This window comes from Ptychodera flava, chromosome 9, assembly GCF_041260155.1.
Source record: "Ptychodera flava strain L36383 chromosome 9, AS_Pfla_20210202, whole genome shotgun sequence".
Lineage (NCBI taxonomy): Eukaryota > Metazoa > Hemichordata > Enteropneusta > Ptychoderidae > Ptychodera > Ptychodera flava.
In genome coordinates, this window is record NC_091936.1 from 21,133,331 (window position 1) to 21,255,226 (window position 121,896).

Below are 121,896 nucleotides of genomic sequence, written 5' to 3' on the forward strand. Positions count from 1 at the left end.
CTCCTAGAAGCGCAATAATTTCAGGGTGGCCAACAGCTCAACGTAGTAACTCGGGACACGTATTTAATGGAGATACTTCGATACTTTTGAGTGCATCGTCCCGAAGATAAGAGTGTTTATCGTGAGCTCCGCGTCCAAGTTCTCAGTGCGATCATATGGACCGACTCTTGACAGGAGATTGACACCTGTTCGGTGAAGGAAAACACTCCAGACAAACCGTGTTACCGGGATACCTACGACGAGCAAAGCGCTGGAGTGCTGTAGCGCGTCTCTATGCACAAACGTGTCACAGCACGGCCGTGTGCGTCGACCCACTTCTCGGTACTTGACATATAAAGAAAAGGACACTCGGCGTACGTTGACATGGTGTTTTCTGATAACTTGTACTTACAATATTTTAAAGAATAATGAACAACATTCCTCCATACATTATGGTGTCTTACATGTTTCAGAATCTCAGTTAATTTCTCAAAGGCCAGAGCGAGCTGTCTATCTGGTGCTTGCAAACTTTTAAGTGTGAGAAAATGTTAAGTTCCTGTGAACACAAACGTGTTCTCTGTACTGTCAGCTGCGCAGATTACAACCAATCATACTTTCTGTTCTGAGCAATGCAAATCTGACAGTGTTGCAAGATCAATTATTTGCTGTGCGTTATTAGGTAAAAATGGCGGATACAACTTCATGTTGCTGAACTTAGGGAGCGTTCGTTTACTTTGGCCAGTTATTACTTGCATATTGATTCTTCCGTCAAAATTGGTGAACCTCCTATCAAACAATTATGACAATAACATCAGAAGAAAAGAGTGTTAATATCTTGTATCTATGCGGTGAACTTTGTATCTGAAGGTTAAAGAAGTTCTTTAATACTTTTTCGTTGATCACGGATCGTCGTCATTTTCATCCGAGTGTATCTCTGGCTCAAATTTGTCACTGTCATTTTTTCCATAGTTTCAAACGATTTACAATCGTTCTCTCATTTCTCTACCTGTTTGCTTTTTTCCTGAGTACGTCACATATAATTGCTTTAATTTTTTCTCCATGTTCCCGTTTGATGGCACATTCAAAACCATGTTCACTGAATTCAGTGCTGAATTGCCACGGGGTCTCACTTGCAAGTAATGCTTCGCGTAGGATCATTTTACCAAAGAAACACGAGAACTTGAATGACGTCACACCACGAAAGAAATGCCGGAGACTACGGCCATGTATGGGGTCGTGAAAACGGACGATTGCAAAGGTCTAGGCATCCACTGCCAATTATTTTGTGAGGGGGTGCAAAGAGAATCACTGTGCCTTGCCGAATAACTAAGTATTGGATACAAGTTCAAGAATCAGCAACATCACCGTGTTTTCACCTGAAAATGCATTTTACAATACGTTTGTGTGGACAATACGTTTTACAAAACGTTTGTGTATATATTTATTATAAGGGAGGTACAATACAAAAACATATAGTTAAATCATTTCTTGTCTATTGTATTTCAATATCAATCCTGATTGATAATACAATGCAGAGTAAAGATACTTCTCATTTACATTCTACCGACTAAGTTTCACGAGATAGGTCTTTTCGTCTTTTCGCTAATAACAGTTAGACATCAATAGTACAGCTATACGACAGAACAAGTCATTTTCTGAACAAATGCCAAGTCTTTGTTTAACATTAGCTTTCACCCTTTTTTTGCTTTACCTCAGCCAATTCCTTCCACGAACCAATCATTTCCACTCTGGGTATCTGGGCAAGACAAGCCTTTATAGATTCACCATGGCAAGACGTCAATAACACTTATAATACTTCATTAAGGCCATGGTGACATGGCTTCGGAGAATGAAAACATTGCGGAGAATTACTTCTATTTTCGGAGTAGATTTGTACTCTGAAACACGGCTTATTTACATTTTGAAAATCGAGAAACCTCCTCTCCATCTTGTGTTAAAAATGACGCCCCTCCTATCTTGCAGCTTTCCGATTTTATATGACCCCTAGGTTTAGTTAGCCAACCCCTATAGTTTTATAGATCCTATAGTTTTTGAATGCACTTCGGCATGGTCCCTCTAACTTTCCCTCACAAAGTTCCAACGCCGGACGTTCTTGTATGCGTACACCAGTGTGTGCAGTATGTCGGGGATAAAAGACAGACAGCGCAGCTTACAAGTGCAGTGACAGAGAAACGGTTCCCTAACAAATAAAAAACGCGCGAATTGGTTGTCTGTCTTGTGTCATAACGGCGTGATTTCACGAACAACTAGTGATGAAACGAAAACAAATCTCCATTTTCATTAGTACCCGCTCGATGACCACTCTGTCAGGGTTACTCTCGCAGCTGTCAGACCAAATGACAGAACAAAACTAAACCATATACCACTCTTAGCAACAAACATGTCCGACTTACCGATCGTGCCAACAAAAATCACTAATCATGCTGAACCCTTAGAACAGATAGAGCCGTCAGTCTGCGGTGATCTTACAGTACCGCAATGTCGGCGGCAAACTGTTTCTGCGGCTTGGTTAACCGTGAACAAGAGAGCTTTAACGGTCTGTTGTTGTAACTGGCAAACGCTACTCCCGACGACTGGCAGATGACCCATTCAGGGTTGCCCGGAGCTGAAGAGCGTCGCCGAAGTATGCCGGGTCAGGTGAGCGAAGAATGCCCTTTAAAACCTAATGCCCGTGTAAAATGTGACGATGCCGTTATGTGATTTCTTTCTCTGTGACAAAAAATCTGGCAAGTCTGTCGTAAATGCTCAGAAAACGTGCGAATCGTTACTTCACATATTTGCCGAAATGACCGCTGGTACAATAGTTCTGAGGAGCAGTGTTTGCATGTAAGCCATTTACCGATAATATCTGGTGTTATTGGTTTATTTTGACATGCGACTGGAACCTCGGTGCCTAGCGCTGCACTGTTGATTTAATATAGGTTTTATTTCCGAAACACTGCTTCAAAATGTTACATATTTGCTCCCTACGCATGCGCGTAGGCGACTAGAATGTTTGTTTCGTCGTCTGCCGGCCGGGCGGCTGAGTGATATTACTGAGAAAAAATTCTGACTGGACTGTTGATTAGGTGTGTTGCAAAGGACACATCAAGTGCCTAAGTGCAGTGACTAGTATGGGTCTTTGTTCTCGAGGCACGTTTCTCTTTCTTTGAAATTGTGGTTGTTTTTTTCTTGAGCTGCGACCAAAAAGTTGTTGCCTAGGTGATTTGTATTCACCGACGCAAATTTGAATACTGATGTTTTCTCAGTCGGTTAATGTGTCTAAACTGTCATGAAAACAAAAAGTGTGTGCCACTCAACAGACTTTAGAATCGTGACCTTCACATTAGCACGGCAAATGAAGCGAAAGGCGTTAGTTAAGTCGACGAGAAACGGTTGGGTGTCGCGGTCTCTGGTCAGTGAGATATTCAGAAAGCTCGTAGGCGGAGGTGGAGACGACAAGCTTGATATGAAGGAGGTGAGACAGTAACTAGACTGGTCTGTGATATCGAAGATTAAAGTTGAGATAAACTGACTGCAGACGCACTTCAGCGTGAAACTAGAAAAAGTAGGAAAAGTTTGGCTGGCAGGTTTGCCAATGGCGGATGGTTATCGAGTAGAGACAATCGAATAAGTCAGTCTTGAGAAGGTTGTATTTCTTGGAAGACCGTGTGACTTATTCTGAATATGACAACGCAATATACCCTAAATATTTTACCATGTTTAAAAGAAATTTGGCATTGGAAATTTGTCAAATATTCAGATTTTCCTTTATGAGTTCGAAACCGCTGTAAACTGAAAAAGGTCCGGACCCAACATCTCCATACCAAGATGGTGTATTATAGCAGGCACAGTTTTTGTTCATGTTATAAAGGAAGAACTAAGGCTGACAGAAACGTTGAGAGAGGCACGCAGTTGATTGGCTCCCCATCACTCTATGTATTCTTTATTTGAATGAACTCCATCATATCAAGACATAGGCGTTTGCGAACCTGGATGTCAATGTGTTAGTGTGTAAACTGTCCGTCTCTGTCGTGGCTATTTTCACAGATTGCGTTCACCACTACCCCTCCAGTCACGACGGATATACCGTATGTAATACCGTCCAATGGCTGTATAGTAACAAACCAAGTCACGCTCGCTCGTTTTCTTCCCTGGTTCATTTATGCCAGGGAGTAAGTTCTAAGTCTTGACTCAGTAATGTGTATGTGAAAGCACTCTTTCTTTAATGTAAGAGTAAACACATACAGCCATCTCTCCACTTCACAACCTGTACGTACACAAGCTCAGAAATTTCCTCAACCACCTGTTGAGTGTTCTGTTTTGATCATGCGGATGTTGATCGTGAAAATCATAGCTTTGAGCTCTCATATTTCACGGCAACACTCCAAGGCCAGTATCTCAAGCTTTAACTCGGCTATGAATCTAAACGGGAACCAAGCAACTGTACAACTATATGGCTATTTATTTTAGTGTGTCCCGGTACCGCTGTCGTGTAGAGTGACATAATGCTTGATGGTTTAGGCAACGCTGGCAGCCATGACTCCGCCTGTGAACGATGATCGCACGTAACGTACACATGTAACCTGGAGGTGGTCGCGTTCCGGACTACCTCCTTGCATGTGACAATATTGAGCGTTTGAACAATAAAATTAAATATGATATCACTGCTTTATTATGGAAAGATCATTCTTTTGAACGACGTCTTCGGAATAGCAAACAAATATTAATTTTGTCAATACGAAGAATGATCATGAAAGGCGCCAAAAGGTGATAAAATTTGATACCATCACCAAGCTACAATCGTGTAGGAAGTATACTTTCTTGCACACCAGGAAATAATGTTCACAGTACGGCTTGCAGTGAAAATACATTGTACTTGTGTTTGTAAACGCAAATTTCCTCGTCACATATGAATCTGCAGTTAGTTTTCCTGGTAGTTTCAGGAGCCCGAGGGAACGCCTGGCTAGGCGTTGATGTGATCAATGAGCTTTGAAACATTGCTAGATTTACATCGTAAGGACAACGCTGAGCTGCCTACTAATCACTCGTCGCTGCACGGTACGTCGGGAGGGACCGTGGTCGCTGTTATGTCTGTCCTGGTTGTTTCGCGATGTCCTATCTGTGAGTAGAAATGTCAGCAATATCCTCGGACTCACGAAAACAAATGCATCGGCAACGTTAATCGAACTGAGAACAGTCATGTTACAAAACAATGAACGGGTACCATGAGCCAGCATTCAAACGAAGTTTGTAACGAGTTTTATCTTTTTTTCCCATTTACGCCTGAGTTCGTTTTTAATTAGTTGTAAAGTGGGAGTTTGATGCGAAAAAACACATCATAAAAGTTGATTGTTCAAACACCGCTTATCTTATCGCGATATTGCAAGGGAGAATAAACACTTTCATTTTAATTACGCCGCTGTATGACGTCATCTATGAACTTTGCCCCACAATGTTACCTATCGCGAGGCACAATTTGCCGTTGCTCCGGGGTACTGACCCCAGGTTTTTACGGTTGACCCACTCGAATGCCTTGGGTTAGTTCGCACTGCCCCTCACTCTTGACAGAACCTAAATCATGGATCCGGGATATCAGCTAACAGCTGAAATACCGTAAGGTCAAGTTGATTGACCTTCGAGTCACTGATCAGCTACGGGCGATCCGATAATGGTTAGATACATAGCTATGAAATCAATCGTTGCTATGGGGCAAGTCTAACGGCTGTCACCGAGTCAGGAGTTAATTCGTCCATTATGCAAATACCCGTATGCATAGCCGTAGTCACAAGACAACGCTCGCGTGACTGCAGCAGTATCATGTAAACGCAAACAGGGCAGGTATATCTGAATATTTGTCCATCATGACCGCTACAAGCATTGTGTATCGCATTGATACCGTAGACTGAAATAATTTATAAAGGGGTGTAGGATAAAACCGGGACAGACAAGACTGCATGAAATTGTAATTAAGGCAGAATTTGCTTTGGAGACAGATATCCGGACTCACAATTTTTTACAATACTTCTCTGATCTACCTCTAGTATGGGTTCATTTTGAAGCTGTTGGAGTAAACAAACTTTTCGCCGTCTTATTTTTTAAAAAAAATTTTAAGTTCAAATTTTCCCATAGAGTGAACATGAGGATGGCAGCCATTTTGAATTTCAGATATCGATAAATTGAGGATAATTTATTTCTCTGGTGCAAAAAATTGCACGGTGGTCCCTTATTTTTATTCTTGAGCTTAATAAAAGAGAATGTTTATAATTTCCTTGGGGAAAGTTTGAGCAAAAGTTTGTCTTTCACTTTCGAGGCGCATACTGCTTTACGGATCAGATGGATGTGTCGAAGCTGAGGTGCATTTAACCCCTGCAGAATAATAACGGCAGCGCCATCGTATTCCCAGTTCCGACAATCCCTGACGCGTGCTCTAATTGACGTTGTGACTGGGGGATGTGTTGACATCCGTCGCCCTGACAACGGGAGGCGTTTAATTAAGATATCTGTGTATTGAGGTCAGCGAGTTCAAGAAGAAGAGACAATGTGCAGCGCTCATTTATCAACACTATTTGTACTCATTCAAGCGAAGACGGCTGACAAAAGACACCACTGTTCTTTGACGGCGCATGTTCTGCTCAAAAGTATACAAGGTCCTTCATACGACAACAATGAAGTAAGGACCACACTGAACAATGGCGTGGTATTGAACACTCTCCTTCATATATGACATTAGGCGACAGGAGTCCAAATCGTACCTGAGGTACTTCAAGTTGAAAACAAACCAGAAGTCAAAGGCAGTCTTGTTAGGGGATCATTGTAACTGATTCTGTAAATTTCGATGATGCTCATGTTAACTACATGCCGACGTAATAGATCGAAATGATTTGAGATAGATAGATAGATAGACAGACAGACAGACATAGATTGACTCATATCCTTACATACACATATACATATGTTTGTACGTATTACTTATATACAGATACATATGCTTATCATACGTAATATTTTGTATGTAATGTTTTAAGCTAGAACATCTGTAAGCGTGCATACATGAACGCCTAAATGTACGTATAGGAAGAATGCGTGTTACTGTTGAGTTTGACAGGTGTTGGTAAAACTTAGCTTGGATTGCCGTAAAGGTCCTGCTTTTTGTTGAAATTGAGCCGAAAGTTTCCCGCCCGTTTCAATGATTTTATCGAGGACAGTGTGAACTAAAGGGAGTCTATAAACTCAAGAGAGTCTTACAGCCATTGTCGTTCATCAAAGTGTAGCGAAAATATTTCTAAGCACTTTCAAATTTTCACAAGGGGCAAATCCTTTTTGAAAATCCTTTTAACGTATTTTTCAACAACCCTTTTATTTTTATGTACATAGTCGCTGCACGTTCAGCATACCAGTTGTCACTGTTAATTCGATTTTCCAGAGCAACGAAATGCATATATTCAGTCTACAGACATCTCGTATTTTTCACAGAATTTTATTGTTTACATCGTTTGGGGTTTTTTTTCATCAATGGTGTGTTTGCATTTTTGACTTGCAACTGAAGAATGCATGATCAACGACTTCAAAAGTGACTTTGATTAACGATTTGATATATACTACATATGCCATTGGAATAGCCTGTTTATCTATTTTTCAACCGCAGCATAGCAACAATAAACCCATGCAATGTGTATAGACAAGCATTATGCTCAAAACAACCTCTTGTGAAAAAAAATTCCTCCGAGCTTGGATCATGTCCATCTTATGTAGTTTCATCCGATGCATCTCGTTCTCCGTTTTTGTGATTTTTTTTTCAAATATGCACTAAAAGCATCAAAAGAAAGCACTTTAAAACATTTGAAGATCAAGTTGAAGATCAAGTTGAATATCTAAGGCTTCATGATCGAAGACCTAAAAATGTATGAGCGTTTTTTTGTGCCTAAAGTCGAAACTGCTAGAGCGAACACCCTTATCCATAGTGTAAGTTCAGTTATGACAAAATCAATGCCGGATGAAAACCCTTCTCTGGGTCAGGTGCGTTTGACAAAGAAAGCTTTCTCTTGAAAAAAAAAAATTATGTACGCTTATTTATCAGCACCGTGAACATTCTCGTGGCCTGAAATTTGCACAGATCTGTGAAGGCAAAACTTGGGGACTATAAGAGTGTTTTACTATCCTTTATCGAACTTCGGGCGAAGGAAATAAAGATTTGAGATTTTACACTCGGCACGGTCCCTTGCAAACTGACAAGCAAAACAGGGAAACTCTCCGTACTCGTGCAAAGTTCGATGATCGTGTTCAAAGCTTTAAATGTTTTGTGCATACATCGAGTCAAGTTTGCTGTCTCTTATAAGCAATTTAAATTCAATTGTTTCCAAGGAGTATGTATTTCCTTGTAGCATATCCATGTCATGACGAATGCATTTTTCCTTGTCATCAAGTCTTGTGTTTCGTTGATACTATTTTATCAACGATTCTTCGAAAGTCCTAAGTAGTATATTTGCGTTCTTTTGACCGGTATGTTATTTCACTTGAAGGTCAAAGTTACGAAACCTTCAAGGTCACGGAACTCTATGTTCTACGTCACCAAGTTCTCGATTGCTTTCTCACACACGTCGAGGCCGTTAGGGAAATTTGTCGGAAGTCGAATTTCTGTGATTGGAGGAGAACTGAATATGTTATGTCATGTATGATGAATTGTGTTTTTGTAATTGCACCGCAAGTTTTGTTCAAGCACATCAGAAGCAGCCATTCGTCAGTAAGACCTGGTTCAATAATATTTTCGCACGTATACACATAGAGTATGACGACAGAATTCCAATTGACACAGCGCCTGGTCGGAGCTGGTAGCGCCGTCTGAATATAAGCTTATCAAACCAAACGCCATATAAACGCACTGCCGGGGGTATACTCCCATAGAAAAAATCCCTAAACATTGGTCGATTTTTCATCGGGAAAATAACCTAAACTGGTCGATAACAAAGCAGATGTCCCGTGCTTTAGGAAAACCTTCACATATAACAGGATAAAGGTGAAAATTCCCAACATTTGTCAAAGAAATCCCTAACAATGGGTCATATCTTTGGAATATACATAGTAGATGTTTTCAACTCGGGAAGAACACATCCCATATGAAAATATCTAGAGTGCCCCCCCCCCCGGTACGCACTACATTACCTGTTATATGCTGCAACTGCCCGCACACGCGTTACTGTGAGCTGTAGGCCTAGTGTACCGGACAAGGCAGTGTAAAGAACGCACACAGCCCCTGTTAGAGTTAGCGATGTGCTCTCGCTTCTATTACTTCACATATCCGCATTTTCAGTTTGACGAAAGTAGCTCTCATTATTTCAGCTTCTCACTGTCAACATACTTTTGAAACCAAGGTCAGCGGAAAAATTATATACACCCTGTATATGCTACCGATATAGACCTTCAGAGCCAAGATACTGTGGTGTTTTCTTGGACCATGTGTATTGATATAAGAAAATATTAATCTTAGAGCTCATTGAAACATTAACAAAACATACAATAGGCGATTTATTAATTTTACAAACCGAATCGCCGCTAAGCGGTAAACTCGACATATGGAAGCAATAAATAGCTATATGTCGCCATGGATACATTGATCGGTGCGTATTATTCATATTATCCTCTATGCAGGTTTATATAGCGTTCCCTATGGCCAAGCCGGAATTAGGAAATCCCGGTTGCTCAAAAGTTTTGTTTGTAAACCTGCTTGGCGAATGTTTCGCAGTTGGTCGGAAAGGTACGAAGGTGGCATCTAAATTTCAACATGGAATCGTTCGTGGCTTCGTCGTTTGTTTATTGTTTGCTTGCTGTTTGCTCTGCAACCCTGTCAGTTCAGCTTGGCAGTCGCATCCCCCTCTGTCACCCGATATACGGTGGGCGCCCCTTAACTTTAAGAGCGGATAATTGACGGATTACTAAGAAATTAAATGATGAAAAACAATCGAGAATTCATGATTTCTAATTGGGTCACCTACGGTACACTTGAAACAAACTTCTTTCGATATCGTATATATGAATTAAACCATGTTTAAACCATGATAAAAATTTTAATTGAAATATTTATTCTCTCTCTCTCTCTCTCTCTCTCTCTCTCTCTCTCTCTCTCTCTCTCTCTCTCTCTCTCTCTCTCTCTCTCTCTCTCTCTCTCTCTCGTCAGTAACTGATAAGGCAAAAATATTGTGATGTTCCGATAGGACATAGTTGTCAAACAGAGGGTATGTAGGTCGGCAGGGATTTCTTTCCAAAATATTTTTTTAAATGCTTTTTTTCAGGGGTTCAGGGCGATCAAATCCTGGTTCCAGAAAAATGTATCATACATATAAAAAGAATAAAAACACAAAAGACGTACTCGTTCAAGCAAAAATCAAATGCCAGGAAACGAACACGTGATTTTACGCGGTTTTTTCTTTCACTTCCGTGTTTAAGTAGCTCTGAAAAGTTTAGGGTCGGCATGCAAAAAATAGGGTAGGTCGCGTTATCGGAACAGCACAATTCTTTTTCCTTGGCCTAAGTACAATACCATGTTATCTCCGATTTGTACGTTCTGCATCCAGGGCCGGAAAAACTACAGTCGAGTAGTGTCTACACGATTTGATATACTAATGGCCCACCATAGCTTGCATGACGTTTACAAAATGGCTATTCGCAAGGACGTGATGAAAACCGCGTAAGTACACATGGGCGCCGCGAGTAGCGCCCTATCCCAGAGAGATGTGACTGGGAGGTACGCGATTGTGGCGGAGTACTCGAGACTCCTGAAGCAGGTCAGTCAGAATGGGCAGAGCGTTTCCAAAAGCGTGTTCGCTCGTCTTGTAACAACCACACGTACAAAGGTCCGGCTCCGCGACAACGGCGCTTGTATTTTGGATTCTGTGCACCTAGTGACACATAGCGGTGGTCGTTTTCTAAAGAAGCACAATGGCCGGTTCAACAGTGGGGCAGAGGTGTGGTAACCAACATTGATTATGTTTAATAAGACATAAAACTTTTTGAAAGCCTCTAGACGGCTTCGTACGTTTCATAATTAAGTCTTACAGAGTGTCGGAGCACAACAACTGCCGAACAATAACGAAGGATCTAGCCGAACAAGACTACGTTGTAATCCTGCCGTCTGTAGAGAATTATATCCACCAAAGATTATTGTATTCGAGATTTAATCGCATTACTGACTGGAAAGCTTCGAACTTGCTGTCCAATAAACTCAGCTTCTGTTAAGTCAACTCCGAAAGAGTTTACAAGCATCCATACTCCCCACCGCTACCTCGTTCACTTTTGACGTAGGGCGAGTGGTTCATTCCTATGATTTTACGACAATAAAAAATGTACAGTCCAAGTAGACTTTGGCAAGTTTTGGCATGTTTGCTAAATATAGTAATGAATGACTAAAACTTACCTTGAAATCATTGGATTCGATTCATTCTCGGCAAGGACGGTTTTGGCAGAAAACATACGAGCTGGCCAGGTATCAGTTCATCTCGTATACTGAGACGTCCTGTGTTGACCGGAGTCTGAATGTGCCCTTCACGGTGATTTCCTCTGGAGATGTGGTAACTACAACATGTGAACGACGTCGGATGGTTTTGAATGATGAAACTTGCGCCTCTGCAATTAAAACTACTAAACCTTGTACGCGTACGTCTGCTGACCGTCGCGTCGGCCAGAGTAGCGTAACAACCCTGTTCTCTCGACCCCAACGTCTGTGCGCGCGTACTTCTTTTGATTGTTATGCAAACGACCTAATTGTTGTTGTCATATATTTTATGCCCTCCAGGATTCAATAGCGAGAGCAATGCTGGAGTGAACAATAACAGTAGAAGTTTTTGTTGGCGCGAATAAAGTTTGAACAGTAATAGATTGAAAAGAAGTTGGAAGGCGCGTCTAAACTCTAAGAATCGATCGATATGAACCGGTTTTCGCTTTTGAGATTGGCTGCTGTTTTCTTAATTGCCCGCGGACAAAACGTTGTCTTGCTACATTATGTCAGCCATTCTACAAACAAGGTTTTTCTGGTTTGTCGTCTGATTTACATTCGATATTTGAAAACACGTCTGAACTTAATGTAACACGAAGAAAAAGAGAAATAAAGGCACGCAAAGCAAATAATGTATACTTTCTTGGTCTTGTAATTTTGCAACAGGTGGTTTCGTTACAAACAAACCCCTCTCGGCGTCAAATATCGTCCGATCAAAACGATTGGGTCGTCGTCGTAGGTCGTCATAGTATAGTCTCCCTGTTGTTTTTAGGGAATTACTGCCCGAATAAACACTCTTTGCTAGCAACTTGAAATGCAGGCGTCGAAAGGCTAGCTCTGAAAACCAACCATGCATTGTATCTTTGGATTGGGGCACTCATCTATATGGGTACCCCGGACTGTAGAACTATGAAGCACAAATTCTTAAAGTTTTCGTTAAGGTAGTATGCGCCTCGAAAGTGACAGAGTAATTTTTTGCTCAAATTTTGTTTAAAGAATCTTTCAACCATACTGTTTCAAACTCAAGAATAAAAATCGGCCCGGGGGTCATCGTGCAATTTTTGTACCAGAGAAACCAATTACCCAAGATTTACCAATATTTGAAATTCAAAATGGCCGCCATCCCTGTCTAAACTCTATGGAGAAAAATAAAATTTTCGATTTACGAAAAACTAAGACAGTGAAAAAATGTTCTTTCTCCAAGAGCTATAAAATGATCCCCACAAGTGATAGATCAGAAAAGAATTGTAAAAGTTTGAAAGTCCGAATATTTTTCTTCAGGCGCAATCTATACCGTAACCAGGGTTCAAAAGTCTACATTTCGGCGCAAATACAGGCTACAAAATATACATGTCCTACAAAATGATAGGGTCTAAACCGTGGTACATACTTACACTGTTTTTGTGATATACCAGTTATTCTGCATAGTACAGTGGGCGCGCTTCATGAATTCAGGAATCTTTGGATGTACAGAAATGCACACCGAAGTTGAATTAAGTTTCAGAACGTATATTTAGAAGGCTGTTGTTTAATCTTATCACACAATCTGAATGAATTTGAAAATGGTGAGTATTTGTAAAAGTCGTGAGAATTGCGTGAAAGTTTCATAAATTTTTGTAGACACTATCAGCCAGAAAGGTTAATTTGTACATTAATAGGAAATACACTCCACCTGTTTTGCCCAAAATATTGCGTTTTTAAATAGATGGTCGAAAATTAGAGAAATTTACATACCAGCTCCACACTGATATAAGGAATCGGCCACCACCGACGATGACCAGTTTGTAAGGATTGTCAGACTTATACTACATATAAACCCTAATTATCAATGAGTTTCATTCATGAGCTTTCTTTATCATTTTACCACGAATGTACGTTAATAATAATGCCAGGTTTCTCAAAAGTTGACCAGTGACATCTGTTGGCACACTTCAAGCGTTGGTGGCGCTCAATGCAAGAGTAGCTACAGGCCTAACGTACTCCAACAGTTTTACATTGCATTACAAGGGCGGCTGAATATTGCCGCACAAGACCAGTAAGTCATTTCATGAAGACAATTGATGTGAAAAATAGTGCAGAGCCATGGGTTTTAATAACTGTATTTGGTGCATTTTTGGTTTGACCGTTGATGTGAAATATTTTTGCAAAGGTCTTTGTCGGCTTCAATCACAATGCAGACTGTTGTGAAACATGACTGTAGCATTCTGTGGCAATATAGGGAGTTATAAGGCCCACGGCCATGAGAATCGTAGCTTAGCTGCAATGTTTGAATTTCTGCTAAAATACCACTGGGGAGCAATTTTACCACTGACTCAACATTTCAATGGACTTGCTCACACAAAAGTAATCCGTACTCAAACTGACATTAATCTAGCACCTGACAAGAGGAGTTGTTCCACTGTATGTTCTAAAATCGGAAACTTTAGCTCAATGCTACTGTGGTGTGGAGTGGAGTACTGTGGAAACATTAATCACAGGCCTTGTGCCATTTAACGTTGAGATTTTGTAAGAAAAGTTTTTCTTTGGCAAATCATAATATTAGAGACAACAAACACGTGTCTTTACGTTATTTTGGATACAAACACAGTTTTCTTTCAGTACCAATTCAGTGTTCTTTGTTTTACGTACTGTAGTAAGTTACACCGTCCGGTTGTCGCAGTTACTTAGATGTAGAGCGCCACCAGTGTTCCGGCAGTACAAATCGACGAGCTTATCCAAAAGAAAGCGCGCATGATTCCGCTGAGGATCGAACTCAGGACCTTCTGCGTGTAAAGCAGACGTGATAACCGCTACACCACGAAACCCGTGCTCAATTGTAAGACCAAAATTAAGATTTAGTCACTTTCTGCACAGTTAATATCTTTTTTTCATACAAGGATGTGTGGTTGTTCAAATTGTTTATACCACGTTGCGATGTAAATAAGGCAACAAACACTTCAGAGTAGATCCTCCATGTTAGATTCATTTCAATATACTTTAAATACTACACAGGTATTTCATTAGACTTGGTTCAAGTCGGTGAATTTAAAAAAAATTAAACGATTTATAATAGTTTCTCTTGTGTCTCTCCTATTTCATACAAACCTATCCGGAATTTGGCAGCTCACGCCAGTTTTTCCCAGCGATTGAATGCGTCACGTTTGAGTCTGCGCAGTAGTGAGTTACTCCGCTGTATAGCGTTCACCCTACTCATTGCGTCCACTCACGCGCGCGTTTCACATGAAAGCAGAATACAAATCATTGTGTTCACTCCACTCAAACATTAACAAATCACAGACTTGAACCAAGTCTAGTATTTCATGACTAAACTGCAAAAACATCAATACGCTGTGTAGCTCGCGACTCGTCATAAAACAATCGTTGAAAAAGTCTCAGGTATTGAGGTCCTTATCGTTGAGAAAAAATTGCTTTCACTAAGTATGCTTCAACAATAAGCGAACAGTATAATTTTGTGGTGCAAGTGAAAAGCATGGGAGTGTTCCTTGGGATCTGAAGACTGAGGTTACAAATTTGATCCTTTCCGAGAACTTCGTTATCCTCACGAATCGAAACTACAAATGAGAAGTGTCTTCAGTGTTCCCGGATACAATACATTAATTCTTGTCAGTCTTTTTCCGCCGATGTTTTGTTTTTCATTAATTTATTAACAACAAAATGTAATTAAAGTAGTATGCGTCTCGAAAGTTAAACATCTAAACTTTTTGCTCAAACTTTCCTAAATTAAACTTTGAAACTTTCGATCATTCTCTTATCAAATCAACAATTAAAATCAGGGGTACGGTCACAGTGCAAATAAAGTTTGGAACAAGCAAAACGAATTACTCAACATTTTGCGATATTTGAAATATAAAATGGCCGCCATCCTGTGTTAACTCTATGGGGTAAAATTAAAATTTGAATTTTCGAAAAAGTAAGACAGTGGAAGTTTTTCTTTCTTCAAGAGCTTTAAAATGAGCTCAAGAAATGGTAGATCAGAAAAGAATTGTAGAAATTTGAGAGTCCGAATATCTGTCCCCGAGGCGCGTTCTACCTTAAACTGCCTCTAACAGATCGTTTTTTTCCACGTGAGACCTCCCTTTAAATCACCAAAACTGTGCAGGTTTGTGGACGAAGCTCTGGTTTCAAAACTTTCATAAAACTCTTTACTTACCAACAATGTTTGCTTTAAAGCCCCGTAAGCCGTAATTCTGTTCCATCTGCGACATACAGTATTTTTGTGTCGAAATACTCGGTGTTTAGTGTGTTTATTCAGCCTGTTTTCATGTAATATCCCATGTTTTATTGTTGATATTTATTTCAGTCCGGACAAGAATTAATTTGTCAACAATAACATTGCATTTTGTACAAAATCCATGGTACGAAACTTGCATCGACGGTGTTGGAAAAGTTAGTCACGTCCGTCCATTTAAATTCATTTTAGGGAGACGATCTTTTTGCAGACAGGTTAAATTGATTAGCATAAACGTTAAAATTCTAATTCTCATACTTAGCAGTCGTGATGTTTAACGAAATCCTTCCGCCATAATAAAATACGCGAGCAAAATGATTAGAAATTGTCCAAACTCTAAAAATTCTTATAATGTACTATTTCGAATGTGTTTGGAGAATTTAAACATAAACAACGAAGTATGCAAAGAAAAATTTACATTTCCAATCAAACAAATGGACTATACGCTGCGCCAAACTCCAATATGTGGCGTCGAGAAGGCAATGAAGGAAGACAGTGATCACAAGTATCTATCGTGTTATGTGTTGCTGATCATGCATTTCGGCCACGAAATGCCGCCAAAAAGGTACTGCGTGGTTCCGCTGAGGCTCGAACTCAGGACCTTCTGCGTGTAAAGCAGACGTGATAACCGCTACACCACGAAACCCCTCTGACAAATCAAGTGACAAATATTAAACTTTTTTAAACGATCAAAATTATACCACTTTCTAAGATCGATTTGATTCAACGAGTGATTATGACAAATAGAAAAGTTTCGGAAATAAAATAATCCTTAAAGGTGTAGCCATGTTTTTTTGATACGTATTCGGAGAACTATTGCAATGAAAAGTAGGAAGGAGATAAAATTCAAGAGTTGGTGAAGACATGACGACAGTAGTATCGATCCCAAGTTTCAAGTTCTCTGCCATTAATCTGTTGTCAATATTATAATTGTCCACACAATTCGCATCGAATTCTTACCACAAATAGGTGAATATTTGTCTGTTGTTCAGCATTTATGTCCTGTAAATGGCCCGAAGTACTTTTCACTGAACCCGTCGTCGAAGATATCATCACAGCGCCATCATGTCCCAAAGGCGCCATCAGATTACTTTGTCGTATTCTTTCTTGTTTTATTATGGTCATATCTGATGTGCCTATGGAATACCATGCAATAATTCGATACACTGTGGTTTCCCACAACACGGCATCACTTCAATCCCTGCTGTTTTGTTTGTCCCAGAGGGGAAATGCCATCGGGAGGTAATACACATGAACTGTTGTTTTGGCCTCCCTTTGTCGCCTCAGGGATAGATTTTGACAAGGAAAATGTTGACAGAATGTAAACTTTTGACCTCTCTTACATTTTTACTCTGGTTCGCCCGTTGACTCAAAATAAGTTTTTTTTCATCCATTATTGTACAGATAATGTTGAGTTTTGACATAATTATATTTGGCCAAAACTTTGTTTTTAATTTTATCAAAATCGGAAATTAAATTTCCCCATATAGTTTACGGAGGGATGGCGACTGGGTTTGGAATTTAATGTCGGTAAATGTTGGGTAATTTTCTTTTATAGTACCAAAATTGGAAAATTTCCACCGTCACCCCCGATTTTTCGATAGTTTCCTTCGGGAAATTTGAGCAAAAGTTTCAGCCTTTCAGTTTAGAGGCGCGTCCGACCTTAATAGAAAAACCTATAATATACGATCGAGCTCATCTTTGTACGTCTGTCTGATTTTCCATCTGAGTGCTAGTACTTTTGCTTTTGTTCTACCGCGGTGGAGCGGTGGCCTTGCAGCGATGCCCACTCTCGATCTTAAAGTCTAGATGAAAGGTTTCTGCCACCAAAAGAGCTCTCGACGGAAGGTAATCTGACGCTTGTTCACACAGTAGGAGGCTCGTGAGTGTTTCACACGGACAAATACTCATTAAACCCTATTTTCAGTCTCTGGTGACCCCCAATCATTAAGCCAATCCATCGGGTGTGTGAGTATACTTAGAAAGGGGGACCGGGTTGCATAAGTTGCGAATGTGATGTTGATTTAATTCTTTGAGAGAACCTTGTGTTTGATTTCTGTATTCAGACCAAAACATGTCGTATATTCAACTGGAGCATAATCGTACTTGTCTATGCAACGTTTGGCAACCCTTCAGCGCACTCATCTCCAAGAGTTCGCAAGAGGAAAACCTCAAACAGCTCTTACACATAATAAAACATAAAGTTTCCTTGGAAATGCCCTTGGGAATAGGGTGGATCGTTTCGGGAACTTTTTAAATTTATTTAGATGTGACTAATCCAAAAACCAACAAAAATTGGCAAACCATGCATGATTTTTGAAAATGTGGAAACATAATATCGATGGGTTTTTAGTATGGTTGAGCGTGTTACCGGGAACTCACATATTCTTATTTGGCCTGATTCATCCGTAAGGCTGAGTGGTTCAGCTCACTTTTCTAAGCAGTAGGTATCATAAAATTTGCTAAACGCTTTTGAAACACATGTGATAGATAGAAAAAATAATTAAAATTTGATTCACAAACATTTATAAGGGTAGGTCACAGGTTTAAGGTTGTATGCGCTTCGGAAGTGAAAGACTTAAACATTTGCTCAAACTTTCCTCAAGGAATCTTTCACCATTCTCTTTCAAAATCAAGAATAAAAATCGGGGGTCATCGTGCAAATTTTGGTACTTGAAAAACAAATAACCCAAGATTTACCGATATTTAAAATTCAAAATGGCCGCCATCCCTGTGTTAAGCCTATGGAGAAAAATGAAATTTCGAATTTAGAAAAAACTAAGCCGGTAAAAAAGTTTTCTTACACCAAGAGCTTTAAAATGAACCCCCACAAGTGGTGTATTAGAAGAAAATTGGAAAAGTTAGAGAGCCCGAATATCTGTCCCCGAGGCGCGATCTACTTTAAAACTTTCTACATTGGCTTATAGAGTTTGATTTAGTCATTCTAGGTTTTAGAACCTATTAGCACTGAGAAATTCCTTGGATATGCAAATAAGGCATCAATGAAATGATTGCACGCCTAAATTCTTTCAGGGTTATATGCACATCTTTACATGACCCGTATCTTTAGGAAAATTTGTCGCATTCGATTGCAGCACCTATATATTATCAGGTTTTTTCATCGTTTTCTTGTATGTTGCAACACTACTCACTTGTGGTGCATGATCTAATTGGCGAATTTACGTTTGTTTCAGCTATACATGCATCATTTTACACACAAGCCATAAGTTTTGTATTGTGAATATTTCTGCCAAGTTGGGTAAATTTAGAGTAACAACGTTTGGCAAACACATCCCTTAAATAATACTTTTGCAAATTACATTACTTACGTAAATTACTTCAAGCGATCGCAGACGAATGAGAACTAGATAATTTGATAATTTGACTAGCAAATGTGAGAGATACTGTGAATCATCGTTTGAAACGACATACAAGCACATGCACGAAAGTTAGAAATATTCATAACACAGGCCCAATGCGTTGGAATAGCTTTCAGTCAAAGCTCCAACGAAGCTCCAACATGACAGGTTCTACCTCTAGGCTATCAGTCGGTACAGTCCGTACAGTTATACGTTATCGTTAGAAATTTTTCCTGACCTAAAATTATTTGTCAACGATAACGACGCGCCTCACCAATATAATGGTTACACTCGCCAAGCCGAATACTGGGTATTTCAGCATACCTTAGAGAATTGACGGATAAATCTGACCTTTTAGATTCAGAAAATGTATAGATTCCAGAAAGTGTATGGTTGCTTGGGCGTTATGAAGATCTTTTTATAGTTTATTTATTGTCTATGGTAATATGACTGAAAAGTGAACACTTCATTGCCCGAGTCTTTATTGTCGTTCTTGGCAGACTTTTGTCACCTGTCCATCTCTTCACGTCATAACAAAAATCTACGAGACTACAAGAAACCAAGTACATCGAAAGAAGTGAGATTGAAGAACAAACATTCATATGAAAAGCGCAGTGTAGTCGAACACGGTAAAAGCAAACAACAATACCTGTATATCTCGAAAATTTTGCAACCTTACAGCAACCGATCACTTAGCTATTTATGGAAGAGGAAACGCTATACAAGGTTGATTTATGCTATAGTTTGGTTACGGTAGAACGTTTCGCTCTTCGATTATCCGATTATACGAGATTGTTTCATTTTCCCGTCATGATTAGAATACTTGTTTTCTACTTTGTGAATTTCACAACTGATAACAATAGAGAAATAATTATCAAAGCTGTTTCCTCTGGGCTTTCATTAGAAAACTCAACGGGAAACCTCAGTATAGTAACGATGACAGGGGAACGCCTCCAACTAGGCAACACATTGTTGTTTGTTGTCAGCTAAATCCCCATTGAGTGATGACTTGCGATTCAACTGAAACAAAGGGAGCGGAAAGGGATAAATTCATCACGAGGGTCGGAATTTTTTTAATGACTTTCCCGCGATGTATGTATGTACGTACGTATGTATGTATGTATGTATGTATGTATGTATGTATGTATGTATGTATGTATGTATGTATGTATGTGTGTGTGTGTGTGTGTGTGTGTGTGTGTGTGTCTGTTTGTCTGTGTCTGTGTGTCTTGCGCCCGCGCGCCCAGGCACGATTAATTCATACTCCAGGAAAACCCCTTTCATTGTCGAGCATTTCTGCATCTAAAGTGTGATAATTGCCAAATATTAATGAAGTAGAGTTGATTATAATATTTGGATTAAGTAATATAGATTATGTCAATAATTCTGGGGTGACACCTTGGAAACTAGTTTAAATGTTTAAACTGCATTTAAAGAGCTACTCAGCAAATGAACCAGCTGCCCCAAGCTGCAAAATTACAGATTTCAAAAAAAGACGTTTCAGAATTCTTTAGATGATCCTTACCAACAAATGATTTTACTTGACGGGTAGTCAAATTTTTACAATTATTTTCTGGTCTATCAAGTGTTACACCAAAAAATAATTGTAAAAAATTGAGAGGCCGAGGTTCTGTCCCAGAGGTGCATTCTACCTTAACACATTAAGCTGATTTTTTTCACCTCTAAAACAGTAGCATCATTGAAACATTCTGAACTACAACGCTATACAAGGACAAAACTCATGTGTTTTGCCTCATCGTAAGAAAAAAGCTGCAAAGTAGGCCATGGCTACCCCCTCTCGACTTCCTGTTATTTTTAACACCTACAGTCATGTAGTTGGATCAGAATTTTGCTTTGCTGTGGATCATACACGTTGCTAAATCATAATCGTGGTGCAGCTGCCTTGGAAAATGCGATGTCTACCTCCGAACCGCTAGTTCCTAGTTCAAACATACATTGCAATATATACAACAACAAATATGTGTGTCAATAATATCGTGCAACGTGATGCGGAAGCGTATTCGTGCCACATTTGTAAAGAAAAAAACGATTAAAAAATTCTCGTAATTACGAGTTTTGAATTCTCGTAATTACGAGTTTTTGATTCTTGTAATTACGAATTTTAATTTTCGTAATTACGAGAATCAAAATCTCGTAATTACGAAAATCATACTCTCGTAATAACGAGATTTTTTTCTTGCAAAATTACGAATACCCTTCCGTAGCAACGTTGTTTGTACACCATGGATATATCTGTATCCAGAACCACCGGGAATACGGTAAAGCTTCAGTGGCGTTAAATCTTGATGAATTGTCCAGGGTGGTTCCTGTTTCTACTCCCTAATCATGTCAAAATGTCTATTATACAGTTGAGCTTGTCAACCGATCGTGTATTTGTGTAATGTCAGAAGTTACCACAGGGTACAGCAGGCACTGTTCGTCCAGGAGTCATGATCAATAAATGTCGTGTGTATTACTCGTTTTTTTTCATTATACAAACCTTACCAATGTCGTGTGTGTGCCTATTACTTTACCCTAGCTATCTCTGTAAAGTAGATCAAAGAAAGCAGTCCATACTTCTTAATTACCCTCCCTAATCGCCTTCATTACATCATGGAGATAGAGAGCCTCCATGATTACATGTAATTTGTTCTCCCGATCACCAACGTGGGGGAATTATCTCCCTGACCAAATAACTGGTTAGCAGCTCATAAGGTAATATGAGCTGCTAACGAGTTATTTGGTCAACTCTGCTTGTACAGAAGGCATTGCTTTGTTGACAAGTGAATCCTGGTCCAGGTAGAATTAAAATTGAGGTTGTAACAGTGTATTGTACACGTACAGAAGCGATGTTGACAAGCTAAATACTTGTGCTTTTTTTCAACATGCTTTGAGGAGGAGGGCAGGAACCTACGATTGGTATACTAACCAAAATAAGGAAAAATCATCATGATTTAAAGCTTCTGAAAGATTTTAACATCACTTAGAAGAAGCTGTGATAACGAAGAGAAAACAGACAAAACCACAAATGATTGGAGTCTTGTTCGAGGACAATCATCAATGTAGAATGTGTGTTCCTTTTCTCAGAAAAAATTGAGTATATCGCTCTGAAAAATTATTGTCAGTTCCGCAATGCGTCTCTCGTGTTTCTATTTGTAAAAGACAGTGTCTCCATAGAGAACGAGAGTGTTCAACATCGTGGTGCTCAAATTGTCTCTTTTGTATCGAGAAATTTTTTTACGGGAAAAAGACACCTGAGGCTGATGGAGTTATGTCCATATTACACGTTTGACGCATCAGTATGAACAAAAACTCGCCAAGATTTTATTTCGTTATAATAGAAATACGTCGACTTCAAATTCGGAGGACTCTGTTATAGTATTCATCCCCGCTAATGTGTACATATTTCACTGAGAGATAACATTGTGGCTTTAATTTCGACCAACTTAAACAGATATCGTGTACGAATGTGTGTGTGTGTCTGTGTGTCTGTGTGTGTGTCTGTGTGTATATATACATACATACATACATACATACATACATACATATATATGTGTATATAAATATATATACATATATACATATGTATATATGTATATACATATATATTGGCTGTTATAGTATATATATATATATATATATATATATATATATATATATATATATATATATATATATATATATATATATATATATATATATATATATATATATATATATATATATATGGCTGTTGGAGTAACGCACACCTGCGATCAAAGAGCATATATTGACAGTTATAACATAAGACTGCATGATTTAACTTTACATATGTCTCGGCGCAGTTATTTGAGCCGACACTTTTTTCGTGAATACACAATCATTCATTAGTAATTAGCTCGCTCAGTTCTGATGTAGCACTCCCAACGGATTCATATAGAATTGTTAATGTAAATTGTTACTATTTTGTTCGGGAAAGGGATATGAATTAATTATCTTCACTTTCTTATTTGAATGAGTGCGTCATGGAAAACTATACCAGGATCTCGCCCTCCTTCGAATCAAGGCTCCTCTTTTCAAAACTTTGCGCATATATATATATATATATATATATATATATATATATATATATATATATATATATATATATATATATATATATATATATATATATATATATATATATATATATATATATATATATATATATATATATTGTGTATGTGATATTATCTTTATGTTTTATTGACCTTTGCTGATGCCGAATGTCATGAAAACGCTCATCGGGCGATCTCTGTAGGTCAGCTGTACATTAGAAGCATAAACTTTCACTTGAAACGAATGAATACAACTAAATAACATTTCTTGCAAAAATAAATCGATGAGAAATTTGTTCTCTTGTACTCTGATGTAAGACAACGCTACAAGCAGAGTGTCAGGGACGTTGTTCTTAGGAGTAGACCTATCGAATCTTTGGAGTGGGTGGGCAAGGATGGCTAGATGGGAAATTTTGAAAAACTACATTGATGATTTCTAAAAACATGACACGAATAGAAAAATAACAAACGGTAAATGATGTATTGAAAACCGTGAATCCTAGACCAACTCAAATTTGTAGAGATTTCTAACAACGCCTTCCAAATATGAAATAACCTCTTCTCCCCCTCAACTCATCATTTTCCACCAACATTTAGAAGAAAGCAAAAGACCATGACTATAGTGATGTGCAATCTTTATTCAAATGCTTTGGCCTCAACCCATCACAAACAAGTAACGTACATGAAACAGAGATATGAAGCAAAGAAAGAAAACCGAATATACAATACTATTTTAACTATTTAACTGCGAAAGAAACTCATCACGAGGTTTGAATGCTTTCTGTACAAAAATAGACAGCTAATATAGAGTACTCTGGTTTTTAGATGCCAAAAGAGCGATAAACTTATCATGTGTGGGATAAAGTCGAAATCTTTCCGAAATTTAATTCATTCTACAGTGCTCATATAAAGGACAGAACAGTGCAAAGTGACATTCGTCTTCTACAACTGACACATTTTTATTTAAACAAAAGCAACATACTCTTTGTTCGACTGGAAAAATGGGTTTTGAATGCTCAATAGCCAATGTATAACTTGATGAGCGGAGTTTAGCCAGGTCAAATTTTAATTTCGTAATTCTGATGGAAGATAAATATAACTCTGGTTCCAATAAAGACATGTACGAAGTCTCTGCGGCTCTTGTAAATTGTCCGACCATTCTCACCTGTAACAGTCTTGTATTCTTATTCGAAATACACTTAAAAGAGCCTTTCTATTCCCCACCTGCTCTTCAAACCAAATCCGTATTTAAATAATAAATCTTTTACCTTTGTTACACAGGGTAATCCTCCCAACAGAATCTAATCTTTTTATAACATATACTAACAAGCTCTCGGATAACGAGTGGTGTTCATTTCTATAAGTTTTAACCAATAGGAAATGCAACGCTTCATATACTTACATGAAAAAGGAAATCTCCCACATTCATCTAATAGGACTCCTGAGTTTACACTTGAATTTGCACCTAATAGAAAACGACACCAACTAAACTAAACTCTCTCTGTGTCGAAACAATAATCAAATCCCCACATTTCAGCACCGTAATAGATCACAGACACAACTGACGTGTCAAAAAGCGTAAACGCTGCTTTTAAAGGTAAACCTCCTAACTTCTTGATAACTATTTCAATCTGATGCAGCGCCTTTTCCCCCTTAGTTGTAATTTATGTTTTGCAGGTGTCCGGGATAGCTGGATGAAACTGATATTCCAAGACCAAAACTATGAACTGTGTTAAGAAATTGTGACATACATAGTTGATTTAACAATGGAAAATACGAACAATAAAATTTAAAAAAAACCTGAATTTTAAACTTCTTATTTATGGATGATATTGAACTATCGCGCTCATTTATTTATGGTTGTCATTTTTACGATGAATACAAAAAGGAAATGGCTTAAACATTTCTCGTCAGAAGAGTCACTATTCAAACTGTACAACTGTAGTGCCAGCTTCTTGTGGAATCGTTACCACAATATCATATTTAATGACCTTATGGTAGAACATATCTATATCTCTACAGAGAAATTTTAAACGTTTGCTCTTACATGTATTTGGCTCAAGGAAAGTTTATAAAGTCTTCTCTTTCGTGGTCAAATATAAACCCCACAGGGACCAAAATGCAAAGATTATCATTAGAAAAATAAATTACCCAAAGTTTACCAACTAACTACAAGTTTACTACTGCGTCCAGTATGTTAATACCTTCATGTAATAAATAAATTAGACTTTTAATCGAAGCAAGACAGTGTAAAACTTACTCGCCAGGTTCCAAAATGAGTATAACCCTGTTGAGTTGAAAACCAGCAGAGTACTGTAAACATTTAGGCGTCCTAAAAACCGTCCCCGGGGCACATTCTGCTTTAAATCAGTCTCACTAATGCAACAGCTTTGAGAACAGATCACTGTCAATATATAATAAATATGAAAGTGTTTGAGGGCAATCGTGACTTTCACCGACATCCAGAGAATAGCGGAAGTCGTGATGTGGTTTATGTAATTTGTTCCGCAGCGTAAGACTTTGAAAGCTTGAGCACAGCGTCTTCCTAGTGACGAGGAATTTAGAAACAAATACGTTGAAGTACTTACGTGGGAGCTCTGTTAACTTCAACGTCTTGATTTTATTGTAAATGCGCCTCGCAGACATGTTTATGTAGATCCATTGTTAACCCTTTGAGTGCCGTATTTTTTTCCACCAAAATTTCAGTGCAACATTTTACCAATTTTTATGAACTTTTCTTTAATTTTTCTCATGATTTTTGACCAAACTTACACAACATTTCATTGGCCACATTTTTTCATCAAAACTTTGGCAAAAATCTGACAAGATTGACTTAGGTATATTTTATAAGGCTTACAAAAATTGATTTTGGCGTTCAAAGGGTTAAGCCTGTATAGCTAATACGGCTTTCACAGTTTTGTTTTTACGAAGATCAAAAATTTAGTTTTTCGCATAAAAACTAGTTCAGTTGTTCCACATTTCTTGTGAAGATGTCAGTTGCCATGGAAACGTCTCATGATGACTTGTCCATTACCTTTTGTCTAATTTCTGATGATTGGAAGTATTAATTCCTAATGGAAATACACATTTTCTGGGTATCCTTGACTACAGGATACTTTATAATCTTTGAAGGCCAACCTGTAAGCTACTCTGAAACCAATGCCATAAACAAGCCGTCTTGTTTCGGCCGCTCCTCTAGTTCAATATCATCGATCATTTCAATGCAGATTGCCTGATAGAGCCGTAAAAAGAACAGTGTTATAATTGATATTGGCTGGATGATTTTCTAAATTACTCTTTAATATTAAACTCTGCATGTGGTAACACTTTCAATAATCTTCGGGGCAGGTGAAAGATTACATGCACACAATGTATGACATTCATACCTGGCGTGTCTTTTGGATGAAATTAACAATCAAGATGCAAACAAAGCAAACAGCAAATAGGTCCGTCCCGGAGGTGGGATATACTAGCATCAGAACGAGTTTCTTGTTGCCTGTTTATTTCATTTGAATAATTTTAACTTTGACATTCCTATGTAAAGATTTATGCTACCAAACTTTGGTTTCTTGGTCCAAGCACTGGTTTTGTAAAGAGTTCTAATACATTATGTTATGTTATTTGTCATGTGATGACTGTAAGCTAAGCGCTATCACTACACACTATCTGATGCGTTTGATTGCCTAGTGTGTCAGCAAGTAAGGGTAAGTTACTAATCTGTGGACGCTATCTTGGAGGAAAATGCATCTATCAGACACATAGACCTGGAAGAACTGTTTTCTACTTTGGACAGTCTGTGCTTGACTCAACATAGTTGGTAGTCCTTGTGCAAATTAACATCTGCTCTCAGGGTATGGCTACAGACAGCACTGTCGCACACATAGGGAAATGCATGCACGTTGCTGTTAACGGCCAAGATACAGTCAGAGTTTAGCCTGAGTACTACAATTACATGCAAATCACTCGCTGACACGTCATGACCTAATGGAACACATAGCATATTTAAATAATAAGCTGGTACCAAATTTTATTGAAATCGGTCGAAAATGTTTTAGAGAGGATTCCTAACGACAAAACATTGTACCAAAATGGTCACTTCCTGGTCATATTGAAAAGTATTGTAACACATCCTAATATGCATTTGACGTTTGTGATAATTCACCTTTCCGGTACCATGTCTGAAAAGAATGCGATAAGGCGGGACTTAGTAATGAGTTCAAATATGAACATCGGACTAAAGTGGCCACCTTTGAGGCATATTTTGAACGCCTTCTCCAGCAATTAACATGCTTAAATGTCTCATACTATATTGTCGCTTTTCAGACTTTAGGGCAACTCCGAGAAATGACTTCGGACATTAATCATTTCCACCGGATTCAAACATGAAACCTTTGGCATCTACTCGCAGAAATGAAAATCCTACAGCCATATTGGATTGTGCCATGAAGACACCCAAAACAGAAATGCAATGCAGATTGTCCACGTTCAAAATGGAAATGGTCTCTCTTAGTTATTCCCACGCGCAGTATTTCAATCTCGATAAGTTCATAATAATGATATCCACAAACACCAAAATGTGAATAATTTCACTTAGTATTTTCAAATTTCATCAGGGTGTAGGTTTATCACAATCGAATTTGCCATTCTTATGAAATATCGAACTACACAAACTCATACGGCCATGACTGTCATGTACGAACACTGGAACTCAACCAAAATTAGAGATGTGACGGCTGGCGAAGTTATTCCTGTAAAAATCTACCAGCCAAGACCAGAATTTCATGCTATTTATTGCTTCAAATTCTATTTCACTTCGATTCACAGGGCAAGAGAGCAGGGATTTAACATTTTAGCATGCGTGGTTTAGGGAGTCGATTAACATACAAAATCTAACGTTTTTTAAACAACAATAAAATGCCTTGCATATGGACTCTAATCAAGGCAAGATAAATGTACTCAGAATGTCAGAATGTTGACGCAGTTTTCGCCTTACGGCGAAAACTTCTTGCGTAAACTTCAGTAAAAGAGAAATTTTCAATCCACAAAATTTAACTTTTTACGTATTTGAATTACCCAATGACTCAATACCAGCCTTTCTTGTTAGATAACAGCGGCAAATGAAACAAATGTCATTTCAGAAAAATCAGATAAAAGGTTCTTTTAAACTAACGGGAGACATTAAATCCCTCCTTAGAATTGCAGTCTCAATACTTGTTTCACTTTGTCTTCCTTGTGCGTGTGATTTCCTGATGACGTAGCAGCCGTATTGTATTAGACAAATTTTCCGTCTTCGCTCCCGAGAATTTTCGAACGAAAAAAAAGATGTTTGCGACTCACTGAACGAAATACAAAGGCAAGGAGGAAATGCAAACAATATAGTAGAGTCGTACAAATATGCCGGAGGAACGATAAAGAGAGTTGACAGAAGGAGAGTGAGGAATATTATAGACCATCGTATAACATTAAATAAGTGTGTTTCCTGATCAGGATATTTTTCTTTACAGGCCTAAGGGCTTTAGATACAAGCTGTGTCAACCACGTAAAGTCACTGAACAGAAAGGGAGAGATCACAGTTGGAGCACTGGACAAATTTAATACTTGTCAGGTAAAAAACTAAGAGGATTGGTTTTTGGTAGCAACGGTGCTGCTGCTGCGGATGAGGAGAAAGCATAGTAAAACAGTGACGACTGTGATGGGTGATGACACGGGCGCTGTCTTGAGGTAGCGATGCCTGTGGTGATGTGGTGGTGGTGGTTGTGATGTTTGTGGTACGATGCTAGTCGTGTCGTGAAAATCATCTTTTTGAGTCATATTGCGGCATATGAAGATTGAGGCATCTCAAAAATCAGGGAACGAAAGTTGACGGACGAGCTTTAAATGGCGTCTCTTTCTGTAGTGACACGGCTTTGCCGAGTTGTTGATCGCGCTGTGGGGGATGGCACATCCAACGGAACGACCGTGCTCGAAGGTTCATTGTACAGAGCGTGTCTCAGAGCTTGTCTCATGACTTTTGATCTAAGGGAATACACTATCGGGTTGACCGCACTTCCAAAAAGACCGACGGAGTGCCAAAAGTGTACTTGAAATGGATTCCTGCCATTAAACCTGTTATTCGTGAATATGTTCAGAATGAAAGCAATGGGAAACGGCATGTACAATACGAAAAACAATACTACAATCGTTACACAGATACGTGTGGTGGCAATGTTCTTCTTCAGGCCGTTGTCAGTGCTGCCTCCGTTGACTTGGCCGGAATGTGCATGTACAGCAGCCGTTGTTCGTTTAGTCACCAAGTAGATTCTGAAGTATGATATAGCAATGATCACAAATCCAACCAATATTAAGACCGGCAGAAACGCCTCCAAGTTTTCATCGGTGGCTCCTTCCCGTGCAAAAAACGATAAACAGTTTCTCGATACACCTCTGCTGGCGATGTAGGTGCCAAAACCCACGCCTGAGACAGAGCTTACTACAATGCAAGCTGTCACAAGGCGCCACTGAAGTTGTTTCGTTGACTGCCCACTACCGATGACTACGGCGCGGGTGAAGCTAATTGTTATCAGACTGACAAGAGATGCAGCGATGGATCCGTTTACCAAGAAGAGCTGAGTGTAACACAAGGCACGGGTCAGTGATGAACAAATGTCGTAAGACCCCGTCAACGCTTTCAGGGTGGTGTGGACGCGTACCGGGGCCGCGATGATGCAGACCAGGAGATCCACCGTTGCGAGGCAGACGAGTTGTATGTTAGGAGGGATGCGTAACTTCTTGGTAGCACACACCAGTGCAATCACGGTAGCGTTGCCCAAACCGCCGATAAGTGTGGTCATCAGCAGGACGGCAACGCTGGATGACAATGTGATCCTGCTCACCGAGGTGCCTGCGTAGAACATAGGTGTGTCGCCGACAACGACGACGAAGGATGCATTCAAGAGTGGTTCAAAATCCTCGCAGTCGCCAGACAGAGTCAGGTTGGCGTCCATCACGACAGTATCTCAGATAAAGATGCTACGTGTTTGTCGAGGAAGGGTTTCGGCGTGAAGAACGCTCCGATGTTGAATGTGGCTATATTCACATTTCTCACGTGACTGCTATTACAAATAATAGCCGGTCGGTCAGAGGAAATTTATGAAACACGTCATAAGACGAACAGCCAATATTTTTGCCGAAGAAACATCACCACCAACCATCACCGTCTGTACCAGGTAAATGACACTGTATATTTTTTTGTATATTATGGAGTATAATTAGGAAAGTCCGTATTCATGTTTTTTCCCCTCTTTGCTCTATAGCAATTAAAGAAACATGAATCCTCGGTTTCTAAGAGGTGCAAAAATTGTGATAAAATAATGAAATGACAATTTTAGAGGCATTACACCAAGACTTATTCTTCGTGGTCATTTACAATAATTAGCTACTACCTTGTCGCCAAATGCCAATAACAACAGTCCGATTTTCTATTTCTTACACTACATGAAAGTTATTATCACCAGTAAAATATCGATATTCTCACATCATAAACAATTTTTCGAGACCGATTTACAAAAAAAGCCCACTGGGTTTGTAATTTTTATATTATGTTCACAAGTTTTACACAATATTTTGTAAAATATATTACCATGCCCATACTATAACTGGCTGCTATCGTGTCATTATTTATGGAATTGGGTATTGAAGGATACTGAAAGTTTTTTAGTCCAGATAAAATATTTACTATCATTGTCTTATTTAATTTCATTTGGAAAAATTAAAATTATGCAAGGTTGTTTTAGAATTAATGTTTCCGTATTGTGTACAGTCACCCCTCAACACCTCCATCGGAAATGGAATGGCCCTACTTGCCCTGGCATCACGAACGTGCCAGCAGAACGTAAAACGAGCCGAACGTCCTAGAATCTGGAATCGCTACTGAACTCTATTGTCTAACGCATTGTGATGTAAGGTGTGCACGAAATTATGATGAAGTTTGCACGTAGATGGTGATGCCAGGCATCACCCTTGCTAAGGGAGTCGTCATTATTTAAAGCCTGGGGATCGGAGGAATATGAGGGGGGTCACTCAAAAAATTGAAAGCTAGAAGGGGGTTGCTCAAAGTGGGAAGAGAAAGAATGGGGGTTACTCAATTTTTGGTGCAAGATGCATTCAAACGCCTCTCAGATTGCACCATTTCACACACCAATTTCTCAAAATTTTCGATGCGAGGGGGACATCCCCTCTCGCGCTCTACCCTTTGGGATGTTGTAACAGCTTTACTCAGTAAAAATACAAATTGAAAACACCTCTCATATTTGCACCAACCTGCACCATCGCAAACATCATTTTCTAAAAAATTTTCATGCAACAGAGGGTACAACCTGCTCTGACACTTCCCTCTCGGTCTCCAGCGTGTTCGCCATCTGTGCTTTCAAATCCTGCCCTGTCAGATATCTTAAAGGGCCATTATTTGTAACTTTTGACCGTTTTTTACCTCGTAAAATTCCATGTTGGAGGCTCATATTTGTTGCAAAATGTTGTTTTACGAAGAAACAAACATGATTAGTGATGTTATAGCCACATAAAACTGCTAATTTTTGTTCAAACGTGTTGCCCTTCCGAGCTCGTTTGTTGACGTCTGGCATATTCAGCGTGCTGGAGAGAACCCAGATATGGTGACGCCGCGATCACGCCAGATGTACAAGTTCACGTTTATTGCGGGATCAAAACAACATTGCGTCGTGGATTGCCAGACATCTGGCTACGCAACCTACTCGTCGGACAATGGACTACGACGTAAGTACCGGGCATAAGTAATGAATATTTATTTTGAAATTGCTGTAAATGGCTCGCGCAGGTGCAGAAAAATGCCTACGTTGCAATCCGCGTGTCAACAGAGTTTGTATTTCTGTCCGGACAAAAATTGAAATTTTCGTTGTAAAATCACATGTTATTTAGTTGTAGGGCACGTAATGTTTCCGAATAACATGCGATTCGCTGTTATTTGACAGGTTATTCAACATGAGCCAGCGATCATTTCAATCAAAACTAACGGAAAAATTGCTGGAAGATACAGCTAATGGAACTTTAATGAAAACCCTGTCATGATACACATCCCAATTAAACAATACCACATGGTTGGATACTGGTTATAGCATGAGCTTTTAAATCTACATTTTGTTGTGACTTTGAATTTCATTTTGTTGGCTTCACCTTTTTCAACCGTTATGAGATAACCGATGATAATGTAGCAGGGTACCAGGATATGAAAGGTCTTTACCGTTGCAGTATTAGTCTAAATTTTCCAAATACATGTCTTGATATTTAACTTTCCTAAGTGGGAGGGGGGAGGTTTCAGTCAAAATTTCTGTGTTAGAGAGGGGGTTACTCAAATTCATCAGGGTTGGCAAGGAGTAACTCGAAATTTCAGAGTTTCCTATGAAATTCCTCCAATCCCCAGGCCGTAAATAATGACGGCTCCCTAAATTTTGAGCAGGACACTGCGCTCAGTTCATGTATACTTCACCTTTGACATTTTTGTGAAAAACTCATTGAATTGCTTCAAAGTGTAATATCTATGTAACTGCAATTTGTAATACACTGTACTTGCTGTGTTTATATCCTGTGTAAGATATTCTTCATTTATGACATGCCGTCTTCGGATACGTCTCACGAAGCGCTTTAAGGACTCGTTTCTTATTAGTATTGCAAGGTATACGCCCTGCGTCATCAAGACTGTTTGACCTTCTGATCAACAAACCATGGCGGGCAAAGCAGTGTAATTGTTGTATTGTTTTCGTTAAGAGACTGGTCAGTTTTTTCAGCATAGAGAGTGGGTCCATTGGGGTCATCCTATTTTCTACTTTGGTAATTGGGAGGGCGATACCATGTATTTGAAATGCTCAATTGAGGGGTGTCAGTATGTTTTTGCACTAAGACACGGGCTCACAATTGCATAAAATGTGTCACACCGGCCACGAACTGTACTATGATCATTCAGTCACAGTTTTCGGATTAGCACGCACATACACACACCCACCCACACACACCCACACACACATACATACATACATACATACATACATACATACATACATACATACATACATACATACATACATACATACATACATACATACATACATATATATATATATATATATATATATATATATATATATATATATATATATATATATATGAGAACTAGCATGCACTAATTATTTCATTATACATTGAATCGATGCAGTGACATATTTTACAAAGGGAAGATATTTTTCGTTATCATTTGACGCAACTATTTTTTGCATTATTTGAACTAATCTGGGAGAATAGGATATTGTAGTAATGTTGGTTTTATCAGCAAATTTAAACTCATCTTCTTTAAATTTCTTATTTCACAGAGCTACCACACATGTAAAAATCATCCTTGGTGAACTTCCCCTTTAACTACCACTGATACCTTGAAGGGGACATGATATTCCTAGTGTCAGCAGAGAATACTTTAATAACAATATGCACAAAAAGAAATATTGTCCTCGGGCCTAAGGGACTGGTGTTATAGGACGAAGAGGGAGGGCTTTAAGTACAATCGGTACTACATGAGCTCTAGTAGCATACCGAAAGCGGGGCCTATAACTTTAAATTATGCCACGAAGTTGGACATGATATTCACAGTGTCAGTAGCGAACAGTTTGATAGAAACATGCAAAGTTAAATTATTGTCCTCAGGCATAAGGGACTTATGTTATTGGACGAAGGGGGAGGGAATAGTGTATAACGTTTAATATGAAGGGATTAGCGCCATACTGAAGACGGGGCCAATAACTTTAAATTTTGCCGCGAAGGGAGACATGATATTGTCAGTGTCAGTAGAGTACACATTTATAACAATATACAAAAATGAAAAAGTGTCCTCAGGCATAAGGGACTTATGTTATTAGACAGGTGGGTGGATACATGGATGTAGTCCAGACAAGGTCTCCTCGAACTGCAATATCAAACCATCTCGATACAACAAGTGCGTGGTCCAGCAGTGAAGAGTTTTGTCTTGATCAATTAACACTGGAGAATGCCTACTAGTCTAGTTAAGGATTGTATTGAGTCTTTAGCGCCATTGTTGGCGACGATTGTTAATGAGTCATTCGCGAGGGGTACCTTTCCACAAGACTGTAAATCGGCCATAGTCAGACCTCTTAATAAGAAATCCGGTCTTGACCGAAACGAACTGAAAAACTACCGACCAGTATCTAACTGTCTGTTTCTGGATAAATTTATTGAGAAATGTGCGCATATACAGTTCACAAAATATCTTGGTGAGAACTCCTTGTTTGGCAGATTTCAGTCCGCCTATCGTGAGGGCCATAGTACTGAGACGGCACTCCTCCGAGTGCATAACGATATTATGCTCTCTCTCTCAATAGGCGGGTTGATGTTGTTTGATTTTACTTGATCTGTCAGCTACGTTTGACACCATCGACCATGATATCCTGACCGAAAGACTGCGCCATAAGTCTGGTTTTGAGGGGCCAGTACTAACTGGGTCAGGTCGTTCATGGATGGGAGGACGCAGCATGCAGATCTCGATTGGTGGCTCGATGGTGTCAAACGCGCAAGTGCTCAAGTTCGATGTCCCAAAGGGGGCGGTACTGGGGCCCTCTTTGTTAACCTTGTACGTGTCTCCACTTAAAGACATTATTGTCCGGCATGGACTTCAGACAGTAATTTTTGCTGATGACACGCAACTGTATATCATGTGTGAGTCCCCCTCAAGCTCTGTCACCGCTTCTATTGAGGCGTGTGTGGACGAGATCCGTCATTGGACGAGAGCAAATTTGCTCGCATCCAATGACTCGAAGACCGAAATAATCTGGTTCTCGTCCAAGAACAGGGAAAGCGAAGTGCGGGGGCTGGCACCCGATATGCGGATTGGTGAAAGTTTTGTGAGACCATCTGATAAAGTCCGTGACCTTGGTGTCATTCTAGATTCTGGTGCTACATTATCACCACAAGTGGCTAGTGTGTGTAGTGCTGATTCACACGCCCTATGGAGAATAGGAAAAATTCGTAAATTTTTGGATCAGCATTCTGCAGAAAAATTGGTTCACGCTTTCGTGACGTCTCGAATTGATTACTGTAATAGCTTACTTACTTTCTGCTGCTCGGCTGGTAGCCAGGATTAGGGTGAGGGATAGGTGTCACATGACTACTGTCCTGCAGGCTCTTCACTGGCTGCCAGTGAGAGCAGCGAATTCAATTCAAAATTCTTTGTCTCACATTTAAAATCATCCGTTGTAACACGGCGCCGCGCTACCTCACTGAACTGATAACTGTCAGGATGCCGTTAAGAGAAAACATGAGGAGTAATTCCAGTGTATCACTAGTTCAGCCAAAAATTAGGACTAATTAGAGTTATGGAGACAGAGCTTTCTCAGTGTGTGCTCCCACAGACAAACATAGCCCGACTCGCAACGGGTATTGTCTAGGGCGTGAGGCGGTTACGTAACCCATCCGTGTTCGCCTCGCCTCAGGTTGCTCTCGCCTCTCTTTTCCGAAGAGTGCCGACCATGCATCCTTTAGTAATTTTCGATTTTCGCCAATTGTTAAGCGAAAGTATGTTCGACAAAGTTTGTGTTGCTGTTGTGCTGAGCGGAATTGACGTGCTGGCGAAAACGGGAGTGTTTTGAGCTTCAGGAAAGTGAGTTTACCGTTTTAAAAATTCCTCTCATATTTTTATGAATATATAATGAGTGTGTTTAAACCAAATTTGAAAGTCTTTTATCGATACTGTCTGGTTTTACTCAATGGTTTACGGCAAGTCATACCGTCCTTTACACATGCGTCAAGGAAGGACATGTTTATGAAACTGCTGGCGTGTTATGTTTCGATTGGCGTGAAGCAGTGTTTCTGTCCTGAGAGCTCACAAAGTAACTATGGTTGCTATGCGACTGGCAGTACGATGCCATCTCGTAGTATTTTTCGCATAATCTCGTGCAATTATCAACCACAAACAAAGCCTCCAAAAAGTTTAACACCTTTGAAGCTCATTTTAATATGAAAAGGCAATAGTCTGCCGAGACGACCATGGAACAAAAGGCATGCCGCGTTTCCAGTCTGTCCATATTTGTCTGTGGTGCTCCTAAGCTGTGGAATAAACTACCAGAGGCCATTAGATCAACCAACATTTTTAACAATTTTTAAATCGCAGGTCAAAACGTACGCTTTTAAAACAGCTTTTTTTACTTATTTATTGACGAAGTGTATTTTAAATTTTGAATTTTTTACCTTTGTGTATTTTTTTAAATTCTAGTGAACCAAAGTATTGTATGTATTGTATAGTGTTTTATTGTATTGTGAAAGTATTTATTCAGATTTTAACTGTACAGCGTAAGAGATGGTGTATTTCTATGTTGTACGCTTTAGAAGAATAAACTATTATTATTATTATTATTTGAATGAAAAATCTTCCTCGGGTAATTTAGGTTACTATGAGCCAATTGACAGACAGGTGGATACAATCCAGACAAGGCCCACTTACTTCAGCGTGCACAATTAAACCGTCTTGACATTACATAGGAGAATACTTTGTCTACAGGCGACATTGGAAATTGAAAGATGCTTCTCAGTTAATAGCATCTCGGCTAACAAGGTCTTGAACTGCACGACACATATGTTTAGGGATAGTCATTAGACTTTCGGGGATCTTCTTCTTCCGAACCTAGCTACCTTCATCAAACTGAAGATGTTGCATGTCGTGCACAACCGAAGAGGCGTGGAGTGCCTGGTGAACATGTTTAGAGATTTCAGAAATCTGTATGTATCAAAGCTATTAATCCTGCACTCATTTTTGAAAAGTATTGCAAGTCCCGACTCTTTTTGCAGTTGTTCTAAAGAATTCCATTGTAATTTCTGTAACATGTCATTGACACTAGATTGGATACCATTACAGTACCTATTGAATGAAGCACCATGTCTATGTGCTTTTTCAACATGAACGATATCAATTTGTGTATATGGATCCAAAACAGAAAAAACACACAGAGTTTTGTTAGCTTGGTTGCAAATGGAATTATATGTTCATGCCAACCAAAATCAGATGTCAAAATACAATCTACATGTTTTTCCTATCATTTTATGTTTAAGTATTTTTCCATCAATAGTTGTAGTCCGAAATCAGTTTGCGAGTTTTCTAGTAATCGCAATTATAATCTGGAGGATTTTAGTGAGAAATAAGATTCCGAGCGTACGTCAGTAGAAAATAAATACGACCTCAGGTTGTTTTACCATAAACTCTAAAAGAGGCGATTTTGCTGAAAAAGACGGTGGCAAGCTGGCACTAAAGAAAACAAGTCATCGTTGATGACACAGTCCCCACTGTTAATGGGTGCTTTGATTACAGGTCCTCAGAGAGGATAGAGTCCTCTTCATTAGGTCTGTGATAAAAATACTTTTGAATAAATTCGCTTGATACATGTCTGAGTTGTAGTTCAGGACATGAAAATATCGTAATAAAATGGTCACATGGTGGCCATATTGGATCGAATCACAAAACAAATCAATGTGCATATGTATGACATAGGTCAATGTCCTTGTACCAATTTGATTAAAATCGGTTGAAATATGCCTGAGTTATGGCTTTGTACATGAAAAAATCATAACAAAATGGCCGCACAGCAGCCATCTTGGATCGTATCACAAAACAATTTACATGCATATGTATGACATTGGTCAATCTCCTTGTACCAACTTTGAATAAATTTGCTTGATACATGTCTGAGTTATGGTTCTGGACATGAAAAAAACGTAATAAAATGGCCACACGGCGGCCATATTGGATTGTATCACAAAACAAGTCAATGTGCATGTGTATGACATAGGTCAATGTCCTTGTACCAAGTTTGAATAAAATTGGTTGAGATATGCCTGTGTATGGCTCTGTACATGAAAAAATCGTAACAAAATGGCCGCAAGGCGGCCATATTGGATCGTATCACAAAAAGAATTGACGTGCATATCTATGACATTGGTCAATGTCCTTGTACCAACTTTGAATAAAATCAGTTGAAACATGCCTGAATTATGGCTCTGTACATGAAAAAATCGTAATAAAATGGCCGCCTGGCAGCCATATTGGATCGTATCACAAAACAAATCGACGTGCATCTGTATGACATATGAAGTAATCCTTGTACCAAGTTTGAATGAAATCGCTTCAGGCATCTCTGAGATATCTGCGTGAACGGACGGACGGACGCACGCACGGACGGACGCACGCACGCACGGACGCACGCACGGACATGACCAAACCTATAAGTCCCCCCGGACGGTGTCCGTGGGGACTAAAAAGACACCTATCAGAAGATACATATTTGCACCTAACTTTTCCATTTTATTTGGGCACATTTTTAGGCAATGTAACATTTTCAGCGCTCCCAAGGCAACGTTGTGGGTGAAAATTATGGATGTCATGTTCTTGCTTTTGCATAAACACAACATAATGCAGGACATACTTTGATGGTATAAATGATCTTTTAAAGTTTCTTTTCTTAAGCTTATTCACCCAATAGAAACCTGTAAAAATGCCAAATTAATTTATACTTTATTACAAGATGGCGACCGTCAAAGTTAAATACATCTCAAGACTTACATAATTAAAAAAGTTATCACGTGGTAATTTTCCCGCCAGTCTTTGATTGTTTCTTAAGATTAAATAAAATCACACCATGGAATATCCCGTTCTCGATTGTTCTCATTGAAATCTAAACCAATAAATAATTGAAGCTATCACACTATCTCTGATCTGCTTTTCGTACGATCTGAGGATCTGAGTCAAGGACCTTCACACGCCTTGGCCACGTTGGGAACGCTTCGAGATAAAATCTGTACAGGGAAGGGCGTTACAGCTGCTCTTCATTCTAGAGGTTCACAAATGTTATCAGGTCACCTAAAAATAAGGTCTCCTGAATCAACAGAATGTTGCTCGGAGACGGTCGATAATAATAATAAGAACAAGAACAAGAAGAAGAAGAAGAAAAACTCATTGCACTGCTATTGCACTATTTTGCACTGTTCTGCAATTTGGGGCTACCGTTTCTTTCAAAATGTGAGTCAATTCAAACAGAGCGATTAGATATTTCTTGGCGTCCACAAATTTGCCCCTATACTTGCTATAAATGGAGATATGGGTTGGGACCCTTGTCTATTGAGGAATAAATTGAACATGGTAAGACTCTGGAATAGATTAGTAGTTATGCCTGATGATAGAATGATTAAGCAAGTTTTTACTTGGATATCAGTTTAAAATATAAAAACTGGGCTAAAGATATGTTTGATTTATTTTCAGAAATTGGTTTGCAGGAAAAATTTGGCAATTTAGAGGCTTGTAGTATTCCTGTCATTAAAGATGCATTAAAAACGTTGTATATTAGTAACTGGACATCCCAACTGAGTGAAAAGCCCAAATTGCGTACATATTTGATGTTTAAGACGGAATATGGAATGGAGAAATATTTACAATTTCCCATTTCTAGATCAAAAAGATCACTTTTAGCACAATTGAGAGTTGGTATCTTACCTCTGAAAATTGAAACTGGGCGTTACACGAATGTGCCTAAAGAGGAAAGACTATGTGATTTTGTCCAAATGTAGTAGAAGATGAGCTCCATTTTATTTTTGACTGTACACTTTACAATGTTATTAGGAATCAATTGTTCTGTAAAGCCAGAAACTTGTGCTCTGTATTTGATAGATGTACAACAGAAACTCAAATTTCTAATGAACGACATCCACCCCAATTGGCATTCTATGTCTATCATGCAGTTTCAATGAGAAGAGAAGCTTCTTATACTTAAATTACATTTCGAGCTATTCATATCTATGTACTTATTTACTGTTTTAGTGTCTTGTAAGCCCTTGGGGCTGGGTGTGGCAACCAAGCTGTTTAAGACCACACATGACACTTTAATAAATAAATATAACATAACATAACATAACATGACTATATTGTCGGTGGATGCAGTTTGGTAATACAAACACTGGGAATCTAATAAATATAAAAAGGTAAAATATATGAGAGAAAGAAGAAAGAGAAAACAATGTAGCTCAAGTATCCATTCAAACCGAACATGCTTGAATTTTCATAACTCTACAAGTGACTCTTATCAGGAGAACGTCCGACAATATTTGAATTGTCATAAAACTACAAGTGGTTTATACGAGAGGAAGCAAATGAAGCTGTTCGTGGGAAAATGTGTTTTCAAGTAGTTCGGTTGCGGGGGCAAATATTTCATTGTGTTAGTGGGCTGGAAGAGGGCGTCTGTTTTATGTCAGTATCTTAGGTTCTAAGCTGATAAATTATATTTTCAGAAAGATCCGTAAACCACATTCGATGACTTCGATCATAAATAAATTTTGCAAATTTGTATCTTTACATTGAAATAATGTAAATAATTTTTCCTCTCAATAATACAACTTAAAGACAAATATCAAATCAATGTCATATTCAACAAAATTGATTTGTTGTACCGTATACCGTTAGCTTGGATTTTTTTCTCCTAATTCGACAGCAGTTTGCTTTGTGATCCATAGCAATATTTAATTAAAGGGACAAAGTCGCCCATTTTTGCATGAATTTTGTTTGATACGAGATATAATATCTATATATTACTTATATTGTTTGCCATGTTGAAATATACAAAATGAATGGGTGACCACGTGTGTATTCGACCCCGGTTTTAGACACGATACATGAAACCATGGCGAAAATGAATTAATGGTCATGACCATTAATTCATTTTTGCGATTGTTCCACTTAATTTGTGTAAAACCGGGGTCGAATATATGCATGGTCACCCATTTATTCAGTATTTTTCAACATATCAACCAATATAAATAATATCTCGTATCAAACAAAATTCATGCAAAAATGGGCGACTTTGTCCCTTTAATTCCAGTGTTACTCTATTATTAATATTAATATAATCCCAAACCCCAGTGGACTGAGATAGAATGTCTTGCGCGAGTTGTATGTCTTGCATGACTTTGGAATTCCTGTCTCACAGTCGCCTCCGGCTCGTCCCAAGCGAATTGGTCAGGGGTTATTTTTCCATGTCTCTTCAATACCTTAGAAAATCGCAGTTATCGTATGTTTTGTAGAAAAAAGCGTTGTAATCAAAGACATTTTTATTTATATTATTCCTTCCAAAAATAAAGTCCCAACAGTCACTCACAGTACTCTTATGCACACAAAACACGTTTATGCAGATGTAAGTTTTCTTCTTTCTCTAACAGCGCTAGTACAGATTATTTGGCTTTATCATGACCACACGCCATCTTGATCATCGTACAGGCTTGGAACAAAAATATCAGCCCATACTTATTGTCTCATTTGCATCTCGTTTACCCAATTTTGTGTCCGGTACAATACTGAGGTTTGAGGAATTTATGACCAAAAACTGATCAATTTGTTATTGTGAATAGTAGTGGAACATAGAATTACATTGTAATGCTTTTAAAAATGCCATTTGAAGTATGACATTTCCCCTTTAGGATAAAATTGTTCTTCTTTAGATAAGGCACAAGCAAAATGATGACTATCGCAAATTTAAGGATACTTATGAACATTACATCTTTGCAGGAAGGGTTCTTTTATGTCGGACATTACATGATATCGGACTTCAAATAGCATAATAATAAACTTGTGATATCAAATCTTACCATGTTACATTGAATAACTAATCTCATGAAAGACGCGGTAGCCTCGCCTGCAATTGCAATCAGCACAGAAACGATTAGTTCAAAGTGAGAATAAACACGAAGGTCATTGGCTAATAAAATCCTCCAAGGTCCTGCATTGAAACAAATCCTGTTTCAATCATGTTTGCATAGTGATGTCAAACGACTTTAGGACCATACTTAAACATCAAGCTCTAGCATGCAAAGAATAAGGCAAATGAACAAATTTTACAAACAACAACGATTAATGTTTTCTCAGTCTTTTACAACAATTTTAAAGAGGCACTCCCCCTTGGTAACATTTTTAAAACACATCTTTTTAATGCGAACGGTCGATGTTTGACGTGGCGACTGCACGCGGATCGCGAGATATCAAAAACATGTCTTCAAAAAAGTAAAATTTTGAATTCCGGTGGCCCACCTAAATTCAGCTTCCGAAAATCCGAACGTTCGGTACTCGGGCCATTGTCAACTAAGCTGTGGGAGTGCCTCTGTAATATCTACCTGGTGTGCCTTCATAAATGCATTTTAGGATTGAAGGTGCAATTGTGGGTTAATACAAATTTGATTACAGCAAGTTATGGATCGACAGCTGGTAATTTTTGTTCAATTTATATATGGTATGTCTTTCCACTTCTACTGTCCTCTAAGGGAAACAACAGCAATAAAACTGCTACCTGCAGTGGAAGACTAGTGATCTACAAGACTTGGTGCACCTGCAAGTTTTAATTTCCATGAGTTCTTAGGGATCACCTTCAATAGACTGCATTGGTGCTACTATATATTTGACAACAAAAGGCGGGGCAAAATGTCCTCTGTACAACAGGGGTGATACGTGGGTTTTGATCCATGCTGTTCTCAGAATCATAGGATCTCAACAATCATAAATAACCTTGTGCACATTGATTGGCTCGTATTAGTATTTTTAACTTTCTGAAGCTTGGCATGAATGCAAAAAGATCAACAGAATAACTTTTTTGACATGCATTAACCCTTTGAGTGCCAAAGTCAATTTTTGTCGTCTTTATAAATAATATAACCCAGAAAATTTTTTTCAGGTCCGAACATTTTTTTCAGATTTTTCCCAAAATGTTGACCAAAAACTAGGGGTCTATGAAAAGTACTATTTGGTCCAAAATTTTCAAAAGAATTGCAGAAAAATTCGTAAAATCCCGTAAAGCGTGGCACCGAAATTTTGGCGGTAAAAATTACAGCAGTTGAAGGGTTAAAATAGTGAAAAGCTTGTGCAAAACCTATTCTTGGGGGATTTTTGCTTCAATATGCACACCTGGCTTTTGGATGGAGAACAAAACCACTTTTATTTCCCTGATAAATACAGAGTGATAACACGCAAAAACAAATGTACAAAAAAAACACTAAATATTTTTCAAAATCTCTGTTTACATATATACAAAGAAAACATGTAATCCTAGGTTTGGACAGTTTGTTGTCGTACACTTTAGCAAAAAGAGCCCTACTATTGGATGGAACCACAGTGTATAGCTGTAGAACAAAGTGAAGGTCGTACATTATGGCAGAATCAGTTTTTTCTTTCTCAATAAAATACATTTACAGAGGTATGCTGTTACTCCTATATAAAATACGACAGCTTCTCCACATTGCAATATAATAATTTACACAAATAGTGATTCTACTTATTTCTGTCTCCAAAGGATAAATTCAAAACATTATGCTCCAAACGCTGATGTTTGGCTATTTAGAATGTAGAGTAATTTGAATGCCAATTGGATTTTAAAATCAAGCATGGTTATAAATTTCTCTTGAAATTAATTCTATGAATGTAAGTACAGGGATAGAAGGCTTCATACCATGTAGTCTTGAATTTATAAAAATACTCTATCCATTCTCAGAGTGTTCTCCTTATCATTAACTCTGCTCTCTTCTGTCATTTGAGGGTCTTCCATTACGATAGTATACATCTCGAAATTAACTTTTGCTTGAACTTTCCTCAAGAACTTTCAACCATTCTCTAAACAAAGCATGCATCACAAAAGTCTGGGGCCACCATGTAAATTTTGGTACTAGATACACAAAATATCTTAAATTTACCAATATTTGAAATTGAAAATTGCCATCATTCCTGTTATAACTCTATGGGGAATAGTAAAATTTTCAATTTTCACAAAAGTTACAAATTTAATTCACTCCAAGAGCCTAAAAATGAGCCCACACACTTGATAGATCAGAAAAGCGTTGTAAAACTTTGTGAGTCTGAATATCTGTACCTGAGGTGCATTCTACCTGACAGGAATTTGTTCGCTTTTACTTGCTGAAGGAAATCACCGATTTCACATCTAGAGAGGAAGCAAAAAGACTGCCAAGACTGTGTAATGCCACTGATATTTGATAGTTAGACATGGCTGGCACATCTCATCATTCACAAACACAGTATATGCACATATGCAAATTTGCAGTTGCAAAGTAATTGACAGTATTGCTTTTTGACAGGGTTGACTACAGCAGTGCAGTACTCCTGTCAAAACAAAATTACTTTGTGGCAAGCGGACAAAATAAAGCTCCAAAGCTATTAAATTGATCTCTGAACATCCTGAAAAGTGAGGAAATAATTTAAACCCTCTGCATTCACACCCTTTCAAGATCAACCCTGCATGAATTACGGTAGTCTGGCTCCCAAACCTTTCACTACATAAGTCGGAATGTTTAAAGCGGTGTTAAACCAAATTGAGTACATTACATACTTGGGTTCTTCATCTCTGTTGCGTTCTTGCTTTTGAGTGAAAAACAGTTAACATGCTGTTAATGTAGATTCATTTAGAAGCAAGGTTGTTTTTGTGAAAATTGAAAATCCAGTTTTCTCCATAGAGTTAACATAGTGAGAGTGGCCATTTTGAATTACAAATATCAGTAAACAGTAAATAATCAGTATCTTTACCATTAAAGTTTCCCTAGTCACGCCCCTAAATTTTACTTGAGATTATGGAAAAGAAGGGTCTAATATTCCCTTGAGGTGTAAGTTTCAGCAAAAGTTCAAAACTTTCAGTTTTTAGGTGTGTGCTACCTTATGAGCAATTTTACCCTTGTACACAAGATAAAAAGTGGTGAGGTTAATGTATGTAAGGTAAGTAATATGATCTATTATGGGCAGGCTAAATCAAAATATTGGAATGAAAGTGACCATCTAATTTGTAGCGATATTTTTAGGATGTTCAACAATGGTCAGATGGTAACAGTTCTTATGACCAATCAATTGCTCAGTCTACATAAAACCAGTGAGTACAGAGATGGGGAAATCGGTTCATACATGTGCCATCTACGATGAACCGGCCTTAATAATCTTGAATAATGCCTGGATGTTGTTGTTTTTGATGGCGGCTCTACATGATGTGATGACTTGTGTCTTGTATTTACCAACTGTGTAAAGAGAAAACCATAACAGAAAGCAAAAAGTTGAAAACACATCAATGACTACTTATCAAATACACAGCCAATATTGTAGGAATTTAAACTTTCCACAATCATCACCCTTCTGGGCAGGAGTCCCAACTTTGTTTACAGGAGGGTGTGTCATTTGGACAAGTGATCTGAGACGAGGTGAATGACATTTGTTTTAGGTCTTTGTCTTCTTCTTGTAATGATGCACAGATTATAATACAACAAATGATGTAAGTCTTAGAAAGAAATGCCTCCCCTGTTTTGAAAACACCAACATCATTGTCATGTGGAGGTTCACATCATCCTTTCATAGATTTTACAGTTGCACAGTACATTTTCATTCTTGATGGGTCTAAATGCCGTCTTTATTTTATTGACAATACTAACAACTCCACTTAATGTTTTTATTAAGAGACTTGACCAATGCAGCAGCTAGGGAGGTGAGATCAGGGTGTCTGACAGCAGTAATCAACATCAAAAACTCACCCCGAAGTCTTCCAGCCTTCTGTATTGTCTGATTGACAAGTTTGAGACAGTTCAACAACTCATTGTGATTACTGCATCTGATCTTGTATCCATTGATCAAATCTCGGTTCAAGTCATAAAGCTCCATGTAACCTTTCCTCATATTCTTCCTGCAGTGGGAATACAAAACATGCACAGTGGGAATAAAAAACATGTTACCTATTATGTTACTACCATATCATTTTTGAGAGCCAAATTTTTTAGTTTTCTAGTCCATCTAAAAGGTTATATATCCTTCAGCTGTTGAATGACATGCTAAAATCAAATTATAAGGAAATCACGAAAGATAAAGTTGTCACCAGTACTCAGCGGAAAGGGGACCAGTTAAGTTGACAACTTTGTTCATTCTGTTAACACTTTAGCAATGTTCCTATTGAATTCAAATTTGCTACCATCTTAAATTTGCAAGCAAGATTTACATATCCAAAAGACAATAATTTCTACACCTAGCCTGGTTGTAATATTTGCAAGGTACATATTGTGCTACCAACAAGGTAGACTCGATCGATTCTCAAATTTTTTGCATCTGTAGTGTCATTGTCTGTACAGAACTGACTGACATGACGCTTTGTGATGATGATATACAATGTTTCATAAAGAGTTGGGGTCCGCTAACGTCTAAAATGTTGCATTATCATGATAAATGTCACTTGCTAGCAGGTGCGTATGTTCTATTTTTGTCCTGCATTGAACCACGTTCAGGCAATGTAGTGCGGGCCAAGTACATACATGTCACGGGACGGCATTTCTCAATGTGTACTAGTCTACGCAGTCATGATCTTCTTTGCGTATTTCAGAACAATTTTGCATAAAATAGGCAGGATTTTGCATTAATGGAAACACTGATACTTACACGGACTCCACCAACTGACCAAATAAGCTCTCTTAGGTATACATACATACGGAATTGAGCCAAAAATTTTGAAAGAAGGTACATTAATTTTTTGTGGGGCTCAGGCAGCTACTGCTTTACATACATGTCTCCCATGAGTCTGGCATCCTCTGCTCTGACAACCAAGCTTCGTATTAGATTGGAATGATCGGCCATCTCTGCAGTCAGTTTCTGACGTACTGCATGGAACTCATCAACCTGAGCGGAGATCGAAAAAATTTAAGAAACGTTGGACACTCAGTCTTCATCAGCTGAAGTTTCACTTGATTTTAAGAAACTGCAATAAGTGTTGCAGCCACAACTTCTAAACAGGGGACGCTGTGCCCCACCACCGTTATTCTGGGGGACATTTTGCACATTTTGGAGACAACATGCATTAGTTGTCAATCAAAATTTTGTATTATTTTGTAACAAATTAGTTTCACAAAACAAAATTCAAGCTATCAAAACCACATCGCTATGCATGAATTTCAGGCAATTGTAGCAGTACACCGTATCTGCTGCCAATCAAAGCTCAGTCCGAGTACAAGCAAGCTATGATATATAAAGTTCAGCATTTTAATTACTTCTAATCATAGCTCCGAAAGTATGTAAATATAAGCCTAAAAAACGAAAACAAAACAAAATGAAACGAAAAAACGAAGGCCACTATCAGTATCAGCTATTACTTGTAGACCAAATCAGAAACAGTTGTAAGTATGCCCAAGGTGACCCGGAATACGCGAGCATGTGGGACAAAGAGTTGCATTTCGGGGACATTGTTACAAGGGCGCGTCCTGGCTGCTACACTGCTGGACATTATTTTCTGAAGAGTTGTGCCATCAAGAGCGTGATCTATACAGTCCTCTTCCTTCACACATGAAATGCACATGCTCTGCGATAATACAGACCAATATATTCCTCAAAGGCATTTAAATGTTTAATGTGAAAGCCTAATTTCAATGAAAACACACGCACCACTGGAAGGACAAAAAAGCGTACGTGTGCTTTGCTGTGATTTAATCAACAAAAGGAAGGAACATGATAAAATTGTGATGTGGGCTGAACAAGTTTGCTTTGAATTTGACATGTTCAGCACACAGGACTGTGAACATTAGGTGATTCAAACCTTGAGGAGAACATTTTTCAGTTCTTCCATGTGCATTGGGAAGTCAGCCATGACTTGGAGATCTTCGATGGCCAGAAAACTTGCCAAGGCCTGAATGATGTCACCAGCTAGATCCATGTCATCAGTTTTAAGCGTGACCTACCATGAAGACAGAGAATTCATATGATTATAATATTTTCATGGTTGTTGTGTGATTGTACCATATGACTGTACTTGGCCATGAGTGTTTTGCTTTGTCCACAATGTGAGTTGGCTGTTTTGGTTTGCGAAGTTTCCATATACATTTGTGTGTGACGCTGTATCTGTGTATGCGTGTGTGTGTGTGTGTGTGTGTGTGTGTGTGTGTGTGTATGGGTGTATTGGTGTGCCACGGCCACTGTCTTTGAGAGTTTGTATAAGTACATTTGTCTATGTTACCTAATCAACTTTTCACTACAATTGAGGACACAGATTTCAAATTTCGCAATTTGCAGAAAAACAGATGATAGCAATTCTTGATGAGGATCAAGTTAAACAGAAACAGTAGGGCAAGAGTAGCAAAAAAGGCAATGCCTTTAAATTCTTTTACTTTGTTCCAAACATTTTTGCATCTAAATATGTTAAATCTAATATTTTTTGTCTTCTAAAATACTGGTAACATTCAATTTATTTGCCATTGTGCCCTTAATTTTCATTTTCCTTTCATCCATAAATTTCAAAGTGAATACGGTAATTGCACTGCTAAGACAATTTTAACCTAATATGCTAGAAAACTACTATTTCAACAGACCTGTCCATTTTGTTCCATCTTCATAAACAAGGGTCCTGATCCCCTCAGAGACATAAATCCTGCATTGAGCGCGCCTTCAACAACAAGATCTTCAGGCAAAAGAAAGTTCTGATTTATCCACATCACCACCTATGGAGACATGGGTATGAACACAACATGAAGCAAGGTGATATTGCACTGAATGTTGACCTCTAAGACAGCTTTGCTCACGTAGCTGTGGTGTATATGTTGAGTGTCATTCACTCCTGAACAAACTCCTTTTTAAATCACTGCTGTATGACTTTTGTAAATTTACACAGCAAAGACGCATTGAATACCAAGGTTTTTTCATCACTAGACGACTTATTTTGCTTTCTGTTTGGTATATATGATGATGTTCACATGTCTTTTCTGAGCAAAAAGGCTTACTAATAAAAAAATACATATCATGAGGAATACACTAGTCTTCTTTGATGCTCGTGACAACCAGTGTTGAGTTAAGTATATGCTCAAAGCCAATATGACATGTTGCCATTGGCATTCACTGTGCCTAAAGAAATTCTACATGCGGTACCTGTATGTCTTTTCTTTTTACCCTGAAGAGGTGCATAGAATCTTCAGGTTTTATTCTTTTGCTAGAGGGGAAATGTGATCAAGTACAAAACCGTTCGGCAACACGGGTTATTGATGATGCGCTCATGCCAGAAGGCATATTCTTCTTTGAAATGTACCATTGAGAATCACAACACGATGCCACGCTGACCCGCAAGCATTCTCTTTGACTGAGAATTCTACACACTGCAGTGGTATCTCGTGTATTGACAAAAAAGACTGACTCATGACAAATTTCAAGATGGAATCAAAGAGGAACCTTGTTTGTTGGAGGGCAAACTGACAGAGTTGAAAACACACTGTCAGAAAGTTGAACTTCCAAGGATGGTGCTAGCAAAAGCTTCAAAAGCTGAGTTCCTTTGACGGACAACCACAGCAAGCAAAAATGTACTGAATACAGATACTGAAGGTTAATGCACTTTAACTGTAAACACACAGGCAAGTAATGGAGTAGAACTCTTCAAATTTTTTTCATGAGTTTTATACACAACTTACCCTCTGGACTCTCTCATTGATTGTGAACACCACTGAGCTTTTGGGTTCTGGTACTTGGTCTGAACACGGGATGTACATCGAGAACCTAGGCAGCTGCCTCGTCAGTTCAAAGACATGGAACTGCATGCTGTTAGGATCGGAAATTAAATAATGTGGTGTCAAGCCCTCAGGCCCATGAAATCTATGATGGAAAGAGTGTCACTTTGAACCAAATCATTTGTACAGGGAAACTAGGATTGATATATACAAATGTGAATGTCACAACAGTGTAAGTACAGGACAAATTTTAATGATATCTTTGATAATTACTGATGCTGTTGTGTGCTTAAAGTTTTCACCCCAGTTCCCTGTAAACAGGTCCAAGATGACCATTGATAACAATGGGTTTGGGTGGAACCATGGTGTTGTGTGCTTAAAGTTTTCTTCCGGATACAGAAGTCGTTTTTTTCTAAGGGGTGAGTGTGGACCTTTTAGTCGGAAAAACAAAGGTAAACAGCTTAAAATTGAACATAATACTGATTATACAATTTTATTTTCTTGAAGTATTTCATTTCATTGTACACCTACATCTGTAAGCTATGGAATTTCATCGTACAGTAAGCTTCAGTATAGAGAGAGTAAAGCTAAGAAAAATAAAAAGTTTGTTGCTCATCCTAGACATATTGCAAAAATGATGCGGTGACGAGGGTTTTTTTCATTTTTTTTTATTCTTCAACCAACAAGAACGTGCAAAAAACATAAAAACAACATGGGAATGCACGCAGAGATAAATAGCAGTGTTACTTTAGTATTTTTGTATACACTGTTAGCAACGTATCTGTGGTTTGACTTTTAGTGCAGAGTTGACATATGTGTACAGTTCTAAATGGAATGTTAGTGTCAGTTATTTTGTTTACAGTTCTGTTTTATACAGCACTGTGCCATGCATAATCATCATGTATTTTTCATTTTCCTAATGAGCAGAAAAACAAAAGGTTGACGCAGCGGGTCAGAATTGACGTGCGTGAGGATGAGAAACAAACTTTTTATTTTTCTTGACCTAAAATAACTCAGGGTATATTTGTATGCTATTTGACCTTGATACAGTTTTATGTAAACTCTGGGAAAACAACATAATGTTTCACCATATTTTTACAAAAAAATACAAATCTAAAGATCATTAAGTCCAGAAGAGAATGATGATCAGTTCAAAATCTGTTACATTGCATAAAATTATGCAGCTGAACTAAAATTTCTGACTCATGCACTGCAATGGTTGAATTTTCGTTCTGTACCCAAAGCAGACACTATGAACACTGTCCCTGCCTGCTCACAATCATGCCACGCAGTGTACAACAGGGCCTTAAATATAAAATACTATGGTTTAAGTGTATAATAATAAGGTTATTCACAAAATATCAGGATTCACATTTGATAGAAATATCATAAATATATATATTGGTATTTCCTCCAAAATTAAACATACATGTAGCATAATAAGGTTATTCAGAAAATACCGAGATTTATATCAACCTAATTTTGGAGGAAATGCCTAGAAACTGTAAATCATTTTGAATTAGCTGCATGTGTTTTAGAGTTTTTGGATTTTCTTTGCTATCAGCAGGTTTTTAGTTTAGCTACAACGACATCCTAATCATACTAAATATAGGGAGAAGTTAAACATTAGTAGCATCTTGAATTAGCAAATTCACAGACTTAGCTAAATTCACAACTAACTAAAAAGATGTGTTTTACAATATATATATATATCATAGATATAAATATATATATATATATATATATATATATATATATATATACAGTGTTTTCTCTGCATGTTCTTTAAAGGGGCATTTTGTGCCCCACCTATCAAAATTAGGGGGCAGTTTTGAGATTTAAGGGGGCAGTTATAATTTTAATCAATGACATACAAAAAAATCTTTAACTCGGTATTTTTTATTTCTTTCCAACAGGGTTAAGTGGTTGTAGTGATAGAATGTGGTACTAGTCTATGTCTGTTTGGCTGTCTGCATGAAAGTCTTTGTTCTTTTTTATGAGAAAGGGACTCATGCAGACAGTCATATATAAATAGACACTAGCATAAGACCCTGTTCAGAACTGATATCACATTGAGAAAGGTGAAAGTTGGGAAAACTCCCCTACGTCTGTATCATCAGCGTCGAGGTCATGACCGCAGCCATGCGTTACCGCATGCAGCACCATCATCACCACGGCGTGTTTTGGCTTGCGGTGTACTTGGCTGGTCTTTGTTGTCCAATTTGTCGCTTATTTCAGTGCCCTCGGCCGGAGTCTGATCCGACTTTGGGGGTTTGGAGGATCCATGAAAGAACGAAGTGATCAAACGATTGCGTTTCATCGCTATCGAGAAAGCTAGTCGCTTCAATAAACCAAAACGTGGCAGACGCTGGAATTTTCCAGAACTCCATTTTCGATACAATGTTTCCAGTTTTGCTTTAGAAACTTTTATACAAAGAAAAATATGAACCAACAACGTTTAATTACACTAGTCTCCATGGGTACCTAACTGCAAGTCGCTAGTCGGACCGTACCGCAAGTGGGCTATTGGCTGTTATCGAGTTAGCGTACAACCCACGTTACGTACGCCATACAGCAGATATTTACCGTGGCGATACTGCGTTTAGACCGAGGTAGTAATACCCCTATTCAGAACAGCCAAACCAAAGGGCGCCTCCTCAGGTCGCTATTTACACACGCAGACGCCGATGTCTCTGCCTGCATTTGCAATGTACTTCCTTGCTCAGTGCGCACTTTCTGCGCCATGGGTAAATTTTTAGGGGCACATAACGGCTAAAAATGCGCAATTTGCGCAATCGTGCAGTCGAGAGAAAAAACTGAACCTTATATATATATATATATATATATAATATATATATATATATATATATATATATATATATATATATACATATATATATATATATATATATATATATATGTATATATATATATATATATATATATATATATATATATAATCTTGAGGGCTTACCTTGATTTATAACCCACAAAAGCCTTGATATGTAAATCAACTTGTACATCTTTTGGTGGAACAATCGGAACTTTCAATGTGTTTGTTAAGTTGCTGTTGTTGGGATGCCTGAAAATATCGATATTGAAATTTTTAGAAGTCACTAGCCTCTGCCGCTTTGAGTAATAAATTTGAGTGTGAAATATAACATACTAAACTTTCCGAATGCTTAAAGACACACTTTGAGCCTGGGATGCGATAGGATTGTGAGCAAATGATTTGATACAAATATCAAGGAAATTAATTTTTGGTGCATGCACTGTTTACGATTTGTCCTCCCATGGTGTAAAAATACTATTGCACAACTTATTATGAGTACCATGTGTCTAAAATGAAAACTTGGCAAAAGAGGACAACAACAGCCTGTGGATGGACAAAGGAACCTCTCACCACCATAGTTTGGCCCAAGACCCTATTTACAATGGTGAGTGTGGCCCTGTTTACAGGAAATATGGATGGACAGGTTAACACTGAGTTGGTACAGAGACATCTACCCTACCATCAGCAGGCAACTTCTCTCTAAACGCCACGCTGGTCTACAAAACTGAAGTTAACATAATTCTACGAGTGATCAAGTCATTTATAAATAGACGAATAAAAGCTTAATACTTACACGACATGGCTTTCTCCATCAAAGATTCCTTCAGCAAATATAAGAACAGCCCGTAAGACAGTGTCATTGGTTGTAGAGACACACAACTCCACATGTGGCTGAAAAAGCAACGTCAAGAGAAATGCAATAAAACATTGTTTAACATCATATATTTCACTCCTAAGTTTCTCTTTCCATGTCAAATGCTTTGGGGTCAGAATCACTAAAAGCTTCTATGCATATTGAGATAGAGGTTGATTTTTTTTTCATTTATAGTCAACACGAACTGTATCAACCCTTTCACCAACATGGTTTGGCCCAAACCCATTGTTATCAATGGTAATTCAGGGCCTATTTACAGGGACTTGGGGGTGAATACGTTAAATTGGTGATACAACAGTCAATTGACAAGCCATGATTCTTCTGGTCTTCTCCCAGCCTTAAATCAGAAATGTACGGTGACACAAACAAGAAATTTTGCTGTTTGGCTGGCTGACCACTGCTATCTTGGTGATCTTTATACTGGACTATGAGTGGTGTTCATCTCTGATTAAAATTGGTGAAAATCGTGTCTCTAGTAATGACAGCACAAACTGTGACTCCAGAATAACTCACTGATTTGCCATCATTGCCAGGGTTGACCATGAGTGAGGTCTGTAGCTGTGTGTTAGCAGGAATGATACCCATCTGCTGTGAGTCAAAATCTTTTGGCCGGTTACCCATCTGACCTGCCTGTGGGTAAAAACAAAAGATATCTTTTCTGAACAAGGCATCTTTAAGAATATACACAGTACATATCAAATCACTTATCCCAGTTTTCAATTTTAGGCCATTTTCACATTTTATTAGCTCATATGCCAATTTTTGCGTTGATTACATCATTTTGACAAAAGCATATCAGCAATCACTGCTGTAGCTTAAGACTGAATATTGAGTTAATATATACAGCAGTTCTCAAGCTCTTTGCACTGAATAGACATACCTACAGAGCCCACTGACCTGAAGAGTTCCTCTTGCTATAGAAAGACATATGTGCATGTATATATACATGTATGTATAGCACATTGAAGCTAAGCATACGGCCCAGCAGTTTTCTCTGTGGAGTCTGGGAAAATTTTGGCACCTGAGAGAACAACACTTGGATCACATATTATCACTTTCAAACATTCCAGCTATAGCTTTGTAAATCAACTTTTTCAGAGTTTTCTTTTATTTGTTTTGGAAAAGGGTTACTGTTAACAAGCCTGCCATAAAGACCCCCACCGATGAAAAGCAAAAACTAAGTAAATTCTGGTAGAAATAGAGAATGTGCAAAGGTGATGCACATTGGCTTCTGTAGGGCTTTGCGGATGTACCATAAAAAAGAAATCACATTATGGTAGCTAGGAAAATATGTGCACTTGTAAATACGACTACAAATGAACATATTTCTGTGCTAATTTGAATGTATTGACTTTTAATCAGATCCGGTGTACAGCAGAATCCAAAATTTCTTTCACAGGACTCGATCTTTCTTCTAAGAAATAATACACACCCTGGCATTTTCTTCATAATTCTTCAATTCTAACAGCAGGTTTTGTTTTCGCTGGCTGAGATCCCTGATCGTGTCTTGTTCTACATTGGTGTTCATCAAGTTACCCTTCATGTCCTTGGTAGCTGGCTGGTATCCACGGACTGACATGGGGGGGAAAAACATTTACAAAGCTTGTCAGAGCTAAGAGCTGCATAAACTATTGATACAGTTTATGTTTGAACATCTTCATATTTGCACTGTCCATTCTCATATTGCAGCAAAGGATTCATATAAAGGGTCAATATCTGCAACATTTGATTTTTTTTTTCCACTGTTTTTTGCTTTGAGTGTCAATCACATTAACTTGTTCTATTCCCCAAAGCATGTTGAAACACCCACTATTTAGGCAACACCTATACATGTACCCTGCACTATTGTTGTTTACATTTGAATTCTAGTCCAGACCAGAATTCACTTGTCAACAGTAACAATGTGGTCTACAAATGTACAGGCTGAGTTGACAAGCTGCACACTGTGTATCTCATCTCAACATGCTTTGGGGAAAAAAGTGTACTTGACATTGAAAATGAAAATAGTGAAAATATCATCAAAGTTAACAGCTATTGGCCCTTCAAGTGAGAGTTACATTGACTGAACCTCCATCATCAAATCATTATTTTTATTTCTCTTTATTTCTATATTTCTGTATATCAAAGAAATATTAAATTTATTCACTTTTAGCAAGACAATAGGAAATTAGGTTATAAACTGATTTCTGCCAACTATTTGTCTGTCAATTTGTTTCATCCATGGAAGGGGACAAATCTTTCTGAATTCCTCCCCATCACAGACTTTTTATCAATTATGGTTTGCCACCTACATGTATATGAGGAAATTCTGAACACCTTGATCTTAAAACTCATTAAATTTTGATATGGTCTTATTTCATTTAATTTTTTATGCACACTTCCCTTATTGGCACCACTGTTTTTTGATGATGGCTGGATAAAACTTTGCTCCATTATTATTATTAAAAATAGAATGCACCCTGGGGACATATTCTAACACTCAAACTTTTACAATTATTTTGTGATCTACCACAGTCCACTTGTGGGACTAACTCTTAAAGCTCTTTGAGTAAAAAAGCTTTTCAATGTCTTATTTTTCGAAACTCAAAAATTGTATTTTTCCCCATAGAGTTAACACAGGGATGGCGGCCATTTTGAATTTCAAATACCTATAAATGCCAGGTAATTTTTTTTCTGTAGTATCAAACTTTGCACGCTGACCTGATTTTTATTCTTGATTTGCTAAGAGTATGGGTGAAAAATTCATTGAAGAAAGTTTTAGCACTTTCACTTTCGAGGCACATACTACCTTAAAATGGAAGGATGGGGCAGGATGGGTTTAGAACTGACTCTTGTACAGTGATTCTCCCTTACTTTGATGACTTTTGATACAATCATTCGGTTCGGAGTTCTCCCTGAACTGTAAAACTCTTAACTGTTTCCTAAAAACTTACTCTCCCCATCGATAGAACAGCAAATCAGAGATTCTTTCCCATCCATTCTGTAATCGCCCTCAACTATACCAGCTACAGATGTTGAAAAGTTGTCTTTGAAGACAACTTCTCCAGTTCTATCACTCCTGGCATCAATCTGAGAGGGGGGAAAAAAAGACAAAATAGATGTGCTTTCAAAATTTGCACCCACTCTTCCACAAGAAATGTTTGTATCCAACAAAGAAGGGTGAACGTACTCAAGTGTGTTTTTCAATGGTGTTACAAAACAACTGTTCTCCTTCTCAGCATGACCTTAGCTATAGATGACGTCAACGTATAACTCCAATGACACGGTATCACTTTCCATTGAAGAAAAGATGTGTGTTGGGCTAAAAGTAGCATATAACAGCTTGCCACATTAGAGCAAATAGCTGCATGATACCTTTTGGCCATGGAAATACGACCCCTCTGGGGTATCTAATTCCAGAGCTATGGGGCAAGAGAAATCATACAATGCTTATGTACAGTCCCTGGAGGTGAAGCATGCACTGCTCTCAGCTCCCCGCCATGGACAGTCATATAGACATACCACTGTGCATATGCTTGTCACTGCATATTCTAAAATGAAGAGACAGAGAAAACAATTCTGTTTTGCAAAGTCTGAGTATTGCATTTCTGTAAATACCTTGCCATTGCTCCAGCCGGTGATCAATTCTGGCACTCCGTCTCCGTCAAGGTCAAAGCTCCGGATTGTTATTGCATGATTCTTGGACTGAAAAAATAACAAGGCCAAAAAATAAGATAAGTACAGCGACTGACGCAAATAAGACTGTGGGTATGGATAAAGTTACATCTTCAATGATAACATATTTGATTTTTGAGGCAAAAGTTGCTCAATGATATCAAAAGGGAGATAACAGGTGAGCTTTTCAGAGTCTAAGGAATCAAAAATATAGATATTTCTACCTTGCTAATGACCATTCATGATGTACCCAGCTCCCAAATGCTCCATACATTTCAGGATGTGTTTTCACACCAATACATTAATCCACGATGGGACGCAGTGTACAAAGTGATTTCAATATCCCCACAATTAAACTAGAAGCCTGGTGAATTCTGTATCAAGTGCACAGGCGCAAAGAGCTGGAATGGTATTCCAATTTGTATGAGAGATATTGAGAGTAGAAATTGCTTCAAACCACAGTACAAACAACACCTTCTAATGCTTCAAAATGGAATATGAGTTATATTTTTCTGTTTCTGTTTTCTTCCCTGTACTTATCATTCAATTTCAGTAGAACATAACTTTGGCTTGTCGTGATGACCTTCATCCCATTAAGCAGTATGTTTAAAATTAACCTCCTACAGTATATGTATTCATATTTTCATACTTTATTGAATAATGATTTTAAGTGGATATCTTTTTCTCATCTCCTAACGGTATTTCATTTATTATATTTACTCTGTAGGTCTGCCAAGTTTCTCAGTCAAATTTAACAGTGTAAACAGGAGACAGACTAAACTAGTCACTTCATGACTAGCATATACCTATGGGGTTTTTTGTGTCTTTTGTAAAAAATTCTGTACACAAGGAAAAATGTACTGATCATGATATTTGGGAAATGAAACATTATTATTAACCCTTTGAGTGCTGTAATTTTCCCCACCAAAATTTTAGCGCAACATTTTACCACTTTTAATGAATTTTTACGTAATTTTTTGATAATTTTGGACCAAATGGAAATCACATTTCGTCGGCTGCAGGTTTTTATGGAAATTTTGGCAAAATTCTGGAAAAACACTGACTGGGGTATATTTATAAATTGGACAAAAACTGACTGGCGCTCAAAGGGTTAACTGAAATGAAAGCAGCACTATCAAATATCATATGTGCTTTTGCCGAAGTAATAACTCCCATCTTTCAGAACAAATACACCTTTGAAGGACAGCACTTCAAGGCAATTGTGAAGATTTCAATTCTCAGAAAAACAGAATAAAGTCACTAATTGGATACACAGAACTGCAAATGTCAAAAGTTTTGATGGTAATGCAAAAGTCATTGATGTGCCACTCACCTTTATTCTCCAGAATCGTGACGTTCTATCATAGACGCCCACGGTACCGTTGGCCAGAGAGTAACCAAACCTGCCATTGTTCATTGCACATAGGGATGATATGGCCTGGAATAACGACGTACCGAAATTTCAAAATGCTGAATTCATTTTACATCAATAAATGGGTTTTAGTAGATTTTTTTCTACATGGGGGCTACAGTTCACACTTATCAGTCTGAATTCAGTAGAAAGTATAATGTTCATGAATTTGTAAATTGAATAGTATATTTAACAAGTTTCATATGACTTCATACATTATCTGTTCAACACCCATCAACAGTCTGTACATGGTCATTTGTTCTCAAAGCGTCAAAATCACACACGCTATTGGAAGCTATCTTGACTTTGAACTTCTTGCATCTTCAGCGATGTTATTAGCACAATAGACCTACAAATTTTAGCTTGGTTATAAAAGGATTCACATTTACAACCACAGGAAAAACAGCTTGAGACTTGGTGTTACCAAGGTAAGAAATAGTGACGCTAACACAAACAGCTTCAAAGAGTGTTTTATCCAGATTCAAGACGTCTGATAAGACATCACATTGACCTCTCCTCCATCTGACTTTCAACCTGTGATATAACACTATCCATCCATGCAAAGTAAACTGAAGTAGACAGCACATTAGGTGACAATTTGTTAGACACTCAAATTTTACAACACTTTTCTCGTCTATTGTTTTTGTGTGGACACACTTTGAAGCCTGTGGAATATGTAAATCTCCCACTGTCTTGTTTTGTGAAAATTGAAAATTGAATTTCCCCCATAGAGTTAACACAGGCACAGCAGCCATGTTAAAATCTAAATATCGGTAAAGCTTACCTTATTTGTTTGTTTTTATCCAAAATTTTGGATGTTGACCACTGGTTTTTATTCTTGATTATGGAAGAGAATAGTTTAATGCTTCTTTTAGGGAAGTTTGATGAAGACATAATTTTTTGCTCAAACTTTCTTCATAGCAACTTTCAGCTATTCTCTTTCAAAATCATAAATGAAAATCAGGAGTCACTGGGCAAATTTTGGTACCAGACTTAAATTTTCAAATATTTGAAAGTCAAGATGGCTGTCATCCTTGTGTGGATGGGGAAAAATTAAATTTAAGTTTTTAACAAAACAAGACGGCGAAAAATTCTATCACTCCAAGAGCTTCAAAACGAGCCCACACAAGTGGTAGATCCGAAGGGTATTGTAACAATTTTAGAGTTCAAATCTATATCCCTGAGAGTGGCATTGTGCCTAAAAGAGTACTGTATCATGATGCAAATTACAAAGACAAGTAAGAATATTCATAGATTGCAGATCATATACTCAGTACACAGTATCTTGGCTGAGCAATTTAATTGCATGGTTGCACCTATGCTCGACACCTAAAAATTTGTTCTCTATTTTTCACAATCACTGTTACGGTGTAGAACAGTACCTCTGTTTCTGTCATTTCAGCAATGATTTCATCCTCATGAAAGACTCTGATATCGTAATCTTCAGACCCAACCAAGAGTTCTTTTTTGCCGTCCCCAGTAAAATCACACAGTGCCAATGAACATACATTATCACCAGTCACCTGAAAACAAAATCGACAGATGTAGTTCAGCACGGGTAAGGCTTCATTGACACTGATGGACAACTTTTTTCTTGGATGTGCACACTTTTCATGAACAGAATTACTTACAGGGTAACATAATCTATAGTTACAGTTGCATTAACATATAGAGGGTGGTGATACGGGGGTATAGGAGGGAACGCGAACTTTTAGGGGGTGGTAGAGGGGAATCTCACTGGGGAAAATGATGTTTTTCGCAAGGCATTAAAGTGGCATATTAATTTTACCATTTCAATCTCAATACCGTAATCTAACAATTTATGAATTCAGTTCAATAAATAAAGCAAGAAAGATAGCCACAGCTAGAACTACACTAAATAAACTACACTCTTGACCACTGAGGGCGTTATTCTGACAACATCCAGTCAACCACAATGTATGATAAATGAAACGTATCAATTAAATATAATGATACTTTGTAGAGAATATCAGACATTGACAGTTGTGTCCTTGCATACAAATGTTGGTAAGTAATCAAGTAAATCTAAAATACCAGTCTTCTAGGGCCAATTATTGGTATTTTTACAATAATCAACCACTTTTCCTTCAAATTTTTGAGTTGGAAAGGAAATCCATTAGGAACATCGTTCCTGTAATTTGGGTTAATTTGATATGTTAAGTACCATCAAGGTTAATTTGACTTCCAGCATGCAGAACTTCCTTGGGGTCTATTTTTTTCCAAAATCAGAGGAAATAACAAAATTACCACATCCTTGGATGCTATTCCTAATACTGGATTTTCAATTGCAGGGCTCTGATGGTCCATTTGTGTATCACATTTCAAGTAAACACTTCTTAAACTTACAAAACAGGTCAGCATTATTCTGTTAGGTCAATGCTGGGTCACACATAACCACAATGCACTCTGAGTCAATATGGCGCTCAATTAATGCCCAAGTCTGTAAAAAGCTGTATATGGTTAAACAAAAAGTTGATGATTCAAACATGAAATTCAGACCCTGTCACACACTTATGTTGATGGCACTGTATATGACAATGTCTTCACAGCACTATATGCAGACCTACATGACAGCATTGTCACAGCCCTGCGTTGTTTTTAGTGTCGCAGATCTACATCATGGCTCTCTGTCATGGTCTGTACAAGGTCTGTTTGGTGGATTTTTACCTGCAGTGTACACTACATTACCTGGTAGACACTTTAATCAACAGCAAATGTGATTTACGGTGTAGCAACTTTCCTTTTTGAACAACTCACTTATTTAAACCAACTGTTCATCATCTCTTCCTATGATTACTGTTTAACAATCATCAAATCAGAAAACTCCTGATGCGACTATTAATCAGTTACTCACTGTCCAAAACAAATCGTTGCCTTCTATGTCAAAACCCTGTAAAGCACAATTGCCACCAATAATTGCAAGAGGTGCCTCGATGGTGCCAAGCTGACCCATTACAATGGAGTTCACACCGTCAGGTATCTGGAAAAGACCAAAGCATGTGGTTGGTTAATTATTCGTGTACAGAAAAAAGTATGCTTTTCTTTAAAATTTTCCCTTTGGGGCTAGCAGAAGAGATGTCCTCACCACTGTAACAGGACTACTACTCTGTGTGTTTTTAATACTGACAGAGGCTAGGAACATTATCATTAGTGTTTTTGCTTTCATTTTGATCAAAATACATGTATAGTGTTATGTTACTGATTTTGTAATTACTGAAACATTTCAACGGACCTTAATGTGTTAGCTTTGATATATAAAGGGAATCTGTGTAAAAATTCTGAAAGATGGCAGGAACATTATCATCATGTTTTTGCTTTAACTTTGAGCAACAAGTCATCGTTGATGACACAGTCCCCACTTGTTAATGGGTACTTTGTTTATAGGTCCTCAGAGAGGATAGAGTCCTCTTCATTAGGTCTGTAATAAAAATACTGTGATAAAAATACTTTTGAATAAATTCGCTTGATACATGTCTGAGTTCAGGACATGAAAAAATCATAACAAAATGGCCGCACAGCAGCTATATTGAATCGTATCACAAAACAAATTAACGTGCATATGTATGACCAATCGTATTACAAAACAAATTTACGTGCATATGTACGACATTGGTCAATCTCCTTTTACCAACTTTGAATAAAATCGCATGATACATGTCTGAGTTATGGTTCTGGACATGAAAAAACGCAATAAAATGGCCACACGGCGGCCATATTGGATCGTATTACAAAACAAATCAATGTGCATGTGTATGACATAGGTCAATGTCCTTGTACTAAGTTTGAATAAAATCGGTTGAGATATGCCTGAGTTATGCTCTGTACATGAAAAATCGTAACAAAATGGCCGCACAGTGGCCATATTGGATCGTATCACAAAACAAATTGATGTGCATAGCTATGAGTGCCATTGGTCAATGTCCTTGTACCAACTTTGAATAAAATCTGTTGAAACATACCTGAGTAATGGCTCTGTATATGAAAAAATCATAATAAAATGGCCGCCTGGCGGCCATATTGGATTGTATCGCAAAACAAATTGACGTGCATATGTATGACATAGGTCAATGTCCTTGTACCAACTTTGAATAAAATCGATTGAGATACGCCTGAGTTATGGCTCTGTACATGAAAAAATCGTAACAAAATGGCCGCACGGCAGCCATATTGGATCGTATCACCAAAAAAATTGAAGTGCATATCTATGACATTGGTCAATGTCCTTGTACCAACTTTGAATAAAATCAGTTGAAACATGCCTGAGTTATTGCTCTGTACATGAAAAAATCGTAATAAAATGGCCGCCTGGCAGCCATATTGGATCGTATCACGAAACAAATCGACGTGCATCTGTATGACATATGAAGTAATCCTTGTACCAAGTTTGAATGAAATCGCTCCAGGCATCTCTGAGATATCTGCGTGAACGGACGGACGCACGGACGCACGCACGCACGCACGGACATGACCAAACCTATAAGTCCCCCCGGACGGTGTCCGTGGGGACTAACACATACTGGCAACTACATGTACAGTAACATTTCCACTAACCCTAACATTTCTATATACCAAGGGAACCTAAGCAAAAAGACAGAGGAACTCCCAAAATGTTATCTCCTACAGGTTCAAACCAAACCAAATGAAAATATTATACTGATTGAAAACACAAGGCTTTATTCTGGGCCTAGAAAACAATTAATTAATGTTGAAAATTATATTCAATTGCTATTCTATGAAAAGCACCTCTTCAACCCAAACACATGAGAGAGGTGCTAAATCTACACCTTGGGGACACATACATTTTCAGAATAAGAAACATTAACTTCAATCTTAAAGGGAAACCTAAGTCCAGCGACTTTGACCGTTTATCCCTTCCAAAATCACCCTTGAGTAAAATGCAGCTCAAATTTGCAACATAATTGCACGCGCTGACGACTACGGCGCGACGAAAAGAGACATTGAAGTAGACGACATTTATGGAAATGAGCCCGGAATACCATGGGCGCGAAAGGGCTCATGGGAGAAGCGTGCGTGACGTCATCGGCGATACAGACGATTGTAGCTTGCAGCTGGAGGAGTACTGTGTACAGTTCAGCGTGTTCGTAAGACGACTATGGAGAGTTCGGACAGCGATATTTCTGACATCGAGTATTACTTTCCCTGACTGAAATCAAACCATACTAAACCATACTAATTTGAACCTGTCCAAGATATGTAATAATTAGAAAGCATCTCAAAACATCGTTCATATCTTGGTTGCTTGCGTTTTGTGTATGATTCAGCGGAGGGAGTCACTGTGCTTGTAAACTGAGACCCCGAACTGGATTGGAGAGACTGAGTGACCCTGCGATCCTTCAACGCTACGTTTCTAAAACAGAGTTTTCTGTATCAGTCGCTTAAAATTAATCTTTGGTTCGTGAATGATACGGAATGATTGACTGATTGTATGTGTTACCGTGTAAGTCGAGCTTGGCTAGATCTTTAAGGTTGCGAAATCTCCGATACTATGTATCAGAAAATATTTATTCGCGATTTGACAAATCTATTATAGTGTCGTCTGTTTTTCGAAGCTGGTGTCGAACTTAGGAAGTCGGACTTACTCAGATCTACAAAGTGATGAAATCGCCGATATAATGAATATTTGCCCGCTATTTAAAAAAATAGTATCGTCTTAAAGCTTGTTGTAAGGAATGTGTTTCATACAAGACCAGCCCAAACTCCCGATGATTTCCGATATGTCCTCTGTTCAAGTCCCGATCGCCAAGTAAAAATGTTTACATGTAAAGAATGTAATTTGTGCAAGGGCCTCCCGAGTCCCGATGATATCCGATCGGCCCTCTCGACGAAGTCCCGAGGGACATTTAATGAAAAAAATGCTTTACATGTAAAAAATGTATTTCGTGCATTAATAAATCTAATAATGTAAAACATACAGTATTCTTGACTTCCGGCCATGGATGCTATTTTTGAACTAAGAGTCGGACAGAGGTATTCGGGTGGTCAGATCTGTTAGGTGGTGAAATCTCTGATATACATCGGATATTTACCCACGATTTGACAACGTATCGTCTAGTATCAGAGTTAAAGTCCTAAGTCGCCGATATTTATCGGATAAATATCCGTGATTTCGTAGACCCGGCATGCCAACACCATAAAGTGCAAGTAAATCTAAGATCGTCTGGTATCGATATTAGCCTAGGAGTTCCGGCGCAATTGATATTTATCGGGTAAATATAATATCGGCGGTTTCTCACACCCGGCATGCCGATACACAGTAGGCAAAAAGTCATTCCAATATCTTGTAATATCAATATTACAAGGTATAGTCCCGAAATTGCCTATATTTATTGGTTATATATCGGAGATTTGGCAGACCCGGGATGTCAAGATAAGAGACGCTTTGTGTAGTTTCGTCTTTGGATTTAGAGTCCCAAATCGCCAATATTAATATTTATCTGGTTAAAACCGCGGTAGTAGGCTGACTCAGCATGTCAAGATACGAACCGCATTGTGTAGTATCGTCTTGTTTCGGTATCAGAATCCCGAAATCCCTTATAAAACAATCATCCTGAAAGAATTAGAACATAACGTTGTATCTTTTACAGATTTTTAAACTCGCCCAACTTTCTTTAGCCACTGTCTTCGAAAAAGCTGTTCTGTGGGAAGACGGTAAAAGCTGACTCCGTTTGTTCTTCCCTGGGTGATTTTTGCACTCAATTGAACAACAGTTAACTATTTTTTATGCTATTGAGCATTAAAGAGTCGTAACGTGCAGAACTGCACTCCTGCAGTCATAGACTCCAATGCTTTGGTAGGCTGTCACACACGTTCGTGTATCGCCGATGACGTCACGCACGCTCCTCCCATGAGCCCTTTCGCGCCCATGGGATTCCGAGCTCATTTCCATAAATGTCGTCTACTTCAATGTCTCTTTTCGTCGCTCCGTAGTCGTCGGCGCGTGCTATTATGTTGCAAATTTGAGCTGCATTTTACTAAAGGGTGATTTTGGAAGGGATAAACGGTCAATGTCGCTGGACTTAGGTTTCCCTTTAATACATAGAAGTCCAATAATTTTTGAAATTCATTTTTTACCCTCGGCAAAAAATGATAACAAACTGTGTGACAAGTGAAGGCAGTACATATTCATATACTTCAGTTTGTTGTCACCCCACCTACCTCTTTATAGAAGAGATCTGTATTATTCTGTACATCATATGCTAGCAGATTGGTCTGTGTTCCTACAACTAACGTGTCGATAGATGTGTTGTGTTTGAGTGGTCCTGCAGCAATGGCGCTAACTGCCTGGTTGATGTTCAGTAAACTGATGTCTGCATCCACACTGGCTGACTCTATGGCCCTGCCACCTTGAGATCCACGGCTGTGCGGATTGTGCACAAACACCTGATAGTATATGGAAAAACACAAACAGTACATGTGACAGTGATGTGAATTAAATCAATGAAATGTAACTTGGAAAAATTAAATATTTATCTCAAGTAATGACCACTTAGAAATAAAAATATGGTTATGGCCACCAAATTGTGGACATTATCAAGCCACGTGTCTGAATTGAGCATGGTCCAGTAAATTTTCCATTATGTCCTTTATGTATATGTAAATGTTTGGTTAAACCACAAAGAAAATTGTATGTTTTTTTGCCAAGGAATGTATTACTTGTTCTGTAGTGCTCTACTTTTCACTAATGTTTTTGTCAGTAGCTGTGTGTTTCACCAATAAAGTTCCATTTTCATGATTCAAACCCTGCTATACATGTATCTATGGTGTTGTGTCCCTTATCAGTTTTCTTTCCTTGTTTCTTTCCACCAGTTGTCAATGTTATTCTCTCTAAGGGGAAAAAACGGCATTTCAAGTAAAGTCAACCAAAACCTGTGAGTTTGGGCTTGCCCTATTGCTCTTTGATGGAGTAAGCAGGATTCCAGTCATAATGGCAAGTATGGACTCTAGTCTAAGACACCATTGAGAGACAAAACAATAAGAGCATCTCAATATCACGTGACAGTGCCTTCCTGGTAGGTTAAAATACAAAAGGATGGTGCCCTCTAAAGATCCTGTTCAATACAGCATCACTTTTTACATACCTTCCCAGCAGTTGTGGCACATGTTAAACACGGGTGCTGTCCATCATATTTACCAAGACAGACCATGCGTGGGTTAATCTTGTGATTTAGCTTGAGTGTGAAGATTGGAACCAACATGATGACTATCACTGGAAAAAAAGAAGTCAAGAGCCTTAATCAGGTTTTTTATCAGCTTTATCTCTGAGCAAATTGACTAACTGTGCACAACTTTCAAGGAGAACAAAGGACTTAAATCACATAAACAATGAATGTCAACAACCACTAATGAGAGAAAAACTACCCCTTTTATATGATTGCCAAGTGTGTTACGAATGTGAACTTTATTAGGCACCAATACATCTGTTATAAATCCATCTGTCAATGTGCAATGGTACCTGTATTCTCCCCTCATTTAACCATGAAGTATCTCAAAATGAAACAGGGAAGGATAACATGAGCTTCCGGTTCCGGTTCCGAAGGGAGCACGTGAACTTTGGTGCGATTTGAATGTAGTTTTTTGGACGTTATTTTGTGTATTTCTTCGTCCAAAAATTGGCTCATCAAGTAATTTTGGTGCAGTGAAGTGATTCATGTTCGTTTTTGGAGTTTTTGCATTGCTGTGACTGAACATTGCGAACTTAGAAAATCGGAGAGGTGCGGAGGCATACTGACGTGACAGCCATATTGGATTTTTGCATAATCATGCCAAGAAGCAGTAGTCACGCCACCGAATCGAAAGTGAGATCCAACTCCACAACTGACCCGAAAACAAGACTTGGCTCTACATCTAGGTCAAAGAGACTAGAGTCTAACAAAGCTGAAGATTCATGGACATGCGAAGTTTGCAAAGAAAATTTTATGAATGATGACGACGAAATTGTCCAGTGTGAGTACTGCTCGAAGTTTTACTGCCGCTCATGTTTGAATATATCATCAGAAGAATATGAAAACTTTAAAAACCCAGCTCTACACTGGTTTTGTAATCGCTGTGAGAAAAAGTAATGAAAATATTAGACTGGATAGTGAAATTGAAGCCAGATGTTCGGCGTTTTTGAAGTCGATGGAGGACAGAATCCGAAATTTAGAAGTACGTGTAGAGACAAAAGTTGATGAAGACGGAGTAAGAAGGGTAGTGGAAGAATATATAGAGAAACAGGGAAGCCTAAAGATAGACAATTTAGAGGAGTCAGTACACAAGAAAGTCAAGGAGATACGTGAAAGCTCAGATAGAGAGAAGAACATGATCATTTACGGTGTAACTGAGCAAACCAATCCAGCTCCACTAGCAAGAAAACAAGCCGATACTGCTATTGTGAACGACCTAGCCGATCTTATTGAAGCGGATAGTTCACAAGTAATCAACGTGGTTAGATTAGGAAAGAAAGAGACGTCAAATGAGCGAAGACCTAGACCAATGAAAGTTACAATGGCAGATGTGAATGCAAAGAAAAAATTCATGAAATGCCTTCCTAAACTTCGAGAGGTACCAGATAGTAATCCACTCAAGAAGGTTTCTGTATCTCATGATATGACATTAGAAGAGCGTGAAATCAATAGGAAACTTTACTTGGAAGCCAAGGAAAAGAATGAAACGTCATCGGGGGAATACCGATACTGGTAAGAGGACCACCATGGGAAAGGAAGCTCGTGAAGGTCAAAGGAAAAGAAATAAAGGACAACTTTACACCTGAAACTGTAAATACAACTGTAAATATTAATTTTCAAGCTGAACCCTTATATTGCATTTACACCAATGCTGACAGTCTAGTAAATAAGTTGGATGAACTGAAGCAGTGCTACATTGAAAATACAGAGAACCCATCACCAGATATCATAGCCATCTGTGAAGTTTTACCAAAAAATCGGAGATATCAAGTTTCTCTAGCTGAATTTGGTATCGATGGTTATGACCTGTTTCCAACAGACTTTCCCGGAAGTGCACTAAGAGGTATCCTGATATATGTTAAAAAGAAGTTGGCAGCAGAACAAGTGGAAATAGTCTCAGAATTTAAAGAGAGTGTTTGGATAAAGATTGATCTTCATGGAAGAGACACTTTGCTTATTGGATGTATATATAGAAGCCCATCAACAGATAATCACAGCCATCTTCGTACTCTGCTGAAGTCTGTGACTGAAGGCAGTATGAACTTTTCACACTTGTTAATTTTGGGTGATTTCAACTATCCAGACATCAGTTGGTCAACGTGGATGGCAAAACACAGAAACAGTACAGAGTTTCTAGAATGTCTCCGAGACTGTTATTTATACCAAATGATCAGCAAACCCACAAGGACCAGAACGAACTCAGAACCATCTATTTTGGACCTGGTCTTGGTAAATGATGACAACTACATTTCTGTTATTGACTACTATAGCCCGCTAGGCTCTAGTGACCACTGTATCTTGGGAATCGAATTGAACTGCTACACTGATCAACACTTTGAGCCTAGGGTACGATATAACTACCACAAAGCAGATTATGCAGAATTACGTAAAGAACTATCAATAAATTGGGAGGAACTATTACAGTCAAAAAATACAGAGGATGCTTATTACCTGTTCATGGATAGACTTAATGTAGCTATCAAGAAGTGTGTACCAGTGAAAAAACAAAATAACCACAAGGGAAAGACACCACTTAACGAAAAGACTGTCCAGTGCATCAGAAGAAAGCATAGACTATGGAAAGATATCTAGAATCAAGAGATCCAGCCAAATATCGAGAATACTGTAAGAGTAGAAACAGATTGAAGAATATTATCAAAAACGACAGAAAGGCAAGAGAGCTTGATATTGCAGAATCGGCTAAAACAAACAGTAAACACTTTTGGCGATATGTAAACTCTAAGAGAAAGTCAAGACAAATATTGCAGAACTACATGTAACTGAAGAAGGTGAAACAGTCGTGGGAAGCAGTGATGCAGAAAAGGCAGAGATACTGGCAAAGTTCTTCTGCAGTGTATACACAATAGAGTCCGATACTGATAGTAGTTTACCCTCCCTTGAGAAAACCTATAATGGTGAACAATCTAGTGACAGTCTGTTTACTGCAAAGGAAGTTAGAGACCTACTACTGAATTTGGATGTTTCAAAGTCACCTGGACCTGATAATATTCATCCAAAAGTGCTACGAGAATTAGCTGATATTATTGACACTCCACTGTGCATCATTTTCAACAAGTCCTTTTTGTCTGGAACGATACCGAAAACCTGGAAAGAAGGTCAGATCTCAGCCATCTTCAAAAAGGGATGTAAACATTCCCCATCAAACTATAGACCAGTGAGTTTGACCAGCATAATTTGCAAATTAATGGAAAAGTTAATACGTCATCGAATAGTGTCCACACATGAGCAGAAATAATTTATTTAGCAATCAACAATTTGGATTTATTGGAGGAAGATCCACAACACTTCAATTGATCAATGTGATTGACCACTGGACAACTATTTTGGATGACGGTGGGGAGATAACAGCAGTATATATGGACTTTATGAAAGCCTTCGATAAAGTACCCCACAAGCGTCTCATTATCAAAATTTTGCAGTATGGAATAAGTCATTTAACATGTAATTGGATCCAGGAATTCCTGAAAGATCGTATTCAAAGAGTCTGTGTTAATGGAAATTATTCAAAATGGCATGCTGTTACAAGTGGGATTCCTCAAGGATCAGTGTTAGGGCCTGTCTTATTTGTGTTATTTATAAATGATTTGCCTGACTGTGTTAATTCAAATGTCTACTTGTTTGCGGATGACACGAAATCTACAAGGAAATCAAGTGCGACTCAGATGCAGATGTTCTTCAAAGTGACCTGAACAGTCTCGTTCAATGGAGCAACAAGTGGCTCTTAAAATTTCACCCTGATAAATGTAAAATACTTCCAATTCATAGCAAGAGGAAGTCTGTCCAGAGCAAAACCTACACTATGCACAGGAGCGACGGAACTGAAGCTGAATTAGAGATTGTCAGAACAGAGAGGGATATAGGAGTAACTGTTGACAGCAATTTAGAATTCGAGGATCATATCCAGACTCAAGTGAATAAAGCTAACAGAATAGTTGGTCTAATAAGAAGAGCATTCAATTATCTGGATAAACGCACTTTTAAACTCCTATTCATAGCATTAGTGAGACCAATTTTGGAATACAGCTCCAGTGTTTGGAACCCATATAAGAAGAAAGACATAGACTGCATAGAAAATGTTCAACGAAGAGCGACGAAGATGCTCCCAGGTTTACAGAATTTGACATACGAAGATCGTCTGAGGATTTTACAATTGCCAACACTTAGATTTCGACGTCTACGCGGCGATCTCATCGAGATGTTTAAAATTATGGGCGGATTTTATGATAGACGGGTCACAGGGAACTTATTTCAACGTGCTGTATACCTACAAACCAGAGGTCACTCATACAAGGTGGATAAAAAACTATGTCGACTTGAGCTTAGAAGAAACTACTTCACATCAAGGATCACTGACATTTGGAACAATCTTCCAGAGCCAGTCGTCACTGCAACATCAATCAACATGTTCAAAATCGCGTGGACAATTACCTAAAGAATCAACCAATGAAATATAACTACACTGAACAGTATATTATCAGAACCAGACCGGACAAGACTACACTAGCTGACATTCCAGAGCTGAACATAGAGGCACTAGGGAGCCTGCGTTCAGAATCAACATAACATAACATAACATAACTATTACATAACCTAAGTGTAAATAATAAAATTGATATATTTGTGTGTGTGTGTGTGTGTGTGTGTGTGTGTGTGTGTGTGTGTGTGTGTAAGTGTGACACAAGAGCTATTCTCAACTGGACTCATATAAAGGTGCAAACTCTAAGCTGTTGGACTGTTCAAAACAAACACCCTACCAATCTGAAGTACTTTCAGTTTTGCATTTTCAAGCAATCCGTACTATTAAACATTGAATCAATGGAAATCTAGTCATTTGGCATTTACACGCATTGACCTTTATAGAATTCATTATCCTCATTTTATCTGCGACATCTATCCATTACACTCCTACAGTTATGTATGTGCACTACTTCAATAGTTGGACTTACAAATCCCCCCCCCCCCACCTCCATCCCCTAAACAAATACCCCTCTAAGAAAGCACATGATCTGATGTAGTTATCGGGCTATGGGCATCAGGGCAAAGAGCACTACACAGAGTACTTTCTACATGTACATCTGCCATGCACAACTTAAAAAGCAGGATCAAGAAAAATGATTATAGCAGCCGACATCTCACGACAGTTTGGTAGTGTTGCCCTGCCACTGGTATGATGGATGCACAAATATTGAAATGGGCAGTATCTATGAGTATGATTTGGTTTCTTGCTTTCCAAATCACAAAATTTATTTGCTTACCGGATTTCAACAAGGGTTTTCAAGTAAACGAAAGAACAGCCTTCGACAATCTTCTTCCTTGTGTAAGAATCTCTGAAAACTACGTCATAGTTATCATGACAGCCTATAATTACAAATAATTATTTGTTGACAGTTACAGAGAGTTTCACATTGAAAACTGCTGCTGGAAAAATGTTGACGCGCAAGGCATGATGGATATTCTTGCCTCGTTCAGTATCTCATTCTGTTGGTCACACGTTAACGACACTTTTACCAAAACTATATGAAAGTAAACCAGTTTATTCTCATATCTAGATAAGAAATAATATTTTGTCACTAAAATCGACAGACAACGATGAACAGATGACACTGCGTAAACAAAAAGGATTAGCGAAAATGTCATGTTTTTTAGGTGGAGGTTGTCCACTTCCGCTCAAAATGGCAGCGCCCTTAGACACTTCCGGGCACGCTCGAATTTGTTGTTTAGGTGACACTCGCCAATAAGATGAGCCGCAATCTGTTCAGGTAGGTATCGTGTTTGCTTATATATGTATGGAATAGTGACATATAGTCACATTTATGTTAACTTTGATTCCCGGTGTGATATTTAAACAGCAAAACCCGCGACACTTCGACCCTGTGTCGCCGGTACGCCCCGGGGGTACGCCGTTGCCGTACGCCGTGTGTAATACGTGCTCACACCCCCCCCCCCCCCTTCAAAACCCCAAAAACATATACTGCATCCACCTGGGTGGAAGGACTGTGACTGCAACGACGTTCGTTTCCCTACCGACGCACAACGGACATCTCTACACATCATAGGTTTTTCCACTTCTCGGTAGTTTGCTGCAGTCCCATAACTCACAATTCGGAAGTCGGCGATGGGTGGCGGGGAAAAATCGCCGGGAAAGTCGTGGGCTACGGAACTGCAACAAGGTGGCAGTGTACAACCGGTGGTTTTGTCATGAATCATCTGTATACTTTGGTTTAAATCGAAGATCCAGTTCTTTGTTGGCGCTCAGAGCCCTCCAATTAACCTAGTTACCCTCACATTGAGGTGAGTATATCACTGGTAACATTGATATGCATGACGATGAGACAGACACTGTCAAAATTCTATTCTCAAAATCATTCTAACGGGTGATCTCTTAATTGCAGGACAATTTTAACTGTAACATCAAACATCAAAGAAACTTTATACCAAAATCGGTCAAGATGTAGAGCCTATTTTAACTCTAGGAAATTCTGGTCACTGATGACTGTTGGAACTGGGGTTTCCATTTGTGCACAGGTTGTCAAACCAGTTGATGAAAAAGATCAAGATAAACCAAAACTACCGGTAAGAACATGATTTTCTGTATGAAAATTTTATGCTTTATGTTTTCAAAATTCTCCCATACTCTTTTGTGTTCTCCACAGCCTTGAAAAACAGAGATGCGACAAATTTACATAATTTTTGTACAATTTACATATTCTTTTGTTGTGAAAATACATTCTATTGTATCGTTATTAGCATATGAATAGATAACTAACAAACATAGGGGTGGCCCATCCTTACAAATCCCCTTGTGGAGAACCTTGCTCAGTTCTGTCGATTATCAGATAATTGCACAGCATGAATTCCTTTTTAGGGAGTATACAAATTCAACAACATAGCGAGAGGTAGCACGCTTTGGTAATTTACATATGACACAGTTGTCATCATAGTGATGGAAACACATTTCCAATTTTTTATTAAATTCTTGTTATTGTTGTGTACTTTCAGACAGTAGACCCCAGTACTTTGACAAATGCAACTCTGATTCGCAATGCAGCATCATTGACTGTTGATTCAGCATCTACGCTGTTGTCTCAAACGGTCCTAGCTCTTAATGATGCCTTAGAAGACTATGCAAGGGTAAGGTTTGATGTACAGACACATCATTTAGCATTCAGTCTCTTTAAAATGTCGTCATTTCAATTGTTCAGATGAGCCAACTAATGATATCTAAAAAAAATTCTGGAAGGGTGTGTGTCTTGGAAATCACCAAGTAGATTTTATTTTACTATCATTTTAATTGAAACATCAAAAGGTAAACTTCTACACCTCTTAATTTTCAATCCGTATTTATATCCCATCCTCCTACCATGTGGTTCTGAGTAAAAATAATAAATGTAAACAGAAAATGCTACAATAATATAGTATGAAATATATCGAGTTGAAATACTTTGAAGAAATTTACATTTGGTTGTTGTCAGTTCGTAAAAGGGACAGTAGCTGTAATTTTTGATGACACAATTTTTAATTTTAAACCTTTGAGCACCATAGTCAATTTTTGTCATCTTTATAAAATAAACCCCATCAACCTTTTTAAATTTTTGCCAAATTTTGATAAAAAACTATAGCCAATGAAATGTGATGATCATTTGATCCAAAATTATCAAAAATATTACAGAAAAATTCATAAAAATTGGTAAAATGTTGCACTAAAATTTTGGTGTGAAACATTGCAGCACTCAAAGGGTTAATGTCAACTGCAGTTCAGTATTCTAGTCCCAAAAGCATATCAAGATCCACAGTACTTATAGCTTGTCAACTCAGCCTGCACATAGACTTCATTGTTATTGTTGACAGGTGAATTTTAGTCCAGACTTAAATTCAAAGGGAAACAATAACTGAACACTTATACATGATGTACAAACAGAATAGTGGGTGTTTTGCAACATGCTTTGGGGAACAGAACAACAGCTGTCAGTAAGACGACAAAAACAGTGAAAAACTCATTAAAAGTTACAGCTACTATCCATTGCCTCAATTGATAGCCTGATATAATTAAAACAACAAAATGACAAAATGACATATCTTCTTTTTGTTAGGATATTTACAATACTTTTTGACATTCAAGTTAGTGTATTTTAAATTTGACTGCCGCGTTAGGGTATGTACACGACAGTTAAACTGATGGAGCATGAGATGCAAGTATTGGGAGATGAAGCCAGCCAAGACAAAGTATGGCAGTTGATCATTAAGTCAAAAAGTGATTTAGAAGAGAGGAAACTAGCAGTTGAGGTAAAGATCTCATTGCATTGACACCACAATTTATTTTTTGTACTCTCTTTCTCTCTCTCTCTCTCTCTCTCTCTCTCTCTCTCTCTCTCATATACTATTCTTCTTTCTCAGCATATTAATTATAAAATGGAATGTGTACTAAATAATGATCCTGTTCAAATAATTGATTACACAAAGTACTTTTAGATTTATCACTGAACAAAATGCAGGCATATGCAACAATAGGTGCTGTCAACAGAAAATTACAGAGATTTTTTTTGGTGTCTATTTTTTCAGCTTGCAGTCAGATCCCTTAACATTACATGATTTTTATGGTTTCATATATACCATATGTGGTAACACAAATGCCAATTTTGCCCTTCAGAATTTTGCAAAGTCTGGTCAAAAAGTTCAGAAAAATTATTTGATTTTGTACATTATATATAAAGTATTATGGTATTGGAAATCTTCCGTCTTAAAGCCCCAATAGCTGCGAATGTGTAATAAACCGATCTCAAAATATCCTCAGTTTACTCAAAAAGTGTACAACACTATCATAAGTGTCGAAAATGGTATGTAAATTCAAACATTTTAACATCATTTTAGATTTCCTGCCATTTTCAAAAACTAATCATGTGACAGAGAAAATAAAGATTACAACAACAATATGTTGGCCATCGTGTGTTGTGCATTCAAGTAAATGTTATCATGCTTGTTTTCTTTATGATCATGATGTGCATGAGCAGGACATACTGCATATTTCTACTTTTCCATGGGGCGCCATTTATGATTGCAGCACCTGTTTATTATTTAACCTGTTAAAACATGGCATGGTCCAAAGCAGCAAGCAGTTATACTTCTATACATGTCCTTCAGTTAGCACATTTACACGAACCAACTTTCGTTGGAAAATAAAATCCTATGCATAAAATTTGCAGCTATTGGGGCTTTATGTCAGACCCTCATTTCCCCTTTTCAGACCACAAATTTATGCATGTAGGTCAGAAGACCTAGGTTGATTCACCGGAAGAAAATGAAAGAAAGCAGTAATTAGAAGACATACATATTGATGTCACAAAGTCTGATGTATCCTAACACTGTTACTTGAATCTTCATTCTTTTTTTATTGTTTTCCAGCAATTGGAATCTATGTTCCATTTTGCCGTCAAAGTCATGGAATCTGCATCCGTGGCAGCCTTTCAATCAGGTGAGAAATTAAACAGCAACCAATCTAACTTGCCTCTAAACTACAGATTTCTTTTTGATACTTGCAATGATGTGAAACTGGAGCTATATTTAACAAGTGACAACACCCATGAAATATGTAAACCAATATGACACCAGATAAAAGTTAGCCCAGGACTCATTATTGGGGAATCTTGACTGGGTAGTTTCATCTGTGGGCGTGTGGTGACCACTCCATTGACATGATGGTATGATGTGTAGATTAACATGACAAGCACCAAAACAATGACCCTCACAGTCCCTCTTTAGACCCTAAAACCAGCCAGAACTGACAAATCACTGGTTATAAATTGGAATCAAATTTAAAAACCCCATAAAGGAAAATGTTATACTTAATCTACATAATTCAGTACGACAAAGCTGACAGTGATAATGATTGTCATTCCCTTTAGGTTGTGATATAGCTGCCATGGCTGCCGGTGAGAGAATTCACCAAGCTGAAATGCAAATAGAAAATGCCAGAAAGATTGTGCAGCAGGCCAAGGATAAACTGACCACCACTCAGGCACAGTCTGTGGAGGCAACAACAAAACATGCGGAGGAGTCTGAAGATAAAGAAACTTGAGAGAAGAAGATAGTGGTGTAGTCAGTTTTCTTTGACCCTTGATCAATGAGCATTTTCCCTAATTTCTTGGTCTTTCCTTTGAAGTGGTTTAATGAAATAAACTTAACCTGCAAAAATGGACTTAATAAGAAGACAATTGTGACTGAAGTAAGAAAAGAAAAAATAAGTTGCCATTTAAAATCTGGTTTGATGAACTGCAGTTGGCTTTTCCTGGTTGCATGCACATTGAAAGTATCTCTGATCTTTGAATATAGTTGCCTTGTCAAGATGCTTTTCCTACAGGTAGTTGTATCTCTAAGGCTGCCATATTTTATTTCATATGAGGAAATAATTCATCAAGACAATACAGCAACATTTTCTTCTGCCGTCTATGCCAGAACTAAATGAGGTGCCATGCTCTTGTACGTGCCATGATCTTTCACAAAGCATTGTCATGTTAAAATCAAAACAAAAACATTTTGTCATCATTCTTTGCAATCAAAGGTGGTGAATCTTTTTAAATAAAATTTTTGAAGTGTGAAGAAATGTGTTACAAAACGAGAATGTTGTCTCATGAAGGGGGTATATTTTTTTCAAACAACAGCATTTATTTTACAAGAAATGTGTGATATAACGCAATATAACATTTATAGCCCCTGTCAGGCAATTAGCAGTGACGCATTGAAAGAAAAGAAAAATATTTACATTTTAACAAAAATCCAGAACACAAAAATATTCTTAAAATCACACAAACATAAAAATCAATGCATTCACACACACACACACATTCATTCACCCTATTCAAAGCACCAATCAACCTAAGAGCGTTGTGTTCAGTTGTTTTTTTAAAATGGAACTCTGATACAGTGGCCAGAAGTTATCATGTCAAACTCTCACCATAATGGATGGTGAAGGTTTAACTTGAAGATTGCCTTCCTTGTAATCCATTTTTCATATTTTGCAATCACTGACTGTACAATGACAAAATAATCATTTACTGGACAATTTATTATTGACAACAGTAAATAAAATGATTAGGATTAATAGTCACTTGGTTTGTATCAGTTACTTTGCCATTGGCAAGATCAGTCATTTTGTAATTTCACTGTCAGGTAGATATAATTAGTATGTACGTTGGTAAGTTCAACATGTAATTTGTCTTGTAAAGTTATATGATCAATCTATGAGAATGTAAGAATGACATGGACCCTGCAGAGATGCCAGTTAGCAAGAGTACCTGGTCCCTTGCAATTTGACAACAGCTTTTAAGTAAATGGAAGATGTTCCAAACTGACATACAGATACCACTACATACTGTATCTCATCTCATGAAGTCATATACAATGCCCATGAACATATGGTACAACAAACCTAGCCAGAGATGAGAAAAATGCCAGACTTCAAATTGCTATTTTCATACACATGGTTCTCTTAATGGAATGCACATGCAAGTGCCAATTTTTACAAAATCTCATTTTCAAGTCTCCAAGTCTGACTGTCTGTTAAAATCATTATAGGGTAAGGAATCAACTCAAACAAACTCTGTCATGTTGATGATGAGGTGATCCTTAAACCTGAAAACTGTGTACAACTGAGCAACATGCACAAAATGAAGGTTTACATGGGGAAAGTCATACATACCAATGCAAAGCGACTGCTGGGCAAGTCTAATTTTCAGGCTAAAACAAATCGCATGCATGCATGCCAACATGAAATAAAAGGTACCGTCTCCTTAAATCTGTTTTGCAAAATCTCTTTATTCATGATTATAGGAGCCACATTTAAAAAGAATTGGATCAGAATATTTCTGGGAATTTTCAAATGAAGGTGACTATTATCTGAAGTCGTCTTAAAGAAGTGAAGTACTAGAGGTAAGTGTCCTTTCCATAAGGACACATGGCATTAAAGAGATAAGTGAAAAATCTTTACACACGCTGCACTGTCAGGCAAGAACTATCTCACAAGTATGATACTCAAATAACCATGTCTTCTTGGAAATGTCAGAGAGAAGGCAACAAGGATGAAAATTTTGCACAAGGCAACATCTTGCATTGTAAATCTTTTGTTGACGCTAGCAGCAGACAAACGGCTAGTCCTAGAGTCCTTTCTTCTTTACAAATAGTGTGTGTGAACATAACAGAGAATTTTTCACTTGTGACCCTATCAGTCAGGTAGGTCCTAGAGCAATGAAGATTTGATTCGACACAACAAACGTAGACTCCAAGCGTACAATATGGCAAAATATACATTCAAGATATTACAATCTGGGGCTACTTCTAAGATTGGAATTGTTTGTTTCTAAATAGTGACTTTCTCTCACAGAACTTTACAAATTGAAGTATGTAACGGAGCAATTTATCCATCAGGACTGTTCCTTGCCAAGTCAGCAGCTTCAATATATGAGTCAAAAAGGATCACAGAAAAATGCATAAATCGCACAAGTGCATGCATGTATGCAAGATTGCTAGCATTATCAACCATGCTCACTGAATACATTTACATTGCCTTGATTGTTCACACACTAAACCGAGGTTGACAAGGCCATGAGTTACAAAATAGACATGAGTTATAATTTATAATGGTTTTGTTGGAAATAAACTTTATAATTCATCCTCTCCAAACAAATATTCAACATGGTTTTCCTGATAAACGTATGTACATACATCGTGTTGGCTAACTGTAGCCGTGACATAGAGGCAATATTTTGAAAGCATACTAACTCTCTCTTTATCAACAAGAGTAGTGCATGCAAGATAAGTCATGATTCATTCTCACAAATAAAAAACTTTAAGCCAAAAATATCAAATATCTCAACAACAGAGCTGGTTCTAGTCAAGTTCCACGGAATAAAAAATCTCTTCTGCTTTTTCATTTCAATTAAAGCTGTAGCCGCTTTGTTTACATGAGAAGAATGCCTTCAAGCTTTTGAGTGATCCTCCGGCAACGAAGAACGACCAAGCAATCATGACGGACAGTATAAGATAGCATGGGATTATTGATGCCAGGTATAGAGGGGGGTCCATCTGATTCAACAAAGTCTGTAAAAAACAAGATTTAAGACAATATGTATAAGTTCCACAATTTCTGAGAGATGACTTTTCCTGAGAAAAGTTTCTTTAACCCTGTCACCAACATGGTGTGGACCAAACCTATTGTTGTCAATGGTGAGTATGGACCTGTTAACTGGGAATCAAGGGTGAACAGCTTAAAACATTTTCTCCATAAAACTCTAATTGGTCAATTAACCTGATTTCCATGAACCATAGAAGATGTCTATAGAATGGTATATTCCATTTTTTTTCCTGGGAGGTATATAGAAAAAAGTGACTGAAAATGTCTATGCAGACTGCCTACTGTCAAGCTTTGAAATCCACTTTCATTGGCTTATGACTCGATACACTCATTTTAGATTCAACTGTGCTCTATCAAAGGTATCATTGGTGTTCTGAACTTCCTGCAGTGTCACAGAATTGCTAACTTAATTTGGATACAAGAATTGGTAACAATGACAATTTCAATTTAAGGCCTGATGTACTTGTAATTGATGTCATTTTTTTCCTAATGTTGTGAAATTAATAGTGCTACCCTTTTCATCACCATGGTTTGGCCCAAAGCCATTGCTTTCGATGGTGATTATGGACCTGTTTTATAGGGAAATAGTGTGATCAGGTAAAGAATGTGATGGAAGAAACCACACTTTCTCTTGAACTGTTACATTATTTTAGAGATAAAAATAGCCTTACCTTTTCTTTTCCATGTAAACAATGTAAATTACTGACGATACACAATTTTAGTTTACTTGATTTAAGGCCAAAAAAGTATCCTCAGCAAGTATATATGCAATATTGCAGCCAACTTACCAGGCATGAGGCAAGTAGGTGACTGCCAACCACACTGGCAACCATGAGCAACTTTCCTTTGTCCATTCCATCAAAGAATATCACTCCCCAGAATGTGTGCAGCAGTGTGAAACACAATGTCAACAATGCTGGCATCAGAAAAGACAAAAAGACAAACAGTACTGATTAGGACTCAATCAATATGTCTGAGTGAGTAAATTTGATTACTTTAACTGTTGGAAGTATAATTACATGAGCTTGTGGTGATCAAATCCATTTTAATAGCACTATTGGTCCATTAGATCTGTATCAAGGTGAACGAATCAAGTAGTCCTTTCGTCTGCATTTGTCCAGTAATTCTACACACATTCTTTGTCATCTTAGAGGGAGAGGATTTTTCATCACGTCTGCTGCTGTGATATTTTCTCGTTAATAAACATTGCCTCTTTCCAGCAATTGGTGATGAATGTCTGGCAAATATGAAGAAAGTTCAGCATTTGATGCATATTCATAGTTAACCAGTTTCGTAGCCTTACAATCATTTCAAAACATTGACAAATAAACTTCGGTTGTGGCCTGTGTTTATATAAAGCTGCTTAAGCCATAGTCACCAGTTTCACTATAGCTGCCATTTTAACATTTTGGATATACACTAGGGATGTTGGGATATGTTGTGCATAGCAAGCAGACCCATTGTATGAATGCCATACCAACAGCAACAGACAGGACAACCCCTCCCTTTAACCCTTTGAGTGCTGTAATTTTTCCCTCTCAAATTTAAGTGCAACATTTTACCAATTTTTATGAATTTTTCTGTAATTTTTTTGATAATTTTGGACCAAACAGACATCACATTTCATCGGCTACAGTTTCTTGGCAAAATTTTGGCAAAATTCTGAAAAAATTTGACTGGGGTACATTTTATGAAGGTGACAAAAACTGACTTTGGCGCTAAAAGGGTTAAGTGCATTTGTATTCACCAGTCTGTCATATGCCACATTCTCTGGCAAGAATACAGAAGACTGGACCTACACTAAACTATAGTACAATGCAATATTAAAGGTAATTGACGTTTAGTAATTATTAAGATAGAATGTGCCTCAGGGATTGATATTCGGACTCTCAAACTTTACAAAAACTCTTTTGGTCTACCACTTGTGGGGGCTAATTTTAAAGCTTATGGAGTGATAAAGCTTTCACCAGTTAATTTTTGTGAAAATCGAAAATATTACTTTTCCCCATAGAGTTAACAAAGGGATGGCAGCCATTTTGAATTTCAAGTGTCAGTAAATATTAGGTAATTTATTTCTCTAGTAACAAATTTTGTATGGTGACACCTGATTTATTCTTGCTTTCAAAAAGGAATGGTTTAAAGTTTCCCTTGGGAAAGTTTGAGCAAAAATTGAAGTTTTTCAATTTCAAGGCATAAGCTACCTTAAAAGCACTTGCAGACAAACTTTAAGGAGGCCATGGACAAGTTTTTTTTCAGGTGTGCATATCCACTGGCCAAAGTAACAACTTTGATGGTCTTATGCTGGATGTGCTCACTTGTATTTATATTAGTTGTTGAAATAAAACAATACAATTTTATCACAAGGTACCAGTATATCAGAAGTCAAGGCATGTTTTTCTCGGCATAATACTGAATCGTTCACTTTCGAAAAGGCTTGCAAGAAATACCCTTCAATATTTCCACGTGTATAGAAAGGATAGACACTCCCTTTCGAAATGCCCAAATTAAATAAGTGACTGCAGAAATCTATCATGTGAATTATGTTTTCATTTGGGGCTTTACTCCAGCACGTTTTCCGTCTCAGTATCTAGATGATTTGAAAGAATCTATGTGATTGAAATCTACCTGATGTGAGGAGGAACATTTCCGGGTCACCATGGATACCAACAGAGCCAGGGCCACTGTTGTCTGCCAGTATGTTGATGAACATCATGCTTCCACTCATGATACCAAAACCAAGACCAGCAACTACAAGACAATCATGATACATGGGAAATCAGGATAAAAATGAATAGAGACGTGGAAGTTGATGTGTGTATGTTCCATAAAATATTCTATACTTGAGAAAAGGTTCTGTAGTCATCACCATCATTGTCACATCAACTTCAAATGTTACTATCACTCAGGTTAAGTAGAGCATAACATTCTGACAGATTAGATCATTTATGGTCTACAAAAACATAAATTAGGCTGTTTAAAGAAAATTCTTTTCCTGCCAAAGAGTATCACTTCCCCATCAGCCAAGTCAGTAAAAGAGGTATTGAGCCAAAACATGACGTATTTTCACCCACTTGGCTTGGTCTGTTATAGCATCTTTTGTCCAAAAAAATCAGTTTACAGTACTTATGTTTCAACAGCTTTCAATGTACAGTATTATGTTAAAATACACCATATGAAATATGTTGTGTTTCATTAATTTTAACCATCTTGACCTGTGGTGAAATATGGACTTGGCAGGAAAAGGGTTAAAGAAAATTCTTTATTTGCCGTCCTTGGATTTTTTAAAAACCTACCAGCCAGCCAGAGAAAAAAACAAACACAGACAAAAAACACAAATGTATTAACATAAGCTCAATTTTTATTTGGTTTCTTTTGGAAAAATAATATTTAAATTCGTAATAGTGTTAACATTGTGTTTGTTTTCTTAATTTTCTCTGAAAACCTACCAGCACACGGACGGCAAACAAAGAATTTTATATAAAGCGTCTTATGGTACATGTAAACATGATTTTCATTGAACTTGTCCTTGCTATGAGAGACATAAACCATAGACCCTATATCTTTTAGAGTCAAAACATAAACAAAGTGATTTCCACTGATTTGACATATCATGATAGTATATTGCAGAGTATTCTGTAAACCTTCATTCATTGATTTTTTTGCTGATTATGTATTATTTGACCTGAACAGCATTACAGTTATATCAGCTGTAGGTTGTGATAAACATTTCAGTGTTTTTGTTCCATCTGTGAAATATAGCATCTCTTTCTAGTCCATACTGCATTTTATTTGTCAACAGTAACATTACACTTTGTAGGCAATTCACTGTATTTATGTGAAGCTAATACTTTGTACTGCAACATACTGGTACTTCATACATATAGCGAGGAGAAAAAAATGCATTTCTGGGCACAAAAATAACGTATACTGTAAAAAGTCATGGCTACCATTCCTTTAAATTTTGTTCATACAGACAAAAAACTAATACATTGTAGTATACAATTTGCTCAATCTATAAATATAAAATATAAGTTTGTATGTTATCTGCATTGGAACATACCTCATACACGAGAAATACTTTGCATGAAAATTGTTCCTTTTTTAAAAACTAATGATGAAAAGACAAAGAAAACCTACCATAACCTGTTTGTTTTTTACTGATGACTGATTGCCCACTGTCAGCAAATTGTTGCATTCCATCATCCGCTTTCCTGTTAACAAATGAAATGGAATTTCAGCACTGTCTTTGCAAGATCTCAGTACAATAAAATGGTACTGAAACATTTGAGGAAGAAGAGAAGCAAACAATATTGTGTACAAACCATACACTGAATGAGTGACTATAGACTGAACAGCGATTACATCACTTAAATCTACATATCACATCATTGGAATGATAATATTTTTGGTGATACATAGTAAAACATGGATCCACAGCAGTTTCAAAGAGTGTGCTGATTTGAGTGGGTATTTCTGCAATAATACTTTCTCCACCATACCCAACCCCATTTTATCAATGGTGAGTGTGGACCTGTTTACAGAGACTTTGCGTGTAAAGGTAAAGTTCAGGATTTTGTAATGAAATGTGTGCTCTTTGGCAATACAAAGTAGGCACAGCAGATAAGAGTAACTTTTTTAAGGTCAAATGTGCCACAGGGACAGATATTGAGACTCTCAAACTCTTACAATGCTTTTCTGATCTGTAGGGGTTCATTTTCAAGCTCTTGGTGTACGAAAACTTTTCATCTGCTTAAGTTTTCAAAAATCGAAAATTTTATTTTTCACCAAAAAGGTAACAATGGCATTGCAGCCATTTTGAATTTCAAATATTGGTAAACCTGGATTTGTTTATCCAGTACAAAAATTTGTAAGGTGACCCCGATTTTTATTCTTGATTTTGAAAGAGGATGGTTGAAATATTCCCTGAGGAAAGTTTGAGCAAAAGTTTAAATCTTTCACTTTCAGAATATACAACTTACATGTATTGCAAACTATTCATTCAGAGTGCCATTATTTTTCAATCGTACAAACCCGGAATTCGAATCGACCAAGGTACAAACAAAGCCATGTGCGCAAACGCGCTTAGACGTACGTGTATTTCCATACGCGTTAGTACACATGTGGGCTTGTTTGTACCAGCATCACGTGATTATTTGGGCGTACTGAGTCTGTAGAACGCATCATGTCCTTTTTATTCCGGAGTAGAACCATTGTTCTAATGGAGTTGATGCATTGACTGAACATAGTGACACAAACACCCCAGTCTCAGTCAATAGAAATTTCAATTAACAGAGTAATGGTGACGAAGGACAAACTTACCTTAATATCTTGTAATATGCTAATCTCAAGCCTTCTTGAAAAGTACAGAGAAGACCAAAGCAAAGGCAAGTTGGTCTCTGAGAGGTGCCACTACAAACCACAGTAAGGATGATAATAATAAAGCAAGCAACCAGAAAAAGGAGCTGAAAATAAAAAGTCAAAATGTGCTGTTAGTATACAGTAGGTTCTCTGACAATGATAGTAGAAATGGTGTGGCACATCCAAACAAACCTGCTGGCTTCATACATGTACCTTTTGCTCACTTTTTTTCCGGGAAATGACTCTTTCTAAGTGTTTTTAAGTTGTGTTGCATTTGAACATCTCAGAGATAAACTACCGGTAGCACATCTAGCTATATCTGTTAAGTTTTGATTTTACAAAAATCAATTTTCTGTTTCAGCATATCACAGGAATCCCTTATGTACTTCTGGTGCAGTGCAACTCTGTACTGTAACATTATGTTTACACTGCCTGTATCCATTCTGAGTGAAAACATAATAATTTATTTTAGGTTTACACATAGAACCTCTGTTTTTAGGGTCTATGGTGTACATATCTCAACGCCACTGGAACTATCTTCCCTGTGGTATTATTATTAATCACTGCTTGTCTGAGAATGCCTTTCATGGTGAATAAATACAAACATACCCCCTATGACAGTGTTGATTTGTTCGGTAGATGGGAAACATGTTTTTCAGTGCTGCTCTGAGACCGTTGCACAATATGAGAGTTTCAGCAAATATAATCGAGGGTTTCTTTCAAATTCTGGACTATACTCACCCTGCAATCATGACAATAATTTTCACTGGCTCTCTGGCTATAGTGAAAAAAAACAGGGCAAACACTGGTCCAAAGGCAATGAATGTTGCCCCAAATAAACTCATGGCAGTCATCTTCAGTCTGTATATTTTCTATTCCTCCTGCTCAATATGGATGCCAGTCGCAATGGTATTCAAGCATACATCTGTGAACTAGAGTTAAGAAGAACAGCTGCTTAGTTTTAACAATTTATGTTTCTTCCTTTTTACTCGACAAACTAATAATTGTACATCATTGGTACTAATAGGCAGATATAAGAATACAATATGTTACTATATCTATATATTCACAAGCTGTCAGATCTTTATGCCCCGTTATCATGAGTACTCCTTTTTGACGGTTAGCTAAATGCATTCCGTCATTGTGACATGGTAATGTTTAGTTCGGCAAATGATTTATGATACTCTGCATACACAGCGCAAGTTTATATTTAATGTCAGGGATGTATTTATAATGCATCATCACCTGCACTAGAAATAATATTCAACCTATAAGATGATTTGAGATAGGTAATTGTACAAAATGCATTGTTATGGCAAAGTTAGTACTTTATAATTCAACACACTTGAGGGAAAAGAATGGGAAAGGTATTTGTTTTGAAGAGAAATAAGAGTATCATAGAAAGTTACAACTATAGTGCCAAGGCAATACCATGAAGGTCAACTGCCCCTCCTTAAACTTTCTATGCTACAAAGAGATGATGACTATCAGCATGAAGAGTCATAGTACAACCATATTATTGTACATTTACAACAAAAAATTGAAACAATGCGTGTAAATAAGAACAACAACAACAACAAGTACATGTAGGTTCACCCGTTTCTATCCTCCCAATAACATAAACAGCATAACCAACAACATAAATAAATAAATAAATAAATAAATAACTACAAGAATAATAATCAAGTACCCTTTGATGTCATTTCGCAACTGAAAAACATATTACACAACAAAAGATACAAACGAGGTCTGTGTACACAATGCAACAATCCGATTAAAGTTACATAGACGAATATGGCACATGCCTTCCCTCACCAGCTATACAACGAGCAGCAGCGAACAAGTGAAGGTGGAAATGTCGCCATCTCCAATCTGATTGACACCAGTGTAAACGAAGAGCGAAAACACTAGCGGTTCTAGCTCTGTACTGATCCATATTTACTGATCCGGTATATTACTCTTTTTGAAATGATATAATGTAGGTCACATAATATTATCTGGTGGAGTAGATTAAAGTGGGAGAATCGTGAATTTACAGCCTATACAGGAACTACAAAGCCATATACTCTAACCACTATTTATGAAGCCCTACGTTTAGGCAACCAACTTTGAACGATTTAAAACTTACCCAGAAGGAGCTAAAGAATACGGACAAGAAAAAATCTGTTACTTTCGATGGGCTCTCTATACATCAGTTTCAGTCTTGACGTCGATATACTTAATCCCGGACTGGCGGTCTGCTTGTCGGCTTCAAGAAAGCCGAGACTTCACGATTGTTGGTTGCAATTTCTGACTCATTGCATTGTGTCACAGGGTTAGGTTGTCACTTCCGCATTTCCTGTAAGCATAACCTCCTTCTAGAACATGAAAAGGGCGACGCCGTCTTTTCGGTATAGAAGTACGTTTTGTTTATATCAAAATATCAAAACAAATTGAAACATATTATCAATCTAATAAATCGCATGAAATACAAAGAAAGAGCTTATGTGAAATTATTAAAAATGACATTATTTCATCTGTTGATCGAGGATATCATTTAGTCATATCCGGTTTTACCATATAACAGTACCAAAGCAAATAGTCGATGTCTGCAACGGCACTATGTGTGACTCGTTATATCGTGCAACCATTTCAGCAATTTGACACAAGGGTCACAGAGGATAAAAGATACACACAAGGAGAGAACAGACGAGCGAACGCAATCTGCGACTCACCCGGAAAGTTTCTAGAGCGTCGGACAACCATAACCTTCGTCAGAAAGGTAAGCCGAGTGTAAAATTTACTCGGACTAGTTCTGTATATAGTTTATTTCGACCTCAATGATGGGCCGTGGGCATTTTGGTCAGATTTTAAACAAAGCATGAATGACAATGGTCCTGCAGTCGACACAAATGCACGGAGACAGTGGCTATATTAGGAATCAACTCCCGATAGTAGTGACGTTTCCAGATTCTTTCCATAAACATTACATACGTTTCTGAGGCTATTTTTATCGCCGGATTCTTGTTAACGACATCTTAGCAATCCGCTACAGTGTATCAAACTAAGTTTGATGGCCATATACATGGTTGAGCAATAGTAAACACTGTTTATTGTATTGTACTCACTTTAACAAAGAATTTATCAAAACTTGAAGGGGAACATATATATATATATATATATATATATATATATATATATATATATATATAATATATATATAAGTTTTTATGTATTTTTCTTGCTTTAAATGTAAACTTTGTGGTTTATCATGTTACTCATGTGATTTTTACATGCAGTGCCAGTAGTAGTCTATCAGACTGTCTGTGGCAATTAAGAATGAAGTTCTATTTTTCAATAGGTGCTTTTCAAAATTAATATCTTCATTTTCCAAAATGTTTTTTTGATATGCTTAGCAGCTAATCAACAATCCTTTCATTAGACTAGTTAGTGCCTTTGTTTACGAACCATTATGAGTTACTCATTGTAAATATTGAAGAAAAATAGATTTTTTAAATGCAAAAATCAAATGGAAAAGAAAGAAATGCCAAATGTAAATGTGAAAAGGGAACTTTAAGTGACGACAGAGGACAAGAAGGAAGGCCCTACCATTGAATGCACGCACCCACATACATGTAACAGAGAGATGCTGTAGTCATCAGAATCATCCTTATACAATACCGTTTGAAATGATTAGTGATTCCCAAATAAACTGGACACTTTGTCAAATCTCTTTTATGTGACATTTTGTAACAAGAAATTGCAAAGTACCGGTATGTGAAAACATCAAAAGTAGTAATTAAGTGGTTTGATGAAGCTAGATAATCAGCGACCACCTATTTTAGACCCTAATGATCGATTTATAGTTGTTTTGCAAACAAATTGTATGTTTTGAAGACCCATAAATTGATAGCTAGATTCTAGACAAATAACCATCAAATATTTACTGTAACTTAGTGGCAAATAATACTAATGCTTTATATTTTGAAACTCACATCGGAATCAACAGAGAAATAAATTCTCTTCAGTGCAGATTGTCCAGAAAAATAAAATCGGGTGAATCAATAGCATTAATTTAATGGTATGATAATTAGTGTATCACTTATAAATCAATGAACTCGACCCTGTAAACCAATACCCACCACTCTGAAAAGTTATGAAAAATAGCCCTTCTTACCAATATGGCTAGGGCTGTACATTATGGTCATTTTTTCCCCTGAGTGTCGAATACTTTTGGAATCTTGGTCACATTTCAGCGTTCCAACACTATGATCTCATTGATCTTTTCACATTTTACTTGTGAACCGAAGTAAAATGATAGGGGAACTGTAGGTTTACCATTGGTTATGTTTACTTGACAACTGCATGCCCTGAAAGAAACTTTGGTGTAGCTGTCATCCTCAACAACAGACAGAAAAGGAGTAGAAATTTTAACGCGGAGCATTATTGAAATTCTTGAAATAATGCCAGTGCATGTATAAACCAATGTTGATATACAAGCAGTGACTATTAACTCTTTTTTGGTGTGTCTGCAGATGACGTATGTACGTAATGGATAATCTAGTGTAGAATGAATGAAGGGGGTCCAGACACTTCGCACCAAAACCAGTTCGCCCCACACAACTTCGTACCAAAACCACCTCGTCCCAAGTACTACTTCGCCCAACCCCACTTCGTCCCAAGTACCACATCGTACTAAAACCACTTCGCCCAAAGTATAGTACAGTCAACTCGTCCTGAAACAACGATGTTACGACGTATCATAAGGTTGTTTTTACCTACAACTTGGAAGCATTAATGTATAGGACATTTTGGCTACCACGAACCATTTATTGTTGCATGAAACCATAAACGATAGAATAAGAAAAAAGAAACACGCAAATGCTACAACTCAGGTGCCGTGCGCGGAATTGCACGATGTCAATTTCGCGAAATGCGTACATTTTCAAGATTGTAGTCCCAGGATGACAGGAAGGTGGTTATTTTCAGCTTTACCAGTTAGCGATAAGTTTCGGGCAAAGTGGTTTGGGGGACATGACTTTTGGGGCGAAGTGGTTTTGGTACGAGGTTGTTTTTTGGTGCGAAGTGGTTTTGGTGCGAAATGGTATGGGACGAGATGGTATGGTGCTAAGTGGTTTGGTGCGAAGTGTCTGGGAACCGAATGAAGATACACATACTTTGCCTATAAACACTAGACACTACTGTGTAAAGCCATTATCAGAAGCACTTTGATGGGCCATGATTCAAATGTGCATTGTGAAATGAATCTTGAGATCATAGGTAGAATGAAATATGCTTCTAGCTTTCCAGACGACTGAACTTATTGTTTGGAAAAAAGGATCGCAAAAATCTTACCCCAGAACAACGTAATGGGTGCTGCTGGTCGTTATCTGATTTTTTGTAAAATTTTGTCTTGCTGTGATGGAAATGTTTCAGTAATAGTATATCACATTCTGGTACAAGCAAAACTCAAATAATATTTGAAACCAAAGAAAGAAACTTTTGTCCCTCATATGGTGTTCAAAAGTACATTCATGTATTAAATATGTAATTTTCAACCTATACAATTCGTACCACCTAGGTGTTTATATATTGAATTTAACATTTTAGCATATTTTGTGAGAAAAGTGTAACTATAAGTCAAGGCATTAAGGCCTGTTATCCACATATATGCTAGTATTGCAACTCTAAAGATAGCTTGGTGGATGTCTTTGGTCTGATTCCTATCAACACCCTGGTGTGAATGTATGTACTCTGTACATGTGACTAAAAGATTAAAGGTCATGGATGACAAGTAGCATTCAGCAAAAATGATATTATGTTTCAGGGGTGAAATTAAGCAATAATTTTACATGCATGTACTTGAGTGCATACAACATGCATACATGTTAGCATACAACTGTAATGACCTTGTGTGACAGGGTAAGTATGCAATTACAAACGTAATGTATTTATAGGAAACTTAAATGAATATTTCTTAAGGAGTGATTTTAAAGTCAATAAGCATTGGTTTTATGGTTGATTGTTTCATTTTGTTTTAAAATTTAAAGTAACATTTTCTCCAAAGCCATTGGCCATATTGCTTGCTTTGGTAATAAAGGAATCAGTCATAGCTAAGCATCATTAGAAAATCATCATTGTTTGTCACTGTTGACCATTTTTATATATGGTACAATGTAGCTGGAATTGTTCTGCACAAGAAAGAGATAATTCACTTCATTTATACCAGCCCATGGATCAGGTTTTGATAAAAAGTAGTAGCTGTCTTTGTTTGCATATGTGATTTCTCTTATATAAACTCTAGATAAATCTTGTTAATTTGTGTATGCTATACCCATAATACTTTAATGATAGTATATGTGTGTAAATTTGATTTGTTAAACCCAAACAATATAAATTTTAAGTCAAGTACCTGCTTTGGGATAATTGACAAAGTTACATGACCAAAATGTACTGCTGTATGACTTCCATAATCTTTATGTATTTTCAGCCATGGAAGCATTCACAGATTTACCTCACTCCCACTGTGACAGCTGTGTGAAATTGCGATGCAATGTCAAGCCCGCTGAGAACTTTGCCTGTGTCATGGTGCCGTGTGAGTATGAATGTGGGACTAGATTTCATAGTTGCAAATTAGAGGAGCATAAACTCTGGTGCCCCAACAAGAAGGTAAACTGTATTAATGCCGTCTATGGTTGCCCATTGATGATTACAAGGTCGCAACTCGCGAAGCATCTGTCTGTGTGTCCTGCCAGTGTCATCCACTGTACCATGGAGTGGAACCGATGGCCGGTGTGTTCAAGTGAGCGGCAGTCTCACGTCCCGTTCAAGCAGTCCAATCCCATCATTGTGCCGGAGCAGCTGGACATCGCCCTTGCTCTGCGAGATCAGAGGATGCTCAACGAATCCCTAAAGGCTTCCAAACAGATCCGCAAGGCTCTGAAAAACACATTGACGCAGAGGTACCCGCCTGTTCCCATCATGCACCATTCTCACGAGCATGTGGGTGATGGCGATGCTTACAGTAAGGGCCCTGCTGGTTTGCAATCAAGTATATGCAATGAACTCTACAAAGCTACGCAGAGAACTACAGAAACTCTATCAGCTGCTTTGAATATTGTAACCAATGGTAACAGTCACGCCCATATTAGCAGTGGTGCTGGTGCTAGTGCCAACGGAGATTTTTATTCTGCTGGTAATGGCAATGAAATAGATGGCAATTACACCATGTCAGCTGAAAACATATTTGGAAGTGAAAAGTGGAAAGAGAATGTGATCCTGCGAACTGAACCTCCTCCACAAGGCTTGATTTCGTCCGTCGGACTGCGCCATGTCACAGTGGAACCTAAACCCAAGCCAGCCCACAGCTACCTTGCAGTTGGCCCTCAGGACCTAAACATAGAGTGCGCCCACTGTAGAAAATGGCGTGCCAAGTTGGCAGCCATACCTGATCCTCCACATGTTATTGAAGCCAGGAAGAAAGCGGAAGCTGAAAAACGAGAAGCCATGGAAAGGGGCAAGCTGACAGAAGAGAAAAGCACTGCTGACCATTGCCATGCTGATAATGCTATGTGCAACCATGATCACTCAGATACCAAGGAGGCCCATTTACATGTAAGTTATCGTATATTTGAGTGCCAAACATTCTGAACTGTAACAGTCATGTCATAGGTTGTCATATACATACAGTACATACCGTATAAATACTGATTTGTAACAGTTTTTGGTTTGCCCTATTATAGTGTTCTTGCTGGTTTGACTTCAAATGAACATGTGTTTTGTTTGTGGAAACAAATGAATCTGTTGCTTAAATACAGTTCAAGTGTACACATAAAACAAGAACAAAATAAAGTAACCCTAGTGCAAGCAATCGATGATAAATTGTTGTATCACAAGTCAAGCAACAAAAAAACTCGTACATATGGTTGCAAATGTCTAAACAGTGTTTCTATTCTATCATAATAATAGACAGACACCATACAGTGTACTTGTGTTAATCCTTCAACATGCGTTTTGTTACAGGAACATCGTACTCCTTCAAACACAACTGATCATCTTGCAGAAGAACCATCAAATAGTGAAACCAACAAGAGCCGAGAGACACCGTGTTCAGATTCAAGCAGTGACCTGGACACACCCATCTTTGCTACTGACTCAGTGGTGAGTGATGTGTCAGCAGCGCCAGCTGGAGACCATTCAAACACCATTGTAGCTAACCCACCACCTTCATTTACCGAGCCCCCAGTCCCACCGCTGCCACCATTGTCACTGAACGAAACACTGGGTCTAGATCTGACCATGGAAGCCATCACCCGTTATCAACCCAAGCCAAAATCCATGTACACCTTTCTCTGCGCCCAGGAGTTCCGTCGTGATGAATTCCCACACCACTTTCAGAATGTCCATAGCGAAATCCACGGTGGCTTGAATGGCTGGATTGAACAGCGATGCCCACTAGCAATATATGGATGTACATTTTCTCAGCGTCGACTCTACCCAGGCTGTAAAGGTGCTCATGTTGTCCATGACAAAACTCTGGCTAGCTTCGGCATCAAGCCCGACCAACCTAGTAGTGTGAAAGTTGATTGTCCATACGCAGGAACTACAGCACCTCATGAGAAGACTGCTGGAGACAGAGCTTCGAGTGGCAACACAGATGAGCAAACATCTGCAAAGAAAAGCATGGATTTAGTGAGCAGCTTGCCATTTGAACTGTTGCTGCACATTGCCAAATACTTGGATAGTTTCAGCCTGTGTAATCTCTCCATGACCTCGCGCTTGATGAGAGAAGTATGCTGCGCTCTGCTTGAAGAGAGGGGAATCGTGATACAGCACTGGCGACGAAGGAAGTATGGAGAAGTGTATTCATGGCAGATAGCTTATCAGGTAGACCTAATTCATTGCTCTCTACGGAACATTTCATGAAGTCAATGCTGAGATAGTTTTGTAACAAAGGTCACATTGGACATTCTTTTGTTGATATTCAACCCAGATAAACTAGGCAACCAGTCCACACATAACAAAATATGTGTGCTTAATCACCCATTTCCTGACAATTATTTTGGATCAGAAAAAATAAAAATTCATTTTGCATATAGATAGTCAAGACATGCAGTATTCATATGTACTCTGTGGCCTGGTATTGATAACATTGATAAAATTGTTCTGGTCAACAAACTTTCAGTGCTGTATGCTGGTTCAAGTCAACCTCATCACAAAGAGAGGATCAAAGCAACAAATTACCATTACTTTGTCGCTTTTGCTTCATATGCACAATACGTTGCACATATAGGATCAGCCTTTAGTTAGTTTTGATGTCTCGCATACTTTGGTGCACTGACTTGCTTTTCTTCAAATACACAATATCTCACATTTAAATCCAGTATCTAGCATGTATCACTAACTTTACACCCATGTAGCTTTGATAAAACTTGTTATAGTTAGAATGTGGTTTTCAAAGAGCAAGTTACAAAAAACATTGATATTTAGATTTTATTACCAGGCATATACCAAAAATAATTAAGACGGCAAATAATCTCAGTTTAAGTTGAAAAATATCTGTATATCAATGCTTCTTTGTTTCCCAGGTATGGCAATTCAGTACATCGTTTTCGCCCGTGAATACGTGGGGATTTGACGACTTCCCGGCAATAGCAGAACACCTCAACACTTGCCCCTTCAACAAGAGACTTGTGCGCACCAAGCCGTTCCGTGTCATATCCATGAAATTGCTGGAACCAATTCAAGATTCCGTCAGTGAGGCCGAGTCCTAATGTGAAACCATAACATCCGCACACCTGAAAGTAGTAATGAAATGTGACTACTAACAGGTAACTGGTAATTCCTGATGAAAAAAGTGGATGAAATACTGTAGTTATTAATTTTTGTTCTACCTTTGCTACATCTCTGCATGGGGATATACATTATGACAACTCACTCATGCAGTCTACCTTCCAAAATCTCCCTGCAAATTTCATATAAAGCCGTTTCATGCATGTTTCTTGTGTGCTTTTTAATTTATTTGTGGTTTGTAGGGTATGTCTATCCACCATAGTCGTTACACGCCAAGATTTGGAAAAAAAACGTGTATTGGTATGAAAAATGATAAAAAATAGCCTTGTAAACAGTTTCCGTGCAATGTAGAATCTGTTTAAACACCTGCCGTGAGCAGAAGTAGTGACTTTGAAATAGCAGTGACTTCAACCATTTAAGTACACTTATTTCAACTCAGAGTGTTCTCAGTGTTAAGAGTGCTGTGGCAAAATGTTTTTGCAGGCAAACACTAGCAATCATGTTATTTCACAGAGAAATTTGATAAAGCCAGCCATTTTGAATTATGAAAAGTGTCATATAGGATTCTCTCATGGGATAAACAAAGAGTTGCCCATGTCCTTTGATAGTCGCAGTCCTTTGATGAAGGCAGCTTGCAGGAAAGTGTTCCATAGAGTAGTACTTTACATATTTTGAAGTGAAATTCACAGTCATGCACTTTTCATGTTTTTGAATCGTAACAACTATGTGTGCTTCTAGAAGACAAAATGTGCCAACAGTATATCTTTGATATTATCTTCCATTGATTTGAATGACTGAAGGGAGGGAATGTCATATTTCTTCGACTCAAAATGTACACCTTGTAGTAATTTGTCATATTGAATTGTAGACAGTGCAATCATGCACCGAAGAAATTCTCTAAGAGTGAGAATGGTTTCCGTTGCAGTATGTGTAAGAAACTTTTTAGTATTGCATCACTACAGAAATTTGGTACAATCCATCTCAGTGTAGAAGTTATTTTGACAAAGAGAAAACAGCATGGTTTGAAGTTTACATATAGTTTTAACAGGGTAATTTCCATATCTCAGCTAGTTAAAGACAAGTACCGCAAGTATTTACAAGTTTACAGAACAGTTCGTACATATCTTTCATTTCATAAAAAATTGATCAGTCTCCATGATAAATGGTGCTTCAGTAACTGCACTTAATATTCAATGTTTTTATGTGCTGCATTATGGTAATGCAAAAGCATAATAATTTATCAGTACAATCTGCTTCCACTTGGAGGGTGGGCTGCCTGTACCTCTGCTATGAGACAGTATCACTCCTTCTGCAACCACGTCGGTAGTTAACCTATCAGGCCAAACCAAGGGTGTATTTCTTATTCTCACTTTTTGATTTGGATTAGCTGCATCACCTTTTTTTCACCTTCAAATGTTTATCAAAATTCAAAATTGTTTTCAAAAATTTACAGAGTAGTACACACGTACATGTCAGAAAATGTCAATTTCTCTCTAATTTCTCGTGTGTGCACAGTCCTGAACAGTGCACTTGTCAATATCATCTAGCTGCATGGTGGGATCCTATGGGCTTAAAGAAACTGCACTAATGCGTCATTTTTATGAGAGACCTAGTATAAGAAGCAAGTATATATTATTTTTGCAATATTGAGTGTATGATGTCACAATCAGGAAATCGTTGCATGATTTCTGAATTCTCCAAGACAAATCTTTGGCTTCAGACAAGCTTTCTGTTTTCTCAGAATTCCTGTCCCTGGAAAATTTCAGCTAGTTTAAAGATCTGTGATCATGTTACAGTATATCTGTAGTTAGAGTAGCAGTCCAGATAATGTGTACTTAAATAGTGAGATTGAAGTATTTATCTTACCAAAGTTGTATGATGGTATATACTGAAGAAAAACATGTCGTTGTTGTTTGATAAAAATGTGTGGCCAGTGTTTGCACTGAAATGATCTATTTTCAAAATTCTTTTTTAGTTTGTTTGAAAGAAATAGGATCTCCAAGTGTCATTTAACGTGAATGTCCTCATCATAGAAGTTTCTGTAGCTGTGTACCGGTAGTTATGCTATGATTGACTTCACATATCGTGCATGGTGAGACAAACTTGGAATAAAGGACCTCAAGTTTTCTTGATACTCTCATATCAAATCAATGGTGCTACAGCGATCACCGATCAGGATAACCATAAATTTTCAATAGATGCCGTAGACAGCAAATTGTGTTCCTTGTGTCAGGTGGTTTTCAAGGAAATGATCAGAGATGGAGGAAATCCTTAATTTGCATTTGTATGAGATTGATAACCTTAGAAATGTTTAGAATTAAATGTGTGAGTTATAGAATAGGAAAATAGTAAATGAATTATTTATTATAAAGGTAATAGAAAGATGTTTTATAAATTAAATCTAATATATAGTGGTGGTTTGGGTAAAAATTAGCATTTAGCTTATGCATAGTGGTATTGTAGTGTAAAATTAGGGAGTCATATTGCATTTTATTTTGTGTTGCTTTCACAGAGAAGGCAGTGTCAAGGTCATTTTACGTCCATGAAAGGTCTGTCTCAAGTCCCTGATTAACTGAATATAATTGATGTTATTGTCATTTCACTCATACCCTGCAACTCCTATTTTAAGTTCCTTTAGGCAAAACAGAGCTATTGCACTGACACCAGAATAAAAATGTGAGTTTCCTGTATTTGAGTTTGAAAAGATATGATTGGCCTGTGAATTATATTTTTACTTTGTATGTTTATGATCACTTTGACAGAAATAATAGGGATGAGGGGTTGGGGTGGGGACAATGATAAGATTGCAAAATTAAAATTCACACTTTATTTTTGAAAGCCTGAAAGGGTTAGGGGCATAAAATTGAGTTGGCCAGCTAACTTGAAACAGTCATTTTTGCAAGGCTAATTTGTCTCAGTGGAGACTTTAATGATGTTGTCACAAAATTAGCCCATTGCATTGTACAAGCATGGATTGTAAGGTTAACCAAAGCATCAAAGAATGGCTTTGTGGTCAACGGAAAAACTCATGGCAGAGATTGCAATTACATTTTGCATAACCCCACAACTCAGCTGCCTCTGTGAAAAATATTTCAGATTGATTTTGGTTGTGTCCATGTATCCCTACCTACACACTGTGATGAGGATGATAGAGGCAATATTTTACACATCTGATGTACATGAATATAAGCAGCCTTTTTGCTCAAGATTGGAATATTCTGTGTTCCAGAAATACCTTGACCGATATTTCCCAAGCTATCAACCAGAAACTGCCCGATAGAAATTTTGTTAAGAGGTTTCCCAAAGATGGAAAAAGTGTGTGTTTTGTCCCTTGTATCATATTTACTTTAGGTAGAACTAGTCTGACATTTCAGTACACAAATGAAAGTTTGTTGTACCGGTACTTCTACTCTTTATGTCATGGAGTGACTCTCATCTCCATTCACTAAATTGCCAAAAATGTTGTGACATTTGCCTGATATAAAAAGTTAAATCTTGCCACTGTGTGTGTGAATATTTACTGTAACAAATGCCTTTCCACTCACTGACTTTAGCATTCATAATTCAACAGTAAATAATTAGCATATGACAGATGTAACGTGACAGATGCAGTGTCAAGATGACATCGGTACCATATAAAACTTCCCCAATCGTGTATTGGATATGTTTTTGCCTTGTTGTTGAAAGCTGATATAATTCAAAATATTCTTTTTTATGAATAATTGACTCTATGCAAACTTATAAGAATTTTTGTTCTTACATTTACACATACACATACATACATAGTGTTCTGCCCAGAATGTGTCAGAAACAGATTTTGACGATTTCATTAGAACCTGTACACTGATAAATCTGTAAGGTAGTAGTGTTGAATGGCATCTCTACTAAAATTCTTTAAGGAAATATTCAAAACTTTATTTAGTCCATGCAGGCAAGAAATAGCTTCATTCTGTTAAAAAAAAAATTAGAGATCCTGTTTACAAGCACCTGCATATCATTTGGACTCTGACATCCAAGGCAAACTTTCTTTAAGACAAGCTTTCTTTTGTATCTCAACCATTTTGTTTGTTTGTTGCTGATGTGACGTTGTACTGGATTTTCCCCGTGGTCAGTTTCAGAAACACTTTTGTGCCATGCAAGTTCATTCATGGAAAACTTTCAAATTTTTTTATATGCATCTTTTTATGAAATTTGTATGATCAAAATGTATTGCCTTTGCTGGTAGCACAGTGACATTTAGTGACATTTCATGTCATGAGAATACCCTACAGTAGTTGGAATTGAGTAACAGTGAAGTAACCATGTTTCCTTGAGCTTATTGAGTAAAGTAGACCATTGTATCAGAGCTGATTCATCATTGTAACAGTTTTCATTTACAGTTTTGCAAGTTTCATACAGAATTTTGAATTGACTGCATGAGTTAAAGCAAAAGATAACTTTTGATACTTTGTATTTCAGTTGCTGTGTTGATTTTGTTGTCTTAGCATTCTATCATGATGTTTTATTTTTAGTTATGATTTGGAATATTGTTTATTGTGTGAATAATTTAATATTCTGAATAAGACCTTCAATATATCTATCTTTATATTATCAGTATCCCATAGATTATGTAACTTGGTAAAATCTCAGACTTCTATCAGTGGTCTTGCAAACGTTTGTGCGCGATTGGTTCATTTATTAACGTTTCTTTGTAAGACCAATCTGTAAATCTCAGCTCAGCTAGGGGTGTAAACCTTCTTAGCAATGACAATTTTTCTTTTTACACTCTGTAGGCAGCCCAAATTCTGTCCAAATGCTGACGGAATTAGACAAATAACATGATTATAAAATGGTGAACATTGGTTTTTGTGATTTTGTACCCAATATAAAGTTGTCTGCCCCATGAATAGATATTGACAGGTTTCACTGCATTATATGCTATTTCTGACGTGTGAGAAAGCATGTAAAAGTAGCTACATGTATTATCTAATGGAGCCTGAATTTAAATGATGTTAAATAAAACAGATAGTGCAATAGTAAATGTTTGTATTGAATCCTCTTTGCCAGCAAATCTTACAGTCACCCTCTGCAGCTCTATTTTTTAAAGTATTATTGTTCTTTGTTTCCACTAGAGCTTTGTGGCATGCTTCCCCTGAACATATGAAATGTTGAAAAGTTCACGAATTTGGCCTTTCAATCAACCCAGACTGTGATGTACTGCACTCCTATAAACTGACAAATAAATTTAAAACTAGACATGAAGTAATTTGTCAAGAATAATGGTTATGTCTCTGTGCACAGTGAAGACAAAACTGATCTGAATTCTCACTCCTGGGGTGTCAGTTATTCTGTGAATTTCTTTTACACTGACAAAACGTGTACATGTACCTTGGATGAAGAACAGGGTTGAGAGTATGGATGGATGTGTTGTGCATAAAAGTCACAGACTTTAATAATAAAGTGTTTGATTGAGAATCTCACTTATTTTCAGTATTATCATCAGCCTTGCATTTTTCGCACAAGCCTCCCCAGGTAATGCTTTGTTATTCCATAAGCACCAGTAAGCAATTGTCTTACAGTCATCATGTTTGTTATATTCATCTTGCTCTCATACGAAAAGAGAGAACTTTTAATCTGGGTCATATTTGAGCATGAGAAAGAGATAACCACCCGAAATACGCTTATTTTGAATATATTTAACATTTAGAGGAAACAACTACCCTATAAAGTTATTCTTTTTAGTCCTATGATAACATTTTACCCTAAAAACGCTGCAGTTTGAATTATTTATTATATCAAGAAATTGATATCTGTAACTGATAAATGATGGCAGTTAAAATGATATCATAGACATACAAAATGACTGAACAATACTTTGACAAAGTCATTGTAGTATGTTGAATGATCAAGTTCGGAACCTAAAACAGTTCTCTGTCTTTGAACATTTAGTCTGGTTTTATGTGCAAAATTATACACAAACTACATGCTTTGACCATGAGCAGATGTCAGGCATCTTTTTGCCGAGACCCTATACATCGCTTACGGCCTCCATGTCACTGACCCCACTCCAGAGGCTGTAAGTGACGTATAGGGTCTAGGCAAGGCGTCTATCAGCTCGATTGTGAAGACAACTTATGGTCAGTCATACATAATATAATCATCCCTGTCATAGCGTATCACATAAAAAGTAACAGTTATATGTAATAACATTAGTTATTTAACAAAATCACCGACTTTAAGCAAGTCTATAATTTTCAGTAAAATCACTTTTTCATAGGCATTTGTCCTATAGCTCGAGTTGTATTTGTAGATGCTATAGAGTGATTTTATTCTGATTTTATTGTTCATAAAACTCACATGTGTAGCCTTCATGGACCAAGTTTTTGTTTTGTTGTTGTTTGTTTGCTTTTTTTGCAAAAAATTGTTGCCTGATAGCCTTCATGTTTGAGATAGCAGACTTACAGATAACATTGGAGCATAGTATCATTGATGCAGGTCTTACTATCACACTGAGTAATAAGGGGTTGACCCTTTGATTGTGGGGGAGCTGGAGGATTTCTGAGGGGAAAAAAATTTTGCTGGCCATTTGTAGGGGGTAAATTTGTGCACCAATTGGGCAGGAAATAAAATTTTGTCAAGGAGGGCTGTAAAACAATTGTTGCCATGTACCCTGAGACTATAGACTGTGTCTCCAGTGGCCTCTTGGAGCTGCCACCTACAGTAGTTAATTATGGCCCAGTTTTCATGAATTGGTTGATAATTAATCTACTGCATAGGATTTATGGCATGAATAGGTCAGTGGGAATGTACAAGCAGAAACCTGAGTATGTATGGATGTGTACTTTTATTCTGTTTATTTGCAAGTTGTTTAATAAATGCATTACTTCAAAGTATCGCATAACACATTGTCAACGTTTGTCAAATATCAGTTTTAAACGTATATGTATGTTACAGTTCAACATTTTCTCTTGAACCGATTTTTTTTTGCAAAGAAAGTACTAGTAAGACCAATGACATAAGCATAAGTTTCCTGCTGCAACTCAATTCTCAGTAAATAGTTCTGTTTTGTGATATTCATGGCACATGTAATTGCTTTAACTTCAGTCTTCTGTCACACATGTTGACTTTGATTTGGTTTTTAAACAATGGTTGAATTTGTAAAAGATATGACCTGTAAATACTTTCAACACTCTGACTGGTTAAAAATAAGCAGCATATATATTACTGTGTGTCATAGCATCACTTCTGAATAGAGCTAACATTGTACATTGCAGAACACTGGTGAACACTTTTAAGGCAAAGAAAGTACAATAGCATGCATAAATCCTTACCAATAAACATAAACTATAAATTTTAATTATGAAAGCAAATCTTTGCTGAACCCAAAAACATTTTACACATGTTTTGGAATAAATATTTGAAAAATAAATACACACTATCTAGAACTTTGTTGAACTCACAGCAACATATTACAAACTCTCTTTAAGCCTAAAAAAGCTAAAGGTAAAAAGGCAACTTTGCCCCTTAAAAAACTTCTCTTTAACAATTTCTTTATATGCTTTATAAAACAGCAAATTTCTCTGAATGCTTGGTATCTGAAAACCTTAGTTCAAACTTCAAGCAATCAAAAAATTATTTTCTGCAAAACATTGTTTATGCCCTGAAAGTCTAAGCTATCATAAAATCAACACAGGTGATTTTGTAACTTAAAAGTTGAAGTATCTGAATGTGAATATCGATAGGAACCAGCAAAGTGAATTTCAAAAGAACAACATAAGCTGTTTCTAGGTCAAAGCCAATTATGATTAACTGTTAGGTGGCCTTGTTCTGGGACCGTCCCACTAAGGGAGCGTTCAGTTTTTACAGCCTGGGGGGGGGGGGGGGCCGGCAAAATCTTGTCGCCGGTGTTCAAAAAAATATAGACCCCCCCTGCATTTTTTGTGAAAAAAAGATGACCCCCCTTTGTCAGACGAAAAAAATTGATGAACCCCCCCCCCCCCCTGAAAAATAGCAAAAACCCATATGTCAAATTTACCCGCATGGTTTGGATTAGACTCTCTCACAGCCCCTCGCCTGCTTCACCTCTGACAATAATACCGCCCTCAGAAGGTGAGCCAAGCGAAGCTCAGCTCAGCGAGCCGGCCAAGCCGGCGCCAAGTTCCGCTACGTTATACACGGCTGGCTCAGTGAGCACGCTTGTTAGAAATACCGTTGAGGGCGCATAACTGCGTAGCGAACGAAGGGGCTGTGAGAGAGTCTAGGTTTGGATTTGAACTCCGGTACGCAGCGCACTTTATTCGTGTAGCAGAGATGCCAGTGCACAAACTTCTCAGCCACATCCATTGAAACGTCTGTTAATTAGGACGACTGTAAGGCAATTTTTAACTTCATTTCCATAGACAACTCATGTCCATGGACATTGTATAAAGTAAACTTTATTGGATTGGTTCACCAAAGGCAGCCCTCCGGTTAAGAGGGTCATGGGCCATTATGTAAAGTCAACTTTATTCTGGTAGGCCACCAAAGGTGGCCCGCCGGTAATTAAGGTCGATCATGGCTATTGCATAAAGTAGACTTTACTGGACAGGGCCGCTGAAGGCGCGTGGCCATTACCATTATTCAGTGCGTGATCCCAGGGGTCCCTCAAAAATGTTTCTAATACAAGCCGCGGCTTCAATTGGGAATTTTACAGTAAGATTGCTGTGGGGTATTACATAAAGTCAATTTATTGTAGTGGGCCGCCGCAGGCGGCTTGCCAGTAAAGAGGGTCGGATCATGGCCATTGCATGAAGTAAACCTAATTGGAGTGGGCCGCCAAAGGCGTCTGCCCGTTAAGAGGGTCATGGGTAATACATAATGTATATTTATTGTAGTGGGCCGCCGAAGGCGGCCCGCTGGTAAAGAGGGTCGTCGGATCATGGCCATGGCATAAAGTGAACTTTATTGTTGGTATTATGTTTTTGAAAATGTGGTGACCCCCTTTCCAACCAGTGAAAAAGCGATGACCCATCCTTTGCGGATTCCAAAATTACGATGACCCCCCTGGATTTTGCCGCCCCCCCCCCCGGCCGTAAAACTGAACGGTCCCTAATGGCCTCAAACCCGGCCCATTTAAACTACAATAAAACAAGTATTACTGTTCACAATAAAGACAAAAAGTTACAGGAAATTTCAGATAGGTAGAGGTAACATTTTATCAAGAGGTGTCAGGATCTGTTTTTGGAAGGCCTGTCTGTTGAATCCACACTCTAAACACCAGTCCATTTCCAAATTTAGTACAGCATACTTAATACTATACAGTAAAACTAAATACTGTATTAAAATACTTTTTGTTGACAAAAAATTAATTTGACTCTCCTGGACAACAAATCTGTTTCATGGTAACTTGGAGGGGGGGGGGGGGGATGCTGCCAGGATGGGTTGAAAAATTATTGCCATATCGATTTCCTCCAGCTTGTCCCCCAATCAAATGGTCCACCCCTACACATGTCAAATTTTATTCTGGCGAATTACCATAGGTACGCACTGGTGTGACTCGCGGGATGACTCCTTTGAGCTTCAGATGCACTGTCGAACAGATGATGCTTTGACAGATACACCATGGCAATGCAGTGAGGATTAGTACCTCTGCAGCATGGAGGGTAAACTGTTTCTATGTACCGAAACGTCTTTTTCATTAATTTTGGTATATTTACTAATTTAATGAGAACTCATGAGGATTTATCTTCAAACGACAATTAAAATTTGAATAACATAGGTATGTGATAAATCTGTGGTTTTGCAAGAGTGGCTATTAAATTGTCATTTTCGTTTCAAGCTCATAATATAAAAAATTTAAGAGTTTAGTTACGCTTGAACATTGTAACGGAAACAGATAACAACAACAAGTTTATTGATAGTATTTAACTTCAACTCAAGTCAGACATGCAGAAACCGGCAACAACTGCCTGAGGATAGTATTTCAAAACGAGGTTGGGGATTTCCCTTCTCATCAGGAATAACAGTACGCATGCGTGGCTATGGACACACCAATCAGCAACGACTCGGCATGTCTGTGCCATTTACTCTTGGTACCCCGTTGGGAAGTGGTTAAATTACTCCATATGTCATCTCTAAAATTCACTCTGCTTGTTCTCAATTTTATGGAATGATATTCAAGCCTACGTATTTGCGGGTAAAAAATTTTCTGCCAACCACAAAATAAAGTCTCTTCGAGTGCACACGTGAGCGTGAGGTACAACACGTTTTGAGAGCAGCTATCACCACAGGGGTGAACTTTGATCTAGTCATTGGTTGCGAACAGGGGATGCCTGTTTTGACCGTCAGTGAGAGTTAAAAACATGGCGGATCAGGGTCAGAACAAAGACACTGTCGTTGTTGGAGAGGTGGCTTTCCGACATTTCCCTTTTAGTAGAGTATTAGCGTTTGCTCTTTCGACTTTATTGGACGTGGAGCATCCCACAGGAAAGGATGGGAAGCAATTTTTAGAGGAGTTCGGCTATCCCTATCGGGATATCAGGTTCCTCTACGAACGTGTTGCGAGACCAGTTGTAGCGGCCTTGCTTGAAAACAATGTTGGAATGCAACAAATGAAGAAAATTGTCGAAGTCCTGAAGAAAATGGAACGCGACGACTGTGTCGACACTATACGGAAGACAATCATCAGAAAAGCTAACCCTGGGGTTGATGTCGGTGAGTCTAAATTGCATCTGTCGCTCTAGATCTCTTCGAGACCCTGCAAAAATAAAACAGTAAACAACGCGTACGATCAGTTTGCCATGGAGGTAAACACAATCCATGCATGCACAGATTGAGAAAATTATTCGCAGCTCATCTTTGATTGTTGCCGAACCACAGAAAATATAGAATAATTAGAATCACATTTTATAAGTTAAGCCATGGACGTCAAGCAAAAAGCCATTAAGGGGTGGACCATTTGATATCCTGGGGGGTCTGGAAGATTTTTGAAAAAAAAAAATTCCCAGCAGATACAAGGGAAAAAAAAAATTCTGCCTTAGATGACTTAATGAAAAAAAAACTGGCAAGCTAATGTGGAAGAAAAAAAAAATCTATCACAAAATCAGCAAGAACCTTTTGGGATGTAACTTTCATCATTCAGTTTCATTTTTCGGCGCGCCCTTCGGGCGCGTATCTTTAATAATATGAGGTTATTGATTATGAAAATAGCACAAAGGATGCACCAGGACATCCACGCAGCGTATCGCTAGTGCATCCTTTGAGGTATTTTTTTGATAATCTTATTATTATACATCTTACATTCTTGACTGGGAATCAAATTGTAAGAGTAGTGACCGTTTTAGTGCAATGTCAACACTTTTTCTTCCGATTTATGGTGCGAATGTAGAACGCTATGTCAGACATGATATCAAACACCTTCAAGGTCAAGATTTGGATCAGGTTGTAACGGGTGCAATTCATAAAGTCTTCTTCGGCCTGGGGGTGGGGGTGGGCGGAGGATTCATGGGGGATCACCTTGTTTTTGACTTTGGTGATAGGGGCGTACCATGTTTTTGAAATGCCGAATAGAGGTGGGTCAGTGTGTTTTTGAATTTCGACACGGCTCATACTTGCATAAAATGCATTGTGCCAGCCACAAATTTCATTATTCAGTTGCATTTTGGTGCACCCTTCGGGCACATATTGAACTTTAATGATAATAAGACATATTTTTCAGAGCCCCGTCCTTAGTGCAAAACTTTAATATATCAGACATACTTATATCTGAGATATCTGTATGTTTAAAATTTTTCGCATCTTTTTCAGAGCCCCGTCCTTAGTGCAAAACTTTAATATATCAGACATACTTATATATGAGATATCTGTATGTTTAAAATTTTTCGCGCCCATATCACTCAATATATATGCCCTTCAGCTGCATGACTTTCATATATCAGATATATATTATATGTATATATCAGAGATATCTGGATGTTTAATATTTTTCGCGCCCTTCGGGCGCATTTCTTTAAAATATCACTCAATATATATGCCCTTCAGCTGCATGACTTTCATATATCAGATATATATATGTATATATCAGAGATATCTGGATGTTTAATATTTTTGGCGCGCCCTTCGGGCGTAGTAAATTAATATATCAGAGCTAAATGTCAGAAATAACTTGATGTCTGTAAATTGAAAGTCTGTTTTGCAAAGTGTACTAATCATTATGAATCTGTCCATATGAAAAGCATGACAAGTTCCTGGTACTGTTCTGTTTCCTCTATGAGAATTCAGTATTAGAAAGCAACATGCACCAATATTTCACAATCATATTTTTCTTACAACAGTTCTGGACATCTGGTTGTGCATAAATAAGTGGTGTACATTCACAGCTCGTTCTACCGTGTACTGGGCAAAGTTTCATTGTTTTATAGTAATGACACTTCCCTTTTCACGCTTGCTTTTTAGCGACTCCACACACTAAGCTTGCCTTTTAGTGACTTCACACACTACGCGTGCACACATTTTCACACGTACGTTCTCCATTCACAAGGACTGCATGTTGACAAACTGTGAATGAAGCTAGCCAAAACAAGGGTAGCGGAAACTGTCCAAAGCATAGCGGAACAATAGGAAGCGTAGTGGGGCAAAGTGTAAGCGTAGCGGGGCCGCTACGCTAAAACTGCCTGGGGAGAACACTGAATATACGGTATTCAAACTTTAGAATTGACACTTTTAAGTTCCTATCTTACAACTGACATGACAACAATTTCATTAAAACACTGAATGACTGAATGTTTAAAATATACTCCAAAATTACACACACACACACACACACACACACACACACACACACATATATATATATATATATATATATATATATATATATATATATATATATATATATATATATACTGAATTATTCAATTTATATTCCACTTTTTGTTTTACCTTTGTCGTGCGCAGGGGGGGGTCACCCTGTTTTCGAAAGTTGGAATGGGGGGGTCAGAGACTTTTTGACGTCGGCAAAAAATAATCCACCGTCCCCTCAGGGCAAAGAAACTCACCAGTCCCTTATGTACAAGTCCGTTGATGTATGACAAACACATTGATTTTGCAACATGGCTGCATTAAAAAAAATTCTTTGAAGGAAGAATGCAAAAAAAAATTGCCAGGATTCACAAGGAAAAAAAAACATCCATTGGAACATGTGAAAAAAAAAATAATGCCCCCAAAAAATCTTCCAGACCCCCCCCCCCAGGATATCAAATGGTCCACCCCTAAACACTTTCAATTTGTCAGACAGTTGGCTGGATCCAAGATAAAAAAAGTTGAGTTGTAACTGGGGGTAAGACTTGTGAAAATGAAATATGCAAAATATACAAGTCAATCTCTCAGCTCTGCTTTTGGCCTCAGGTATGTGTTATCGGTGTTACAATCGATATATACCTTCAAAACACAATGGTATCTGGTACGGTTTTGTTAAGAAAAATGTTTGCCTCCACCTCTCCCAATCAAAGAAACCATATTTTTAGCAACTGAAAATACGCAGAATAAAGAGCTCTACACCATGATACAGGAACTGCCATTCTCTATGTACATCACTGTACGATACGTATTACATGAAGCCGATCCATGAACAAATCGGTAATCTCTCACCCTAATTATGATAAATTATAAAATATGCCATATATGTATTTATGGGGCTGTCTGTGACATGCGTGTGCCATCCGCCTGGGCTGTTTTCATCTGTACTTAGTATTGCAAATCTTCTACAGCAAACTCGAGGTAGCGAGATACATGTAGGTCTGTCTCGCTACAATTTAAAAAGAAAAAAATCTATCTGTATTATAGTGATTTCTTTGCTTCTTTTTTCTCAGATGCAGATATCAATGTTGTTTTGAATTGGAGTGCAGACGTGTTACCTGGAATCCAAGGTTCAGTATTGCAACATTATAAGATTTCTACCTCAACTGTTGTGCTGCATGATAAAACACCACAATTTAAAACTACCTCTTCTCTATTTTATCAGTCTCATCGTTTGTCTGATTCTCAAAATTTGCAGTGTCCTCATCAATAGTAATGGTCATCTTTGTTAACCTTTTATCAAACGTAACAATAGTCATACTATTGATGGTATACATAAGTTTTATCAGATCAAGTATGTGAGTTTTTTAATGTCCAAGGTTTGCATCCTAACAATTAGTGTAGTGATTAGTTTTTGACAAAATGTGAGAAATTGAGGCTGTGAATTGTACCGGTAATGTGTTTGCCCATTTTTTATTTAGAGACTAATATTGATAAACTTTGCAATCATGCAGACCTCAAGAAATCAAGTTCAAGAACAGTCTCAAAATAGTTATAAACAACACATTGACTGTTTTTGTGCATCAGCGTTTGGTATTACTCAGCAGCTGTTCATGATATTTATTGTTTAGGGTAGTATGCGTCTCGAAACTGAAAGACTTAAACTTTTACTCAAACTTTCCTGAACGAAACTTTCAACCATTCTTTTACCAAATCAACAATACATATCAGAGGTCACCATGCAAATTTTGGAACAAGCAAAACAAATTACGCAACATTTTTGTGATATTTGAAATTCAATATGGCAACCATTCCCGTGACAACTCTATTGGGGGAAATTAAATTTTGGATTTTCAAAAAACTAAGATGGTGAAAGTTGTTCTTTTTCCAAGAGCTTTAAAATGAGCCCCCACAAGTGGTAGATCAGAAAAGAATTGTAGAAATTTGAGAGTTGGACTATCTGTTAATAACTAGTTGTTTTATGTTCTAGAAAGTTGCAGCTCAACTCCTTCATGGTAAAATGCAATGACAAAACACATGTAATTTGCAGTCAAAGTCAGTCATCCACATTATACTAATTCATCAAGTAACTGGTTATGTTCCAAGAATATAGATTGAAATCAAAATTTTAAAATTTTTTATCAAACTGGCATCCCATTCATGGAATGGAAAAAAAATGGTACACTTTTTAGCCACATGCTGCAAGGGACTTTTCTGGTAGTTGTTTGGTCAACAGCGGTTTGCCCTGTGGTTTCAAATTTATAGATATGGTGAATTTTCAGTGAGAAGTTGCAGGGACCAGGGTGTTCTGACATAAAATTCAAATATTTATTTTTTTCTCTGACGTGCAAATTTCAGTTTTCGATGATAAATCAGATTATGGTGCTGAATCACTGGGCAAATCAGTCAAGACCAACCAGACTGAACGGAGCAGGCTACCGCCACCAAGGCTTAGCCAAGTGTTATTGCCAAAGGCAGAGACGGATTCAGATTGCAGTCAACAATCAAAGACAGACAACAGTGAAAACACTCAACAGAGACAAGAAACAAAGGAACCTCTGATGCTGGAATATGAACCCAGTGTCAACAAACAGGTATTAATATTCAAAACGTTCATCTTACACTCTAAACAATTTTCATTCACTAGCATGATGATGATAAGCTTTGAGGGGGTAGTAGTAATAATAATAACTTTATTGCATAACAACACACTTTGGAAGTGTGGTAAAACAAGAACAATAAATCACACATTACTGACATATTCAGGAAAGACTGGTGTTAGAAATATACTGGAAAAGTGGCCATGGTACCTTTACGTGGAGATTTGCCAAGCAAATACATGTATCATACGAGTCTTGCTCTAAATTTTTGTGAACCCAAAATATTTGTACATCTTATTCATCGTACTATCTAAATATGTATAAAAATTAAAAAAAACAAAAACAAAAAATGAATGACAATATTATTATTCCATCATGGCCATTATTTCGAAAAGTGGTCCCGCCACTAACTTTCAAAAAGATAATTTAAGTGTGGACACATTCAAATTGTAAACAATTTCACTGATGATCTATTTAAAATGTTTCAGGAAGAGCAGTTGCCCTAAACTTATAAAACATTCAGGAAAAACTAAAACAGACAAATATCTACGTAATGTCAGATGTGTCAACAGTGATTTTTATGAAGGCTGTATCGTCTATGACATAGGCATGGGTTATCAATTTGAGATAATGGCATGAATAATGGACATCCACTTGCAATATTCATGTCATTCTTTGGTCTTTGAAAAGAAGTCAAAGTAGGATCAGGTCTGAAAGTAACAATGAGGTGTTCTCTGGTGTTCTGGTCCACATGAAGGTGACCTTCTGTCTGAATGGCCAGCAAAGAAGAGCATCAGAGGGTCCCTTCATGATCACAAAGAACAGTGACAGGTGGTTACCCTTCCCCATCCCATCTCCATTCAGGTATATCCAGGCACACATCTTGTAACCATGGCGACTCATAAAGAAACAAGGGGAAAAGATTCGGCCTTGGTAGTGAAGGGGTTAAATTAATACTTTTCCAATGTTTTACATCTAATGTTTACAGAAAATACTTTGCGGTAAATTTCTTATTTGTTATAGGAACCACAAACGATTTTAGCATCATAGATCTTTTAACTCTTCCATGGTCTATTTCGGTAAACTTACTTTTCATATATTAGCAAAATTATTTGACATTTTAAAACACTACAAATATACTTATAATAACATTTTTTATCCGGTTGTGGCATTATACACATTATTTTAAATTAATCGTTAGTTGAAGCATTATACGTTGCATCAAACATGACGCTGAAAACATGTTTTTGAATTTTATAAAACTTTTATCATAGACAATGTTGCTACCGCTACAATATGCTATTCAACTGGCAATGTGCAAGTATTTCACCATGTCTAAAACAAGATCATTATGAATGATTTATCATAGTTTATCAAATTAATTAACAAGGTCACTCTCACTGACATGGAATACGATGGTTTTCAATCGGGCTCAATCCCACAACGCATGGAAACATCAAGCACTGTCGCCAGATCAGTGTTTGTTCACGGAACATGAACAGGTAATACATGATGATGGATATAAAACAGGACTGCCTGTCGGGCAGTATAGTGTAGTTTTTATGCAGACTCAAATGTGGGCACAATATGGTTGACAAGCGTTGGACTTTACCCATGGCCACTTGAGTGTTGATTAAGCCCACTTGATGCAGTCAGAAATTATGTTTGTACAAAGGCAAAACTAGCTCTTGGAAAAAGAAAAACTTTAACCATCTTAGTTTTTCATAAATCCAAAATTTAATTTCCCCAATAAAGTTACCCCGGGAATGGTAGCCACGGGTGTTTATTTGTGTTTACTGTAATTATATGTGTTCTGTCATAATTCCAGAATGAAGATGTGAAAGTGGTTTTAGCCAATGGATATGTAGAAGAGCAGGCTGAACCTGAAGATGTTCCTGACGATCCATGGACTTTACCTACCACTCCCAGTGATGGTGATTCAAACTGGAATGGTATGCTTTTTATTTGCTCACGTGTTCACACACGTGAGCATATGGTTTAGCCATGTCTGTCTGTGTGTCTGTATGTGTGTCCGTGTGTCTGTATCCCCATTATCTCAAAAACAGCTGAACGTATTTCAGTCAAATTTGGTAGACATCTTCAGAATTCAAATGGCTAGAACTGAAAAGGTTTTGGTGGGCGTGGCTTGCATATTAATGAAGTTATCACAGTTTTAATTTTTGTGATACATGGTAGTCTATGGGAAGCATAATACCATGGTTTCTGGACATCTCGACCCCTAACCAACTGGACCCAGTCAACTCGACCCGCTACCAACCTAACCCTGGTTAGACCTTATAGCCTTGCTCCGTCATGCCAAATATCAAAGTCACAGGTCTTGCCAATTTTGAGAAGAAGATTTTTAAAGAATTATTTTTCTGATTTTTCTATGACCTTTGACCTCCCCTATACCTATGCAGCTAAGCTATGGCAATGGTTTATTCTGGCGTATGTTAAAGTCAAAGACAGCCAGCGTCTATTGGACAATGGCCAGTAGGGGACCAAATTGCTCTCCACAATTTTGGGGATTCCACTTGACCTTTGACCTTGGCATCTTCCTGCAACTCATTTATTATGTGCATTTCTAATTCTGAGCTAGCCAATAGAGCTAGAGGTCTGATTTTTGGTATATAGGGATAACTTAGCAATACAAATTTTTTGACAAAATGTCATGTGATCTCGATGACCTTTGACCTTAAATATGAGTATATGTCCATAACTCAGTAACCACAAGTGCTACACCCTTCATATTTGGTATGATGGGAGACCTTATGACACCACATCCTGTACCTCATTAATTATGCACATATCTAATTCTGAGCCAGCCAATAGAGCTAGAGGTCTGATTTTTGGTATATAGGGATAACTTAGCAATACAATTTTTTTGACAAAATGTCATGTGACCCCGATGACCTTTGACCTCAAATATACATATATGGCCATAACTAAGTAACCACAAGTGCTACACCCTTCATATTTGGTATGATGGGAGACCTTATGACATCGCATCCTGTACCTCATTAATTATGCGCATATCTAATTCTGAGCCAGCCAATAGAGCTAGAGGTCTGATTTTTGGTATATAGGGATAACTTAGCAATACAATTTTTTTGACAAAATGTCATGTGACCCCGATGACCTTTGACCTCAAATATACATATATGGCCATATCTAAGTAACCACAAATGCTACACCCTTCATATTTGGTATGATGGGAGACCTTATGACATCGCATCCTGTACCTCATTTATTATGTGCATGTCTAATTCTTAGCCAGCCAATAGAGCTAGAGGTCAGATTTTTGGTATATAGGGATAACTTAGCGATACAATTTTTTTGACAAAATGTCATGTGACCTCGATGACCTTTGACCTCAAATATACATATATGGCCATAACTAAGTAACCCAAAGTGCTACACCCTTCATATTTGGTATGATGGGAGACCTTATGACATCACATCCTGTACCTCATTAATTATGCACATATCTAATTCTGAGCCAGCCAAAAGAGCTAGAGGTCTGATTTTTGGTATATAGGGATAACTTAGCAACACAATTTAACTTGATTTTAGTCATTGAAACTTGCTATATACATCAAAGATACTGTGATATTTAACTTGATTTTAGTCATTGAAACTTGCTATATACATCAAAGATACTGTGATATAACATTATTGAAAGTCAAAAGACATTTTTACTTCAGCAAATTTCTAATTTGCATATTAAATGAATTTTCATACTTAGGGATATTCATCTGAATTGACTTGATCAAAATTGATGTAACTTGCTATGTACATGTGAGACACTGTAATACAATATTATTGAAAGTCATTAAGCATTTTCTCTTCAGCCAATTCCTAATTTGCATGTTTAATGAACTTTCCTAATTAGAGATATATATCTGAATTGACTTGACCAAAGTTGACAAAACTTGCTACATATATTGCAGATACCATGATACAACATTATTGACAATCATTAAGCATTTTTACTTAAGTCAATTCCTAATTTACATGTTTAATGAACTTTCCTAATTAGAGATATATATCTGAATTGACTTGACCAAAGTTGACAAAACTTGCTACATATATTGCAGATACCATGATACAACATTATTGACAATCATTAAGCATTTTTACTTAAGTCAATTCCTAATTTACATATTTAATGAACTTTGCTTATTAGGGATATATACTGGGATTTACTTGATCAAAGTTGGCAAAACATGACAACATTGATGATTATACCTGGTTAAAACAATATCGAAAGTCATTTCACATTTTCATGTCAGCTAATTTACAATTTGCATATCTAATGAGCTTCACAGCTCGGCATATATGGCTGAAGGACTTGGCCAACGGTAATTACACTTGCTATATAAAATGGTGATAAAATGACAGCAGTCAAAGAACTTTAATATTTTATTTCAGCTAATTACATATTTGTATACTTCATGACCTTTGAGAATTGATCGGCGGTGATTATTGTTCATTATGTTGATCATAATACTTTCAATGAAGTTGCAAACATGTGGCAAAGGTTCGAATTTACACATAACTGTATGAAACACGTGAGCATTTTCAGTTCATATCTGGTTTCACTTTGACGCAGATTTGACCTTCTAAATGTACAGAGATGAAACAAATGGTAAGACCCCGTAGGCATCCATGGTAAAGAATGCTGCACAGTGTGGCTACACTGCTGATAGTTGCAGAACTGTATAAAACTTGAGATACAGACATTATTACTGTGTACTGGAAGTACATGCACACAAACAACATGAACTTTTTACGATTCCAACTTTTAACTAAGCTATGATGTATACTGATATGTATGATTGGAAACGTCACTGTTACGGGCTATCTGAAATTGTATGGTACAGCAGTTACTGTTTGAACTTTAAGATTCATGTTGCATGCATAGCTTTGAATAAAGGTATACTTCTGCTTCTTTTCAGATCTGACTTATGGACAGAAAATCAGATATGCTTCATTTGGCATCGCACAAGTGGTTTTTGTGATATTTGTGCTGTATCTATTCATTTGCTCCCTGGACTTACTGAGCATATCTCTCCATCTGATCGCTGGGAAACTTTTTGAAACAGCAATGGTATTTCCTCAAAGCAAATCATTAAATCCAGTTTCGGCATTGATGATTGGTCTGATAGTATCATATGTTTTGCCAAGCTCCTCAACTGCGATATCTGTGATCACAACTATGGCAGCATCTGACAGTAAGTGATACTTCTTACGTTGCAGCCTCACATCTCCCAGAAAACACCATTGTGTGATGTATTTCTCATTCTTTCATGGTAAATGTAAATAATTACTGGAAAATAGTGTCAGATTTCTAAGGATTACTTTTTTGAGCTGTTATATGAAATCGTCATGAAATTTGCATATTTCTAGAGTTTTAGCACTTCTGCCTCATTGTTTGTAAAACATTTTCTTTATAACTCAGAAAAAATCAGTCAACTGGTCATAATACTTGGTATTAGGCAGGTGTTTTCATTTAATAAGGATATCCTTCATTTTTTTAATTCTCAGTGAATTCTTCTCATTTTCATCATTTTTGGTAAAAAATGTCTTCCATGGAAACCAGTCACCAGGCCAGCAAAGCATTGATTTTGATTTGCAGATTCCTGCATTTGTTGTTGCATATATACATATGTTTAAATTATAATGAAATAAAAAATATTGAAAGTTTGAGAATACTGTAGTTCATTTTAAGAATGGTGAATTCCAAGAGCACATTTGTTTTATAGTGTTTGGCAAAAGTTGACACATAATCCATGCTATGGACCATAGACCCTCAAGAAAAATGAGGGTCCATGTATGTACACAGCTTTGCAGGAAATATTTAGGTGATACATGCAGCAGTTTTCAAGTTTTTGTGGTGAACGGACTGTTGAGTGTCAATAGCTCCCCACATTATACATACATATGACATATTGGAGCTAAAAATGTTGATGTAAAATGTAGCATTCTATGTGTCCAGTATCATTTTGACTTCTTTACTTGCATGCAGTCATCACCATCAGGAACGCCATCTTCATGCTCATGGGTCGTAGTGTTGGCATGTGCTTAACCAACGCCCTCATCTCATTCTACACCGTGTGCAATCGGAGAGAGTTCAGCCGAATCTTTGGTGGCGCATCGCTGTACCATGTGTTCAACATTCTGACGGTGCTAATTGTGTTTGTACTTGAGATGATGACAGGCTTCTCATATATGCTGTCAGGAGCAATAATCAGGCACTGGCAAGTCAGATCCAATGCATGCAACCCAGCTGCAAATGGATGGCCAGATATCTCCAGAGCATTCATAGGAATGTTCATAGAGGTTGGTATTGTAGAAAATAATTTTTATATTTATAAGATGTATAATCTGTCTGGAACGTGAAATTTCCTAAACCTGTTGGAGCTAGAGCACAATTATTATTTCAGAAGAAGTAACTTCTAGGCAATGACGTACAATCGTTTTACAAGCTGATAGATCCAAATCTTACATTTGATCACGGTCAGTCACAAAACAGTCAAGAAATGCAGCCAGTTTCTAATGTTCCAGTCAGTGTTATAATAACTGTATCCTCCTGATGGGGCTAATCCTAACATTCACAGTGTAACAAAAGTTGTACATAATTACCAAATTGTACATAAAATCACAGACAAGGAGAAAAAATGAAATTAGCATAAACTCATGTAATGTGGTAGCAGTGCAGTTTACAGTGCTATGTAAAAACTTCTATGCATGTGATACGATAGATCAAAGTTTGTCTAGGCAGAGGTCATGTATGCATTGTAACACGTGTTGTCAGTGGTACTTCTCCAAAGCCATGCTGAAATGAATTGACTTGGGTGAAGCTTGATTATTAAAGGCCTCTGTTCAGAGGCAATCTTAAAGACTGTAAAATAGATCAGGATTTCATCTTCAAAGAAGGCATTGGAATTTAAACAAAGGAATTAAGACCCTAATGTGTCAAAAAATTGAATGATATTACCATTCAGGTGTGATCATTTTCTGAAAATATCAATAAAAATCCATCAAGAGAAATACAATTACCGCTGTGGACTGTGATAGACCAACTTTGGTATATTTGTTCATGAAGAATATTCAATACAAAATGACATATATTTAAATATTGTTCCCTGATTTAATCCCCTCATATACACAATCTACCTGTTCATTTCTTCAACAGCATGCCTACCCGTAATATGAAACAAGCATGAATTGCACATATAGCCCAGAGATTATTTTTATCTGAGACACGCAGAATGGTGGAACATCACTGTAACATAGAGCACTTGTATGGCTTCTGTTTGACTTGCAGACTATGCAAATGGTTTTCAAGCCTTGTGGAATAAAAACTTACTTTATAACAGAAAAATGACCACCTTTAAATATCCATATAATATCCATGTACATGTGCGGGTACCTACATTTTACAGTATACTTTGCTTACAGGGGAATTGCAATGTAACAGAAATTGATGAGACTCCAGACATCACTTTCAATATCTCTGAAAGCACACCATTGAGTAATCATTGCATACCAGCCAATGTAAAATCAGAGAGATTAAGTGAGGATTGGTTTGGTGTTCTGGCTTTGACCTCTACCAACGATTGGACTTTACATAGTTGTGGTAAGTATAAGTAGCTTTGAATTTTGGTGTTGATCTCTGCAAAGTGCGGTATGCGCATTTTTAGCATGCACATCTGCAGAAATAGTTTAGCAGGGAAACTTTACTGTTTTTTAGTTTACTGAAAGACAATTGATTATCTGTTGTGTGATAAATGTTAAACATTTTTTCCTGGGAATCTAACAGGGAACTTATAATGGGAAAGTAGAGTGAAGTTTATGCTGCAACTAAGTGTAGACAGTACTGGACTACTTTTCTTGAATGTGTTCATTTCAACCTAGAATCCCACTCTTTCATACCTAGTGATAATGAGGCCATTTTTCTCCTTCATCTCCACACAGGGTATCGGGTGTTTTCCAGGATATCATTGAATGGCTTCCTCCCGAGCCTTCTTGTTCTCCTGTTGATTGTTAGTGCACTGGTGTGGAGCCTAATGTTTGTCATCATGAGGATGTTGGGAAAACTGCAAAAGCCACATCATGTGGTTCACCAATTCTGTAAACGTGTCATCTGCAGCATGTCTTGTAGACTGCGACTAGGAATGGCCATTTTGGCGGTCATCTCTGGTGCTGTCTTGACAGTGTTGCTTCAAAGCAGCGTGAAGGTAACCGCAGTGTTCCTGTTACTTCTGGCCGTGAATACAATAGAACTCTACACGTTCTACAGGTTGGCAGCTGGTGCCACCGTTGGAGAGGCCATATTCAGCATCTTATATGCAAAGATGAATGCAGGAATGACTCCAATACCCATGCAACTAGCAATATGTCACCTAATTATCAGTATCACTGGTCTGCTCATATGCTTTACCTTGCCATGTGGTCGGAAAATTGTGATGAAGAATGGCCTCACCATAGGAAGAACAGTGTACAGACACCGATGGCTCACAGTCATCTATGTCCTTGGCTTTTTCCTGATCATTCCAGGCATTACCATAGCTCTAGCTGAAGCTGGCCAGTCATATCTCTATGCTGTCGGTGTTCCTGTGCTCTTAAGTCTCGCCGTCATCTACATCATCAACATCTTGCAGAGGAAGGCACCAGGTTGTTTGCCAATATACCTCCAGACGTGGGAGTTCTTGCCACAGTGGATGCATTCCCTGGAAGCATTTGAGAAGTGTGTGAAACATCTGTGTCATATAAAATGTCAAAGTCAAGGTGATCCACCTCCAGCCTCCACAGATATTGAGCTGGAAAATACATAACAAGCAAAAGGAAAGAAGCCAGCATACCATTAATACCAAAAAGTTGTGATAACAGACGGACATTTACATTTTCAAAACTCCATACACACACATAACTACCGGTACTTGGCACAGGACTAGTCAACTTGGTATATGGCTTCTGTTCATAATACTATCAGCTGTTTTTAAGATTACACTATGGTCCTTAAGTTGTGTGCTTTAACTTTATCATATTCATAACATATTATTAAAACCACATTCAATAACTTAATGTTGTTTTTTAGGACAATTGTATATTATGTTGCCATTATTTACCTTGAAATGAAAAAGTATGTTTTAAAATGTCAAGAAAAAGTAGCATGTTGTGAATTCAAGTCATAAATAATTTTATTGAAACATGTACAAAATTATTGTACTTTTCTTTCACATAAAGAATGGAAGTGACGTGTCAAAGATGAGATCACAGGACAAGATTTTGTTCTGCTACCAGTGAAGGAAATCAAACACAAGAAGACGTTTTTAAAATAAGTGTGAACTAAGTAAAGTTTCACAGTCATATGGCTTTTTATACCATAGACATTATTCAACTCTTTGACGTCATTTCCACCAAGGTTTATCATAAAAAATGAGGTTTGACAGAGCCATTTGTAGTTTCTCAAGCAGAAAAAGTCACATACCACGCAGACTTGATACTAATCTGTTTGAGATACTCATCTGTATAACCAATTAGCTAGCAAAGACATATATCTTCTTCTCCATGAAGAAATATTTTTACAACTTCACCACTGAAATACCATATAGGCTTTTCAAACTACATGAAGCCAATAAGCAATACTGGTACTTCAAACAGCAATTTCAGATGTGACCCTGTAACTGATTCTGTAACAGCTGGAGGATTGTCTCAAAAATTATGGCATGGCGTCTGCCTAATTGTCTTCCATGTCTGACTACAAAAAACAATGAGCTACTGTATTGCTTGTACAAACACCTTGAAATTTCACACTGTGGGGTGTAAATGGGATTCAGAAAAGGCTATGGAAAAACAACCTGCATGTGATGGTATGTTATATCATATGTAATGAATAGATTGTAAGTTACCCTGGTTAAAGTATTTTAAGGTCGAAGTTTGCCAAACAGTTACAGTACTTTGTATGTGACTTTGATAAACATTTTACACTAGTTTACATCTGTTACTGTAATTTGCATTTGATGGAATGATTATCATATTGCAACTCACATTTGACACTAAATACTGCAGTTCTGGAATTCACAGCTTTGGCCCGTAAGTTTAACAAATGCATTACATGATTAGAAATGCACAACAATTGATTCAAAACTGTGTCAGACTGCAACGCCAAACGACAGCTTGAAAGAACACAAGCCTACAACAACATTGCAGAAAGATAAAGTTGTATGATGTCTCAAATTATAATTACCATTCTTGATCGCTAAGCAAAGTTGCCTTAATGTTTACATTGTGCATGTATTTTAATGTTTATACATGTTGATGTGTAAGTACCTCATATTTTGTGTATGTGTAAAATTCATATATAACTGTATTAGAGCTGATGTACATTTCTTTTCTTTTTTTATTTATGTATATTTATAATTTTCAAGGTCCTTTAAAGGGCTGCGATAATGCTGTTTTCCAGCATTTTGCTGAGAATTTCTGTATTTATAATTGACAGCTGTTCATTTACAGAAATGGTGCAATTGGACTTATCAAATGATTGATAGTACTCTCTCATGACATTGAGAGATAAGGATGAAAGTTATTGACAAGGAATTGGCAGTTCAATGATAAATTGTTTGTAAAAAGTTTGGAGTTCAAGTAGTTGTGAAATGAGTGCTGCTAGTTTTACGTTGATAAAATTTCTTAGTGTTAATTGACCTTATCATACAAAGAAAAAGTATTCAATTTCTAACCCAGAATAAACAACACACCTTGTCAGTGGACACTGTAAAGCATATCACCAGGATAAATAAAATATATGCTTTGAAAGTGGCAAGTAAATTTACAGTGTATCAGATGAAATGAGCAAACATTGTCCTAACTTTATCTCCAGCAATTGATCATACAAGGCAAAAATCGTCTACACGTAGCAAAACCACACTACTGCACCCTGCTGTCGGACAAGTGCAGAATAAATTTTGAAATGTGTATTTTAACTAGGTGCTGTCTTAGAATCCTTAATTAAAGACATATTTAATGGAATCTATTTGAGTCACTTTTTCTGTCTAGGGTATGAGTGCATCTGATGTGATCTACACTCCAGTTTGTATGGTGTGTGCGTGATATGTGAGAGACAGTGCACGCATGCATTGCTGCTTGGATTGTAAAACTTGTTAGCATGGTGTCTGTCAAAGTTGTAAATTTGTTGCATACAATTGGATGAAAATGAAACATAGGCATACCTGAAGGGCAGTGGGCCGTATTCCATGACATTAGAAATTGGTGTTGGTCCTTTCGTAGTGAATACCGTAAATATAAAGGTATCCAGTATGCTATAAAAAATGCTGAATTGCACTACGACTTTAGAGGAACTGGGTATCCTTCAGCAGTGTCCATACAGATGATGAACTTGGTGTGTAACTTTCAGTGTTGTTTGCCATTCTACATCAACTTTCATTGCCAAATGCAAAATATCATTACATAAGGGCATTTCTACATGCCTTGCAGTAATGCTTTTCAAGCTTATGATCAGCTGGCCTCAAATGCTCTGCTGCAAATTGCCTTTTACATATTCTTTGTTCCACAATTACATGTAAACGGACATAGAGTCAGCTGCAATTTTTTAACATCTTGGAAT

The 121,896-nt window shown here is 37.7% G+C and overlaps 6 protein-coding genes and 2 non-coding genes across 8 annotated transcripts; 3 read left to right on the forward strand and 5 right to left on the reverse strand.

Annotated features, from left to right (window-relative positions):
- Positions 1–14,198: 14,198 nt before the first annotated feature.
- Trnav-uac (transfer RNA valine (anticodon UAC)) lies at positions 14,199–14,271 on the reverse strand. The gene has a single exon. It is a non-coding gene; the product is annotated as a tRNA-Val (tRNA).
- A 1,997-nt stretch (positions 14,272–16,268) lies between these two features.
- On the reverse strand, positions 16,269–16,341 carry Trnav-uac (transfer RNA valine (anticodon UAC)). Its single transcript has one exon. It is a non-coding gene; the product is annotated as a tRNA-Val (tRNA).
- A 12,662-nt stretch (positions 16,342–29,003) lies between these two features.
- Positions 29,004–30,113, reverse strand: LOC139141212 (thyrotropin-releasing hormone receptor-like). The gene has a single exon (XM_070710836.1). The coding sequence runs from the start codon at positions 30,111–30,113 to the stop codon at positions 29,004–29,006; it is 1,110 nt and encodes a 369-aa protein (XP_070566937.1).
- Positions 30,114–43,128: 13,015 nt separating this feature from the next.
- LOC139140321 (BBSome complex member BBS2-like) lies at positions 43,129–72,107 on the reverse strand. Its single transcript, XM_070709479.1, has 18 exons — positions 71,918–72,107; positions 66,558–66,685; positions 65,635–65,859; positions 61,313–61,438; positions 59,820–59,960; positions 58,360–58,464; positions 56,970–57,056; positions 56,306–56,441; positions 54,805–54,944; positions 53,886–54,002; positions 53,292–53,389; positions 52,640–52,747; positions 49,630–49,756; positions 48,544–48,672; positions 47,775–47,912; positions 46,752–46,864; positions 45,736–45,884; positions 43,129–45,228 (listed from the first exon to the last, which is right to left on the reverse strand). The coding sequence occupies exons 2-18, from the start codon at positions 66,672–66,674 to the stop codon at positions 45,128–45,130; spliced, it is 2,157 nt and encodes a 718-aa protein (XP_070565580.1). The 5' UTR covers positions 66,675–66,685; positions 71,918–72,107; the 3' UTR covers positions 43,129–45,127.
- A 161-nt stretch (positions 72,108–72,268) lies between these two features.
- LOC139140323 (diablo IAP-binding mitochondrial protein-like) lies at positions 72,269–77,759 on the forward strand. The gene is made up of 6 exons (XM_070709482.1): positions 72,269–72,421; positions 73,055–73,235; positions 73,662–73,793; positions 74,814–74,945; positions 76,062–76,131; positions 76,562–77,759. Exons 1-6 carry the CDS (start codon positions 72,402–72,404, stop codon positions 76,732–76,734), a joined length of 708 nt encoding a protein of 235 aa, XP_070565583.1. The 5' UTR covers positions 72,269–72,401; the 3' UTR covers positions 76,735–77,759.
- Positions 77,760–78,450: 691 nt separating this feature from the next.
- LOC139140322 (gamma-secretase subunit Aph-1b-like) lies at positions 78,451–87,455 on the reverse strand. The gene is given in 8 exon segments (XM_070709481.1): positions 78,451–79,751; positions 80,574–80,701; positions 82,411–82,533; positions 83,923–83,996; positions 85,105–85,144; positions 85,147–85,247; positions 85,885–86,075; positions 87,272–87,455. Coding segments are annotated over 7 exon segments (744 nt in total). The 5' UTR covers positions 85,998–86,075; positions 87,272–87,455; the 3' UTR covers positions 78,451–79,586.
- A 331-nt stretch (positions 87,456–87,786) lies between these two features.
- On the forward strand, positions 87,787–99,934 carry LOC139140320 (F-box only protein 30-like). The gene is made up of 4 exons (XM_070709478.1): positions 87,787–87,904; positions 91,613–92,736; positions 93,145–94,008; positions 94,710–99,934. Exons 2-4 carry the CDS (start codon positions 91,615–91,617, stop codon positions 94,893–94,895), a joined length of 2,172 nt encoding a protein of 723 aa, XP_070565579.1. The 5' UTR covers positions 87,787–87,904; positions 91,613–91,614; the 3' UTR covers positions 94,896–99,934.
- A 5,274-nt stretch (positions 99,935–105,208) lies between these two features.
- Positions 105,209–121,301, forward strand: LOC139140324 (sodium-dependent phosphate transport protein 2A-like). Its single transcript, XM_070709483.1, has 8 exons — positions 105,209–105,585; positions 108,741–108,797; positions 110,026–110,261; positions 112,096–112,219; positions 115,226–115,501; positions 116,296–116,609; positions 117,732–117,909; positions 118,248–121,301. Exons 1-8 carry the CDS (start codon positions 105,234–105,236, stop codon positions 119,105–119,107), a joined length of 2,397 nt encoding a protein of 798 aa, XP_070565584.1. The 5' UTR covers positions 105,209–105,233; the 3' UTR covers positions 119,108–121,301.
- The last annotated feature ends 595 nt before the right edge of the window (positions 121,302–121,896 follow it).

What these genes read in the sequence shown, in the direction of transcription:
- LOC139140321 (XM_070709479.1), bottom strand. Translation starts at nt 66,674, where the DNA reads ATGTTGGTTCCAATCTTCACACTCAAGCTAAATCACAAGATTAACCCA. An exon ending in TGAAAAATGTTCTCCTCAAG is followed by an intron (nt 46,865 to 47,774) that starts GTTTGAATCACC and finishes ATCTCCGCTCAG; the next exon opens with GTTGATGAGTTCCATGCAGT. An exon ending in GAAGGCTGGAAGACTTCGGG is followed by an intron (nt 45,229 to 45,735) that starts GTGAGTTTTTGA and finishes CTCTTTACACAG; the next exon opens with TTGGTAAATACAAGACACAA.
- LOC139141212 (XM_070710836.1), bottom strand. Translation starts at nt 30,113, where the DNA reads ATGGACGCCAACCTGACTCTGTCTGGCGACTGCGAGGATTTTGAACCA.
- LOC139140323 (XM_070709482.1), top strand. Translation starts at nt 72,402, where the DNA reads ATGAGCCGCAATCTGTTCAG. An exon ending in ATGAGCCGCAATCTGTTCAG is followed by an intron (nt 72,422 to 73,054) that starts GTAGGTATCGTG and finishes TCTTAATTGCAG; the next exon opens with GACAATTTTAACTGTAACAT. An exon ending in AGAGGAAACTAGCAGTTGAG is followed by an intron (nt 74,946 to 76,061) that starts GTAAAGATCTCA and finishes ATTGTTTTCCAG; the next exon opens with CAATTGGAATCTATGTTCCA.
- LOC139140320 (XM_070709478.1), top strand. Translation starts at nt 91,615, where the DNA reads ATGGAAGCATTCACAGATTTACCTCACTCCCACTGTGACAGCTGTGTG. An exon ending in CCAAGGAGGCCCATTTACAT is followed by an intron (nt 92,737 to 93,144) that starts GTAAGTTATCGT and finishes GTTTTGTTACAG; the next exon opens with GAACATCGTACTCCTTCAAA. An exon ending in CATGGCAGATAGCTTATCAG is followed by an intron (nt 94,009 to 94,709) that starts GTAGACCTAATT and finishes TTTGTTTCCCAG; the next exon opens with GTATGGCAATTCAGTACATC.
- LOC139140324 (XM_070709483.1), top strand. Translation starts at nt 105,234, where the DNA reads ATGGCGGATCAGGGTCAGAACAAAGACACTGTCGTTGTTGGAGAGGTG. An exon ending in TGGTGATTCAAACTGGAATG is followed by an intron (nt 112,220 to 115,225) that starts GTATGCTTTTTA and finishes GCTTCTTTTCAG; the next exon opens with ATCTGACTTATGGACAGAAA. An exon ending in TCATAGGAATGTTCATAGAG is followed by an intron (nt 116,610 to 117,731) that starts GTTGGTATTGTA and finishes CTTTGCTTACAG; the next exon opens with GGGAATTGCAATGTAACAGA.